General features: G+C 45.6%; 4 protein-coding genes, 3 long non-coding RNA genes and 1 pseudogene across 9 annotated transcripts; 4 read left to right on the top strand and 4 right to left on the bottom strand.

Annotated features, from left to right (window-relative positions):
- Positions 1-10,107: 10,107 nt before the first annotated feature.
- LOC114603451 (uncharacterized) lies at positions 10,108-16,824 on the top strand. Its single transcript, XR_013393811.1, has 4 exons — positions 10,108-10,230; positions 10,725-10,877; positions 13,908-14,042; positions 15,290-16,824. It is a non-coding gene; the product is annotated as an uncharacterized LOC114603451 (long non-coding RNA).
- A 3,971-nt stretch (positions 16,825-20,795) lies between these two features.
- Positions 20,796-28,680, bottom strand: LOC144328586 (uncharacterized). Its single transcript, XR_013393812.1, has 3 exons — positions 28,544-28,680; positions 24,142-24,311; positions 20,796-21,470 (listed from the first exon to the last, which is right to left on the bottom strand). It is a non-coding gene; the product is annotated as an uncharacterized LOC144328586 (long non-coding RNA).
- A 247-nt stretch (positions 28,681-28,927) lies between these two features.
- On the top strand, positions 28,928-36,963 carry LOC144328577 (phospholipase A2 inhibitor gamma subunit B-like). Of its 2 annotated transcripts, XM_077932585.1 has the most exons (6): positions 28,934-29,113; positions 30,673-30,725; positions 31,458-31,574; positions 32,271-32,423; positions 32,872-33,003; positions 36,613-36,963. In XM_077932585.1, exons 2-6 carry the CDS (start codon positions 30,677-30,679, stop codon positions 36,810-36,812), a joined length of 651 nt encoding a protein of 216 aa, XP_077788711.1. In that variant the 5' UTR covers positions 28,934-29,113; positions 30,673-30,676; the 3' UTR covers positions 36,813-36,963. The 2 variants fall into 2 exon arrangements, with proteins under 2 accessions (XP_077788712.1, XP_077788711.1); XM_077932586.1 differs by lacking the exon at positions 32,872-33,003 and having other exon boundaries at positions 28,928-29,113.
- Positions 36,964-42,939: 5,976 nt separating this feature from the next.
- LOC114603455 (phospholipase A2 inhibitor and Ly6/PLAUR domain-containing protein-like) lies at positions 42,940-58,876 on the bottom strand. Of its 2 annotated transcripts, XM_077932570.1 has the most exons (5): positions 55,898-58,876; positions 49,453-49,569; positions 48,152-48,295; positions 46,028-46,189; positions 42,940-43,685 (listed from the first exon to the last, which is right to left on the bottom strand). In XM_077932570.1, the coding sequence occupies exons 1-5, from the start codon at positions 56,091-56,093 to the stop codon at positions 43,468-43,470; spliced, it is 837 nt and encodes a 278-aa protein (XP_077788696.1). In that variant the 5' UTR covers positions 56,094-58,876; the 3' UTR covers positions 42,940-43,467. The 2 variants fall into 2 exon arrangements, with proteins under 2 accessions (XP_077788696.1, XP_077788695.1); XM_077932569.1 differs by lacking the exon at positions 42,940-43,685 and having other exon boundaries at positions 45,618-46,189.
- A 999-nt stretch (positions 58,877-59,875) lies between these two features.
- LOC144328578 (phospholipase A2 inhibitor gamma subunit B-like) lies at positions 59,876-80,156 on the top strand. Its single transcript, XM_077932589.1, has 6 exons — positions 59,876-60,030; positions 72,771-72,875; positions 74,618-74,737; positions 75,983-76,138; positions 77,387-77,521; positions 79,834-80,156. The coding sequence occupies exons 2-6, from the start codon at positions 72,827-72,829 to the stop codon at positions 79,980-79,982; spliced, it is 609 nt and encodes a 202-aa protein (XP_077788715.1). The 5' UTR covers positions 59,876-60,030; positions 72,771-72,826; the 3' UTR covers positions 79,983-80,156.
- Positions 80,157-86,146: 5,990 nt separating this feature from the next.
- On the bottom strand, positions 86,147-86,390 carry LOC114603461 (H/ACA ribonucleoprotein complex subunit 3 pseudogene; annotated as a pseudogene).
- A 2,908-nt stretch (positions 86,391-89,298) lies between these two features.
- On the top strand, positions 89,299-95,780 carry LOC144328584 (uncharacterized). The gene is made up of 4 exons (XR_013393809.1): positions 89,299-89,453; positions 92,949-93,058; positions 93,449-93,568; positions 95,445-95,780. It is a non-coding gene; the product is annotated as an uncharacterized LOC144328584 (long non-coding RNA).
- A 4,131-nt stretch (positions 95,781-99,911) lies between these two features.
- Positions 99,912-101,768, bottom strand: LOC144328579 (uncharacterized). Its single transcript, XM_077932591.1, has one exon. It carries the CDS (start codon positions 101,757-101,759, stop codon positions 101,157-101,159), a length of 603 nt encoding a protein of 200 aa, XP_077788717.1. The 5' UTR covers positions 101,760-101,768; the 3' UTR covers positions 99,912-101,156.
- Positions 101,769-116,284: the final 14,516 nt, after the last annotated feature.

Here is a 116,284-nt window from a genome sequence, read left to right as displayed (position 1 = left end):
CACCCCAAATGAAAACTCAGGAAGCACAATTATGGTGAATGAAGGTCACATGTCTAAATGGATCTAACTTCAGTTGCAAGCAGATGGTGCAGTTATGGTGGAAATCAAATTTGCCTAAGTGATATGAAAATCTAATCTATATCTTGTGTCATTCTACTGCTGCCGCCGCCTTCTTCGTAAGCCCACATATACAGGAGCAAAGGTGCCAGAAGTGAGTTTTAGCAGCCACAAGAAAACATTCTCATTGAGGAGCGCCCGCCCTTCAGTTCTTTGCAACTCAGGGTAAGTCACATTTCCCAACGATTATGGAGCTCGAGACCTGCAAGCTCTTAGATCACATTCACACCATCTACTTAAAGCACTAGGATAGCACTTTGAACAGTTAGGGGTTCCCCCAAATAATTATGGAAGCTGTAGTTTGTTAAGGGCACTGAGCCCTGCCAGGGCTCCAGTTTCCAACTTGGTTGAACAATCAATCCCTCTTCACAGGGAATTCAGAGATTGTAGCTTTGTGGGCAGGAGGAAGAAACAAAGAGATGTAGCCTCTCTCCAATATTTCTCACCTGGAAGAGAACAGTTGGTTTGCCCTGCTGGGGAAGGCTCTTGAGAAGCATGTGTGAGCTGTACTGGTGTGCAGTGTAATCCTACCCCACCATGATTCACTCACCTGACCGCTATGTCTCAGTTCTACATGAGGGTGTGCAAACCTGGTTAAATACGAGGTGAGCCTTACCACCTCTGTGCCCTGAATCCCTCCTTGTTTTGCTTTATAATCAAGTTTGGAATAAAGTTTTTTGCCAAACAGTGGGGGCAGGGGTAGAATAGCTTCCCAACCTTGCTAATAATATGTGTTAAGATGAGATCCCTCTGTTATACCATGAATTTCTCAGGAGATTCATGTGAAAGGAAGGCTCGTATCAGTGGTGCCCAGATTCCAGCATCTCACTGTACTGAGAAATTTGGTGGTGTGTTTGTTTGGGTTTTTTAAAAAAAATAAATAAATGTGCATGTTTCCAATCTGGATTTTTATTTATTTATTTTGCAGACACCAGGCTGGGAAAAAATGGTTTCACAAAGAAGCAAACTTTTTGCATGTGCTCCCGCTGTGCATTTCTTTTCACACACCATGCCGGTTCTCTTGGGACTTCTTCTCTTCTCTGTGCTTGTAACTCCAGGTAAGCAGCCGTAATGTTCTGGGGTGATGTGTGCTGCAGTGGGATACCTGGGAGTAAACCAGATCCAAGGCGTTGATTTCGGAAGGGCTGACTGGGGTGGAAACCAAAATATCGCCTATAAGCTGGTGAGTGTCACACTACATAGAACAGGATCAGTGTTGCGCTTGACCGACGTTTGTGGGATCCATCCCCTTTCACAGGAAGATGACTTAGAATGGCGCCTGCACATGGGCTCTGCTTATGAAAACTTTTACCTTCTCTTCTACAGGTGACTCACTGGAGTGTGAAACCTGCATAGCGCTAAGCGACAGCTGCAGTGGCAAGATGGTGAATTGCAGTGCTAATGAAGACACCTGTGCTGTCTCTCTTACTGAAAGCAAAGTAGGTGAGTGAGAAGGATGCCCACCAAATGCAGTCTAGGCCAGAGGTTTGTAAAAGGCATATCCAGATGCTTTATTGGGAGTCATTTGATTCATCAACTGACTGGCGGGGGCATGTGTGCACAGCCACTGCAATTTTGTGGGTGCCCTGTGCCCCCATTAAAATGTTGTGGGGTCTAGAGCACTTGTGGAAGGCTGCCCTAAATGCTTATCTTTTTCTTTCATTCTCTGCAGATCAGATATCAACTCAAAATATAGTGAAAGGCTGTTCATCCACTAAGGCCTGCGGACAGGGACCATATTCCATAAATTTGGGCAAAATGCTTTCTTTGAGAGGAATGGCTGTCTGCTGCAAGGGTGCTAACTGCACATCCATTTCTGTTCCATGTGAGTGTATTTTTTCTTCCATCCCCTCATTCTATGCCCCAAAGGTCAGGTTGTTCCATAGATTTCAATGGTGGAGTTCTGAATAATAATAATAATAATAATTTATTATTTATACCCCGCCCATCTGGCTGGGTTTCCCCAGCCACTCTGGGCGGCTTCCAACTGAATATTAAAAACAGTACAGCATCAAACATTAAAAACTTCCCTAAAGAGGGCTGCCTTCAGATGACTTTTAAAAGTAAAATAGTTGTTTATTGCTTTGACATCTGCTGGGAGGGCGTTCCACAGGGCAGGAGCCACTACCGAGAAGGCCCTCTGCCTGGTTCCCTGTAACCTTACTTCTCGCAATGAGGGAACCGCCAGAAGGCCCTCAGCGCTGGATCTCAGTGTCCGGGCTGAACGATGGGGGTGGAGACGCTCCTTCAGGTATACTGGACCGAGGCCGTTTAGGGCTTTAAAGGTCAGCACCAACACTTTGAATTGTGCTCGGAAACGTACTGGGAGCCAATGCAGATCTCTCAGAACTGGTGTTATGTGGTCCCAGCGGCCACTCCCAGTCACCAGTCTAGCGGCCGCATTCTGGATTAATTGCAGTTTCCGGGTCACCTTCAAAGGTAGCCCCACGTAGAGCGCGTTGCAGTAGTCCAAGCGGGAGATAACTAGAGCATGCACCACTCTGGCAAGACAGTCTGCGGGCAGGTAGGGTCTTAGCCTGCGTACCAGGTGGAGCTGGTAAACAGCTGCCCTGGACACAGAATTAACCTGTGCCTCCATGGACAGCTGTGAGTCCAAAATGACTCCCAGGCTGCGCACCTGGTCCTTCAGGGGCACAGTTACCCCATTCAGGACCAGGGAATCCTCCACACCTGCCCGCCCCCTGTCCCCCAAAAACAGTACTTCTGTCTTGTCAGGATTCAACCTCAATCTGTTAGCCGCCATCCATCCTCCAACAGCCTCCAGGCACTCACACAGGACCTTCACCGCCTTCACTGGTTCTGATTTAAAGGAGAGGTAGAGCTGGGTGTCATCTGCATACTGATGAACACCCAGCCCAAACCCCCTGATGATCTCTCCCAGCGGCTTCATATAGATATTAAAAAGCATGGGGGAGAGGACGGAACCCTGAGGCACCCCACAAGTGAGAGCCCAGGGGTCTGAACACTCATCCCCCACCACCACTTTCTGGACACGGCCCAGGAGAAAGGAGCGGAACCACCGTATAACAGTGCCCCCAGCTCCCAGCCCCTCTAGACGGTCCAGAAGGATGTTATGGTCGATGGTGTCAAAGGCCGCTGAGAGATCCAGCAGAACTAGGAAACAGCTCTCACCTTTGTCCCTAGCCCGCCGGAGATCATCAACCAGCGCGACCAAGGCAGTTTCAGTCCCATGGTGAGGCCTGAATCCCGATTGGAAGGGATCCAAATGGTCCGCATCCTCCAGGCGTGCTTGGAGTTGTCTGGCAACCACCCGCTCAATCACCTTGCCCAAGAATGGTAAATTTGAGACTAGGCGATAGTTGGCCAAATTGGCTGGGTCTAAAGATGTTTTTTTAAGAAGCGGTTTAATGACCGCCTCTTTCAGCGGGTCTGGGAAGGCTCCCTCATAGAGGGAAGCATTCACCACCCCGCAGAGCCCATCGCCCAGCCCTTCCCGGCTCGCTTTTATCAGCCAGGATGGGCAAGGATCCAGGAGACAGGTGGTCGGTTTCACTTGTCCAAGCAGCCTGTCCACATCCTCGGAGGTAACAGATTGGAATTGATCCCATGTAACAGGACCAGACAGAACTCTAGCACTCTCCCACCCTGACCCTGCTCCCACGGTGGAGTCTACCTCCTTCTGAATCTGAGCGACTTTATCTGCAAAAAACTTTGCAAAAGCATTGCAGGAGATCTTGGGGTCCCTACCAGGCCCTGGTGGTGCAGGTGGTTCTGATAGATTGCGAACTACCTGAAAAAGTCTCCTGCTGCTGTTTTCTGCAGATGCAATGGAGGCGGTGAAGAAGGCCCTCTTCGCCGTCGCCATTGCCACTTGGTAGGCTCGACGTTGAGCTCTAGCCCGTGTCCGGTCTGATTCAGAATGAGTTTTCCGCCACCGGCGCTCTAGCCGTCTCAACGATTGTTTCATCACCCTCAGCTCCGGGGAAAACCACGGGGCTGTCCGGGCTCCATGCAATCGGAGAGGGCGCTTCGGAGCCAGACAGTCAATAGCCCTGGTTAACTCCGCATTCCAGCGGGCCACCAGGGAATCAGCTGAAAGGCCAGCAACTTGGGATAAAACATCCCCTACCACTCTCTGGAAGCCAATTGGATCCATTAAGTGGCGGGGGCGGACCATCCGAATCGGTCCCACCTCCCTGCAGAGGGGAAGGGTCGCGGAGAAGTCCAGTTGCACCAGGAAGTGATCTGACCATGGCACTTCTTTTGTTTCGCTTTTAGATAATGTCAGATCACCAACATCTGTAGAGGTAAACACCAAGTCTAAGGCATGTCCGCGGCTATGAGTTGGGCCAAACTTATTCAGGGACAGCCCCATGGAGGCCATGCTTTCCACGAAGTCCCGAGCGGCCCCTTGTAAGGTCGTGTCGGCATGGATGTTAAAATCCCCCAGGACAACCAAGCTAGGTGTCTCCAGGAGCATATCCGCCACGACCTGAAGCAGCTCGGGCAGGGAATCCTTGGTGCAGCAGGGAGGTCGGTACACCAATAGGAATCCTGTACTGCCCCTATTGCCCAACTTCCAGAACATGCACTCAGAAAATTGGGTCTTCCCAATAGGACACCTGGTGCAGACTAATGACTTCCTAAAAATCACTGCAACCCCCCCTCCCCGCCCACATGACCTGGGTTGCTGTGCGTAAGAGAAACCTGGTGGGCAAGCAGCGGCAAGGACAGGCCCATCTGCCTCATCCAACCAGGTCTCTGTCACACATGCCAGGTCAAATCCTCCATCCACAATCAGGTCGTGGATGGCAGTGGTTTTATTCATCATTGACCTGGCATTGCACAGCAACACTTTCAGGTCATGTGGCTTTCCCTTGCTGATTCCAGTATCCTTCCGGTCAGGACCAGACCTGGAGGCAGGGATAGTCCTCAACCAACGACTAAACCTGCCTCCTCGGTAATGACATGGTCTGGTCTTAGCGTAACTCCTCCTCCGGCCCGTGATCACTGAGATCGGGTGTCCCAATACATTCCCTCCTGTGGAACCTGCCCCAGCCATTCTATTGGCTGAGGCCCACTCCCAGGCAGCCCTGACCCTTCCCCTTAAAAGGCAAAATACAAACTATATAATAACTTAACAGAATAATAAAAATAGAAGCACAGCAAAAAACAATAGTGCTAAAATTAAACTGTTCCCCACCCTAACTAAATACTTAACCAACCGCAAACAGAAATAAAATTATAAAATTATAAAACATTATAAAAAACAACCACCACCATTTAAGGTGCAGCAAATTAAAAGCAGTTAAAACATTTAAAACCATTTTGTCACTTGCTGCAGGTAGCTGCTCAGGCCTCTAAACTGTAGTGGTGAGTGCAGGCCCTGCCCCCTAGGCCAGATGGAATTGGCAGGAGAGGGAGCAGTCCTCCCAACACTCACACAGGCAGCAACAGCAGCAGTGTCTCAGAGGCCTTGATGGAGGCCCTCAAGCTGAGGCGATGAGTGCAGGCTCCGCCCCCTAGGCCAGATGGAGTTGGCAGAAAAGGGAGCGGCCCACCAAACACTCAGCAGAGCAGCAGCAGCAGCAGTAATGTCCCGGAGGCCTCTCTCCGGCCTCTTATGCTGTGGCGATGAGTGCAGGCTCCGCCCCCTAGGCCAGATGGAGTTGGCAGAAAAGGGAGCGGCCCACCAAACACTCAGCAGAGCAGCAGCAGCAGCAGTAATGTCCCGGAGGCCTCTCTCCGGCCTCTTATGCTGTGGCGATGAGTGCAGGCTCTGCCCCCTAGGCCAGATGGAGTTGGCAGAAAAGGGAGCGGCCCACCAAACACTCAGCAGAGCAGCAGCAGCAGCAGTCTCAGGGCAGTCATTTCCATAGCTGTCAAGCATCCCTTATTTGGAGGGACAGTCCCTTATCCCAGCGCTGTGTCCCGCTGCTGTCTCTTATTGATGGATGTCCCTTAAATTTCCCAGGTTTCAAAGGAAGCAGCTCCTCTCCCTCCCTCCCTCCCTGCCAGCCAGGGAGGAGGGAGGCTCCAACTGTGTTGCTTGGCTGCCCGCCCCGCCCCCCTCCGGCCTCCTCTTACCAGCCTCAGCCCCTGGGAGCCCCTCCCTGCCGGGACTGGTGGGAGCCTCGGGCCCTTCCGCCACCATCCTCCTTGCAGCCGCTGAACTGAGCGTCTCTGCCTGGGGCCTCCCCTCTGCTCGCCGCCACTGCTCCCACTCCCGCTAGGCTGTACTGTGGCTGTGCCACCGAAGAACCCGGATGAGATGGGCAGCCTGGCATGGCCTATGAATTGCTGAGGAGCCTTGAGAGGAGAGTGAGGGCAACCATAGAGAAAGCAGTTCAGAGAGAGGAGGAGGAGGAGAAGAAGGCGCGGGCAGGTTTTCCAAGGGCTACAAGGGAAGAACCGCAAGCGCTTCTCCCATAGATTTGTAGCGAGAGCCAGTGTGGTGTAGTGGTTAACAGCGGTAGTCTCATAATCTGGGGAACCGGGTTCGCGTCTCCGCTCCTCCACATGCAGCTGCTGGGTGACCTTGGGCCAGTCACACTCCTTTGAAGTCTCTCAGCCCCACTCACCTCACAGAGTGTTTGTTGTGGGGGAGGAAGGGAAAGGAGAATGTTAGCCACTTTGAGACTCCTGAAGGGGAGTGAAAGGTGGGATATCAAATCCAAACTCTTCTTCTTCTTCTAGTGGTAGACTAGCATAGATGGTCTGATCTGCGGGTTTACTTCAGGCGCTTCCCCCCCTCTCTTCCTCCCGCCCCGCCTGATGGAACTGAGAGCTGCAGATGGAGCACGAGAGAAAAGATACAGAACTGAAGCAGCATCTTCGTAGCTTGGACTTCGTTTTGCGCGAAAAGTGGTTGCGGCTTGTAGTTATTTAATTGCAGTGTTTCATCAGCTGGTGTCTTGAGCAGCAACCTCTGGAAATGAAGGGCTAAAAACTGGCACTGCTCTCCAAAATTATCGGTCCCTTTTAACTTCGCATTTCAGCTGGTTGACTAAAATCCCTTATTTTGGCTGCTGGTCCCTTATTTTCAAGGCTGCTGGTCCCTTATTTTCAAATCTGTAAGTTGACAGCTATGGTCATTTCCCACTGTGCAGCACAATGGAGGGAACCATTATGTCTGGGAGCCTATTGTGGCCCTCCAGACCTCTCGATCTATCAACGCTCTCTGACTTATGGCCCCCAGATGTTGCTGAACTGTAGCTTCCATCTTCCCTCGTCAGAGCAACCAAGAGTCAGGGAAGATAGGAGTTCTGCTCCCACAACATCTGGGAACCCAAGGTTGAGGTACACCAGCATCTTTCCCAACAGCGGTCCTATTCCACATTTCCCTTGAATGTTTCGTTGGAGAGATCTGTGGTCCTTAAATTGTGATAACGTCTCCTGCCTGCCTGGATAGAGGATAGAGGGGAATGTGTGAGTGTACACTGTCTCTTTGCCTTTTTTTCCAGTGGCTCCAGTAAACAACACAGTCAATGGGAAAAAATGCCCAGCCTGCTATTCTATGTTAAGCCCATGCTCTTCTTCAGATGTGGCAGAATGTACAGGAGCTGAGGACCGATGTCTGGATCTTAGCATCAAAAGTGGTATTTCTCATTTATGTTCTGGGGATTTTGAGGAGGGATTGGCTGAGCAATGGAAATTCTGTTCCATTTTGGTCTCGCTGGCACTCAGTCCAGCGGCGGAGCGTGCTTTTCCATTGGGAGCGGGGTGCCAAGGGAGAACAGAGCCACCCAAAAGTGGCAGCAGCTCCAAGGCACTTTGTGAGACTGGAATGATCCAGCCATGCAAAAGGAAGCTGGCTTGGGGATAATCATCATCATCAACAACAGCATTATCATCATCCAAAAATATCTGGAGCAGTAGCCGTCGTCCCCGTCCCCCGTCCCCCCCCCCCTGCCCAAGCTTTAGCAGGCTATAGATTATTTAATGGCCAAAGGCCTGGTAAAGAGGAATGTTTTTGCCTACTGCCCAAATACATGTAGTGATGGTGCCAGGTGAGCTGCTCTGGGGAGAGCATTCCACAGTTAGGACGCCACCACAGAAAAGATCTGTTTTCTTGTTGCCACCCTCCAAACATGTTGTTTTTCTTTTTCTTTTTTCTTTTTTTTTAAGAGACCTTTTTTATAAGTTGCTTGGAAAACTGAAGGTTTGAGCAACTTTGCATCATCATATCAGTGCTATTTTTCAAGTAAAAAGGGTGCTAGAACTCATGGTGCACCCTTGTTCTCCTATAATGACAATGGTGCCCACATGACAGGTGCAGGGACTCTGGTGAGTTCAGGCTGGTGGTGCTGATTATATGATATAATAGTATTATTATCCCACAATATCTGGAGCGATGCTTCATCAGGAGCATTGGAGACCAGACAAGCCATCAAACAAAGGATTTCTCAGATAGGCTTTCCAATAGAGGACTGTCCTTTATGAGGTCAAATACAGGGTCACCCTGCACATATCCCAGTAGAGTGGTACCTCGGGTTAAGAATGTAATTCGTTCTGGAGGTCCGTTCTTAACTTGAAACTGTTCTTAACATGAGGTACCACTTTAGCTAATGGGGCCTCCCGCCGCCACGATGCGATTTCTGTTCTCAACCTGAGGTAAAGTTCTTAACCCGAGGTACAACTTCCAGGTTAGTGGAGTCTGTAACCTGAAGTGTCTGTAACCTGAGGTACCACTGTAGAATGGCTACAACTGGGGAAGATGTGAGTGGCACTTGGGAGGAAAACATTTATTCTTTGTAATATATGACTTCAACTCATAGGAACATCCCCATCAATGTGTTATATACAAGACTAGTCTTAGAGTAGAAGCATTGAAATTAATGGACAAGGCTACACATGCACCTTTTTGCTTTGCCATTTTTATTTTATTTTGTTAGTTTAGCCAGGCCAATGTAAGGTTGAGAGCCAATTCAAACTTGTTTGTGGGAGGTAATTTTGGGGAATAGTGGGCCCCCTGACTCCCCATCTTTCCTTTTCATCTCCAGGAACGATTAACATCACTATGAAAGGTTGCACTACCAAGAGTTACTGCAATGCTTTATCACAAAATGTTAAGAATACATTCACGGAAGCTGCATCTGGAATGATAGATGGCAAATGTACAGAAGCCAATAAGGCACCTCCATCATCGAGATTTCCCCTTCTGGCCTTGTCATGGCTTCTGCTGGTGAAGATCCTCTTGTAATAGCCCTTTTCCATGACTTGGCACTGAGGACGACTTTCCTTTCCATGTCCTACTCTAGTTTCAATTTGTTTTTTCAGAGGGGTTTGTATCCATGGATATCTTACAGACTCACAAAGAGTCAGTTCATTTTTTTAAGAAATGAGAATGAAATAGTGATGGTCAAGACCAAGGGCAAATGGTTCTGGAACAAAGGCCACCTTCCAACCATGCAAATGTCAGGAGTTTCTACACATAGAGATACACCCTCTTCGTTCTCCAATGATGGAAACAAGTGTTGGATCAATCCATCAACCTCCGATGGATGATTTAGAAGAATTTGGTCTGGCATCACTTTTGCTGTGTGTGTGTGTGTGTGTCAGTATCCATACCCAGCAGAGTTACATCTCAACGTAGCGCCTTCCTTGGAAGCATCTTTGGGGTTGAAGGTACACAAAGTAGGCAATAAATACTCATGGGCGCCTTAAAGATTCAGTCAAGTGTAGAGGTTTACTTGACAGGCATAAAAGCATATTGGTAGCAAAGATACCGTGGTCAAGGCAGGCTTAGAGTCCAACAAGAGTCCAAGACTCTCTCTCTGCTCCTCTCACCGCAAGGCGCAAGCAAGAGACTCACAACAAGTTACTACAAGTTGCACAAAACCTTTGTTATCAGTGCTTCCTGTCACACTGCGCATGTCCAAAAAAAAAGATCCCACAGAAAACGTCCCGGCATAGGCAAAACAATCTCAGCCTTCTGCTGCTTCTTGAAACTTCTCTATTTTTCTCTGTTTCTGGAACAAATGCTTTTGAAAAGTTTTACCTTCTCTTCTACAGGTGACTCACTGGAGTGTGAAACCTGCATAGCGCTAAGCGACAGCTGCAGTGGCAAGATGATGAATTGCAGTGCTAATGAAGACACCTGTGCTGTCTCTCTTACTGAAAGCAAAGCAGGTGAGTGAGAAGGATGCCCACCAAATGCAGTCTAGGCCAGAGGTTTGTAAAAGGCATATCAAGATGCCTTATTGGGAGTCATTCGATTCATCAACTGACTGGTGGGGGCATGTGTGCACGGCCACTGCACTTTGTGGGTGCCCTGCCCCCCCATTAAAATGTTGTGGGGTCTAGAGCACTTGTGTCCCTGGGGAGTTGGCATGCCTGACAGCTTCCTGACAGTTAACTGGGGCTGATAGGGATCAGAGAATCATAGTCAAAATCATTTAGAACACACTGCATCTAGCTTTCCAAGCTGAAAGCTCTGCTCCCTGGAGCTGAGCTATCTTAAATCTGGGATCAAGCCCCAATGTCCTTCCAGATGTTGCTGGACTCCAGTTCCTGTGATTTCTGAGTCTTCACTGGGCTCTCTGGGGCTGGTGGGAGTTGTAGCTCAGCAACACCAGGAGGGAACAGTGTTGTGAAGGCTTATCTTTTTCTTTCATTCTCTGCAGATCAGATATCAGTTCAAAATATAGTGAAACGCTGTTCATCCACTAAGGCCTGCGGACAGGGACCATATTCCATAAATTTGGGCAAAATGTTTACTTCCAGAGGAGTGGCTGTCTGCTGCAAGGGTGCTAACTGCTCATCCATTTCTGTTCCATGTGAGTGTATTTTTTCTTCCACCCCCTCATTCTATGCCCCAGAGGTCAGGTTGTACCGTAGATTTCAATGGTGGAGTTCTGAATCACAGATCAGTCATTTGCCACTGTGCAGCACTGTGCAAACAAAAACATCTTGGAGGTCCCAGGCCACAGAGAGGTTAGGCTGGCCTCAACCAGAGCCAGGGCTCTGATCTGGTGGAACGCTCTGCCAGAAGAGATTAGGGCCCTGCAGGAATTGACATCTTTCCACAGGGCCTGCAAGACAGAGCTGTTCCGCCAAGCCTTTGGCCAGGGCACAGCCTGACCCCCTCCTTTGGCAATCTTCACAGAACTCTACCCAATGCTTGGCATCAATTTGATTTGAAGTAATTTTTTAATGAAATGATTTTAAAATGTCTTATTTTATTTTATTTTTTAAAAAATAATATTTATTGATAATTTCAGGATTACAAGAAAAATAAAAAATAAAAAACAACACTACAATACAAAAATATAAAAAAGAGAAAAGCACAAAATATAAAAACCAATACGACAATACAGCAAAAGAAAATAAAAAAGAAGAAAAAAGGAAAAAAACCACAAATCCCAAATTGCATATCCATAATTTCCATTTGCTTGTTTCATTGACCTCCTCACACCTCCCTTTTTGTATTCTAGTTTAATAATTATTTCAGCAAATTCTTTCCATCTTTCTCAATTTTTGTTATAAAATTTATCTTAACAATTTAACCTAATAATTAACTCAACAAATCCTTTCCATCTTTCTCCATGTTCTGTTATTCAAATTACCTTAATTTATTTAACCTTATCTTACCCCTAAATACCTTAAGACTTAAATCTTAGTTTTCAAATATACATAGCTCCTGATATCATTTCTGCTAGAGTCGTATAGTTTCATTCCCACATTTCCCCTAATATTCATTAAGCTGATTCTAAAATAAAAAATTTCCATTATAAATTCTCTTCCAATCATCATCCAGCGTCTCTTCTTCCTGGTCTCGGGTCGTGTCAGTCCTTACTGTCCATTCCATCTAGTCCATCAACCTGGAAGCCTTATGTCCAAGGCCCTTAAGTCCCTTCCATGTCCCTTCTGCAATTCTTCTTCATCTTGTTTGTGCTTGCCCTTTTCCTTGTCTTTTGTTGGTCTCTGTCTTAGTTTCTTTCCTTTCTCATTGAGGAGTAGGTCTCTGGGGGATTCCAACCCAAAATTGTCTCCATCACCCTTCATCCAGCTCGCCCATTCCCCATAGTCCCACTCCCCACAGTCCTCGATATAATCCAAAATGTATTTAAAATCAAATTTCAAGATTTGTCCAAAGCTAGGAACCTCCTCATCTCCAGACTCCCCATGGCCCACTCCAACTTCAATCTTCAATAACAGCGGCTTATGCTCCTGTAGGGCCTCGGGTCTCTCCATTTGTACTATTTGAGGTGCAGCCGCATCCTCCTCCATTGTCATCTGCACTTGCCCAGTCAGTACAAATTCATAGGTTGGTTCCTGAATGATTTCTGTATCAATGTTCCCTGTTTGTCCACAGTTATTAACCACAACAGTAAAATCCATTTTCTCATTCATCAAGTCCATCTTCTCATGCATCCGTTCCAGCAAAACATTTGTCTTGCATAAAGCAAGCACCCAGTCTTCCTCCCAGCTCATCTTTGTTCAAGGTCAGAAAAGACTGTTCCCACGGTCTTAGTCTCACAGATGTTGGGTCTCAAATATACTACAGCAACCATTTAACAAGCTCCCTCTAGAGGAGACAATCTATTTGTATCCTTTTTTTTTTTTTTAAGACAAAGGAAAGTTACTTTCATTTTTCAGATATTTCAGATGTTTTTCAGGTATTTTGTTTCTTTAAAATGCAAAAGGCAACATTAGAATCAACTTGTTTCTCTTCATTAGCTATCTGTCAAAGTATTACGTTCACAGTCAATGAACCTCTCCAACAGTTTCTGTCTCTGACACCCCGTTCCCAGGTTAGAGACGGTGGAAACTTATCCTTCTTCACTCCTTCTCCTGCTAGGGTTAAACAGAGTCCCCCCCCCCCCTTTTCTCCTGCTTCCAAGGGGGTTCCAGTGATTCTGAATGAAGGAAATTTAGTCTTTTTTGACAGCTTCCCGGCTTTAGCTTGCAAAATTTTTGCTTTAGTCTATATACAAAAAAGCGGAAGGCAGACTTCCTGTTTGCACCTTACCGCTTCGATACCAAATTAAACAATTTCTTGATCCAATTTTCCGTTTCTACTCACGGGTACTTGTTTTAAGTCCAATTGTCCACAGGAAAAAGTCAGCGCTCTCTGGCAATGGCTGTGCGGCTTCACTCCGTGAAAGTAGCAGTCAGTTCGTAGCACCGCGCTTCTCACCCCACTTCGCTCCGGAGCCCCTAGATGGGATTCCCCGCGAGTAGGGGGGCGCTTCTGGTGCCCTGCCGAACCCCACGTTCCCAGGCTTCCTCCGCCTGGGATTTCTAGCGGGTCCCCACCTTCACCGCGGCGGGAAGACCCAGTTTCCACGGAGCCCGTTCCTCCGGTCGGAGGAACTCCGCCATTCACCAATGGCGCTGACCCAGAAGTCCTGTTGTCTTATTTTATTGTTGTTAGCCGCCCTGAGCCCGGCTTCGGCTGGGGAGGGCGGGATATAAATAAAAATTATTATTATTATTATTATTATTATTATTATTATTATTATTATTATTATTATGTCTGGGAGCCTATTGTGGCCCTCCAGCCCTGTCAATCTACCAACACTCTCTGACGTATGGTCCCCAGATGTTGTTGAACTGCAGCTCCCATCTTCCCTCGTCAGAGCAACCAAGGGTCAGGGAAGATAGGAGTTCTGCTCCCACAATATTTGGGAACCCAAGGTTGAGGTACACCAGCATCTCTCCCAACAGCAGTCCTACTCCACAATCCCCTTGAATGTTTTTGGCTGGCAAGATCTGTGGTCCTAAAATTGTGATAGCATCTCCAGCCTGCCTGGATAGAGGGGAATGCGTGAGTGTACACTGTCTCTTTGCCTTTTTCCCCCCAGTGCCTCCAATAAACAACACAGTCAATGGGAAAAAATGCCAAGCCTGCTATTCTATGTTAAGCCCATGCTCTTCTTCAGATGTGGCAGAATGTACAGGAGCTGAGGACCAATGTCTGGATCTTAGCATCAAAAGTGGTATTTCTGATTTATGTTCTTGGGATTTTGAGGAGGGACTGGCTGAGCAAAGGAAATTCTGTTCCATTTTGGTCTTGCTGGCACTCAGTCCAGCGGAGGAGCATGTTTTTCCACTGGGAGCGGGGTGCCAAGGGCAAACAGAGCTGCGCCAGAAGTGGCAGCAGCTCCAAGGCATTTTATGAGACTGGAATGATCCAGCTATGCAAAATGAAGCTTGCTTGGGGATAATCATCATCAACAACAACAGCCTTATCATCATCAAAAAATATCTGGAGCAATAGCAGTCGTCCCTGTCCTCCCACCCCCCCACCCCGCCACCCAAGCTTTAGCAGGCCATAGATTATTTAATAGCCAGAGGCCTGGTAAAGAGGAATGTTTTTGCCTACTGCCCAAATACATGTAGTGATGGTGCCAGGTGAGCTGTTCTGGGAAGAGCATTCCACAGTTAGGGAGCCACCACAGAAATGTTGTTGCCACCCTCCAAACGTGTTGTTTTCCTTTTTCCTTTTAAGAAACCTTTTTTATAAGTTGCTTGGAAAACTGAAGGTTTAAGCAACTTTGCATCATCATATCAGTGCTATTTTTCAAGTAAAAGAGGTGCTAGAACTCATGGTGCACCCTTGTTCTCCTATAATGGCAATGGTGTCCACTTGAGAGGTGCAGGGACTCTGGTGAGTTCAGGCTGGTGATGCTGATTATATGTTATACATACGGTTCAGGTTACAGACTCCACTAACCCAGAAATAGTGCTTCAGGTTAAGAACTTTGCTTCAGGTTGAGAACAGAAATCATGCCCCGGTGGTGCGGCGACAGCGGAAGGCCCCATTAGCTAAAGTGGTGCTTCAGGTTAAGAACAGTTTCAGGTTAAGTACAGACCTCCGGAACGAATTAAGTATTTAATCCGAGGTACCAGTGTAATAGTATTATTATCCCACAATATCTGGAACAGATATTGGGGAAGATGCGAGTGGCACTTGGGAGGAAAACATTTATTCTTTGTAATACATGACTTCAACTCATAGGAACATCCCCATCAATGGGTTATATACAAGGCTAGTCTTAGAGTAGAGTCATTGAAATTAATGGACATGGCTACACATGCATCTTTTTGCTTTGCCATTTTTATTTTATTTGGTTAGTTTGGCCAGGCCAATGTAAGGTTGAGAGCCAATTCAAACTTGTTTGTGGGAGGTAATTTTGGGGAATAGTGGGCCCCCTGACTCCCCATCTTTCCTTTTCATCTCCAGGAACGATTAAAATCACTATGAAAGGTTGCACTACCAAGAGTTACTGCAATGCTTTATCACAAAATGTTAAGAATACATTCACGGAAGCTGCATCTGGAATGATAGATGGCAAATGTACAGAAGCCAATAAGGCACCTCCATCATCGAGATTTCCCCTTCTGGCCTTGTCATGGCTTCTGCTGGTGAAGATCCTCTTGTAATAGCCCTTTTCCATGACTTGGCACTGAGGACGACTTTCCTTTCCATGTCCTACTCTAGTTTCAATTTGTTTTTTCAGAGGGGTTTGTATCCATGGATATCTTACAGACTCACAAAGAGTCAGTTCATTTTTTTAAGAAATGAGAATGAAATAGTGATGGTCAAGACCAAGGGCAAATGGTTCTGGAACAAAGGCCACCTTCCAACCATGCAAATGTCAGGAGTTTCTACACATAGAGATACACCCTCTTCGTTCTCCAATGATGGAAACAAGTGTTGGATCAATCCATCAACCTCCGATGGATGATTTAGAAGAATTTGGTCTGGCATCACTTTTGCTGTGTGTGTGTGTGTGTGTCAGTATCCATACCCAGCAGAGTTACATCTCAACGTAGCGCCTTCCTTGGAAGCATCTTTGGGGTTGAAGGTACACAAAGTAGGCAATAAACACTCATGGGCGCCTTAAAGATTCAGTCAAGTGTAGAGGTTTACTTGACAGGCATAAAAGCATATTGGTAGCAAAGATACCGTGGTCAAGGCAGGCTTAGAGTCCAACAAGAGTCCAAGACTCTCTCTCTGCTCCTCTCACCGCAAGGCGCAAGCAAGAGACTCACAACAAGTTACTACAAGTTACACAAAACCTTTGTTATCAGTGCTTCCTGTCACACTGCGCATGTCCAAAGAAAAAGATCCCACAGAAAACGTCCTGGCATAAGCAAAACAATCTCAGCCTTCTACTGCTTCTTGAAACTTCTCTATTTTTCTCTGTTTCTGGAACAAATGATTCTCACACACAGAGAGAGAGAGAATATCCAACAACAAGAGGCATTATTACAGTTAAAGGATACACCACTGGACAGCACAGCTGAGGAAGAGAAATAGCAGAACCAATGAGAGGTGTGGCCTGTGGAGTGGACCATCGTATCAGCTGAGTATATGGTCTAGGGAGAATCCTGAGGACCTGAGAAGGAGGCCAGGTGGCTTGTATCTGGCCCTCAAGCATGATTGGAAATGAAAGTCAGAGTTTTTAAGCGTGCTCTTCATGGGCGTAGCCTGGGGGGGCAGGAGGGAAGCTGCCTCCCCCAGATCAAGTAAAACAATAGAAATACTTAACTAACTGACCAATCACGTCAGTTCTGCCCCCCCCAAGTCCTGCCCCTCCCAACAAAAATCCTGGCTACACCCATGGTGCACTTTTAGACAGCATGTTACAAATATGCGCATAGCAAATTTTTTCTTTCCCCCAATAGCTGATTTGAATTCCACCTCACAATGTAACTGAATTTTCTTGCAGATCTTTTTGTTTGCTAATTAATAAATATGGCTATTCTATACAATGCAATGTCTCTCGAGTCTTCATTATGGGTGTGGGGGCAAAAAAAATGAGAAACAGAGAAACTGAAATGTACAGATTCATCTATCCCAATCTCCACATGAACCAGGAAGTGGCCTACATAGATAATGTGTGGTTTCTGTACATTGGTTCTGCACACACCATTCTGTTCCTCCCAAACCATTATTTGGTTTCGTTTTATTGTTCTATGTTTGGTTCTTATCTTCTGTGCCCTTTCGGGTTTTATTTTTTTATTGAATTTATATACCGCCCTATACCTGAAGGTCTCAGGGCAGTTCACAGATTTATTTATTCATTTTGAGCCATTTTACACAACCGAACTTTGTATACCCACATTTTATTTTATTTTATTTTTGTATATGTACAAACCTTAAGCGCTGCATGAGTGGAGCAAGCAGGAGAAAATCAAAGTTCCTGGTGTTAGCGTATGTAATTTGAAACACAAATATTTCTTGCACATCATTCCAAAGCTTTCAGGTCCTTCATAAGTCAGGGTATTCTAGGACAGATGTGCTGTAAGCAACCTTTAGCAGCCAGGAGAAGACAATCTCACCAAGGAGCACCCAGCCAACAGACCATAGCAGCTTGTGGTAAGTCGCGTATCCCATCCATTATGGAGCTCTAGACTCACAAAGTCACATTCACACCATCCATCTAAGGCAGCACAATACCACTGTTGCTTGTCCCAGCCTCCAATTACTTATGTGATCAGGAGGGGACTGGGTAAGGAGAAGCTGTGTGAGAGGGGATCTCAAGTCTTCCAGATTTGGCTCAAGTTCTAGCAGCATCCAGGGCATAGCTCTACTACTTACTTAGTTGTGAATTTATTTATTTTCTAGATGTTCACCGATGGCTTAATAATCTGTAGGATAGGTTTTCCCAGTACTGACATCTAGGGAACTGGCCTGTAGGTTTCTGGATTCACCTTTCCCTCCCTCTTTGAAGAGAGTGACTTTATGCAGCACTAACATTGATCACCGGTGCAACTCTTCGTGTAGAATCATAGAATGGTAGAGTTGGAAAATAAAAGGGTCATTGAGTCCAACCACCTGCAACTCCCTTCTTTATATTATGGAGAGAATTGTAGGGAGGGGATAGATATAGAGTCCTAGTGCATATCCGGTGCCTAATAAAATTTTAAAATGTCATTATGTTATATTTTTATTTATTCAAACTTTTATTTTTCCTTTCTTCAGCCACATCCCCTAGAGCAATGGTTTCCAATTAGGGGTCCAGGGAACCCATTCCTTGCCTTCCTCTCCCAACTAATTTTTTGTCATTTTTGCATTGTAATATCACAAATCTTTTTTCTTTTCTTTTTTTAGTATACCTAAAGTCTTTTGCTTATTAGGGGCTATTCCATATTTTGCCCAAAAAATTGCTTTGCAGAGGTAACTACCACCACAGAGTTAGCAAAAATTCCAAAAGTTGCAGTTCCATGGCTTGGCTTTTGAAAAACAGGAGGGCCTCAGTAATTAGCTAATTGGGAACCACTGCCCTAGAGGCTTGCAAGATACATATTGTCAGGGGTTCAGGGAGAGAGGCACAGATGAGGGAGGAGACTGAGAGCGAGGGGGAAGAATCCCGGAACGAGGAGGAGGAGGATGACAATGACTTGAGGGTTTCCATGAGTCTTTCAAGTGAATCGGAGGATTCCCAAAAGGGGGCGCCTGTGGTCAGGCCAAGGGGAGCCACAGGGGGGACTCGTCAGGAGCAGGGGAGCAGCAGGGAAATCCCGAGTGGGGGTGGGAGATTGGGGCCGGCTTCCCCGCCGGAACGGAGTGAAGAGGGTGGAGTTCCCAGGGTGGCAGACGAAGCAGAGCAGGAAGCAGAGAGGGGAAGGAGATCGGGGCAAGACGTCCTGCCGGAAGGGGTGGAGAGTAGTACAGAGAGTAGTGTAGCTGTCAAGAGGAAGGTCAGAGGTAGCGAACGCGCGCCAAGTTCAAATGTGGAGGCGCGCGGAAATGCGGAGAGCCCGGAGGAGGAGCCTGGTCCCAAAGCACGGAGGAGGGGGGAGCAGGCGTCTGGGGACTCAGTGTCAGGGGAGAGCAGGAGGGAAGGAACCCAGGGGGGCAGAAAGACCCTGCGGAAAAGGAAGGACAGGAAGAGGTGGACCAGCAGAAGCCTCTTAAACTGGTGTGGAGGCGGGGCTGATTCAGAGGGGACTTCAGCGGTCTAAGCGTAACAGACGTGGGGCTGCGCGCCTCGGCTGTGGAACAAACAATGTACTTCAATAAAGACTTTTGTAAATAAAGTGGACTTGGCGTTGGTCTCTTGTGAGCTGGGACCTGAGGCGGCCCTGACACATATACAATATAATTTAACCAGTACTTTTTTCTAAATAATAATAATAATAATGTTTAGGGGTACTCTGATTTTGACTCGAGAAAATCACCATTTTATAGTTCAAATTCGGAAAAATAAATACAGTAAATAGACTAAGGTACACATATAGATTCACAAAATGTTTAGGGGTATACGTACCCCTGCATCCTTCCAGAAAAAAGCACTGGATTTAACAGATAAAATATTTGGCAAGCAGTTAGCCTAGCCATAAAACAAAGGCACAAAAAAGGCTGGAGCAGATAACAAATATATAGGGGTGTGGATGGGTGTACACACACACACACACACACACTCACACACACATGGTACCAAAAAGGAAATCTGGCTGGTGCCAGGCAGACCTTTGTGAAGAGTGTCTTCTACACTTTTTACGCTGCAGCTTAGTTCAAATGGAAGAGTGGCATGTAAGCAGGCCCAATCTTAATAGCTAGGTAGGTTCACATAGGAGAAACGTCAAAATACAAAGCCAGCTATGTGAACCACACCATTAGCCCAGGCAACCTGCCCTCTGATACCCAGCAAGAAGCAAGAAACTCTCTCCACTCCTCCAAGTTCAGTGAAACTTCCTATGTACATAAAAAATGAAGGCTGTTATCACGCAGCCCCCATTGGAGGATTTGCAGTGCTGCATCACAATCATGGATTTGGATGAAGTCAGGGTGGGCCAGGGGAGCAGAAGAGAAGACACGTTGAACAGCAGCAGTAGCCATAGCATGCGAGTGAGGAGCAAAGGATACGGACAGTGGGAAAGTGGTGGTTTTAAAGGACAGCAGAAGTTTGAGTCCAGCAGGGATGGAGGGCAACAGTGAGGAATTGCAGCTTTGAACCATAGCAGAGGTCCCATACAACGAGATATTTGAAAAGGGGGAGCTTCTAGGGGGCTAACACAGGGGGGTGACAGGGGGGGTTGGTGAGTGGATGTATCAATGGGTCACATTTCTGATCTGGGTCAGGGGCTATGGGGGTTGGAATTCAACATGTGGAGACATATGCATTCCCAATGCCTGCATTGAAAGCATGTGTGAAGGAATTGTCAGGGTGCACAGGCTAATCCTGTCACAACACAATCGATGCACCTGACAGTTATGGCCCCACTGGCCACACACCCAGCACATATGCAAAGTGACCTTGTGCACAAGTTGAGGAACATGAACGGCACGGCTCTACATGGGGGGGAATCCTGGTTAAACATGAGGTGCGCCTACAGCCTCTATGCCTTGAATTTTAACCCTCCCTCCTTGCTTTGGTTTATAACAGAGGTAGACAACCTAAAGCCTGGTGGCCAGATGTGGCCCAATCGCCTTCTCAGATGGTCCGGGAATCAGCGTGTTTTTACATGAGTAGAATGTGCCCTTTTATTTAAAATGCATCTCTGGGTTATTTGTGGGGCATAGGAATTCGTTCATTATTTCTTTTCAAAATATAGTCCGGCCCACCACATGGTCTGAGGGACAGTGGACCGGACCACGGATGAAAAAGGTTGCTGACCCCTGGTTTATAATCAAGTTTGGAGCAAAGAAAGCTTTTTGTTGAACTGTGAGGGCAAATAATAATAATAATAATAATAATAATAATAATAATAATAATAATAATAATAATAATTTGCTTATATCCCGCCCATCTGACTGGGTTTCCCCAGCCACTCTGGGCAACTTCCAAAAAGAGATTAAAAATATATTCACATCAGTCATTAAAAACTTCCCTAAACAGGGCTGCCTTCAGATGTCTTCTAAACACCAGATAGTTATTTATTTCCTTGACATCTGATGGGAGGGTGTTCCACAGGGCGGGGCACCACTACCAAGAAGGCCCTCTGCCTGGTTCCCTGCAACCTCACTTCTTGCAGTGAGGGAACCGTCAGAAGGCCCTCAGAGCTGGACCTCAGTGTCTGGGGTGAACGATGGAGGTGAAGATACTCCTTCAGGTATACTGGGCCGAGGATGAATTAGCTTCCCAACCTTGCTAATTTCTCAGAAGATTCACAGGAGAGGAGGGTTTGTATCTATGGTGTCCAGATTCCAGCATCTCACTGTACTGAGAAATTGGGACATTAATATATATATATATACATGTTTCCAATCTGGCTTTTGATTTATTAATTTTGCAGACAGCGGGCTGAAAAAATGGATTCACGAAGAACCAAGCTTTTTGCACATGCTCCTGCTGTGTATTTCTTCTCACGAACCATGCCTGCTGTCTTGGGACTTTTTCTCTTCTCTGTGCTTCTAACTCCAGGTGAGCAGTAGTAATCTTCGAGGGCTGGTGTGTGTTGCAGTGGGATACCTGGGAGTAAACCAGGTCTAAGCTGTTGATTTTGGAAGAGCAGACTGAAGCAGGGGCACCAACTATAGGAGGTGGAAGGGTCTTCAGCCCCCTCAATATTTGTGAGTAGGGGGCTGAGTCTCCCCAGTACTGAGGGGCCTCCCTTTTTTTGATACCAACACTCACATGCCGGGTGAGGGCAGAACACATGGAGGTTGAAGATTGCCCTCTGCCCACTCCATCCCCTGTCTCCATCATGCGTGCACCAGGATGTGTGGAGTGGCACATGATGTGCATATGATGTCACACAATGCTGGGCCCCTTCTAGTTGGGGGGCAATTTGGCACCCCTGGACTGAGCTGGAAACCAATATACTGACTTCAAGATGGTGAGTGTGGCATTGCATAGGGCAGGAACCATGTTGCGCTTGACCCACGTTTGTGAGCTCCTGCCCCCTTTTTGCAGACCGGTGTCTGCACCTGGACACCGCTTATGAAACCTTTCATTTCCTCTTCTACAGGTGACTCACTGGAGTGTGAAACGTGCACAGCGGCAGGCGCCAGCTGCAAGGGCAGCATGACAAAGTGCAGCGCTAATGACGACACCTGTTTTGTCGTTTATAGTGAAAGCACAATAGGTGAGTGAGAAGGATCCCCACCAAATGCAGTCCAGGCATAGATTTTGCAAAAGGCATATCAATATATATATTGATGTCTTAACTGTGTTTTAATTGGTTGGAAGCTGCCTTAAGTGGCAGTCAGATGGGCGGCATATAATAAATTATTAATATAGAATAAATTATTATTATTGGTGGTGCTAACAAGCTTATATGGATCATAAACTCACAGAAGACCCTCCAAGTATCCCTATTTTCCAGGGACAGTCCCAGGTTCTGATTTGAGCCCTGAATCTCCTGCTTTTTCTTAGGACGTCCCTATTTTCATTGGATAAATGTTGGAGGGTATATTTTTATGTTTTATTTTATGCTTTATTATGTTTTTATGGATGTTGGAATCCCTCCAGAGTGGCTGGGGCAACCCAGTCAGATGGGCAGGATATAAATAATAGTTGTTATGGATTAGGACATCCCTGTTTTCATCGGAGAAATGTTGGCAGGTATGTCATAGTCAAAAAAACATCTGGGACACACAGCCCCTAGCTTTCCAAGCAAAAAAATATCTCTTTATCCAACCTCCTGAAGTCTGAGATAACTTAACTCTGTAGTGAAGGACCAATGTCCCTTCCTCTAGATGTTCCTGTCATTTCTGAGCCTTCACTGGGCTCTCTGGGGCTGAGGGGAGCCGTAGCCCAGCAAAACCAGGAGGGCCTCAGGATGTGGAAGGCTGCCCTCAATCCTTATGCTATTCTTTCATTCTCTGCAGCTGGAAAATCATATCAGAGGATCCTGAAAGGCTGTGCACCAGCTCTAGTCTGCAGTTTGGGACCATTTTATGTAAATCTGGGCAAGATGTTTACCTCCAGAGGAATGACTATCTGCTGCGAGGGTGCTGAGTGCCCATCTGATTCAGCTCAGTGTGGGTATAGTTTTTTTCTTCCATTCCCCCACCTCATTCTATGCCCCAGAGGTCAGGCTGTGCCACTGATTTCATCAGGGCACTCCTGAATCACAGATTTATCATTTGCCACTGTGCAGCACAGTGGAGGACAACATCATATCTGGGAGCCAATTGTGCCCCCTCCGGGCCTCTCTATCTGGTCCGTGTATTCTCTCTAGACCAAGGTTTTCTGACTTTGGTCCTCAGGTGTTGTTGAACTACAGTTCCCATCATCCCTCATCAGAGCAACCAAAGGTCAGGGAAGATGGGAGTTCCGGTCCCCACAACATCTGTGAACCCAAGGTTGAAGTACACTAGCCTAGATCACACTCCCTCCTCGGCCATGCCCTGTCTTTCCAGGCCACACCCAACAGCAGTCCTACTCCACAATCCCCTTGAATGTTTTTGGTTGGCGAGATCTGTGGTCCTTAAATTGTGATAATGTCTCTTGGCTTGACTGGATGGAGGATAGAGAGGAATGGGTGAGTATACACTGCCTCTTTGCTTTATTTCAGTGCCTCCAATGATGAAAAAGGTCAATGGGAAAACATGCCCAGCCTGCTATTCGCTGTCTCCTACGTGCCCTACAAAGGTGACAAAATGTACAGGAATAGAGGACCACTGTCTGGATGCTAGCATCAAAATTGGTAATTCTGATTTGTTATGCTCTTCTGGCAAATTCTGTTGCATTATGGTCTTGCTGGCCCTCCGTCATAAGGGTCTAATTCCACCCTGTTCTATCTAGTTGTTTGTGTTTTTTATTGCATTTTGGGTTAATTTTTTATTTGAAATGTGCACTTTTTAGGTAACGTTTGCTGGGTTTTAGCTGATGTTAATCATAGCGTTGACCAGTTGAAATTAATGGGCAGGGCTAACTTGGGTCTGTTAATTTCAGTGGGTGTGCTCTGAGCCAATTTTAGTTGGAGACACCCATGCTTTCCAATGAATTCATCTGTCAGAAGCATATTTTGTAAGCACCTTTTCTGCATGTTTTTTTACACCATTTAAAACACCTTACCACACCAGAAAAGTGCACAATCAGTCTGGAGATGCATTTGAATTGAAAAGCAAGTTTGGGAACTTCAGATATAACAAAAAACATAGTAACAGGCAGCATAATAATAAGACAGTCATACCTTGAACCCTGAACTCCTTGGCTCCCGAACAAATCGGCTCCTGGACGATCGAAATGCTGTAGTGAGTGTTCCGGTTTTCAAATGATTTTCAGAAGCCGAACGTCCGGCACAGCTTTGGTTTCCAAACGTTTTGGAAGTTGAACGGACTCTGTTTGACTTCCAAGGTATGACTGCAACAACAACAACAACAACAACAACAACAACAACAACAGTCCCCCAAGCTTTAGCAGCCCATAGATTATTTAATGACCAAAGGCCTAGATAAGAGGAATGTTTTTGCCTGCCACCCTAATACATGTAGTGATGGTGGCAGAGCATTCCACAGTCAAGGAACCACCACAGAAAAGACCTTGTTTTCTTGTTGCCACCCTCCAAACTGCTACCCTCCAGACGTTTTGTTTTTTCTTTTCTTTTCTTTTAAGGATGATGCTGATTAGATAATATAATAATATTATTATCCCACAATATCTAGAGCTATACTTCATCAGGAGCTTTGGAGACCAGACAGGCCCATAAACAGAGCTTGTCTCTTAGAGCTTCTGATAGACCTTCAAACAGAGGACTGTCCTTTTTCAGGTCGAATACATTTTCACCCTAAATCTATGCCAGAAAAATGGCTACACTTGAGGTCGACATGAGTGGCGCCTGGAAGAAGAACATTCTTTGTCCTATACTGTTTCAATCCATTGGAACATCCCCATCAATGGGTTATATCCAAGACTAGTCTTACTCATAGTAGATTCATTGAAATCAGCAGACATAGCTCCACATGCACTTCAACTATCATAATGTGGGGCATTTTTGAAAGTTTTTTATTATTATTTTGCTTTTATCTTTATTTTGTTTTTTATTTATTTTGTTAGCCCGTTTGACCATGGTGGGAGACAAATCAAACTTGCATTGGGGAATACTGGGAATAGTGCCCCCCCTGACATCCCATCTTTCCTTTTCATCTGCAGGAGGGTTTGGAATCACCATGAAAGGTTGCACTACCAAGACTTACTGCGATATTATACAACTAGATGCTTTGTCACGAAATTTTAAGAGTACCTTGAGGGCAGTTACTTCTGCAACTTTAGATGGTAAATGTGAGCCAGCCAATAAGGCACCCCCATCACTGAGATTTCCTCTTCTGGCCTTGTCATGGCTTCTGCTGGTGAAGATCCTCTTGCAATGAACTCCTTCCTGTGACTCGGCACTGAGGACAACTTTCCTTTCCATGTCCGTCTCTGCTTTCGGTTTGGTTTTTCTCCAGAGGGATTTGTATTCCTACGTAGATATCTTACTGACTTACAAAGAGCCGGTTTGTTCTTTCGCAGAAATGACGATGAAATGCTTTCGTGAAGATCTGTTGGCCAAGCAGCCTGAGCAGAAACGGGGGACCTTTTTCAACCTGTAGAACACTTTTCATGGCTGCCAAGATTTCTCAGATGAAAATAGGAACATCAGGGACATCCTCCCCTCCGTGCCCCCATATACACACACTGCTGGTGGAATACGGGAAAAGGGGAGGGCTGGCTGAGCTGCCTCAGCGTTACAGGTTACCGCCCACACACTTCTGCGCTTTTCTGCTTGTGTGGTGGCACCTCGGCAAAACCACTTCTTACTGTTTGTAGCAGAGTTTTCCCCGGAGGCAGAGGACAAGAACAGGAGTCATATTCAAATTCAGAGTCAAGAGCTTCTTTATTGCTTGACTGGTTGCACGAGCATTTTTGTTACCTTTATATACAAGCTATTTACATTCCTTCTTTACCTCTCCAGCACGGTATAATCTCAGTCCTGTAATTAACAATCCTGACACAGCAAAACTCACAGTATCAGCAGCACACATTGTCTTACTTCCAACCTTGTTGTCAGTGTGTATGCGTACAGTGTATTCGTGTGCTTTACTTGTGCAGAAATTGCAACTTCCTCCCTTTCTTTGCAACTCCAGCTGACACCAATCAAGCCTGGAGTGCCGCTCCTACACACTAAAGAAAAATTCTGGAACCCTCTTTAAAGCTTCCAGGAACTTTTATCTGTTTCTTAAAGAATGTTTTCCTAACACTCAGTGGGACAGATTTTTAAGCAAACACGCATGGTTCAAACTGTGCATGGTTTAAACTGTAAGCTCATCCAAGTGTGCTCAGGTCTGAAATCTTACACATGCTGTCCCATTCCATTTGGTGAGAGCACACACAGGAATCTGCAACCCTCTTAAACTGTTAAAAGTGGGAATTTACATCCCATGGACTTCCAATGAATAACACTCAAAATGCTTATTCTGACCTGCTGAATTTCTGCCTGCCTGTTAAAGGGACACTAATTCTGCCAGTCCCGGGGGCGGGTCTAGTCTGTTGTTGTTGTTGTTGTTGTTGTTGTTGTTGTTGTTATTGAAATTTGTACACCGCGATCACAATATAAAACCACAAAATATATAATAAAAACAAAAACAACCCAATAAACCCCCCCCCATGCCAACACATTTTAAAAGGACACTGGATGTCAATCAGCCAAAGGCCTGGTTAAAGAGGAATGTTTACATGCTCAATGTTACTTTTGCGTTTATATACATGATGATGGAGAGCACGCACACGCACACGCACACACACACACACACACACACACACACACACACACACAAAGGGGATTAACATAGGCAACACACCTACAGCTCAGGTATAATGCCTGCCTCCTAGCAATTGAATTCAGTTGGACAGCACACTAGGGCTGCAAAACGTACAGGTTTCCCCAGACATATCTAGGATTTGGATGTCGAAAATGGCATCCAGTATTCGGGTGTTGAAAACGGGGGAATTTTGGTGTACGGATTTTCACTTTTTAAAATATCAGCAAAATGTCAGGTAAAACCCAGATGGATGGCAACGCGATGGAAAAAGCAATGGAAACAACTCGAAAAGCTTAAAATCACTCGAAAAGCTTAACAATTTGCGTGGGTTTCTGAAACAACTTTGTGGGTGTCAGGAGTTTTACTTTTTGAAATATGGTGACCCCAATGCTCACACCCTTGCAGTGCTTCAAAGCCTAACACAAACATTTATTTAGAACCTCAAAAGGGGTTAGTTATAATGCTTAACGCCTTATTCACAACAGCAGCCCAATAGAGTTTCTGCAACGGCCAGCCTTTTAAAGACCCACAAAACTTAGCATCATAGAATTGTGGAGTTGGAAGGGACCCTAAGGTTTATCTAGTCCAGGCCCTTGAAATGCAAGGAATGCTGTAGTTCTGCAGCAAGCAGGGAGACAACAAACCAGATCCCCCACTCAGCCACAGGAGACCTTGGGCCACTCACTCACTCACTCACTCTCTCACTCTCAGATGAACCTACTACACAGGGTTGCTGGCAGGGCTTTTTTTCAGCCGGAACTCACCAGATCTCAATTCCGGCACCTCTTAGGTGGGTGCCATTGCCATTGCAAGAGAACGAGGGAAATATTTATGGTGTTCCTTCACCTCTTTTTCTAGAAAAATAGCACTTCAAGAGACATGCCCTCTTCATTCTCCAGTGATGGAAACAAGAGACATTATTACAGTTAAAGGATGCACTATTGGCAGGCACAACCACCTGAAGAGGACGAGGAGAACCAGCGAGAGGAGTGGCCTGTGGAGAGGACCATGGTCTTGGCTGGGTTTATTGCCTAACCTAAGGAGAGTCCTGAGGACCCAGGAATGAGGCCTGGAAGCCAGCATTTGGCCCTCAAGACTGCCTGGAAATGAAAGGCAGAGTTTATAGGGCCGTTGTTTTAGACATCATGTTACGAATATGTGGGCACATGTACACATTCACACAGCTTGAGAACCTCAGGACATGAAACATGTCCTCCTGGATTAGCTCAATGGCCTATCTAGCTCAGAAACCTGCAAGAAGGATTCAGGCATCAGAGCTCTCTCCCCCTACTGTGTCTACTAATAACTGGTCTTAAGAAGTATTACTGCCTCCAATCATCAGGGCAGAATATAGCCATCATGACTTGTAGCCATTGGTGGCCTCCTCCTCCATGAATTTGTCCATTCCTCTTTTAAAGTCCTCCAAGCTGGTGGCGATCATTGCGTCCTGTGGAAGCGATTTCCATCATTTAACACTGCTGTGTGAAGAGTTACAGTCATACCTCGGGTTACAGACGCTTCAGGTTGCGTTTTTTCAGGTTACGGACCTGCCAAAACCCAGAGTACTGGAACAGGTTACTTCCAGGTTTCTGCGGTTGCGCATGTGCAGAAATGCCGAATTGCAACCCGCACGTGCACAGATGCGCCGCCGTGGGTTGCAAATGCTGTGGGTTGCGAACGGATCATGTTCGCAACCCGAGCGTCCACTGTACTTTCTTTCACCTCCCACCAGCTGATCCAAATCCCACCAGCCCTTAAACTCACAAAGCAGTTCAATTTGTTGCAGCTCTTTACCTTTGCTATATAATGAATATAAGTATTCCATGCAATGCAACGTCTCTCGGTTCTTCGTTATGGGGATATGGGCAAAAATGAGAATCAGAAATGTACAGATTCATCTATCCCAATCTCCACATGAACCTGGAAGTGATATATCCAGAATAAGGTGTGTCTTTCTACCTTGATGACATCTGGTTTTTGTACCTTGGTTCCCTCCCACACCATTGTCTCATTTTATTTCATTGTTCTATGCTTGATCCTTATGCTATGTTGCACTTCATTTTTATGGGGATTTAAAAAAAAGCTGTTTGACCCAACTGAACTTTGTCCTACCATATTTTTTATGGATGTATGTATATTTAAAAACCTTGAGTGGTGAATGGGTGGAGCAATCATGGGGAACATCAAACTGGTGCTATCATATATAGCATGAAATGCAAATATTTCTTGTGTGTCGTTCCAAAGCCTTTGGCTCCTACATAAGGCAAGGTATTCCAGAATAGATGTGCCATAAGTGACCTTTAGCAGCCAGAAGAAAACATCCTGATTGAGGAGCACCTGCCCTGCAGTCCTTCACAACTTGTGGTAAGTCACATACTACATCCGTTTTGGAGCTCTAGACTTGGCAGACTCTTAGATCACATTTGCACCATCTGTTCAAAGCACTCTCGATACCACTTTAGTCATGGGTGCCACCAAACAATTCTGGAAGGTGTGGTTTGTTAAGGGTGCTGAGAGTTGTTGGGAGCTTCAGTTTTCAGAATGCTTAAGAATCAATCTGCCTTCATGGAGAACTCTGAGATGTGTCACTCTTGGAGGGCAACAGAGGCACTCCTAAAAACTCTCAGCACCGTTAACAAACAACAACAGCTCCCAGAATTCTTTGGGTGAAGCTGCAACTGTTTAAAGTGGTATCAGAGGGCTTCGAATGGATGGTGTGAATGTGGCCTAAATCTAGAAATAATACTACTTTGTATTTCTGAGAAATGGCAATGTTCTGGAAGAGGGGTTACCGCTCTCATGGTTAGGTTGCTATTTGTTTTATTTAAGAAAAGATGTTTATTTCCTGTGCCACTGAAAGAGGAATGAGGAACCTAGGGTGATATATAAAAACTAAACAAAGCTAAAACTAATACGTAGCTATAAACAGATTAAAATTAAATGGTGTTAAAACAACATTAAATGTTACAGCCCTGGAAGAATAGGAGGGTAGGTGCCATGCCCTTTGGATGTGAAAGGGGGCCACCACTGAAAAGTCCCCTTCTGTTGCTGCTACCCTCAAAATGAGGGAACACTCAGTCTGTCTGTTGAAGACAGAGAAGCCGGTCAGGCAATTTTTGCTGGGCTATGCTCATTGCCATACTTACTTGGGAGTAAGCTCACAACCACACATGTAAAGCACACTTCTCCCATAGAATGCCGGCAACTATAGCTTGTTAAGGGAGCTGAGCATTGCTAGAAAACTTTAACATACCACAGTTACCCAATACTTTGCTGAAATCAAGGTGTTCCCATGATCTACCACATGAGTAACACTATCTAAAAAGGAGATAAGGTTGATCTCACTTGGTTTAATCATGCCAGCCCCTGGTTATTAGGAGTGTGTGTGTGTGCGCGCGCACACGTGCACACGTGTGCAACACACATATACACACCACTCTCGGATGGAACTGAGAAGAAAATGGCAGCGCACCTGACTGCTATGCTCTCCACTGGCACATACATTGAGCACCTCCACATGACAGCAGGATTCTGATAAAATATGAGGTGAGCCTTACAGCCTCCCTGGATGGATTTGGCTCCTTAAATTGGTTGCTTATTAAGTTTGGGATTTATTTATTTTTAAAAACTATTTGTTGAAATGGGGGGGGGGGAATAATTTAGTTTTCCACACACACCCCACACACCCCACCCCCAATATGTGCTCGATCCCATGAACTTCTCAAAGGATTAATTGGCCAGGAGATTTGTATCTACAGTGTGCAACAACAGGGGTGAAATTCTACTCAGTTTGTGTTTAGAGACTAGTTTACCAAATTTACGTTCCCTGAAGCGATAGGAATAAAAATGCAGCTCTCCTTCAAAATTCACACCAGGCTGCAAAAAACTTTTGCACTCATTTCCACCTGTCATTTCTTCCCCAGCGCCATGCCGGCTCTCTTGGGACTTCTTGTCTTCTCTGTGCTTCTAACCCCAGGTAAGAAGTCATAATCTTCTAGGGCCAGTGTGTGTTGCAGTGGGATGCCTGGGAGTAAAGGAGATCCAAGCTGGGAAATCTGGAAGGGCTGACCGGGGTGGAAACCAATATACAGTGGTACCTCGGGTTACATACGCTTCAGGTTACACACTCCGCTAACCCAGAAATAGTGCTTCAGGTTAAGAACTTTGCTTCAGGATAAGAACAGAAATCGGGCTCTGGTGGTGCTGTGGCAGCGGGAGACCCCATTAGCTAAAGTGGTGCTCCAGGTTAAGAACAGTTTCAGGTTAAGAACGGACCTCTGGAACGAATTAAGTACTTCACCCAAGGTACCACTGTATCACCTTCAAGCTAGTGAGTGTCAGAGCAGGAACAGCGTTGCACTTGACACCACTGGCGGAGGAAGAGGACTGCAGGGGGAGTGCACCGCCCCCGGCAGCGCGAGCCTGGTGGGGTGCCCCCCTGCCCACGCTGCACACCACACCATGCCCCCAGGATGCACGCCACGCCCCTGCTGGCAGCACGTCACATCCCTGCGGATGGCGTGCCATGCCCCTAGGACACATGCCAGCCCCGCCCCCGCCTGCTCTCCTCCCCACGGTCCTGGAGCATGAAGCTCCACCACTGCTTGACACACATTTGTGGGATCCTGGCCCCTTTTGCAGATGATAACGTAGAATGATGTGTGCACATGGACCCTGCTTAGGAAACCTTGCATCTTCTCTCCTGCAGGTGACTCCTTGGAGTGCGAAACCTGCACAGGGCCAGGCTTGAACTGTACGGGCACGATGGTGAACTGCAGTGCTGCTGAAGACAGATGTGCTGTTGCTGTTGTTGAAGTCACAGTAGGTGAGTGAGAAGGATCGCCACCAAATTCAGGCCAGGCCATAGGTCATAGTTTGCAAAAAGGTATATCAAGATGCCCTCATTGGAACCAGGCCATTCATTCATTCATTCATTCATTCATGTGCAGCGGTGACTGCTTAGATTGCTAGCAGCTCTCTAAATGCAGCCCGCCCAAAGCTAGGGGCCTCCGAATGCTTTGGACTACAACTCCCATCACCCCTCACCATTGTCAGTGCAGACTGTGGCTGTGGTTGTGGCTGGTGGGGATTGTATTCTCAAAAACATCTGGAGAACATGGCCTCTAAGTTTTCAAGCAGAGAGCTCACTTTTCCAGCCCTCTGCAGCCTGAGGTACCTTGGCACTGTGGTCAAGGGCTGGCGTCCCTCCATAGGTTGCTGGACTACAGTTCCCATCATTCCTGGCCCTTCACTGTGCTGGCAAGAGCTAATGGGAGCTGTAGCCCAGCAATGCCAGAGGGACAATGCATTGTAGGACACTGCCCTAAATGCTTATCTAGGAGTCCGCACAAGGGAGCTGGTCCTGGAAGAAGAACTGTGAGGGGAGAGACTTAGTCAGGCAAGGCCTCCTTCCACCTGCCTTGCTTCACCCTCTAGTCTCTGCATCATCATCATCATCATCATCATCATCATCATTACTACTACTACTACTACTACTACTATTATTATTCCTTCTCTGCAGCTGATGGACCAAACCAAGAAATAATGAAAGGCTGTCTATCTCCTGGCATCTGCGGACTTGAACCATTTTATCTGAATTTGGGCAAGATGTTTACTGCCAGAGGAAAGGTTGTCTGCTGTGAGGGGGATGACTGTGCATCTGTTTCTCCTCAAGGTAGCTCTCATCCTCTTTTCCTGCTCTGTGTTCCGGAGGCCAGGTTGTGCCATGGAGTGTGTGTGTGTGTGTGTGTGTGTGTGTGAACATAGGAACATAAAACTGTTTCCCAATACCTCAAGGACCACCTGTCCCCATTTGAACCGACCATCCACGAGAGATGGCCACCCAACCTCTGCTTGAAAACCTCCAAAGGAGAGGCCCAGACCTCACTGAATGTTTTTGCCTGGTCAGAATGTGAATTGTGATGACATCTCTCACTTGCCAAGATAGAGAAACTAGCCTACTGTATGAAAGTAAGGCTTAGCATTCATTGCTCCATGCACTTCTGCTTCAGGCCCCATCTACGACTGGCATGTGCACCCCACGTGAGAACACGGTCCTTGGGCTGGAGAATGGTCCCAGTATATTTCCTTTTCTGACAGTGTCTCTGCTTCCCCCTCAATAGTGCCACCAATCAGCAGTAAATCCAATGGGAAAAAATGTCCAGCCTGCTTTACTCAAAATTTCCCATGCTCTACAGAGGAGGTAGAATGTACAGGAGATGAGGACCACTGTCTGGATGCTACCCTCAAATCTGGTAATTCTGTTAAGATCTGCTATGTTGATATTGCTGATTATGAGCAGGGATTGGCTGAGCAGCATGGTCTTGCTAGCAATCAGTCAGAGGGGTCCGTTCCATGCTGCTCTGTTCATCTGCTTGCATTTTTTAAACCTATTTCATGTTTACTTTTTACCTGAAATGTGCACATTTTATGTAACTCTTCAGGGTTGTAGCCAATACAGTGATACCTTGGGTTACAAACACTTTGGGTTACAAACTCTGCTAACCCCAAAGTAGTTGCTCCAGGTTGCGAACTTTGCCCCAGGATGAGAATGGAAATCGTGCGCCGGTGGCGCAGTGGCAGCGGAAGGCAAAAGCGCGCCTCAGGTTAAGAACGGTTTCAGGTTAAGAACTAACCCGAGGTTCCATTGTATCAGCCACAGCGTAGAGCCATTGAAACGAATGGGCACAGCTAACTTAGTTCTGTTAATTTCAGTGGGTCTACTCTGAGTAGAATCCCCTTGGAAGCAATGCATGCTTTTAATGAGTTCACCAGCAAGAAGCACATTTTGCATGTGTTGCAAATGCCATTCAAAGTCCAGAGAAATGCATAAAATCTGTCTGTGAGATGTGTTCTATTTTTATTTTATTTTTAAAATTTTTATTGGAAATTTTATTTACAACATAACATACACCCCCAATACAGAAATCCACCCTCATTAAACATGAACATCACATACAATAAGCATAACATACAACAATACAAACAACCAAATAAAAGACTTCCTTTATCCTGTACCTGGCCTCCTTAATTACTCAACTTCAAATTCGGTGATGACCTGTTCCTTCAGATCAGCGGCACAGCAATGGGCACCCGCATGGCCCCACAGTATGCCAACATCTTCATGGCAGATTTAGAACAACGTTTCCTAAACTCCTACCCACTCAAACCTCTCTTGTACCTGCGATACATTGACGATATTTTTATCATCTGGACACATGGTCAACAGACCCTGGACACCTTCCACCAGAAATTCAATGATTTTCACCCCACAATCAACCTAACAATGAATCAATCTATGCAAGAAATACATTTTTTGGACACTACTATAAAAATACAGGATGGGCGCATAGACACCACCTTATACCGTAAACCAACTGACCGACAAACATATCTACATGCCTCTAGCTACCATCCCAAACATACCAAACAGTCCATTGTATATAGCCAGGCACTACGTTACAGCCGTATCTGTTCCAATTCTACAGACAGAGACTCTCACCTAAGAGATCTACAGCAAACCTTTTTAGAACTAAAATACCCAGCAGATGAAGTTAGACAACAGATCAACAGAGCCAGACTGATACCCAGAGAGAACTTGCTGCAAGACAGACCCAAAAAAGAAAATAACAGAACACCTCTAGTCATCACATACAGCTCCCAAGTTAAAACAGTACAACGCATCATCAGAGATCTACAACCTCTCCTGGACAATGACAGTTCTCTTTCTCAAGCTCTGGGAGGAAGACCTTTCATTGCCTACAGACAGCCACCCAATCTTAAACAACTCCTAACCTACAATAATACTACAACCAGACTTAACACGGACACTGGCACCAGAGCCTGCAATAAACCCAGATGCCAACTTTGCTGCCACATACACCCGGACAAAACCATTACTGGCCCCAACAACATCACACATACCATCTCGGGACTATTTAATTGCTCATCGTCTAACATTGTGTATGCCATCAAATGCCAACAGTGTCCTTCAGCTCTCTATATTGGACAAACAGGCCAAACCTTACGCCAAAGAATAAACGGACATAAATCTGACATCAAGAATCACAAGACAGAGAAACCAGTAGGAGAACACTTCAATCTCCCAGGACATTCTATACAAGATCTCAAAGTAGCTGTTTTACTACAAAGGAATTTCAGAAATAGACTGGAAAGAGAAGCTGCTGAATTGGAACTCATTACCAAACTTAAAACCACGGAGAGACCTGGCCTTAACAAAGACATTGGATTCTTATCTCATTATACATAACATAGCCATTTTTCACCTTCTCACCCCTTGCTTTTTCCTGTAAGACCTACTGCAGTCGTTTAGAGTCGTCAACAGGCTCATCACAGCTATCTGCCAATCACCCATTCCCACCACCCCTCTGAGTAATACCCCTCCCCACCTTCTCACTATATAGAAGGATCTGGCAACTTCTGTTTCAGTGTATCTGAAGAAGTGTGCATGCACACGAAAGCTCATACCAAGAACTAACTTAGTTGGTCTTTAAGGTGCTACTGGAAGGAATTTTTTTGTTCTTATAAGCTGTTTCCTTTATGAATAATTATTAAGATTTTTCTAATTGTAACTTAAATATCCACAAAGTCTCCTACAGACATTCATCGAAACAAGTCCAGGTATGTATTTTAGGGCACTGTTTTGTGAAGTATTCTCTGCATTTCCCCCATGCTTTTTGAAATTCTTTTCTAGTGTGATCTCTAATTGCCTCTGTTAATCTAGCTAGTTCAATATACTCTAACAGTTTGTCTTGCCATTCCTTTTTTGTTGGCACAATTTCTTTTTTCCAGTTTTTAGCAATTAGGATCCTTGCTGCTCCTGTGACATAGAGGAATATTTTCTGATCTTCTCTTGCTATACCTGTGTCCATTATCCCTAATAGAAAAGCTTCTGTGTTTTTCATAAAGTTATACTTAAACATTTTTTTAAGCTTGTCATATACTATGTTCCAGAAGCTTTTGATTTTTTCACAGGTCCACCAAATATGTATAAGTGTCCCCTATGTTTTACCACACAGTAAAACACAGATTTGTTTTTGTCTTATAACTTTTAGCTATTTTGGTAGGTGTTAAGTACCATCTATAAAACATCTTGATTAGATTTTCCCTCAATACTTCACAGGCTGTAAATTTCCAGTTCTTTCTCCATAGTTCTTCCCATGCTGTTAAGTTAATGGTTTTCCCAATATCTAAAGCCCACTTGATCATTACCTCCTTGACCTGTTCGCCTTTGACCTCCCACTCCAATAAGGTATCATACATTTTTTATATTACCTTAGTTTTGTTTTGTAATAACACTTTTTCTAATAATGAAGGTTCATTTGAGAAACTTTTTTCTTATCTGTCCTGAACACTTCATGCAATTGATTGTATTGGATCCAACCCGTAAGGTGTTGTTTAATTTCCTCATAATCTTTAATTACCAATTTATTATCGTTTTCCTTAATCAGATCTTTATATGTGGCCCATTCTCAGTCCATGTTTTTCTTTTTTATTGTAATTGCTTCTAGAGGCGAGCTAAATACGCATGCCAACCATAGCAATTGTTAAATCCTTCTAGATCTAACAAATCACTATCTTTTAATACAATCCACTCTTTTAACCAATTTAAACAGACAACGTCGTAATATAAATTTAGGTCAGGTAGCGCCAGTCCACCTCTATGTTTTTTATCTGTTAGAAGTTTGCGTTTAATTCTTGGTTATAATAATAATAAAACATTCAGGAGCATCAGGTTAGCCTGGCTCATTGTGAGAAATGAACTGAATGAATTCCTATTTTTGAGAACTTTCCCTTTTCCTGGTTTGTGGGTTTAAACTGTAGTCTTTGCTTTCCATCTCCAGGGGTGAATGAAATCATCGTGAAAGGTTGCACTAGCAAGTCTTACTGTGCAGCTGTGCAAGAAATGATGAGAATGACCTTCCATGTTACTGCTTCTGAAACACTAAATGCTCAATGCAAACCAGCCAATAAGGCACCTCCATCATCGAGATTTCGCCTTCTGGCCCTGTTGGGGCTTCTGGCAGTGAAGATCCTCCTCTAATGAACCCCCTCCTGTTAGTCAGCACCATGGGAGACCTTCCTTTCCATGTTCTTCTCTATATTTGTTTTTTCAGAATAATTTGTTTTCAGAGTTATTTTACTGAATTGTAATGAATCGTGGGGGAAAATAAAACAAAAAGAAATGAGGACAAGCTTGTCCATTGAAGATCTGTTGGTCAATGAGACTTAGCAGAGATGGAGAACCTTTTTTCAGCCTGAGTGATGTATTTCTTCATGACAGCCTTCGGGGGGGGGGGTCAACAGCCAGTGGTGGGCAGGGCCAAAGGCCAATGTTTGTGGAACAAATACTTTCTTTTGTGAAGTAGGCAATCTTCCAACCATAGGAAAGTCAGAGGTTTCTATGCACAGAGACACACAGTCTTCATCCTCCATTGATGCAAGTAAGAGACATTATGAAAGTGTAAGAATACGTTCTTATCTCCCTTGTGCTAGAGGAGGTGTGAATGTTTTGCTATTGGATATTTGACACAATTTCATTACATAGGAAAGCAAAATAACGAAGGGGTGTACATTTTATTGGAGCAAAGCAGTGCACAAAATCAAGAATTTGAGACTTCTGTGGCTTCTGCAAGTGTTAAGCTCTCCCCTTCAGAAACCTGTGCCAGCAAGAAAACAAAGGTCTCTCATCCATTCATTTGGTCCCTAGTCCAGCGATATGTAGGTCCTTGAGATTACCTTAAAAGCGATCTTCACTGCCTGAAGTCTGATTCCTGCTTATAGGAGGTTGATAAAGAGTAAACAGACCTTCCTGGAAAAATAGAAACATTTGTGTTCTGATCTTCTCTGCAACTATTAGGATCAGGAAGTTAGCTGTTCTTTCCAGGTCCATATGAGATAGGAGCTTGTACCAAGGTCACAGATAGTTCATGTGGGGAGGCCTTTCATATTAAACTTGTGTCAGCTGCACTAATGCCATGTAGAAATAAACCATGTAAAGAGTATAGACTACCACCCATTGTTACACTTGCTTCTATGAAGGCAGACATGTGGACACACTGCATATTTGCTAGTGAGATGTCTAAAATGGGGCAGACTAATGTGACCATCTATGGCCGTATCTATCTGCTGCTGTGGACAAGTGCTTAAGCTGAAGCCCTCCAGATGCTTTGAACTATAGTTCCCATCAGCCCCAAGCAGCACAGGTGATGGGAAATGCAATCCAAAACATCTGGAGGCTTCCAAGTAGGATAAGGTTGGGCAAGACCCTTTGGCCAACGCAGGCTCCTCTCATCTCTCTCTGCGCCTTATGGCCAAGAAACTAGCCTATCTCACTGGACATCGAACCATCTATCCTCGTGCAACCACTAGCCCCACAACATATTTCTTCCCCTGAATCTTTCTACATCTAACCATCTTCCCCACTTTTCATTCTCAAAGGTACTTCTTCTTCACATGTGGGGCAATGCTTTAAAGGATTTTGTCATTGTTGTTAGGGTTGCAACATTGACAACATTTATCTTTTGCTAGACTAAGGTGATGTTGTTTTGCTACTAGCATGCTTCCAAGCCTGTGGCGGTTAGGGGAGGGTTGTTTTGTTCTGTCTTTATGGTAGAATTTCTTTATGTTTATGTTTTAAACATGCCGTAAGTCACTTGGAGACCTTCCGTTAACAAGCAACTGGCAATTTCAAATAGTACAGTGGTACTTTGGTTCTCTTTTTTTTAAAAAAAATAATATTTATTAAAGTTTCAAACAAAATTACAATAATACAAAGAAAAAAGAAAAAAAAGAAAATACAAAATACAGAAAAAATAGAATAACAATTAAAAACAAATCAGTCTTTCCATATCTCACACCTCCCTTTTTTGCATCCCAGTTCAGTTAATTAATTCAGCAAATCCTTTCCCTTTTTGTTCTTATCTTAATCCTTTATCTTAGTATATTATTACTTCAAATTCCCATCTATTAACAATCCATTTTTACATAGACCTTAATAACATTGCTGCTAAAACCACTTAACTTCATTCCAACATCATTCTAACATTCATTAATTTTGCAATATTTCTGTAAATAGTCTTTAAATTTCTTCCAATCTTCTTCCACCGACTCGTCTCCCTGGTCTCGGATTCTGCCGGTCATCTCCGCCAGTTCCATATTATCCATCACCTTCATCTGCCATTCTTCCAGGGTGGGTAGATCTTGTGTCTTCCAATACTTTGCAATAAGTATTCTCGCTGCTGTTGTAGCATACATAAAGAAAGTTCTAGCCTTCTTTGGGACCAATTGGCCGACAATGCCCAGGAGAAAGGCCTCTGGTTTCTTCAGGAAGGTATATTTAAATACCTTTTTCATTTCATTATATATCATCTCCCAGAAAGCCTTAATCCTTGGGCACGTCAGTGGTACTTTGGTTCTCGAACAGCTTAGTTGTCGAACAAATCGGTTCCCAAACGCCGAAAACCCAGAAGTGCTCTGGTCTGTGAATGTTTTTTTGGAAGCCAAACATCCAAGGCAGCTTCCAATTGAGTGCAGGAAGCTCCTGCAGCCAATTGGAAGCCAGGCCTTGGTTTTTGAACGGTTTCTGGAGTCGATTGCACTCCGGAATGGATTAAGTTCGAGAACCAAGGTACCACTGTAACAGCAACAAGTGCTCTGTGGGGTTTACAGTATGGATTTGCATCCTGGGAGTTCACTCACTTTTCTTGGTGACACCCCTGCCCCTATCATCCAGACAGGGGTGCCAGGTAAGCCCCATCCCATATAATTGATCACAAGGCATGGCACACACACACACACACACACACCATTTGAGTAGCAATGCACTTCAACTTTGGGGTGATGGGGAAGACCCTTCCAATATTTTATTGGGAGGCAAAGGGACCTTGGCTCCTAGTGAAGGAGGTGAGGACAGGTGCCCCACCTAGGCCCGAAGTCACGCCAGGCCTCAAAACTGTCCAAAATTCCCTTTCTCTCTTCTAAAAATCCACAGCTAAAGTTTTCTCACGAGATGCTGTGGCAAAGGCAAAATGTTACTTTTATCAGTACAATTAGGCTTCAAAAAGCTAATAATGAATAGGCTCTGTTCAAAGCAAGCCTGAGAACTGACTCTTATCTTATTCGGTTGTAACACATCTTTGGACACGCTGAACGCAAGGCTTCTCATCCCCCTTTCCTGGGAAGAGTCCAAAAGAGTCCCAAGACAGGAGCTTTCTGTTCATGCTCAGGGGAACTCATGGGGCAGGACTCTTGAGGAGGAGGAGAAAGGGAAGGGAACTAGAAGGGGAATATATGCTCTGTGTAAATGACTGTGAACTCGTGCTTGTTTGTGAATCTATCACACTTGCTCCTTCTACCAGCCGGATGGTAGAAATAAAGCTTTTTCTCTGAAACTATTCCTTGAGTGTCTGTTGACTCCCATCTCCCTTTCCCGGGCGCAATACTCTTCCCAACCCAAGGGCAAAGCCTCATAAGGCTACACTAGGAACTGGCTCCTGTGCACCCAGACATACAAAAAAAAGGGGGCGGGAGTTCTCCTCTTTCCCCTGTTGGGACTCAATCTCCCATCTCTTGTTTCCCAGCCACCTGCTGTGTCTGCAGAATAAGGTTACCAGACATCCCCGTTTCCAGGGGATAATTCCCAGATTTACAAATAGGTCCCCTTACAAAATCCTATGATTCCGACTCATTTCAATGAAGTGTCCCTGGATTCATTGAAAAAAATCTGGTAACCTTACTGCAGAAGCCCTAGTTGTCCCATTCTAACTCCCCACCCATGACTGATCCAGCAGATGCCTTTTTCTCCCTGGGTGGGCCTTGAATACTTATACCAGGTGAGTGATATGTGCTGGAAGCATCTTGCCCCAAAAGCTAGTTGCATGGTTTTTTGTGTAGACTCCCCACCTTCTGCTTTGTGCATTGTGATGCAAAACAGTGACTCCGCAGAACAGCAGATGAAGGATTGGCCACTCTTAGAATCCAGCGAACTTACACAAAGGTCCTGGGGGAAAGGCCCATAAGTGAGTCTATGGGCAAGATGGTGGTGTTGGTCACTGCTGTTTTCAGGACTCAACTAGGGATGGGCTGCAGCTCAGGAACAGAGCCTCTGCTCAGCATGCAGAAGGTTCCAGATTCAGTTCTCGGCATCTCCAAATAGGGCTGGGGAAAACTCTGTCTGAAACCCTGCAAAGCCACTGTCAATCAGTGTAGACAGCACTAAACTGGACGGAACAATGGTCTGACCTGTTATAAGGGAGCTTTCTATGTTCCTGCATCATTTACCAAACGTTTCTATGCTTTAAGTTTCCAATTTTAAAATGTGTCTCCTTTATAACGGCAATAAATTTATAAACAAGGTTAAAACCTTTTTATTTGCTCAGGTGTTTGGGCCACGGACATTTGGGTGTGGTTTGATTGACATAATCACAGCTGGTTTTTGCCGTAGTTTTTATTATGATATTGTAGTTATAAAAATGTCTTTTGTTCTATGGTTTATTTGTACTTTGCCATTAGCCACCCTCTGATTGAGGTTACAGGAAGGAGATGATATGATAGAAAAGCACTGAGACAAACAAACCAAGGCAATTATCCACCTTGTGGCCACATAGCTGCTAGATGACAGTAAAGCTGACCCATATTACATGATTTTATAAGGTTAACTGGAGTGGGTGTGGCAAACTGGTTAATTTGGGTCTGTTCATCTCAGTGGGATTACTCTGAGTGGAACTTAGCCCAATCATACAGAGAATTACAGCTGGACAGCTCCCCTGAATATCTAGGCCTAGGTAAGTTTGCATAAGGGACACGGGTGGCCCTGTGGTCTAAACCACTGAGTCTCTTGGGCTTGCCGATCAGAAGGTTGGCAGTTCGAACCCCCGCAATGGGGTGAGCTCCTGTTGCTCAGTCCCAGCTCCTGCCTACCTAGCAGTTCAAAAGTACGCCCAAAAGTGCAAGTAGATAAATAGGTACCGCTCCTGTGGGAAGGTAAATGGCATTTCTGTGCGCTGCTCTGGTTTTGGTGTTCCATTGCACCAGAAGTGGCTTAGTCATGCTGGCTACATGGCCCAGAAAAACTGTTTGCTGACAAACGCCGGCTCCCTGGGCCTGTAAAGCGAGATGAGCGCAGCAACCCCAGAGTCTGCAATTGGACTTAACTGTCAGGGGTCCCTTACCTTTACCTTTTTAAGTTTTCATAGGCAGGCAGGTAGGAAGTTCGCCCTCTTCTTTTTCACTTCATGATCATCTTGAGATGCTAGCAGAATATCCAATAACATTGTAATCATTTCATTTTTATTATTCTTGTTGGTTTCAGGCATTTTTATAATTTTATTTTTTTAGTGATCATTAATGAATCAAGCATCATATTACCCCTGTATCTTAGAGAGAAGTTCAAGCATACAGACGGAAGTGAGGTCATATAATTTCCCTTTTTAATTTAAAATCTAAAACGTGCTGGAAATGTAAAGAAAAAGAGGGTGCTTTTTATTATTTGTATGGGACGCAGGTAGCCCTGTGGGTTAAACCACAGAGCCTAGGACTTGCCGATCAGAAGGTCGGAGGTTCGAATCCCCGTGACGGGGTAAGCTCCCATTGTTCAGTCCCTGCTCCTGCCAACCTAGCAGTTCGAAAGCATGTCAAAGTGCAAGTAGATAAATAGGTACCACTCCGGCAGGAAGGTAAAAGGTGTTTCCGTGCGCTGCTCTGGTTCACCAGAAGCGGCTTAGTCATGCTGGCCACATACACCAGCTATACACCGGCTCCCTCAGCCAATAAAGCAAGATGAGCGCCACAACCCCAGAGACGGCCATGACTGGACCTAATGGTCAGGGGTCCCTTTACCTTTACCTTATTATATGTGGTGGCTATGTAAGATGATAAAAGACTTCTGGGAAATTATAATGAATTGGAAAAAAATGTTGAAAATAACTTTTCCTAAGAAACCAGAAGCTTTTCTTTTAGGTATTATAGGACCAGAGATCCCGAAGGACCAGACAAAACTATTTATGTACAAGACCATGGCTGCATGGACTCTGTTAGCCCAGAAATGGAAAGCTGGTACAACTCCAAACAAGGAAGAGTGGCAGACAAAATTGATGAAATATGCCAAGATGACGAAGCTTACAGAAAGAATTAGTCACCAGGAAGAGTAGGTCTATAAAATAAAGAATGGGGAATGTTTATAATTTATTTGAAAAGCTATTGTAAACAATTACATACATTGGTAGGATTGACAGAAAACTTGTAGTAAAAAAATTGAACTAAGGATTGACAAAGGATTTATAAAAATAGTGTTATGAAAGAGGTGCAGAGGGGGAAATCATTACATTAAGATCCACAATCGGGTGGGGGGAGTCAAAAAGGATTATATATGAAATACATAAACATATTATCCTTTTTGTTTAAATGAATATAATTCATTTGTTTATGTAAAATAGAAAATGCAAAAAATAATTATTATAAAATAGTAAAAACAAAATCACTCCCAGTTCCAGCTTCCATTGATTCCTGCTTGATGTTGCCATGTTCTGATACTGCCAGACACCGCAGTGGAAAATAACACATGGGCCCTTGCACACTTTGGGAGATCTGAGGTCGCCTTCCCTGTAAAGCCTTTGGTCTGCTTATGGCTTTTCATTAGCCACATGGGAAGGAATGACTATTTAAATGTGGTTCCCCTGGACCCTTTTGCTGGAGGCAAATCAAGCAAAGTTCATCGCAAGGAGGAGCCCAACCAAGGCTCGAAGGAAGAGTCCAAAGAATTGTGGAGCGGCACGAACCATGAAAGAAGCAAGCTGGCAATGACCTCTTGCAGTCACAACAAGCATGGAAGTATGGAAAACGCCTTCATAATGAGCATCGCAGAAAGCTTTGTTCACACAGCCCTTGAAGGCAATTGCAATCACCAAGACAGGAGATCCTGCAGAGACAAAGGACGGAGAAGGCAGTCAGCACCAGAGGAATCACAGCATCCCATGATTAGGAAGAATTTGCTGCAGTCCACCTTATTCAGCAAGCCAAATTAATTTGCACCTATCCCAGTCGGTGACCCTGAAAGCTTAATCGTGGCCGGTTGGAAAACTGATGTAATACGTATGGGGTTGCTCGTGCGTAAGCTGCCGCCTCTCCAGGCTAAATTGCCTTGTTAAACCTTTCTGACTAGACAGCCCTTCTCTCCGTGGCTGCCTCAGTCGCTGGCAGAATCCGTCAGTGGGCGTTTCTTAAACCTCTTCCAACATAAAAGTTGTTTGACGCCCAGTCTCCTCCTACTCTCACTGCGCAGAAGTCTTCTACGTGGGTAGTGGAGGACCTGTGCTCTCCCTTCTGGTGTCCAGTGAAGAGTCCTGGAGCCCTCTCGCCGATTCCCCCCTCTGCCTGCCTTTATCCCTGGTGTTGCGCTGATATGCTTCCCCCTCTACTGAGCTGCCTCTCTCCCTGCTGGACCCTTCTCCAGCATCATCTGAGAGCCTTCTCTTCGCCTCTAGCTCCGATGTCAGTTCCCTGACAACTGAGGAGTCGTTTCCTTCTGCTTTCCCTGCAAGAAGGATCCTGTCTCTGCTACCAGAGGGGCAGGGTCAATTCCCTTTGTGATGGAGGCTGCTGAGGAGTCCTGTCTGTACATGTGCCAGTTCCCCGCTCCCTGTGAAACTGGATGGGTAGTCTGTCAGCAGAGTCTGGCACTCTTTGGAGAACTTGAGCAGTGCAGCTCTAGCACCTCCAAGTCCATCCTAGTGAGAGGCTGGCCGAGAAGCCACAGCAACCAGCCCAGCGTAGACTTTAGCATCCTCAGGGCCTGGTACTCTGGGCTCTACATGCTTGGCTGCTCCTGCATTGCAGGGAATTAGGCTAGGTGACCCCTTGGGTCCCTTTCAACTCTACGAGTCCATTGGAAATTTTGCAATTCTCTAAAAGTTGTGATACAGGCCTCATCTAAGAAAAACACATCAGCATGTGGGTGGGGGGAGCACACTTTAAAAATACATTGTTTAATGAAATTTAAAAGTGTGTGCATTGAGATAAAATGTTATTGTGAGTGAAAGGTAATGTGCATTCAATAATCACTATTTGCATTTTGAAAAAAATAACAGACCAATGCGGAAACAGACAGCCTTAAGAATAAATACACGCAGAATGGAAATGGACCCAAAATATAGACGCAGAATGGAAATGGACCCAAAATATAGACGCAGAATGGAAATGGACCTGATCCATCTACCTGAAATAGCTTGTTAAGGACATTACATCATCTGGCTTGGGGAAACTGGAGAGTGCCTAGTTTCTCTTAGAGTCCCTGCTATGCATGGCGACAGAAAAAGGTGCCATGTTTAAAAAGGACTCAACTTTGCCTGCAAATGAAGAACTGCAAGTTTACATGCAGTGCCCTCCTGATTCTTCCTGCAGCTTGAATTCAAGCATGGAAGATTCTTCCTTTTCAGCCACAGATTGAAGTTACTTCATGTCACATGATGTCAGGCAATATGACAGATGGGTGACTCCACCCACCCATCAAAGTGACCTGTTGAGGGGCTGACCATTTCTGGATCCAGACCTTAAGCCAAATCCAGTTCCCCAGCCCTGCCTTACAGGGACAGATGGGTAGCCGTGTTGGTCTGCCATAGTCAAAACAAAAAAAATTCCTTGCAGTAGCACCTTAAAGACCAACTAAGTTAGTTCTTGGTATGAGCTTTCGTGTGCATGCACACTTCTTCAGATACACTGTATCTGAAATGTATCTGAAGAAGTGTGCATGCACACGAAAGCTCATACCAAGAACTAACTTAGTTGGTCTTTAAGGTGCTACTGCAAGGAATTTTTTTTGTTCTGCCTTACAGGGGTCTGAGATGAACCCTTTTCAAGATTCTGGTTGAATGTGTGAGGATTCAATCTGTGGCCCCAACATTCCCATGTATGCCAGCCTAGCCTCTTCCTCTCCCAAGATTCACTGAGTTTGGCTTCTGCTTTTGCTTAGCATTGCCAAGTTTTGATTGTTCAATTCTGTAAAAGAGAGACAGACAATCTGTGGCAAGGGGAGGGGTTTTTTTTTTGAGAATTTTGGAAGAGAGCTTGGGAGGGATTTGGGGAAGGCACATGCCACACTAATAGCCTCATGTACACCTGATGCCCCTATGTATTTGACCAGAATAGCTCCATAAGACAGAGCCTCACAAACACCCTGGTAGATATGTTCTGTACCAAAGGAAATTTCTGGACTTGAGTGTGGTCTGGGTGAAAGGAGGTGGGAATGAGGAAGAGATGAATTACCAGCAAATATAGGGGATGGAACCTCTGCGAAGCCAGACACATCGGAACAATACTGCTGGTCTCCCTCGCAGTGGGCAACCGCTTGAGCAAAGCATCGTTGTCTGTTGATAGCAAAGCACCCTCGACATTTCCTCCCGTTGGCTGTCATGTTTACATCTGGCACTGTGAAGGGGGTAAACAGAGAGAGTCAGGTTAGAAGGAGAACAGGCAAAAGTGGCAAGGAGGGAAATCGCAGGCATCAAATGCTTGCTCAACCAGACTAGTTTCTCAGTCCCTTCCATTCTAGGAGAGATTATGTCCACGATCATTATGTCAGCTTCTGCCTCATTTGCTTTGTTACTTGGGAATATCATAGCATTCATAGCAGGGATGGGGAACTGGTCTCCCTCAAGCTGTTGCTGTACTCCAGAAACAAGGCCACAAACCATGTTTTACAGAGAAGAGTCCACAAGAGTGGCAATGACCTACCTATAGTCTCTGAGGTTAAACCTCTTCAGGGAACTGGTTGAATGTGAGAGGACTCAAACTGTGGTCCCAACATTCGCAGGCATGATGGCCTAGACCACAAAAGTCTGAGGGAGATTATTATTATAGCAGGCTGGTGAGTATTCTCCCTTCAGTCAGAATCCTATGTAGGGTTCCTAATTACATTCAGTTGAATGCCATTTGAGCCCTCTTTAGACATTTGCACTGACTGTGTGGAGGTTGAGAGAGGACACACTGGAACAGTGCACGTGGGGGTCCCTGATGGAGGTGCTGGTGAGCTAGGTCTCTCCCAGACCCTAACACACTTGGAGTCCTCATATCATTATCAGAGGCAGGAATAGGGCTGCAGCCTTGTCAACCTTGCGGGAAACTGCTATTGCACTCATTAATGCGATTAGAATTTGGAGTGCAGGTGGCCCTGTGATCTAAACCACTGAGCCTCTTTGGGTTGCTGGTTGTAAGGTTGGAAGTTCGAATCCATGCCACAGGGTGAGCTCCTGTTGCTCTGTACCAGCTCCTGAAAACATAGCAGTTCGAAAGCATACCTGCTCGAGTAGATAAATAGGTACCACTGTGGTGGGAAAATAAATGGGCCCACACACATGAAGGCATTGGGGGCCATGTCATTGTGCATGCCACAGTCCCCATGCACATATGTATCCACCCAAATTCCTGAAGAAGACAATGGTCTCATCACATTGCCTTTCAGAATGCTGCTTTCAGAAATTTTAACGGCTGCTACTTATGATAACTTTGCATTGCACCTACTGTCTAAGGCAGCATGTTCTGAATAAGGATGGGTGTAGCTGTCAATTTCAAATTATCTCTATTTCTTATTTTTCCAATCTTAATTTCAGTTCCCCACATGTCCACATCAGTTCTGAATTTATTTTAGCAATGCATAAACTTTTATTGCGCTAGCCAAAGGCCATGGCATCACTCAAAGAAAGGAAAACAAAAAAAGGGGGGAGGAATCAGTAGTCACTACATATGCAGTAGAACCATGATAGAATCCACCAAAAATTCCTTGTTACACATTCTCAAATAAAATGTGCAATTTTTTTTAAAAAAACAATCTTTCATTTTAGTGCAGATTTCTGCTGATGTATTTTATCTCATAAAATATTGCACCACTTGGTTGAGGGGGGGACAGGACCTAAAAGTGCTTTACAAAAAGATAAAGCCATAAAATCAAGGGGGGGGGGGATACAACCCTACTTTAAAACAAACTAAAGCAGATTAAAACTACCTCAACTTTCTAAGCATCTGGGTAGATGCCGCTGTTTTCAGCAGGCACTGTCAGGAATACAGTGAGTTTGCCTGCTTGATCTCAAGATAGAGCTATGCAGCTTATTACAACTAGAATGCAGGAGTTTATGTGCAAATATACAGTAGCAAGTGCCCTTTGTCCTCAGATACGATACGATATGGTAATTTTTATTTTCCGGGTTTCAGGATGAACTGCCAGGGGCATATGCAGAGAGAATGAAATATCATAAAAAATAAATTCCCACCTCAAAACATTAGCTGGCACCCCTCCTAACTACAGAGAGGAGTTGGAGGGTAACAAATGATGCAGTTTAAGGTGATATGATACACAGTTTGGACAACATAAGGGTCTATAAATGCATAAAATACATGGTGGAGCAGCCTTATTGCAGCCATTCCCCTTGCAACAGGAAACCTTGGTGAACACTGTTTCTCCTTCAGCAAATTTAATGGCTGTGAAGCCTTCATAGCAGGTAGTGGATTGCTTGCAGGTTTTCAGCACGTACTGTTGTCCTGCAAGGATTTTAAAGAGAGAGAGAGAGGGAGAGAGAGAGAGAGAGAGAGAGAGAGAGAGGAAGAGAGAGAGAATTTTAAATCGAAGGGGAGGACATGATGTGGACAGGCTCTGATCAGTGGTGTAGTGGTAAATGTTTAAGTGCAGGAGCTCATAATGCTGAAAGCAGGCATCTGTGTTGTTCTAATATATCTTTATATATTATATATATTGGGGAGGGGGCACTGAGCTTTGGTTCAAATCTAGGCACTTTGTGAATAGGCTACCTTGGCTAAAGGTGCTCCATAGATTGCCTGCTTTGACTTATCTATCTGAATCCACTTCATTTTGCCTTTCCCAATTTACTACACACACACACACACACACACACACACACACACACACAGCAATAACATCTCACTTTCAACAGAAGTTGGTAACATCTGCAGGCATGGTCGCTCCTGCAGAGAAGATAGTGCCTGTCAAATTATAGGCAAATAAGTCTGGGGACATTTGTGCTGCACACCTTTCCTTTCCTTTCCTTTCATATTTTAAAAGGGATTATATCTTTTTTCTTTCTGTGAAGAACTGGATGGAATTTGCAGGCAAAGCCTGCCCTTTCCAAGGGCACGAATCCTAGCAAATTTTGGAAGGATAGCTGCAGTAGTTTCCCCCCCCCGAAGGGCCACTGTTATAGTTTTGGGATCTGCTCAATCATCTCCCACTTTTACTATTGGGAAGTAAAAATGGCTATAACTTTCTTGCATTTGACAGAAGCGGATGAAATTTGCTGGCATCATAGCCCTTTCTGAAGGGAAAAAGCCTGCCAAAGTACAGGCAAATAAGTTCAGGGGCCTTTGTTCTGGACACTTCTAAAAATAATAATAATAATAATAATAATTAAGGAGCCATATCTAGCTTAGGTGTCGTTTCAAAGTGCCACCACATTGAATGCCCAATTCTTATATTCTGCAGAACAGACCTTCTGATAAGACAGTATCTGTAGGAGGCCTTCTTCTGCAGATCACAGTGTTGCATTGGGTATATTATAGGTGAGACTATATTTAAGGTATCTTAGTCCCAAGCTGTGAGCTAAGAACCCTTTAATATCACAGCTGCAGAATTAGGACCAGTGGTCACTGAACCCTGTCAGTGGTTGTTGATCTCTTGCACATACCTCTAATGTTGTATGATTGAACAATGGCACAACTGTCAAAAATAGATGAACATTTCTTCAGAGTTCCAGTGCAATCCAGTTCAATGCCATTACAAATCCAACACTCCAGAGACAGCCCTAAAAGCAGGAAGGGGAGAAGAATCGTCAAGATCCATTATTATTGTTTGTTACCTTTTCTAAGGTTAATATTTGAATTGGCAGTACTTAACCACATAGCATCATTACATTATTTATATTTTAATAGCAAGCTGCTTCCAAGTCCAGGTGAGCAATAGCTCCTAAAAGTGCGGGCACAGTCAGGTGCCAAACACTGAAGTGCCAGACTAAAGAACCAGGTCTCTCTGGGATTGAGAGAAGCTCCTCCTCATGAGTAGATCAAACACCACAGTAGATGTGGGCCTTTGGTTTGGTCAATTGTGCAGAGGGCCACCAGGATTATTATCATGACCTGAAAGTGTTGCTGTGCAATGCCAGGTCAATGATGAATAAAACCACTGCCATCCACGACCTGATTGTGGATGGAGGATTTGACCTGGCATGTGTGACAGAGACCTGGTTGGATGAAGCAGATGGGCCTGTCCTTGCCGCTGCTTGCCCACCAGGTTTCTCTTACGCACAGCAACCCAGGTCATGTGGGCGGGGAGGGGGGGTTGCAGTGATTCTTAGGAAGTCATTAGTCTGCACCAGGCGTCCTATTGGGAAGACCCAGTTCTCTGAGTGCATGTTCTGGAAGTTGGGCAATAGGGGCAGTACAGGATTCCTACTGGTGTACCGACCTCCCCGCTGCACCAAGGATTCCCTGCCCGAGCTGCTTCAGGTCGTGGCGGATATGCTCCTGGAGACACCTAGCTTGGTTGTCCTGGGGGATTTTAACATCCATGCCGACACGACCTTACAAGGGGCCGCTCGGGACTTCGTGGAAAGCATGGCCTCCATGGGGCTGTCCCTGAATAAGTTTGGCCCAACTCATAGCCATGGACATGCCTTAGACTTGGTGTTCACCTCTATGGATGCTGGTGATCTGACACTAACTAAAAGCGAAACAAAAGAAGTGCCATGGTCAGATCACTTCCTGGTGCAACTGGACTTCTCCGCAACCCTTCCCCTCTGCAGGGAGGTGGGACCAATTCAGATGGTCCGCCCCCGCCACTTAATGGATCCAATTGGCTTCCAGAGAGTGGTAGGGGATGCTTTATCCCAAGTTGATGGCCTTTCAGCTGATTCCCTGGTGGCACGCTGGAATGCGGAGTTAACCAGGGCTATTGACTGTCTGGCTCCGAAGCGCCCTCTCCGATTGCATGGAGCCCGGACAGCCCCGTGGTTTTCCCCGGAGCTGAGGGTGATGAAACAATCGTTGAGACGGCTAGAGCGCCGGTGGCGGAAAACTCATTCTGAATCAGACCGGACACGGGCTAGAGCTCAACGTCGAGCCTACCAAGTGGCAATGGCGACGGCGAAGAGGGCCTTCTTCGCTGCCTCCATAGCATCTGCAGAAAACAGCAGCAGGAGACTTTTTCAGGTGGTTCGCAATCTATCGGAACCACCTGTACCACCGGGGCCTGGTAGGGACCCCAAGATCTCCTGCAATGCTTTTGCAAAGTTTTTTGCAGATAAAATCGCTCAGATTCAGAAGGAGGTAGACTCCACCGTGGGAGCAGGGCCAGGGCGGGAGAGTGCTAGAGTTATGTCTGGTCCTGTTACATGGGATCAATTCCAGTCTGTTACCTCCGAGGATGTGGACAGGCTGCTTGGAAAAGTGAAACCGACCACCTGTCTCCTTGATCCTTGCCCATCCTGGCTGATAAAAGCGAGCCGGGAAGGGCTGGGCGATGGGCTCTGCGGGGTGGTGAATGCTTCCCTCTGTGAGGGAGCCTTCCCAGACCCGCTGAAAGAGGCGGTCATTAAACCGCTTCTTAAAAAAAACATCTTTAGACCCAGCCAATTTGGCCAACTATCGCCCAGTCTCAAATCTACCATTCTTGGGCAAGGTGATTGAGCGGGTGGTTGCTGAACAACTCCAAGCACGCCTGGAGGAAATGGACCATTTGGATCCCTTCCAATCGGGATTCAGGTCTCACCATGGGACTGAAACTGCCTTGGTCGCGCTGGTTGATGATCTCCGGCGGGCTAGGGACAAAGGTGAGAGCTGTTTCCTAGTTCTGCTGGATCTCTCAGCGGCCTTTGACACCATCGACCATAACATCCTTCTGGACCGTCTAGAGGGGCTGGGAGCTGGGGGCACTGTCATACAGTGGTTCCGCTCCTTCCTCCTGGGTCGTGTCCAGAAAGTGGTGGTGGGGGATGAGTGCTCAGACCCCTGGGCTCTCACTTGTGGGGTGCCTCAGGGTTCTGTCCTCTCCCCCATGCTTTTTAATATCTATATGAAGCCGCTGGGAGAGATCATCAGGGGGTTTGGACTGGGTGTTCATCAGTACGCAGATGACACCCAGCTCTACCTCTCCTTTAAATCAGAACCAGTGAGGGCGGTGAAGGTCCTGTGTGAGTGCCTGGAGGCGGTTGGAGGATGGATGGCGGCTAACAGACTGAGGTTGAATCCTGACAAGACAGAAGTACTGTTTTTGGGGGACAGGGAGCGGGTTGGTGTGGGGGATTCCCTGGTCTTGAATGGGGTAACTGTGCCCCTAAAGGACCAGGTGCGTAGCCTGGGAGTCATTTTGGACTCACAGCTGTCCATGGAGGCGCAGGTTAACTCTGTGTCCAGGGCAGCTGTCTACCAGCTCCACCTGGTACGCAGGCTAAGACCCTACCTGCCCGCGAACTGTCTCGCCAGAGTGGTGCATGCTCTAGTTATCTCACGCTTGGACTACTGCAACGCGCTCTACGTGGGGCTACCTTTGAAGGTGACCCGGAAACTGCAATTAATCCAGAATGCGGCAGCTAGACTGGTGACTGGGAGTGGCCGCCGGGACCATATAACACCGGTTCTGAGAGACCTGCATTGGCTCCCAGTACGTTTCCGAGCACGATTCAAAGTGTTGGTGCTGACCTTTAAAGCCCTAAACGGCCTCGGTCCTGTATACCTGAAGGAGCGTCTCCACCCCCATCATTCAGCCCGGACACTGAGATCCAGCGCCGAGGGCCTTCTGGCGGTTCCCTCATTGCGAGAAGTGAGGCTACAGGGAACCAGACAGAGGGCCTTCTCGGTAGTGGCGCCCGCCCTGTGGAACGCCCTCCCATTAGATGTCAAAGAGATAAATAATTACCTGATATTCAGAAGACATCTTAAGGCAGCCCTGTTCAGGGAAGTTTTTAATATGTAATGCTGTACTGTTTTTAACACTGATTGGGAGCCGCCCAGAGTGGCTGGGGAAACTCAGCCAGATGGGCGGGGTATAAATAATAAATTATTATTATTATTATTATTATTATCAAGGTTCTAGAAACCAAGCCTTAGGATAAGCGGTTGAAAGAGCTGGGTATGTTTAGCCTGGAAAATAGGAGACTGAGAGGAGATATGATAACCATCTCCAAATATCTCAAGGGCTATCACATGGAGGATGGAACAGGCTTGTTTTCTGCTACTCCGGAGGGTAGGTCTCAAACCAATGGCTTCAGGTTACAAGAAAGGAAATTCCAACTAAACATCAAGAAAAACTTTCTGATAGTAAGAGCTGTTCAGCAGTGGAACAGACTCCTACGAGAAGTGGTGGACTCTCCTTCCTTGGGGGTTTTTAAGCAGAGGTTGGATGGCCATCTGTCATGGATGCTTTAGCTGAGATTCCTGCATCATGGGAGGTTGGACGATGACCCTTGGGGGTCCCTTCCAACTCTAGAATTCTATGCTTCCATGATTGGCCGGTTTGTTGTAAGTTGCTTAGGGCAAGAGAAAGTGGCTAGAAATTGATAAAAATCATCATCCAGATTGTCTGCTGCCATCTGCTGCCATTTAGTTGCTTTGCTATGGGTGGGGCTCAGATGGCTCATGGCCAAAGAACTCCAGTTGCCGGAGTGTTGGAACAATATCTTTGCACAAGTTGCCGGACATGTGACTGAGCTTTCCTGTGTTTTGACCTTGGGCTTGTTGTAACCGAAGCAAGACCACCTCCGCCTCCATTGTAACTGACGAATGCCATCTTGAGCCAGACAGCTGCCATTTTGATATATCATAATCTAGTTTCTATATATTATCCTACACTCTGTCCTCCATTCAGGGAAGAAGTGAAGTTGGGCCAATGAGGGTATAGCCATGGCCGATTTAGGGCCACGTAGACAGTTCCCCATGGATGCGGGTGGTGCTGTGGTCTAAACCACTCAGCCTCTTGGGCTTGCCAATCAGAAGGTTGGCAGTTCGAATCCCCACAACAGGGTGAGCTACTGTTGCTCTATCCTAGCTCCTGCTAACCTAGCAGTTCTAAAGCATACCAATGTGACTAGATAAACAAGTACTGCTGCAGAGGGAAGGTAAATGACGTTTCCATACGCTCTGGCACTTGTCAGTGTCTCATGGCACCAGAAGCTGTTTAGTCATGCTGGCCACATGACCCAGAAAGCTGTCTGAGGACAAACGCTGGCTTCCTTGGCTTGAAGTGAGATGAGCGCCACAACCCCAGAGTAATTCACGACTGGACTTAACTGTCAGGAGTCCCTTTACCTTTAGGGAGTTCCCCTACACACAGTGCCGAGTGGAGGGGGCACAAAATTGAGTAGATAAATAGGTACCACTCCAGCGGGAAGGTAAATGGTATTTCCATGTGCTGCTCTGGTTTCGGTGTTCCATTGTGCCAGAAGTGGCTTAGCCATGCTGGCCAAATGACCCGGGGGAAAATGTCTGCGGACAAACACTGGCTCCCTCAGCCTGTAAAGCAAGATAAGCACCGCAACCCCAGAGTCGTCCACAACTGGACTTAACAGGCAGGAGTCCCTTTTCCTTTAGGCAGTTCCCCTACACATGGTGCTGAGCGGAGGGGGCACAAAATTGAGAAGATCCATAACTGAGAAGATTCATTTGGGGGCACCAAACGTTGCCCAGACAGACACTGTTTTGATATAGCATAACCAATTATTCTTATTGTAATCATGCTGAAATGCAGTCCTAAGAGAGGAACATAAAAAGAGCAGGCTGCAATAAAAGGCGTAAAGGAAAGTTTTAGAAGCATGCTAAGGCATGGCCTTTAAACAGGGAAATGCCTAGCTAGCTGAGGTGTGGAAAGATCTGCCTTCACAGTTAAGCTGGCAGTAAGACAGTATCACTGGGTGCCTTGCATGACTATATGACTATAAAAATGGTGGGTAAACAGAGATCAGGGGTCCAGCCTCTGATCACTTTCCTTATTGCTTGCTGTAACCTTTCCTGCTCAAGCAAGAAATAAAACTTTGCTTTTGGAAAATTCTCAGGCATCACAACTCATTGCTAGTGAGTAAAGGACTCAACAGTGCAATTAACATTACGTGGGGTTTCCCCACATCAGAATATTTCTGGATCTTGCCTTTTATGTTGTTCCTGTGTTTTGAGTTTGGACCAGGACCAGAACTTGATTTCTTTGATTGCCCGTGTGTGAATTTGGGACTGCTGAATTTGGTGTCATTTGCAGTAGGACAGCACCCAAATTTTGTATGGTGGGTTCTTGAGATGAGCAGGGGGGTGTTTTGTCAGTGCTTGGGTACAATCTGATGCAGCTTTGAAACAAGATGGTGGGGTACACCTTTCAAAACTTCACTAATTCTCACTGCTAACTTGAAAACTGCACTGATCTGGGTTTCCTGAGCAATGCTGTGTAAGAGATTGCTAGTACTTTATATAATTATAAGCTCTGAGAGTGTCAAGCAAGCTAATTGACTCTTGTCCCTTTTTCAGGGTTTTATTTTTTCCAAAGTTGCACTCAACATTAAAGGTAAAGGTAAAGGTACCCCTGCCCATACAGGCCAGTCTTGCCAGACTCTGGGGTTGTGCGCCCATCTCACTCAAGAGGCTGGGGGCCAGCGCTGTCCGGAGACACTTCCGGGTCACGTGGCCAGCGTGACATCGCTGCTCTGGCGAGCCAGAGCCGCACACGGAAACGCCGTTTACCTTCCCGCTAGAAAGCGGTCCCTATTTATTTACTTGCACCCGGGGGTGCTTTCGAACTGCTAGGTTGGCAGGCGCTGGGACCGAGCAACGGGAGCGCACCCCGCCGTGGGGATTCGAACCGCCGACCTTTCGATCGGCAAGTCCTAGGTGCTGAGGCTTTTACCCACAGCGCCACCCGCATCCCATGCACTCAACATTACATAGCTCCTATTAGAGGGAGTGGTGGTGATGGTGATGTATAGAACCATGCCTAGTTGTTTACCTTGTGACCCACAAACTATCATTTCCAATTATTCGCATTCATAAAAATGTGATTTAGCACAATTAGCTTTTTAAAAGTTAAATTTTGCAAGCTGCCCTGTTTTATATTACATTTCAGAGCCCTGGTTTAATAATGTAAGGGTCTGCTTTGCTTACCTTTACGCGCCAAGAATAGTAGCACTCCCATATTGAACCAGCACAGGGTGAGATAATGCATCAATGGAGAGGTTTTCTGGGCTGTTGGTAATTTTGCAGAAGAGATAATTTGATACAGCTTGTTATACAGTGCTGCAGGAATGCCGCCACCCACCCTCAAAAAACAAACAACAAGAAGAAGAAAAAGGTAAAGCATGTAATAGATAAATCAGTTTGATTGAATTTCTGCTTTAGATTTGACGTAGGATTGGAAAGCGGGGGGGGGGGGAGGGGTTGGTAAGAGTCAGGATAATGTGGAGTTGCTGGTGGGGAGGTTTTGACACCATGGACTTAACTTCTTGGCACTAATATCACTGACAACTTACCCAGACAGTGTGGTTGCGTGCCAAGCTCCATGCCCAGCAGTTCCCAAGTGATTAATAAATGCACGGACACGAGTATTCAAAATATGACAACTCTATATAGTGGGTGCCAGCTCCAGGTGAAGCCCCAGCTTTGAAAGGTGCCAGCTGTATGGGGCTCCTACTCTGAGGCAAGTCCTATTGTGACACCCTCTTTGGAGGAGTCCAACAGATCAGCTTGGTGGTGTAGACAGTTAAGCTTACGTTACTGGTGGGTGTTCTAGGATCTGCTGTCCTGACCATGTAATCAATGCCATTCACAATGTGGATGTCAGAAATGGAGGGAATGATAAATGGCAAGTAGCAACCTCCATGGAGGATGTGTCATTCCTCTTCTTTGGGAATTATTGAACGCTTCAGTTCCACAGGCACCATGCACTTAAGTGAAATTGCGAATAATTGGAAAGCATATTGAAAAAGCCTGAAAACACCTCATTCCACTTCCTGCCCGTTTTTGTGATGTTTTTGGGTCATGTCCAGAGTGGGCGTGATGCATACATGCACATTCAAGAACATATTAGACAAGCCTAAAATGGTTGTTGCCTGTATTCATTTACAAAGTCCAGAACAACGTAGGTCAAAGGTACCTTAGGGACCTCCAGAACCTCTATTTCCCTTCCATAAGCAATAAACAAACAAACAAACAAACAAACAAACACATTTCTCATAAAATGAAATCAGAACGTCTTAGAAAGCCCTACCTGCCTTTTCTTTACTTATCAGCAAATCAGTCCATATCTACTGTGCCCTAGAAGGCTGCAGCAATCAATATATGAACCTGAATCCTGACTGCAAAAGACCTGTTGGCACCATAGCAACATCATCGCTATGACGACACAGTGTGAAGGTTAAGCAAGCTTCTTAGGCCTTTGGCAGCTTTGCGGGAGAGATGGTCAGGCAGTCACATGACTGTTGGAATTCCCTCTTCCTCCACAACTGTCAAAATAAGGGTTGAAAACCTTTCCTGCCCGCCACTGAGGGCCATATTCCCTCAGGAAACTGTGAGGGGCCAGACTCCAGCAATGACCAGGGCTGATAACAACCAGAGCCAGAGCCAGAGCCAAAAAATGATGATGTTGTTGCTACATTTATTTATATCCTGTCTTTATCCCTGAGCCAGGACTCAAGGCAGCTCGCAACAAATAAAACAAGCATGACACAAAAATTAATACAAATATGGGTTTGGGGATTTATCTGAAATAAAATCAATTTGTTGTTACAGGCAACCCTATATCAGGAAGATGTTAATATTTTGTGCTTTATGGTGTTTTTATATGTGTTGGAAGCTGCTCAGGGTGGCTGGGACAACCCAGCCAGATGAGTGGGGCAAAAGTATTATTGTTGTTGTTGTTGTTGTTGTTGTTGTTATTTATTAAGTAGATTTCTCCAAGTAGTTCTTTATAAGTAAGCTGGAACTGAACTGAACAGCAAACACCTCAGCCGGCCTGCTTTTATAGGCAGTCGGCTGTCAACATTGTAACAGCAGCAGCCCAGCGTTTACTGCCTAAATTAACTTACATGGACCTGAGTGAAAACTATGTACACAATACATAGGGTGAGAACTTCAATACATAACATTATTATTATTATTATTATTATTATTATTATTATTATTATTATTAGAAATCCAGAACCTTCCTGTAGTCTTGTTATGTTGTCTTCTTTGTTGAGGTTTATAAGCAGAGGCTGGATGGCCATCTGTCAGGGATTCTTTCGCTATGATTCCTGCATTGTAGGGGGTTGGACTAGATGACCCATGGGGTCCCTCCCAGCTATACAGTTCTATGATTCTATTACTCCTGGACCTTTTAAAAAGTACCCACCACATACACTCCCATTGGAACAAGTTGTTTCTAATGGATTTTAAATGCAGTCGTACTGTTTGCACTAATTTTCTAGGCAGGAAATGGATTTGATTTTTCACCCCAATAAAAAAATGTTGAATTAACGTTTGAACATTTTAATGTGTTTGTTCCCTGTAGCTTGAACTCTCTGCCTGCACCCAATGCTGACTAGAAAAACAGAGTAACAGTATTCTAAATGAAGTTGCTCATGGGAGCTTCCACCTTTAATCTGGGTTGGTACTCAGACCAGATATAGATCTTGCTGAGAACTAGATTTTACTTGCCCTAATAAAAACTGCTACCCACACTACCTTTGTACTAGATCCATGTGTGCTCTTTCAGGCTGTATCCAGATTGGCATGGCAATTACAAGCATTAGTCGAGAAGACTCAGAATAGGGAAATGTCCACTGTTAGTTCTAATCTTTCTCAGAATCACCATTCCGCTCAAAAATCCTTCCCTATGAGCCCCTAGATCAGGCATGCAAAAACTTTTCCAGTCCCAGGGTCTTATTTTCTTCTGGGCAACCTTCTGGCAAATGCCAGTTTGTGGGTGTAGCCAGAGACAAAAGTGGTCAAAGCAATGGATGTGGATTTTATCTTCCTACAGTAGGCTAGTTTCTACATATTATCCTACACTCTGTCCTCCAGCCTGGGAAGAGGTGAAGTTGGGCCAATGAGGGTATGGCCAATGTGATTTTGGGCGATGTAGGCAGTTGCCCTACACACTGAGTGGAGTGGGCCCAAAATTGAGAAGATCCATAACTGAGAAGATCCATTTGGGGGCGCCAAATGTTGGCTTCACACAGAGCGCCATATTACAAAAGCATACCCTTCACCATCCCACTGATCAAAATCGGGACGCTTGGGTTTTTTTGCATCCTGAGCTCTCTTGGGAGCCAGTTGATTCCCACAAGAGTGCGTGACCAAGAAATGAGTGACTTTTGGTCCAGTGCTCTGGTGCAAGCCAATGGACTCGCACCAAAGCGCCAGACCCAAAATGGAAATTCCAGAATCCAATCAGAAGCTGAGACGGCTTCTGTAATTCCAGGATGTCCCACTTAAATCAGGGTGATTGAGCAGTATGCAAAAGATTACCAAAGTCCACCCATGGTGTGGCCTGGGGAGATTTCTGAGAACCAGACTGGAAGGCCTTATGGGGCCACATTTGGCCCCACAGCCCTGAGGTTCCCCACCCTAGCCCTAGACCCTCTGGGAGTCCCTGTTTTTTTACTTAGTTGTTTCACAGTGCTGGAAAAACCCTAGAAATATGCGAGAGCTGCCATACGTCCGGACATTATTGGGATTGACTTCAGGGGACAATTTCTGAAATGTGGCACTTTGTCCTGGATCTTTGGCAAAATGTGATTTTTGGCATTTTTGAAAGAAAGAAAAAGCTCTGTAAATCAAGTGTGGGGAGGCTTTGACCCTACAGATGTTCTTGAACTGCAACTGCCATCGGCCCCTGCAAGTTGTAGTTCAGCAGCAACTGGAGAGCCAATGGTTCTCTACACATGCAGTAAAGGAAAGCCTCTTAATAGAGTTGCCCACAGGTTTGATTGAAAAGGAAAGCTTTAGCGTGTCAGGCATATTATGAAACGTATTCCAAAAATTAAATAAATGTGTTTTTCATAGTTCAAGGATTTAGAATAGTCAACAAGTTTATAGAGTAAAAGCTAAGGTCAAGGAGTGTAAGGGTGGTTTTGTAACAGTGCAAGCTGGTATAGGAAAATGTCAACACATGACTGGTAGGGATCCTAGGATAAACGTCCTATAAAAGGTCCCATGTTAGTCTGTGCAGGAACTCTCTCTCTCTCTCATTCCCTCATCCTTTTATTCCTCAGGCTCTCCTACCATCTGAGACCATCTACACACAGCTTTAGGCTCTGGTAAGAAGTTGCCTACTAACTGGCTTGATCCACCAGTCTAGTAAGGTTTTGTGCTATGGTGGGATATGTTACTTAATATTTACAAAGTTGTTCGATTATTAGACTATGGAGATGCATGTTTGAAGTTGTTGTTGTTGTTGTTGTTGTTGTTGTTGTTGTTGTTGTGTTGTTGTTTAGTCGTTTAGTCATGTCCAACTCTTCGTGACCCCATGGACCAGAGCATGCCAGGCATTCTGTCTTCCACTGCCTCCCGCAGTTTGGTCAAACTCATGCTGGTAGCTTCGAGAACACTGTCCAAACATCTCTTTTTTTCCCAATTCTTTTTATTAATTTTCAGTAACCAAACAACAAAGAAAAAGAAAAACAAATAAACACACCAAAGAAAAAAGAAAGCATCAATCAAAACACAAAGGATAAACAGACCAAAAGACAGACATTAATTAACAACAAATAATGGTTGACTTCCCTCCATCTCGGTTTTAGGTTATGTAAAATGATAGTTCCATTCTGCAGTTTTCATTTTGTATCATCTACACATCGCAAGGATTATGTTAAACCTACTGTGATTTTTAAATCTCTAGAATTTGTTTCCATATATGTTATAAATTTGGTCCAATCGTCAATAAACTTTGTCCCTTTCTGCTGTCTGATATTCTGTGTCATTTTGGCCAATTCTATATATTCAAATAATTTAATTTGCCAACTGTCCAACCATCTCGTCCTCTGTCGTCTCCTTCTCCTTGTGCCCTCCATCTTTCCCAGCATCAGGGTCTTTTCCAGGGAGTCTTCTCTTCTCATGAGGTGGCCAAAGTATTGGAGCCTTAGATTCACGATCTGTCCTTCCAGGGCTGATTTTCTTAAGAATGGATAGGTTTGATCTTCTTGCAGTCCACAGGACTCTCAAGAGTTTCCAGTATGATGGAGCAAAACCAATGATTTTTAAAATGGTGAAGAAAGCAATGGAAAAGCATTCTGTGTATGTCATCTTAGGGCTGATTAGTATAGGATTCCAGATGTCACTGGGGCCTTTCAAAAGCCCTTTCTGATGCCTTTTTGAAATCTTACTGTAGGGGAGAAAAAGAAATTAAATAGTTTGGGGAATCAATAATTGCTAATCCTTAGGAACACTTGCCCCACCCTGGAACTATCCCTGAATTAATCTGGGAATTGGGCTAATGTTGAGGGGTTTTTTAATATATTAAAAAAAATCCCAATTAAACATGTGGTTGGGATGGGGGCAGGGAAAGGAGGAGAAACTATGCCTCCAAGAGTAGGAGGGTTCAATCCTGCAGGAGTTGGTTTCTTCAATGCCTTCCCTATGAGGAACATGCTGGTTAAGGAAATCTGTGCCACCTTGACAGCCCTGGGCAACTTGATCTGGGACTGTCTTGTCCCGACATGGCCCAAAGCTGGATCCTCCGAAACAGCCTGATTTGGTTTGGGCACAAGTTAATTTAAGTACATTATTTTAAACATTTTAAACATAGGGCAATAAAAGGCACATGTCAATTTCATTGTAGTATTGTTGCCCCTATAGCCTGGCAAGCTGGGAAGCTCTGCAGTTTGTCATTTGTACTATGCTTTTGGCTTGTTCCAATTATGAAAGAGCTTGGGGGAGGGATCACAGTGAGGAAACTCATTTATACTAGGGTTGTAATATTTCCTGACACCTGCAAAGTTGTTGAATCATAGAATCATAGAATCATAGAGTTGGAAGAGACCACAAGGGCCATCGAGTCCAACCCCCTGCCAAGCAGGAAACACCATCAGAGTGTTGGCGTAAAGCAGAGTTCCGTGCCCAGCGGAAGGATGAGGAGTACGTACTACATACTCAATATTGCTTTATTTACAGTTCAAAGCAGTTATATTACAGAAAGACATCTTGCCTCTGCCGGAGCAGATAATGCATCCTCTCTCCTCGGCAGCTCGGAGAGAATCACACAGTGAAAAAACAGGAAACCAGTGTACGTCACATCCAGTCTCCCTTTCCCGTGAGAAACTCCAACAGTACAGACTGTGGAATGTAAACACCTGTCTCGTGACAAGCCCTTTCGCTGCACAGTGAAGGAAAGCAGAAACCAACATCCTCCCCCTTTCTGTGAACATCACTGGGCAGCGTGTTCGTACAACATCAGTACAAACCCAACTTCTGCACATAGGTACAGTGTTGATCCCTTGATACAATCTTGGACAATACATCAGCAGGAATTTCATTACCTGACATATAGGACACCGTTACGAGTCCCTTCTGAATACATTCCCTAGCATGCTGCAACTTTAATTGCAAGTGCTTTGTGCTTTGCTTACAACCTTCAGACTTCAGCAAAGCCAAACATGCTTTGTTGTCCTGGTAAACCTGGATTGGACATTTGACAGGAATTATCATATCTTTGCACAATTGTATCAACCATTCACAATCCTTAAGTGAATAAGACAGTGCATTCAGTTCAGCTTCACAAGTACTTAAGCTAACTGTTGTTTGCTTCTTGCATGACCAATCAAACAGACCCTGATTGTACATGTAGCAAACTCCAGACGTACTTTTCCTGTCTGTAGTGTCACTTCCAAAACTTGCATCTGCAAATATCTCAAGACCACCAGACTTCTGATTGTTAAATCTCAGTCTGTAATGCATAGTGCCTTTCAAATACCGCGCTATGCGTTTCAGAGCTTTCCAATCCTTGACACTAGGATTGTTGACTTGTCTGCTTAGCAAATTACAGCTAACAGCAATGTCTGGTCTTGAACATCTGGCAATGAAGTTTAGCTTGCCTAGCACACTTCTGTATAGTGTAGTGTCAGAAAATGCTTCTTCAGTGTCATCTACCTGATAACCTGTTGTCATCGGTGTGTCTACAGGGTTAGCATCCATCAGGTTTAGTTTGCTTAACACATCAGCAATTTTTCGTGACTGGTGTACTAGAATGTTACCATCTTGATCTCTCTCTATTTCTAGAGATAGGTAGTTGCTTACCTCACCAAGATCTTTCATGTCAAAGTGCTCTTTCAGTTGAGCTAGGGCGTTATTGTACATTGCGACATCTTTCCAAAAGAATAATAAATCATCAACATAAAACAAACAGTACAGTTTCTTTTGCCCCTCCTCTTTGACAAATACACATGGATCAGCTTTCCCTTGCTGAAAACCTAGAGAAAACAATACTTCAGTGAGTTTTGTGTGCCAACACCGTGCACTTTGTTTGAGACCATAAAGGGATTTCTTCAGAGCACAAACAAATCCCTGTTTTACCTGTACGCCATCAGGTGGAAGCATATAAAGTGATTCTTTTAGAGATCCGTACAGAAAAGCTGTATTAATATCATGGTGACTAATGTGTAGATTTTGCTCTGCAGCTAGCTTGAGCATAAGCCTAATGCTTTCATACCTCACTGTGGGTGAGTAGGTCTCGTGATAGTCTTCACCTGGTACCTGTGCAAAACCTCTGGCTACCAATCTGGCCTTGTGTCTGACTATCTTGCCATTTTGATCTGTCTTCGCTTTGAAGACCCATTTGCTTCCAAGCAGTTTCATTCCTGGAACTACTGGAACTAGCTCCCATGTTTTGTTCCTTTCCAAGGAATCAAGCTCAGCCTTCATGGCATTTAACCATGGCTCAGCTTCCTTTGAATCCAAACCCTGGATTTCTTGGAAACTTGAAGGTTCAAATACCTTCTTGGAGCTTTTAACAGCTGTTACTGCTATCGTAGCAAACTCATCAGCAAATCTCTTTGGAGGTTTGCCTTTTGTGGCTCTTTGTGACCTACGAATTAGCCTTAAGTCTTCAACACTCTCCTCTTCCTTCTTAGGAGAAAAACGACCTATTGTGAACAACGGTTCCTCCAATTCTTCTCGATCAGAGCATTCAGAGGGTCGCATAGAGGCTTTCGCACTCTTGAAATCCTCTGAATCACCTGATTCAGTTTCAGACTCAGACTCAGAACCTTCATCAGTGGGTGTGGGTTGTTGTGGTTGACTATCCTCAGTCTCATCACCGTCATCAGGATAACATTGGAAAATTCCCACATTCTCCCCCCACTTTGCATTGTACTCAACACTTCTCGTGAGCTTAATGGTCTTAGAGTCAGTCATCATTATTCTGTAAGAACCTTTCTGATAACCTAGAAAGATACCATGCAATCCACGCTTGTCTAACTTGGAATTTTGTGGTGAATGAACCCACATGTCAGAACCAAATATTTTCATGTGTTTGATGTATGGCTTCTTGCCAAACATCTTCTCATAGGGGGTACAACCAATCGCTGAAGATAACCTGCGATTGTAACTGTAAACAAAACACGAGAGAGATTCGGCCCAATAACTCTCTGGAAGATTGGCATCATGCAGCAAGGTTTTTAACCCTTGAAGCAATGTCTGATTTGCCCGTTCCGCAAGTCCATTCTGCCATGGCGAGCGAGGACTAGACAAATCGTGTTGAATTCCTTTCTCAGTCAGAAAAGCTTCAAACTGCTGAGAAGTGAATTCTCCCCCGCGATCACTGAAAAGAGTCTTTATCTTCTTACCATGCACATTTTCCAACCAAGCACAGAATTCCTTGAACCTAGGAAAAGCCTCTGATTTCTGCTTGAGATTGTACACAAAAATATATCTAGAAAATGAGTCAATGAGAACCATGAAGTACCTATTTCCACCCAAAGAGGGCGATAGCGGTCCAACCAAATCAGCATGAACAACCTGGTATGGTTCCGTAGCTTGCCTACTAGACACCTTACCTTTCGCAGCCATTTTCACCTTGTTTGCTGCGCATGCTTTGCACTTCATATGGTACCTGCAGGGTTTAATAGTCATACCTTCAACCAAGGCAGGCATTTTAGATACTGCCTCAAAATGCAAATGACCAAATTTTCGATGAAAATCATGAATACATTCTGCATGCAAACTTTTGTTAGAACCTGCAATGCAACAAGTGTCATCCTGCACAACATCATCATAATACAAAACAAACAAACGATCAACATATTCAGCATGCAATACATAGTCATTTTTCTTTGTGATGATGCACTTCTTGTTCTTGAAGGACACGTCAATGTTCCGCTCAATCAGCTGTCCAACGCTGAGAAGATTATGTTTGGAATCTGGCACGTAAAGGACATTCTGTATCGATAAGTCCAAACTGTGAAGAACAACAGTTCCGTAGCCTTTACTGGGAATAGTGTGGTCATCCGCCTGGTGAATCGCACCTTCCTGCGGCGTAAAAGACACAAACAGTCTTTTATCATTGCACATATGGTGGGTCGCCGCCGAATCAACAACGAAGAAAGATCTAGACGTCTTCTGGACCTCTGCAACCTTTGGAGTGAAGCGTGAAACCATAGCCTTGTGCTGCGTTGTCCTAGACACCGGACCTTTGCCTTTGCCTCGGCCTTTTCCACGCGATGAGCTTTCGCTGCGCTGCTCTGTCTTGGCCTTGGGATATCTGCATTCCCTCTTCATATGGCCTAGACGTCCACATGAGTAGCATTTTACTGCCTTCAAAGCTTTGGCGCCATCTGGTGGTTCCACTGCACTATGGGATGGTGTCTGTGAAGACTCCCCCTTGCCCATGCAGCTAGCACCCCGGCGATCTGCTTCATTCTGAATCACGGCAGTAACAAAGTCCACTGTCAGCTGAGCTGTTGGCTGCACAGCAATCTGGGTTGCAACAGACTCCCAACCTGAACCCAAAGATTGTAGTATCATGAAAGAATACACAGCCTCTGGAAAGTTGAGTCCTCTCTGTTGCAGCTCATGTCTCAGATTTTGCATCTCCATCAGATGTAAACGCACATCTCCACCTTCAGCAAGAGCCATATTATGCAGCTTGTTGAAGTAAAACATAGTAGATCCAGCTTCTGTCCTTAAGTGAGCCTCTCTCAAAGAATCCCAAATTTCTCTGGCTGAGGTCTTATCACGCAATAGACAGAGCTCTTCTGGGGATACTATCAATGTAAGCGTTCCCCGTGCTTTGGAATCCTTAGCTTTCCATGCATCTGTAACTGGAGCTGGGGGGGTTTCTGTAATCACCTCAAACAAACCCTCTTTCCGCAGAATTGCCTCTGCATACTGAACCCAGTCCGCATAATTTTTCTTGTTGAGCTTAGGAATCCCACAAGCATCCTGAAGGGCCATCATGACTCTGGCATTAGCCTTCAGCGTCATATATGCTGCTTTAAATCTTGCTGCGTCACTGCTGCAGCTGCCTTGTTCCAAAAGCACACTTAAAAGTTACTTTCGATTTCCCCAGCATAGTAACTTGTGCCTGGGAGCCTTTTGCGTATTCCCGGCAAAACGGCTTTAAAAGTTCAAAGTCCAGCCATAAAGCCATTAACTAGAAGCTGGCAGGCTGCCCGGAGCAGTAGCACATACCTCATTCATCAATCATGTTTACGCGCAGAGCAGATTCCGATCCGATCTGTCCCTCTGCATTCCGATCCTTTGCCGGCACTCCGATTCGACCTCTGGGCCCATAACCACGTGTTGGCGTAAAGCAGAGTTCCGTGCCCAGCGGAAGGATGAGGAGTACGTACTACATACTCAATATTGCTTTATTTACAGTTCAAAGCAGTTATATTACAGAAAGACATCTTGCCTCTGCCGGAGCAGATAATGCATCCTCTCTCCTCGGCAGCTCGGAGAGAATCACACAGTGAAAAAACAGGAAACCAGTGTACGTCACATCCAGTCTCCCTTTCCCGTGAGAAACTCCAACAGTACAGACTGTGGAATGTAAACACCTGTCTCGTGACAAGCCCTTTCGCTGCACAGTGAAGGAAAGCAGAAACCAACACAGAGCACTCCTGACATATGGTTGTCAAGCCTCTGCTTAAAGACCTCCAAAGAAGGAGACTCCACCACACTCCTTGGCAGCAAATTCCACTGTCGAACAGCTCTTACTGTCAGGAAGTTCTTCCTAATGTTTAGGTGGAATCTTCTTTCTTGTAGTTTGGATCCATTGCTCCATGCCCGCTTCTCTGGAGCAGCAGAAAACAGCCTTTCTCCCTCCTCTATGTGACATCCTTTTATATATTTGAACATGGCTATCATATCACCCCTTAACCTCCTCTTCTCCAGGCTAAACATGCCCAGCTCCCTTAGCCGTTCCTCATAAGGCATCATTTCCAGGCCTTTGACCATTTTGGTTGCCCTCCTCTGGACACGTTCCAGTTTGTCAGTGTCCTTCTTGAACTGTGGTGCCCAGAACTGGACACAGTACTCCAGGTGAGGTCTGACCAGAGCAGAATACAGTGGCACTATTACTTCCCTTGATCTAGATGCTATACTCCTATTGATGAGGCCCAGAATTGCATTGGCTTTTTTAGCTGCCGCGTCACACTGTTGGCTCATGTCAAGTTTGTGGTCAACCAAGACTCCTAGATCCTTTTCACATGTACTGCTCTCAAGCCAGGTGTCACCCATCTTGTATTTGTGCCTCTCATTTTTTTTGCCCAAGTGCAATACTTTACATTTCTCCCTGTTAAAATTCATCTTGTTTGTTTTGGCCCAGTTCTCTAATCTGTCAAGGTCGTTTTGAAGTGTGATCCTGTCCTCTGGGGTGTTAGCCACCCCTCCCAGTTTGGTGTCATCTGCAAATTTGATCAGGATGCCCTTGAGTCCATCATCCAAGTTGTTGATAAAGATGTTGAATAAGACCGGGCCCAAGACAGAACCCTGTGGCACCCCACTAGTCACTCTTCTCCAGGATGAAGAGGAACCATTGATGAGCACCCTTTGGGTTCGGTCAGTCAGCCAGTTACAAATCCACTGAGTGGTAGCATAGTCAAGACCGCATTTTACCAGCTTCTTTACAAGAATATCATGGGGCACCTTGTCAAATGCCTTGCTGAAATCAAGGTAGACTACATCCACTGCGTTCCCTTCATCTACCAGGCTTGTAATTCTGTCAAAAAACGAGATCAGGTTAGTCTGACATGACTTATTTTTCAGAAATCCATGCTGACTATTGGTGATCACAGCATTCCTTTCTAGGTGCTCACAGACTGTTTGCTTAATGATCTGCTCCAGAATCTTCCCTGGTATTGATGTCAGACTGACTGGGCGGTAATTATTTGGGTCCTCTCTTTTCCCCTTTTTGAAAATAGGGACAACATTTGCCCTCCTCCAGTCTGCCGGGACTTCGCCTGTTCTCCAGGAATTCTCAAAGATGACTGCCAGTGGTTCTGAAATCACATCTGCCAGTTCTTTTAATACTCTTGGATGCAGTTCATCTGGCCCTGGAGACTTGAATACATCTAGACTAGCCAAGTATTCTTGTACTATCTCCTTAGTTATTCTGGGCTGTGTTTCCTCTGCTGAATCATTTGCTCCAAATTCTTCAGGTCGGGCATTGTTTTCTTTATCGGAGAAGACTGAGGCAAAGAAGGCATTGAGGAGTTCAGCCCTTTCTGTGTCCCCTGTTTGCATTTCACCATCTTCTCCTCTGAGTGACCCCACGGTTTCTTTGTTCTTCCTTTTGCTACGAACATACCCATAAAAGCCTTTTTTGTTGCTTTTAACCTCTCTAGCAAGCCTGAGTTCATTTTGTGCTTTAGCTTTTCTGACTTTGTGTCTACACGTGCTGGCTATTTGTTTGAATTCCTCTTTGGTGGTTTCCCCCCTTTTCCATTTTTTGTACACATCCTTTTTTAATCTTAACTCAGTTAAAAGTTCTTTAGATAGCCACCCTGGCTTCTTTAGGCACCTTCCATGTTTCCGTCTCATTGGTATTGCCTGAAGTTGTGCTTTTACTATCTCCCTCTTAACAAACTCCCAGCCATCTTGAACTCCCTTTCCTTTTAGTATTACTGTCCATGGGATCTCACCCAGCACTTCCCTAAGCTTTATGAAGTCGGCTTTCTTAAAGTCGAGAAATTGAGTCCTAGTATGCTTGGCTGCTCCTTTCCGCTGTATAGTAAACTTCAGAAGAGCATGATCACTCGCGCCTAATGATCCTTCCACTTCTACCCCACTAACCAGGTCATCAACATTGGTTAGGACCAGATCTAAAATGGCTGTTCCTCTTGTTGCTTCTCCCACTTTCTGGACAATGAAGTTGTCTGCAAGGGCAGTGAGGAATCTGTTTGACCTTATGCTCTTGGCTGAGTTTGACATCCAACAAATATCCGGGTAATTGAAGTCCCCCATTACTACTATCTCCCTTCCTTTTGCATGCTTGGCCATCTGTTCCAGGAAGGCATCATCTATGTCCTCCGTTTGGCTTGGGGATCTATAGTAAACTCCCACAATGAGGTCACTGTTATTCTTCTCTCCCTTAATTTTGACCCAAATGCTCTCACTTTGGCTTTGAGGTTCTAAATCTTGGATCTCTTCACAGGTATACACATCCCTGACATATAACACCACTCCTCCTCCTTTCTTGTCTGGTCTGTTTCTTTGAAATAGATTGTATCCCTCCATTATTACATTCCAATCGTGGGATTTATCCCACCAGGTTTCAGTGATTCCTATTATGTCATATTTAGTTTGCTGTACCAGGAGCTCAAGCTCATCTTGTTTATTTCCCATGCTTTGCGTTGAGCCCGGCCCCCCATAATTAAGAAAGATTTTGGAGCTGTTTCCGCTGACATTTTGCCAATTCAGCACAGTTCCCCCCGATGCCATTTTTACACCCAAAAGCCAGGACATGTCAGGAACTTTCCTGACGTATGGCAAGCCTAATTCATACCATTGTGCTATCAATATCTCTACACTCCTTGGGTTGAAGTGTCAACTGCATGCTAGCTTTAAATCCCTGATGCAGAGTACATGCTACTTTTCACAGTACAAAGCCTTCAGGTAGGGATGGGTGAGAAATTTGACCCATTTGCATTTGCAGCTGAACCTATCAAACCCACACTTTCTGAACTGAAATACAGTGGTACCTCGGGTTAAGAACTTAATTCATTCTGGAGGTCCATTCCTAACCTGAAACTGTTCTTAACCTGAGGTACCACTTTAGCTAATGGAGCCTCCCGCTGCCGCCGCGCCTCCATCATGCAATTTCTGTTCTCATCCTGAAGCAAAGCTCTTAACCCGAGGTACTATATCTGGGTTAGAAGAGTCTGTAACCTGAAGCGTCTGTAACCTGAAGCGTCTGTAACCCGAGGTACCACTGTACAGCCACCCTTCAAAATCTGCAACTCATCTGAATTTTGCAGTGCAGTTCTCAAGTCGAATAACGTTAGGGGGAAATGTGCATGGAAATCAATATATTAGTGAAATGGCCATTCAGACATGCATTACATTTGAAGAACATGCATGCAGAAAAATCCATATATCAGGCAAGACCCACAGACCCTGGTTGAGTGCCAGGAAAACTATGGGGTCTTGCCAACTTTTGTTACATGAGGTTCTGGACTGGATCTGGGCAGAGCAAAGCTAAGGTGAGGAGGAGAGGGAAACACACCTCCCTGGAAAGACGTGAACAGCACTAAAAAGCATGGGTTCTAGGCTTGTTAGAGCACTGAGGAGGAGCAGTCCAAGTAGGAATTAGGGGTAGATAGGAACGTAGTGTTTTGTGTTACAGAGTCCCCTGTAAGATTATTGTTACTTGACCAACCTCAAAGTAGCAGGGGGCTATCTGGAAAATTCTACTTCATTGTGAGATGATGAATAGAAAGCAGAAAGGAATCTGGTGCAAGACAAACAAATTCCAACCTCCAACCCGCCACTACGATTGCTGTGTTGTTCAACTTCAGGAATTTATCAGAGGATGCTCTCATCAAAATTTGTCCAAATACAGGATGTGCAACTGCAAACTAGTGGGAATTGTCTTGTGTTTCACCAGGGTTTAATGTAAAGCAGAAATGCATGTGCATTGTGTACCTAGGACCCTTGTACCTACGGGACCACCTCTCCTGGTGTGCCCCGTGGAAGACCTTAAGGTTCATAAATAACAACACTTTGGAGGTCCCAAGCCTCAAGGAGGTTAGATTGTTTTCAACTAGGGCCAGGGCCTTTTCAGCACTGGCCCCGATGTGCTGGAACGCTCTGTCACAAGAGACCAGGGCCCTGCAGGATTTGACATCTTTCCGCAGGGCCTGCAAGACAGAGCTGTTCTGCCTGGCCTTCGGCTTTGACTCACTCTGACCCCTTATATGGGATTTGGTATATAAATTTCCCCTTGGCTTTTTTGCTGGCCCATGTAGGATAGTTGGCTCGGGTGAATATCTGATGTTTCCTTCCTTTATGGTCTTGATTTATGGGCTACTACTAAAATGAGGCTGCATTTTAAGCTATATTTTAAGCTGTATTTTAAGCCATATTTTAATTAACTGTTTGTTGCTGTTGTTGTTGTTTCTTTTTTCTATTACATTTTATTGTAATTCATACTTGGTGTTAGCCGCCCTGGCAGGGGAGGGTGGGGTATAAAAAAAAATATTATATTATTATTATAAAATGTGTCACAGTGAGTTAAATGAGTTCCGTGTTTATTCAAACACTTCCAGAAAGTTTACTTTGGCTAATCATTCACTGCAGATCTTCACATGCTCCACCTTGAGAGGTCCCTGTTGTCCTTCTTCCATGTCCCTGAACTCTGGCAGGCTTTTGGCTCCACTGTAATATACAGAGCTGTCAAATAATAAAAAGAGAGACTCTTAGCCCATCTAGCATTGTCTACACTGAGTTTAGAGAATTGGATGTGGTCATACAGGCATAGGAACAGACTATGCAAGCCTTGGTGATCTGCTGATCATTGGTACTGATCATCCGGGCTTGGAAGACATCACTGATCAGCAGTGCCTGCAAACTGCTTTTGCTCCAGCCTTGTCTCATATAAGATGTCTTGGCAAGTAGACATGGCTTGGTCTAAACAGCATCATAGGTGAAATTGGAAGGCTTGACAGAATCAGACCAACAGGACAGAGGTTGCTGACCCCTGGTCTACATTGATTGACAGCAGGTCTTGGGGGCTTCAGAAGGGGGGTAGTCCAAGCCCTATCTGGAGATTGGCATATGGGCAACTCTTTCCCCCCCCCCCAACAAATTGATGTTTGTCTTTAATCTGTTAACTTTTTATCATAAACTTTTTATGATTTTATGTTTCTATATCATTGTAAACTGCTGTGATATATATTCATGATACAGCAATATATAATTTTTTAAAAAAAATTAATACAGTGGTACCTCAGGTTACAGACGCTTCAAGTTACAGACACTTCAGGTTACAGACTCTGCTAACCCAGAAATAGTACCTCGGGTTAAGAACTTTGCTTCAGGATGAGAACAGAAATTGCGCAGCGGCGATGCAGCGGCAGCAGGAGGCCCCATTAGCTAAAGTGGTGTTTCAGGTTAAGAACGGAACTCTGGAATGAATTAAGTTCTTAACCCGAGGTACCAGTGTAAATAAATAAGTAAATAATACTCCACTGGAGGTTTTCATGTTGCAGTAATCTGACATAAAGCAAAAGTTGATGTAGTGATTTTGAACCCTTTTGAACAAAACCAAACTCTGAATTCACGACATGTCTTTTGCATCTAATGATGAGAGAAATGCTATGGCATGCCACCTTTGTTAATCTAGTGTTGGTTTTGTCACTAGAAATGGTTTTCTAACTGAGCTCGGGGCTAAAATCTTGGCCCAAATATGAATTCACAATAGCCATATGGGATTCTAATATGGCAACTACAGTCACTGCTTTCCCAGACGGGCAATATAACTGTTTGGTCATGTTTTGGATTGTGCTCCTGCTGACAAGCTTACTCTTCTTGTTTATTGCTCTGAATGGTTTTGCGGCTACCTCAGGCAACACGGATCAATATTTTGTGCAACCACTCTTGCACCGTGTATTTCCTGTCACCATGAAAGCTCTCCTGGAACTCTTCTTCTTCACACTGTTTCTTACTATAGGTAAGGAATGTTTCAATGTCCCATAGGAAAGGGAATTGTTCCATTAGGATCAATGGAGGCCAAGCTAGATGTCATTTGATGCCACCTCATTGGTGTGAATATCCAGAATAGCTTCACAAGATGGGTGGGCTACTGGATATGACTGGTTGCTGGATCCTTACCTCCACCACATGGGCCAAGTCAGACAGGGCTCCCCACTTGCCTATCACCTGATATCACAATGGCATCAAGTGACCTGCTTTCGCCTGTATGAACCATCTGGTGATAGTTGTGGTTTGCAAAAGTTCCCTGAGGGCAGGGATCAGCTGGAATCCCTTGAAGGTGTTTAGATAATGTCTACAGAAGCTTAAGGCAAAGGTAAAGGGACCCCTGACCATTAGGTCCAGTTGTGACCGACTCTGGGGTTGCGGCACTCATCTCACTTTATTGGCCGAGGGAGCCGGCGTACAGCTCCCAGGTCATGTGACCAGCATAACTAAGCCACTTCTGGCAAACCAGAGCAGCACACAGAAATGCCATTTACCTTCCCGCCGGAGCGGTACCTATTTATCTACTTGCACTTTGATGTGCTTTCGAACTGCTAGGTTGGCAGGAGCAGGGACTGAGCAACGGGAGCTCACCCTGTCGTGGGGATTCGAACTGCCGGCCTTCTGATCGGCAAGTCCTAGGCTCTGTGGTTTAACCCATAGTGCCACCCGCGTCCCTTAGAAGCTTCCAAAAGGCTTCGGTCAGATTTCCAGCGGGCGCCACTGGGATTCAGTGCATTGCATTGTTCATCAATCCTCTGCATGGCCAGCTAAACCAGAATACCGTATTTTTCGCTCTATAACACGCACCAGACCATAACACGCACGTAGTTTTTAGAGGAGGAAAACAAGAAAAAAAATATTCTAAACGAAATAGTGGATATATGATTTTTGTGGTTCATGCTGTGGCCACAGACATGTGATCTGACAGTGAATTTGGAGTAGCCCAATGCAAAAATCCTGAGGATCCATGTGGATCCATGCTTTGTAACCACGGAGGAGGGAAGGAAGGGGAACCATGGATCCTCTGCTCACGACTGCAGCAGATCCCCCCCGCCACCCGCAGGCATTTGCTCCATAACACGCACAGACATTTCCCCTTACTTTCTAGGAGGAAAAAAGTGAGTGTTATGGTGCAAAAAATACGATAAATTGTGCGAAATGATTAGAGCAGGGGTGGCCAACTCCCAAGAAACTGTGATCTTCTCACAGCTGGAAACTGACAGTGATCTACCCCCTTTTTGGGGGTTCAGGCCGAAGTTGTTGTTGAGCTTTTTTCAGGGAGGAAAGCCCCTTTTTGGGGGGGTGCAGGGCAAAAATGTTGAGCTTTTCTTAGGGGAGCCAAAGTTGTTGAGCTCCTTTGGGGGGAGCCAGTGATCTACCACAGGCGACCAGTGATCTACCGGTAGATCACTATCTACCTGTTGGACATGCCTGGATTGCAGAATGCAGAATGGAAAAGAAATTGTACACATTTGCTCAGTTTGCATAACTGCTATTGATGACAGAATTGGAGTTGTCTGTCTGTCTGTGTGTAGCAGATTTTTCTACAGAGTCATCTTTCTAGGCACAGGCTCCTGATGTCTAGAAACAGCCACAGGTGGTTTAGAGGGGCATCACTTTAGCTGCCAATGGGTGGGTTTTGCCCTTTTACTGAATTTAGAATTCTATCTGCCCCATATACTTTAGCTTGCTTTTTTTGCTTCCCGCATCCAGGTGCCTCACTGGACTGTGAAACTTGCATGGTCTTCAACACCGACAATATTGCGTGCCAGAAGCAGACTTGTGACGCTGGGCAAGATACTTGTGTTGTTGGTGTGAGCAAAACCTCAGTAGGTGGGTGAGAGAGATCATAAGCAGGCCCTGACAGTGAATTGGCCACAGGTCCTATGCAAGCTACTTGGGCTTAAGAGCTGAAAATGCCTTATAGTGAGCTTAAGGTGCCTTATCCCCCTGCTCCAAGGTCCACCAGTGGGAACTGTTAGGTTGGTGAGTGCCAGAGACAGGGCCTTTCTTTGTGGAGGACCTATATCTCTAGAATATCCTCCCCAAGGAAATACATGTGATCATCTTTTTTCAGTCTTTCGGAAGGCCTTGAGAACTTTCTTGTTTCAGTCCACATTCTGGTAATTGGCTGGAACACTCTTAATGATGGTTTTCTCCACTGCCACTAATTTTAAAGCTTTTCTTTTGCTGTTGTTACTGTTGTTATTTTTATTTGGTCCATCTAGAGATCACTTAGTGCCCGCAGATCTTGAAGAAATAAATAATTCCTTTCAAAGAAATAAGCAAAAGTACATAAAAATACAATGAGCACAGTTTCAGGTGATTTGCATTTTAAAAGTCCAAATACATGGATATGCAATATTTATATTTATAAAAAGAAGAGCAGAAGAAAATTACTAGGCAGCATCAGAGATCCTCCAAGTGTTCCAGTTTTCCAGGGACAGTCCCAGATTTACAGAAGTCATCCCGGTTTCTGATTTGATCCCAGAATGTCCCACTTTTCCTTAGATTAGGACACCCCTCTTTTCATTGGAGAAATGTTGGAGGGTATGGTAGGACGTCCTTATTTTCATCAGACAAATATTAGGGGGTATGGAGCTATCAGGGCCCCAAGTCAAGGAGATAAGTAACTATATAACCTTTAGAAGAAATCTGAAGGCGGTTCTGAATAGGGAAGTATTTTTAATGTTTAATGTTTCATTATGTTGTTATATACAGTATGTTGGAAGCTGCCCAGAGTGGCTGGGGCAATCCAGTAATATGGATGGGGTAGTAGTAGTAGTATTTTTTTATTATTATTATTATTATTATTATTATTATTATTATTATTATTATCATCATTATTATTAAAAATGTGACTTTGGTAAGAGAGGGGGTGGCTTGCAGAGAGCCCAACATGAACTAGAGGACCATGAGCAGAACCAGAGAATCCCAGGCTAGAGACTCAATCAGGACTCTTAAAAACTAAATGGCCAGCATTGGTATAGTCTTCTTGACTGACAAAGGAAGCTGCTAGGAAGAATTGGGCAGGTGAACATCTCTAATAAAGTGCTTGTGTTTCTTCCTCATCCTCAGATGGACAAAGCATTCTGAGCTCAGTGAAAACCTGTCAGTCTTCGGACATCTGCAATCTTTTGGCACCAGTTCATATGCATTTTGGCAAGGATAGGGTCATCCAGGCAAATGGTGGCTGTTGCACAGGAGATGCCTGTATCACAGCTTCTCCTCAGTGTAAGTACAGGACTGCTGTTTTCCTCCTGACGTCTTCTAACTCAGTGCTAGCAGGGCTACATCATGGTGTTTGTGACATAAAATAGAAGGATGCAGTCTGGGGTGAGAGCTCTAATAGCAATGGCTAAACATCCAAACCTCAAATAACAAATAGTACCCAGGAAGGCTGGTCAGCCACTGCCAACTTTAGGAGTCTGAAATATCTGTATGACAGGTGGGTCAATGGGTGAAATTGGGAATGCTGTAAACATTTGACATGGGAAACTGCCTTACATCAAACCATTGGTCCATCAAGCTTGACACTGTCTATACTGACTGGTTGTGGCTCTCAATGGCTTCAGACAAGGAGTATCTCCCAGCCCTACCTGGAGATGCCAGAGATTCAACATGGGACCTTCTGCATGCAAAGCAGATGCTCTAGGGATGCTTGCTCTAACAGTCACCCCTGCTTGAATGAGTAGAACCAAAGTGGGCATGGCTCATCTTGAATGCCATCTAGCTCAGTATTATTAGACTGACTGTCAGTGGCTTTCAAGCAGGGGTGCCAACGGGGGGAGGGTCAAGGGGTGTGCAAGGGGAAAGTAAGCATCCTGTCTGTCAGGGACCGTGCTGAGGAGGAATGGTGGGAGCCACCACCCCCACCCCCACCCCCACCCCCACTCCGATCCTGAATCGTCCCAGGAACAGGAGGACAGCGTAGATTTGGAACAGTGGTTTGCAGAGGGGCATAGTTCAGAAGGCAGAAGCTGGGAAATACTGGATGGGGAACAGCTAGAAGAAGAAGCCCTCCCCAAGGTTGAAAAGAGCTCAGAAAAATCTCAGAACAGAAAGTGCAGAGGGTACAAGCTCAGATTACAAGACGTAGGAGTGACGTAGATTAACAGGGACGGGGGGGGGGAGTGAACCTTAATTGGGAGCACCACTATTTCTAGAGAGACATGTTTTTTTCTGTGATTATTAAAACATCTTACTGGTAAGACGTTTCTATCATTGGATCTTCTTATTTACTGCCACCGGGGAGGAAGCCGATTCCCCAAAGCCTGACACTGTTCCACCAGCCAGGTCCAATTCCCCACCCCCTGGAATGGGGGGGGGGGAGAGAGAGAGACTTGAAGTTGAGAATACCTTGCCCTCTGGCCAAGAATTTTATGGCAGCATCAAAAGCTGAACCCAGGACTTCCTGAATCCAAGTGCAGTCTCTTGCCACCCATGCTACACTTAAACTGGTGGTCTCCCTTTGCTTCCCAGTGCCACCAGTCAACACCACGACCAATGGAAAACAATGCCCTGCCTGCTTTTCTTTGGCAAGCTGCAACCCGGAAATGGTAGATTGTACTGGCTCTGAGGACTACTGCTTTGAGGTGGTCACACAACTCATGGCAGGTAATTGATTTAATATGAAACATTGCTTATGAGTTCTCTCCTCTTTGGGACTGTGAACCCACCTGGTGGCCATCCTGGGACCATTACCCCACTCACCAGATTGGGAAGGGCAGCAAATTTGCACCCTCTCTCCCAGCAACCGCTGCCTAGCACCCTAGGGTTGCTGCAAAGTTGCCATGAGCACCCTTTCCAGGGTGGAATCTACACACATATAAAAAACGACTATGAAATGCTTTTTTTTAAAAAAAAAATCATTTTAAAAAATGCATTGAATTTGCCATAAGGCTCACCATCGCCATCGCCATCTGGTGTCACATTGTATACAGTGGTAACTTGTGTTACGGACGGGATCCATTCTGGAGGCCAATTCGTAACATGAAAAGCCTGCAACTTGAAGTACGACGTCTGCGCAGGCGCACGGCGCGATTTGGCACTTCTGCGCATGCATGAGTGGCGAAACCCAGAAGTAACCCATTCCGGTGCTTCTGGGTTGCCACAGGATGCAACCTGAAAAATGCAACATGAAGTGGACGCAACACGAGGTATGACTGTATTGCACTTAAAACGTTTTACTTGCAGCTATATAGCTGAGTCCCAGGTTGGCTGATGGTACTGAGTCACCCATGCCTCATTCTGAGGAGGGGTCCTTCCTGAGAACGAGGCACTGTGGACGAGATGACCCTCGAGAGAACCCCTGCTGTTGCCCCTTTCACACAGCAAATATGGTTTAAAGTTTAACAGCAGTAAGCTCTTGAACATTAACGATCAGCCATTTGCTGCTTATAAAGTTTAAACAGCATTGGCTACCACAGTGGCGAAGCAGCAGCAGGATAGGCAGTCTTGGGGGCCACTTTACCTCACTCTGCAAGGACCCTACATTCTTGAAAGACCTACATTAGCTCCCAGTATGTTTCCGAGCACAATTCAAAGTGTTGGTGCTGACGTTTAAAGCCCTAAATGGCCTCGGTCCAGTATACCTGAAGGAGCGTCTCCACTCCCATCGTTCTGCCCGGACACTGAGGTCCAGCTCCGAGGGCCTTCTGGCGGTTCTCTCATTGTGAGAAGTGAGGTTACAGAGAACCAGACAGAGGGCCTTCTCATTAGTGACACCTGCCCTGTGGAACACCCTCCCACCAGATGTCAAAGAGAAGAACAACTACCAGACTTTCATCTGAAGGCATCTGAAGGCAGCCCTGTTTAGGGAAGCTTTTAATGTTTAATAGAATATTGTATTTTAATATTCTGTTGGAAGCAGCCCAGAGTGGCTGGGGAAACCCAGCCAGATGGGCATGGTATAAATAAATTATTATTAATAATAATTATTATTATTATTATTATTATTATTATTATTATTATTATTATTATTATAGCTTCAATGAGGAAGGCATTGCCAAGTGTGAAGCCCTGGAGATTCCCAGCATGCTCCTCGTGCTGCTGCTTATGCAGAGGCAACGGCAACAGATGGGGGACCTGTTCTAGCAAGGAACCTGTCCTGAGTATTGAGTCTTAGCATTTTACACAGATGATTGCAATTTTTTGCAGACCCCTGCCAGCTGGGGAAATTGGCTTTTAACCTTCACTAAAGTGAGATTTGGATATATTTTGGCTGGACTCCTGCATAAAGGATGCTGCATAACAAAAGGGGCCACCAAAGAAGGCAAATGAGCCAAAACACATTTGGCACTGGTATTCCAGCTATCCAGAAAATCAGAACATTAAGAACACCCCATCCTGGCATTTTAGCCATTTAAAGAAAAGCATTGAAGAACCATGAGTGCAACTGTACAGAGGGTTTATCTGTATCCAAATAATTGCATGGCTCTTTACATGTTATTGAAATATTATTTGACATACATTCTGTTTTATCCCATTTAGTAACTGAAATACAGGATTTTTGCATCTGATATTCAGTTTTCTGGGTGTCTGTGTCTTCCCAACTTCTTTTATACCAAGGTTCAAGTCCTTTTTTTAATGTAGAAAAATATGTTAGCTTATTTATGGGCAGCACAGCGATAAAATTTTGTGCATATGCAGACTGATTATTAAGTTTATTTAAATTTCCCCTTAACGTTTTCATTTTACATGTATGCTTTTTTAGTCAGGTGTTTCCCTCCTTCTTTTTGTTTGTTTTAGGCATTTGTTGTTCAAGGAAATAGCTGAGCACTTTGGCATCATTTCAATGTATTTTGATTTTCTTCGCCTCTGTGAGCACGGCAATGGAAAAGGGGGCTATAAACTGGGATGAATGAGCTTGTTTGGGGAGAAATGACTGAAGAGCTATTTCTACCCTGATCTTTGTTTTTCCTCTTTAGGACAGTCTATGAGCACCACTCTGAAGGGCTGTACTACTGAATCTTTCTGTACTGCAATACAAAGTGGCAAGGTGAACTTGGCCAATATTGGTGTTTCTCTTGCAAAAGCTGAATGTCAGCCAGCCAGCAGGGCTGTTCCCTCAGAGTGATCCCTACGAGGCAACAGGGTAAAGATTCTCCTGTAAGGAACCCAATGTGGAGACACAGCACCAAGGGAAACTTCCCTTCCTATTTCTATGCAACCTTCTTGGGAGCTCATCAGCTGGGTCTCTTGTCACCTGCAATTTCTTGCATTAAACAAGATGGAGAAAATACATTGGAAATACACTGAGTTCAGTCCTGGTTTGTGGGGTGGAGGGTGGGGAGCAAGGATTTTTTCTACAAATCGGTATGCAAAGTTGCACATTTCTTGAAGAAAGGTCTTTCTCCTGTTTGGTTGCTTTCACGATCCACATTTAAAAGCAACACATTCTGATCTGTGTTGGATTTTTCCTCCAATGGCAGGTGTTTACACAATGTCAGCATGCTTTCATTTTGTAAGGCAGGTGTGCCTCCTCCTCCTCCTCCTCATATTTATTACTCACCCTTCGCCAGCAGGGTGGAAGACAACAATGTGAAAATCGAAATTAAAGCAGTTGAAACAGATTACAATCACAGGAATGGGGAGGGGCTTCAGTGCCTCAGGGGATGTATGGGGATGGGGCAAAGCCCCCATCTGCTGGAAACTTGACTGTTTCTGCTCAGAGGTGTCCCGCTGAATCAGTGGGGCTTACTCCCAGGTGAGCCTTTGCACATCTAGTCTCACTGTTAAACAGAGTCATGGAATCATAGAGTTGGAAGGGACCTTGAGGGCCATCCAGCCCAACCCCTTGCTATGCCCACAGCCATCCCTAGGTGGGCGCAAATAATCAACCTTCTGGTTAACAGCCAGGCGTGCTGACACATTGCACTAGCTATTGTCTAGTTAATGTATACAGTGGTACCTTGGGTTACAGACGCTTCAGGTTACAGACACTTCAGGTTACAGACTCCACTAACCCAGAAATAGTACCTCAGGTTAAGAACTTTGCTTCAGGATGAGAACAGAAATCGTGCTCCCGTGGCGCGGCAGCAGCAGGAGGCCCCATTAGCTAAAGTGGTGCTTCAGGTTAAGAACAGTTTCAGTTTGAGAACGGACCTCCAGAACAAATTAAGTTCTTAACCCGAGGTACCACTGTATTGCATGTATAGCCTTACAGCATAATGCTCACCATGTCAACAGAAGTCCAGATCAAGGGAAGTAATAGTACCACTCTATTCTGCCTTAGTCAGACCACACTTGGAACACTGTGTCCAATTCTGGGCACCACAATTTAAGTTGGATGTTGACAAGCTGGAACGTGTGTAGAGGAGGGAGACCAAGATGATTAAGGGTCTGGAAACCAAGCCTTATGAGGAGCACTGGAAGGAGCTGGGTATGTTTAGCCTGGAAAAGAGGAGGTATGATAAAAAGGTAAAGGTAAAGGTACCCCTGCCCGTACGGGCCAGTCTTGACAGACTCTAGGGTTGTGCGCTCATCTCACTCAAGAGGCCGGGGGCCAGCGCTGTCCAGAGACACTTCCGGGTCACGTGGCCAGCGTGACAAACTGCATCTGGCGAGCCAGCGCAGCACACGGAAACGCCGTTTACCTTCCCGCTAGTAAGCGGTCCCTATTTATCTACTTGCACCCGGGGGTGCTTTCGAACTGCTAGGTTGGCAGGCGCTGGGACCGAGCAGCGGGAGCGCACCCCGCCACGGGGATTCGAACCGCTGACCTGACGATCGGCAAGTCCTAGGCGCTGAGGTTTTACCCACAGCGCCACCCTCGTCCCTGACGGAGGTATGATAGTCATCTTCAAATATCTTAATGGCTGTCACATGGAAGATGGAGCAAGCTTGTTTTCTCCTGCTCTGGAGGGTGGGACACGAACCAATGGTTTCAAGTTACAAGAAAGGAGATTCCGACTAAACATTCGAAAAAACTTCCTGACACTAAGAGCTGTTCAGCAGTGGAACGGACTCCTTCGGGAGGTGGTGGGCTCTCCTTCCTTGGAGGTTTTTAAGCAGAGTTTGGGTGGCCATCTGTCATGGATGCTCTAGCTGAGATTCCTGCATTGCAGGGGGTTGGACTAGATGACCCTTGGGTCCCTTCCAATGCTGTAATTCTATGATTCTATGAAATGAAATGCCAGAAATGCAGTTAGTGACCATTCAAATTAGAGCTACCATGTAGCCAGGATAAGCACAGGGATCCTCTCAAACAAAAGGCAATGTGCTGGACTACCTATGTGGCAGACTATCTGCTTGAAAAAAAGACACTGGTTTGACCATTAAAAAAAACAACAACACAACACAACACAACCCATTCTCTTCTGCAGACTCAACTCTTATAGCTGTAAAACTATAAGATTGGAAGGGACTCCCAGAAAGCATCTGCCCAACACCAACCCTAAAACAACATGAATCACAACACTTGAATTTATTTATTTTTAATCTGGGAGAGTCAGAATTGGGCTTGGCTTAACCAGAGGAGGAATGGCCACTGGGAGGAGCGCCGAAAGAAGAAACACCATATGGCACAGCTGCATCAGCACAACCACATGCTTACTGTACATCTGCCCCAGCTGCAACAAAACATGTTTCCCCCTTATTGCTCTCTGCAGCCATGGCAAACACTGTAAACTCTCCCAACGGTTTACTTCACTCCCGAAGGCTCACTCTTCAATTGTCTCCCGAGACAGACGGATGCTGAGTGCAATGATGTTTAGAGATGACTATCTTTTCTTCTAACTTGAAAGAATCAGCTTAAGGAAGAATTATTGGGTGCATGGCTTTAAAAGAGCCCTAGACAAATTCATGAAGGATAAGGCTGTCAGTGACTACTAGCCACAATGGCTATGCTCTGCCTTCAAAGTCAGGGGCAGTAATGTTCTGGATATTGGTTGCTGGAAACCACCGGGGGGTCTCTTGTGCTGGGGCCCTTCTCGAGGGTTTCCCACAGACATCTACAGTAGGTGGCGTCTCTGAGGATGCTGGATGAGTTGCTACAGTAGGCTGTTCTGACATTCTGTGCAATTCGACAGGAGCTGTCCAGCCCAGCCTATGACACTAGCATCCAGAATCTGCAACCGATCCTGGATAATATCCTTCCCTTTCACAGGCCTTGTAGTTCCTAGGTCACCTCCTAACCTGAAACAACAACTCGTCAGAAGCAACAGGATGCGTAACAGACACACAGACAGAGGAAACATCCCCAGCAAATAAACCCAAATGCCCTACTCTGCCCCCACACCTTCCTTTGGCAACTTTATTATAGGACCTAATAATGTCAGCCGTGATATCAGGGGTTCATTCACCTGGCGTTGTTCTTCTTCCAGTGTGATAAATGCCATAATCTGCAAGCGGTCCACTTCTGCAATTCTGCATAGGACAAACACACTAGTCGCTTTGCAATCAAATCAATGGATGCAAATAAGTTACCACCCAGAGTGGGAATACTGTATTCATTAAACAGTTTAGCAGTGTTTCTCTTTTTTAAAAATAATAGTTATTGAAGTTTTCCAATCAAACCAAATTACATACTGTATTTTTTGCTCCATAAGACGCACCTGACCATAAGACGCACCTAGTTTTTAGAGGGGGAATGCAAGAAAAAAAAATTCTTTAAAGGGAGCGCTGAGCAGAGCCTGCATGCATCCCAGGCTCTGGTCAGCGCTCCCTTTCAGAGCCTCCCGCCTGCATTCGCTCCGTAAGACGCACACACATTTCCCCTTACTTTTTAGGAGGGAAAAAGTGCGTCTTATGGAGCGAAAAATACGGTATTCCAAATTATACAAATTATCCAATAATCAAACAAATCCCAATGTTATGCCTAATTATAAATTATTATTATTATTATTAGCTGACTTCCCATGCTTCGAGATCGGAAGGGAATCCTAATCATCTCAGGGTTCTACTGCATTTCAAAATATTACAATAATTCCCTTAATGCATTCTGTATTTTCAACAGCCTCTGCGTTCATCCTTCTAGTGAGTTTAAGTCCAAATAAAATGTTTCTGTGTGGATTTTACATCTTTACTCTTCTTCTTTATAGTCCAAATCTGTACTCCAAGATACCCCTCTGTAAATTCACATCCTCTCTTCACAAACTGGTGTTTCTGCTGAATCAGTCCAGGAGCCTTCCACTGCAGGTAGCTGCCATATTGACACACAGTCCAGATAAAATCAAATCATGGCGTCTGCCCAATGTTGTTCCTTAACCAGCTGCTATTCAAACATTAGCTTTTCCCGGGGAGGGGGGTTACTAAGTAAACTGGAAGTACAAATATTGAAAAGAAAAATGTTAGAGGTTTACCCCCCCCCCCCCCAATAGCAATATAATTTGATTCAGCTAGCTGGTCAGTCTACTTTCGGTTTCACTCCTGACTCCTTGTTAAATTAATACTGCGTCAGAAACCTCCCAAACAGATATCCAAAGTTCTTTGGTGTTTCTCCAGTTGTTAATGAGATGTCTCTTCTACTCCAGGGGAGTCTTTTGATCTCCTTCCAGGAAACCAAGAGCCGAAAGCCTTGATTTTCTCTCCCCCCCCCCCCGTCATTTCCACACAGTTAGTAATTATTAGAGTTATTAAAACCTTATTATATCAACAAATGTAAAATTTTTATTCTCACTTGATTTCATAAGTCCGGCAGTCATTCCTTCCAAAGGGGATTACCAAATGTAATCACATAGGCAAATATCGAAGGAAAGTAAACAAAGGTTCACTCCCAACCTTTCCGTTCCGTCAAACTGGCATCTCAGATGATAGTCCCTTTTCCAATCAAGTCTTCTAAGTCTTCAGAGGCTGAATTAATTAGCAGGAAAAAATCCTCCCTCTTCGCTCAAAGCATGTCCATTATTTAAATCCAATTTTTCATCTTAAGAAATAGAGACTTGTTGCTCGCGGAGACAGCTTCGGAGAGTGCCAGAATCGTACTGGGGCTTTCCATCCAGCACCCTCCAGCCCCTTATTCCCTCCGGATTTGGGCCAGGTGTTGGGCGACTGCAGATGAGACTGTTTCCTCCGGCCCTGGAGGAATTTGGGAGGCTGATTACTCCCATCTCAGCCTCCAATTGCCTGTGCGAAACGGAGACGATGGAATTTCAGCCATCTTCTGTGGCAACTAGCTGGAAGCCTGAGTAGAGCAGTATTTTTCAAGCTTGGGTCCCCAGTTGTTGCTGGACTACAACTTCCATCATCCCTGACCACTATTCTTGCTAGCCAGGGATGATGGGAGTTGTAGACTAAGAACAACTGGGGACACAAGCTTGAGAAACACTGTGTAGAACTTTGATTCCCTGCCCTACCTTCATGGATGACCATGTTTTATAGGTGCAAAGGAAATTAACTGCCTCTTACTGAGCTAGATCCACTAGTGTAGCTAGGGGGTGGGGTGCACTGGGTGGCCACTTACAGTGCGCCTGAGCCACATGTCTCTCATGGGAGTGACGTGGTAGCTCTGGTGCCTGCAGGCACCGACCACCTGAAAAGGCAGTGTGGGGCTCACTTCTTTTCAGGTAGTGTGGTGCCTGCAGCTGAGGAGGAGGCGGCAGCAGAGCAGACTCCATGCAGTCTCTGGCTCCATGCAGCGCAACCTGCCCTGGCTTGCCCAGCCCCATGGGTGGCTTGCCCCAGGCACCTGAGGAGCTAGCTACGCTGCTGGCCACACCCATTGGCTCCAGAATCAAGGGGGCAAGCAGTTGCAACTGAAGGAATTCAAGCTCATTTGAAGATTGCAGGAGTTTCCTCGCACATCATTAGCGGCTCTCTAGAAGTCCTAGTGATAAAGTGGAATGAAGAAATGCAGATCTCGTGCTTTTCTTTTCTTTTTATTGGCTTTAAAAAAAAAAATTATACAGGCAGCAAAACGACGAAGCCTAAATTGCCTTCTACCGATAAAAAATAATAATAACTATTACAATAATGAAAATACTAAAAGTACATTTACTTCCCCTTTTAAACTTCTATTCTGGTTACAATATATTACTATTCTATAAGAATCTATTATATCCTTTGCTGTCCCATATATTATTTTATTTCCCAAATTCAACCTAACCCTCCCCTCCTCCCCACTGCTTCCTTTCACCTGTGTGAGATCTTCCCATCATAATACTTTTTTCTAGTTGCTTTGATAAAATAGAGTGACATGAAAACTGTGGTTTTGTTTTCTATGCCAACATCTTCGAGGCTGCTTTGGAGCTAGAAGCTTGTCTCATCTCCATGGGCTGCAGAGGTCCCTCACAGAACGGCTGGCTACACAACCGGCCGAGGCTGCTGGGTCATCAAGACTCCAAAGCGCTTCTTGATGGTGATCCTGTGTCGGGAATATTTGTCATCTGGAGAAAAGTGGGCAGGATGGGCTGAACACGTTGGCTGGCCAGTGGGATCTGCCTTCTTGAGAGTGTAAACCCTATTTGCTTGCTCATCAAGGTAGTACTGCAGAAACATTGCTGCGGGTTATGAAAGCATTAGCAATATACCTGCAGACGGATTAAAAGAGCTTACTGCTATCAATATACACGTGTTTCCATACAACCCATGTGCACATTAGCCCCACCCATTGGCTCATCTAGCTTAGCGTTGCCTGTGCCTGGACTGAGAAAAAAACCCCACTGTAGTCCTCTTGGTGTTCTTGGACTTCAACTTCCATCAGCCCCAGGTTCTCCAGGGTTTCAGGGTAAGTTTTCTCCCAGCTTTACCTGGAGATGCCAGGGCACCGCTAAAGATCTAAAGGTGGGCATCTTGAATAAAGGGCTTTCAAAGGGAAGATTTGGCACGAAACTGCAGTTACAATTAAATCAGGAAGTGCATTTGGGTCTGGATAGAGACAAAGATTTTCATTCAAAGTTAACTTTGTCAGTGCTATTCAGTTGTTGATTTTATCAGATGTCACAACTTTATACATACATACATATATATATATATTAAAAAAATTATTTTTCATTTACTATTATACATTCACATCATCTTTATCTATTATACCACCTTGGCTCTTAGAGCCTGTCGACTTCCTTCCCTCCTGCCTCAGACAACCCTGCTAGTGATGTTAATTGCTTGCAATAATCTTTCAGATATCCTATGAATTTACTCCAGTCTTTTTTGAATACTTGATTGTGCTGGTTTTGGATTTTTCCTGCCAGCTTCGCCAGTTCTGCAAAGTCCATCCTCTCTATCTGCCACTCTTCTTTCATTGGTACTTCTTGTTGTTTCCATTTTTGGGTTAAAAGAATTCTTGCCACAATTGTTGCAAACATAAACAGTCTTTTATCTTCCCTTGGTATCTCTTCACCCACTATACCCAATAGGAAGCCTTCTGATTTTTTAACAAAAGTATTTTTAAACACTTTCTTTAACTCATTATATACCATTTCCCAGAAAGCCTTTGCCTCTTTGCAAGTCCACCACAAGTGGTAAAAGTTACTTTCCCTTTCTTTACATTTCCAACACTCATTGGTTCTTGTCTTGTACATTTTAGCAAGCTTTGTTGTTGTTTAGTTGTTTAGTCGTGTCTGACTCTTCATGACCCCATGGACCAGAGCAAGCCAGGCACTCCTGTCTTCCACTGCCTCCCACAGTTTGGTCAAACTCATGTTAGTAGCTTCAAGAACACTGCCCAACCATCTCGTCCTCTGTCGTCCCCTTCTCCTTGTGTCCTCAATCTTTCCCAACACCAGGGTCTTTTCCAGGGAGTCTTCTCTTCTCATGAGGTGGCCAAAATATTGGAGCCTCAGCTTCAGGATCTGTCCTTCCAGTGAGCACTCAGGGCTGATTTCCTTCAGAATGGATAGGTTTGATCTTCTTCCAGTCCATGGGACTCTCAAGAGTTTAGCTGGTGTTTAGCAAGTTTAGCTGGTGTTAAATACCATCTATACATCATTTTCGTAACATTTTCTTTAAGTGCACTGCATGCAGTAAAATTAATGCCTTCCTTCCACAACCTTTCCCAAGATTCTAACTGAACATTATATCCAAAATCTTTAACCCATTGTATCATCAGCCCTTTCACCTCCTCAGTCTTAGTGTGTCATTTCAATAGTAATTTATATATTTTCAATAATACTTTCCTCTTATCATCCAATAGTTATCAGAGGTCACAACTGTTGCAAAGCCCCACCCTGGTTTCCACACTGTTCTGGATCCAGTTCAAGGTGCTCATGTTAATGTTTAAACCCTCAAATGGCTCAGGGCCCCAGCTGCCTCTTTCCTGACAGACCCCCTTGGGTGCTAAGACTGGCAGAGGGTGTCCTTTTGGGTGTCCCACTACCCTCAGAAATTTGAGGGAGTGGTGGTCAGGGAGAGTACATTCTTTGTAGCAGCCCTAAACTGTGGAACTCCCTCCCCACAAAGGACCCGCCTTATTTCTGTACTTTTATTTTTTTTAAAAAAACCAAACACACCCGGTTTTAATCTTATGCAATGCTGGATTTACGTATAAGCTAAACAAGCTATAGCTTAGGGCCCCACTCTCTTGCCCCCCCAAAAAAAATTAAAGAAAAAAACTGGATGTACATTTCCAAAATTGTATTTCAGTTCAACAATTACTTTGATAAAATACATGTTTTGTTATGTGCAAATGCCTTTAGATACCTATTAGGTCCATAAATTACCATATAGCATATATTCAACACAAAAACAGCAACAATTTGTTGTTGACAATGGACAACAGGACATATAAAGGGCCCCATTACCTTCAGTAGCTTAGGGCCTCATCAAACCTAAATCCAGCCCTGATCTTATGTAACATTGTGGTTTAATATTCATGTTGTGATTAAATTGTTGTAACTTGCCCAGCGACATTAGGGCGAAGTGATACTGTAAAACGACAAGAAGAACACAATCTTCAAAGCATCGTAAAAAAACCTATTCCAATACAGATGCAAGCTGGGAAAGATCTCAACGTAAAACACTCGTTGAAAGATTCATTGACCATCTAACTTACACCCAGGCTGTTGCTCCTGACAGAGATTCACTTGTAAGCCTCTAGAGAAGGCTTGCAGATGTTGTTGGGAAGCCCACAGGGAGGGCAATTGGTTGTGGTTCTTCCTTTGATCTTGCCTCTGATTCTGGAAGGAATCCACCGCAGTCGTGACAAGTAACCATTGAAAGCCCTATCCTCCACACATCTGCTTTATTCTCTTATAATGCCATCACCACATCCCGTGGAAGCAAAGTAACATTTTAACATGCATAATCATAGAAATGCCAGTGGCCTGATGGGGGGCTAGAAGAGACCCCTCCCCCGGTTATCAGGTCAGCTGCGGAGAAGGGTTGCGTTCCTCTGTGTGTGTGCAGCCAGGGCCCTATTTATAGATTACTCCTATTGCATGCATGTGTGCATGCAAGATTTGATCCAGTTTCATGGAAACTAAACTGTGTAATGATTAACAATAGGTGTGGGAATAGCTAATAGGAAGACACTGAAAGAATCACCAACCACACAATGACTCACTTTATAAAGGTTGGCATCTGGGTTCCGTACCTGATGTTGGGCTGTTGGAGAAAGACGTCCTGTCTACCTTGCACTGAGAAACACCCTACCTGCACTCCCTGAAAAACTGTGGTAAGTTCAACCATCCCTTTTATATGACTCTCTCTCCCTCTCTCTCTCTCTCTATATATATATATATGCAATCATTACAGAAAAGAGAAATAGACCTACATATAATTGATATATTATAATAATTTGTTTAATATTGTACAACATAGAAAAACCATTATATTTGTCCATATTTAAGTTACATTTATATTCTGCAAATGCAGTAAGTGGATTCCATTTATCCCTTTAAAAACCCATCTTTATTGTCTACTTTCTACAACAATAATCAGTTCTGCAACTTTATCCATTATTGATACCTTTAATTTTTTATTTCCTTTCACTGTTTTTTTCCATTTTTTATTATTATTTTTGCAAAGAGCATGCCAGAAGCTACTCTTAGATTCTGCATTTACTCTTTATTTGTGGGTCAAAATACCCTAATAAAATTACCGGAGCCCAATGGCAATGTGCAAGTTCTTATTAATATTATCTCGACTACCTCTCCCCTAAAAACTTTAATCATTGGACAAATACAGGAAATATCTTTCACGTCCACCTTCAGAGATCCACCTATTCAACACTTAAATAATCACAGTGTGTAAATTTTACACGTGTACCATTGATAGAGCAGTTTGAAATGATTTTCTCCAGTGTTAAAACAAAGAGATTGTGTTGCTTCCTGAATATGAAGGAGACTGTAGCAAAACCACTCCTTAAGGAACCGTCCCTGGACTCAGAAAATCTAAGTAACTACCAGCCATTTGCTAATCTCCCTTCTTGGGCTAGCTTACTGAGTAGTAGTAGTAATAATAATAATAATAATAATAATAATAATAATAATAATAATAATAATTTATTATTAATACTCCGCCCATCTGGCTGAGTTTCCCCAGCCACTCTGGGTGGCTCCCAATCGAGTGCTAACAACAATACAGCGCTAAATATTAAAAACTTCCCTAAACAGGGCTGACTTCATATGTCTTTTAAAGTTAGGATAGCTGCTTATTTTCTTCACTTCTGAAGGGAGGGTGTTCCACAGGGCGGGCACCGCTACCGAGAAGGCCCTCTGTCTGGTTCCCTGTAACCTCACTTCTCACAATGAGGGAACCAGAAGGCCCTCGGAGCTGGACCTCAGTGTCCGGGCTGAATGATGGGGGTGGAGACGCTCCTTCAGGTATACTGGGCCGAGGCCGTTTAGGGTTTTAAAGGTCAGCACCAACACTTTGAATTGTGCTCGGAAACGTACTGGGAGCCAATGCAGATCTCTCAGGACCGGTGTTATATGGTCTCGGCGGCCACTCCCAGTCACCAGTCTAGCTGCCGCATTCTGGGTTAATTGCAGTTTCCAGGTCACCTTCAAAGGTAGCCCCACGTAGAGCGCATTGGAGTAGTCCAAGCAGGAGATAACCAGAGCATGCACCACTCTGGTGAATCAGTCTGTGGGCAGGTAGGGTCTTAGCCTGCGTACCAGGTAGAGCTGGTAGACAGCTGCCCAGGACACAGAATTGACCTGTGCCTCCATGGACAACTGTGAGTCCAGAATGACTCCCAAGTGGTGAATGGTTGTGAACCAGATCCAGGCACTCTTGGAGAATACTAATTTTCTAGATCCATTTTAATCAAGGTTTTGGCCCATTTGGGGCACACACATGGAGGGTCCTTGTTAATTCTCCTCGACCTTTCCATGGCTTTCTGTACCATCAACCAAGTTAGGGGTGGGTTCTTGTCCTACTTGGATGGTCGTTTCTAGAGGGTGATGCTTGGAGAGTGTTCTTCTGCCCCATGGAGCCTTCACTGTGGGGTTCCTCAGGGTTCAATTTTATCACCTATGCTGTTTAACATCTACATGAAACCACTGCGTGGGGCTATCCAGAGTACATTGTCAACAATATGCTGATAACACACAGCTGTGCATCTTCTGTACATCAACGGGTGCGGCAGTGGATGTGCTGGACTTGTGTCTCACCTTGGTAATAGACTGGATGAAAGCCAACAAACTGAAGCTCAATCCAGATAAGACCGAGCTACTGTTAGTGGGCAGTTCCCCAGCCTGGATGGCTGGGAGGTTGCCTATTCTTGATGGGGTTGCCGTCCTTTGGAAGGAGTGAGTATGTAGCTTGTGGGAGCCTTCTGGATCCATTGCTGTTGGTTTGAGGCTCAAGTAGCCTAAGTGGTGCAAAGTGCCTTCCATCAGTTTCGGCTGGTGACCCAGCTGTGCCTATATCTGGACAGGGATAGTGTAATTTCTGTTGTCTCAGCTCTGGTAGCCTCTACGTTAGATGGCTGCAATGTGTTAGGTGTGGGGCTGCCTCTGAAGGTGGTTTGGAAATTCTGGCCGGTGCAGATTTTGGCCACCAGGTTGCTCACTGAGGCAAGACAGTTTGAGCATATCACACCAATCCTGGCCCAACTGTACTGACCACCAATTAGTTTCCCAACCCAATTCAAAATGCTTCAAGGACCGCCTCTCCCCATATGAATCATGGGTGACCCTTTTCTTCATGTGCCTCCTCCACAAGAGGTCTGTAGGGCGGCTGCACAAAAACATTCCTTTTATGCAGTGGTTCCCCATCTGTGGAGGGACGCGGGTGGTGCTGTGGGTTAAACCACAGAGCCTAGGACTTGCCGATCAGAAGGTCGCAGTTCGAATCCCCGCAACGGGATGAGCTCCCGTTGCTCGGTCCCTGCTCCTGCCAACCTAGCAGTTCGAAAGCACCTCAAAGTGCAAGTAGATAAATAGGTACCGCTCCGGCGGGAAGGTAAACGGCATTTCCATGCGCTGCTCTGGTTAGCCAGAAGCGGCTTAGTCATGCTGGCCACATGACCCGGAAGCTGTACGCCAGCTCCCTCGGCCAATAAAGTGAGGTGAGTGCCGCAACCCCAGAGTCGGTCACGACTGGACCTAATGGTCAGGGGTCCCTTTACCTTTACCTCCCCATCTGTGGAATGCTCTCCAGGCAAAAACATTGCCAGGTTTTTGGTCTGATTAACATTCTGTGTCCTTTTAAATGTGTTTGTGAGAGGAGGGTTATAGGTTTGTTTTGTTTTCATTCTTCCCTTTATTTTGTATTTTGTATTTTTATCTATGGGGCGCCCTGAGGTCTTTGGGGGAAGGGTGGTATACACATTTAATAAATTAATTTTTAAAACATTTAATAAATTCTCATGTCAGAGAGGAACTCTAGCTCACTTCCAGAGTCCATGCCTTATTATTCAGAACCAGTCAGGAGGCGGGTCTTCCTGTCTTTGGCTCAGACCCCACCTATTGCTAGTTTCCCTGCCTTTCACCTCACCAGTGACCACTGGTTTTTTATTTCTGTGAGTGCCTTAGTTGTACTAGGAAATGACAAGCACTGCTGCCCGTACCATGTGGATACTTTACAGCTAGAAGATGAGGAAATGGGAAACGTCAGCAAAACCATCACTCCGCCACCTCAGTGATGAACTGGCATTTTAGAAACTCCAGTGAGTTCTGATTTTGAAAGTGCTTCCTTGCTGATTCTCTGAATGTTTCTGCAGATCCTTGAGCCCAGAAAATCAGTTTCATCGCCTGAGTCTTCAACATTGCACTTCCTTCACCATGCAAGCTCTCCTGGGACTCCTCTTCTTCTCTCTGCTTCTTGCTACAGGTGAGGACTTAGTAGTTGATTTTCTTTCCACACCCCAGAGGGGAATTGTCCTGAAGGCATTAACAAGGTGGAACGAGTTCATAGCTGGAATCCTTTCACTTTGCATGAGGAAAAAACCAAGTATAATTCCTTCAAGCAAGGATTGCTTGGTTTGACAAAGGCAGGTATTGAACTGGAAGGACTCAGAGGCCATCTAAGGTGAGGGAGTTCTTCCTGACCTCTTGCTCCATTCATATATATATATATTGGGGGGGAGCCATTGAATGCTGGTTCCATCGCCCATGGGAGACCCAACTCAGTTTATGTTCCAAGGTAATCTCATTATCCACTCTGGTGGGATTTACCCATTTCTTCAGGCAAATAAACATCTGCATCTCTTTCCTACTCCAGGTGCCTCTTTGCAGTGTGAGATTTGCACAGCCGTCGGAGAAACCTGTTCCAGTGATATTGTGGCTTGTGATCCTAAAGTACCGGTAGATACCTGTGCCGTTGTTCAGTATGAACCCTCACGTGAGTGAAAAGGATGAATGAATGGGGTTGCACAAATCATATAAACAAATGAAACTCTCGTTCTGTTGAATAGTCCAAAGCTGTCTCCAACTAACAGAAGCTGCTCAAGGTCTCAGCCAACTCTCTTTCCCAGCCCCGCAACCAGAGACCCTTTGACCAAAAGATTTCAAAGCGTGGGCCTGACTGATGAGATGAGGTCCCTCTTTGTGAATGTGTCCAACTATCCTCCACCAGGGCCAGGGCTTTTTCAGTGATGGCTCCAACCTGGTGGAATGCTCTGTCTAGGGCCCATGAGACTAGGGCCCTGCAGGACTTGATTTCCTTCCGCAGGGCCTGTAAGACAGAGCTATTCTGCCTGGCCTTCAATTTGAATTAGCCTGATCCTCTATTCCCTTTTCCCTTTCCTTTTTTATGAAGAAACCCTTCTGGGACCCCACATTTAAACACTTCCCTGGTCTCCTGCTAGCCCTAGTAGGACCAACTTGGCCAGTTAGCCCTGGTGATCATTTGATGTCTACTGACTGGGGTCCCCCCCCCCCGCTGCCCTAAAATGACCCCTGAATTTTATTGACATTGATCCTGCATTTATGTTGCATTTTATGCTGTTTTAAAGTCATATTTTAATCAGTGTTTTATATTTGCTGTTAGCCGCCCTGAGCCCGGTTTTTAGACTGGGAAGGGTGGGGTATAAATAAAAAATTATTTATTATTATTATTATTATTATTATTATTATTATTATTATTATTATTATTGGAGGGATATTCGAGCCCCCTACAGGCATTCAAACTGAACATCGGAAGGAGCATTGTGCTCAGCCTAACACTTCAGCACAACTTCTCAGGTGTCTCCAAGACATGAACGGGCATCAATGTAGGAGTAGGGCTCACCCCTCAGATTCCCCAATTGAGACTTCATGCATTCATAACAAATGCTTGAATAGGGCTCCCATAGCTCCTGGATGTGTGAGTTCTAAGTTGGGTTACATAGAATCTGAGTCAAATCACCATCATTTTCGTTTATGCTTTATCCTAAAATGCACATCTTGGTATGAATTTTGTGGTGTTTTTGAGCTGAAAGTTAAATTGCAGAAACAGAAATATCTATTGGTGGCAAGGAAAACATAGGTATAAAAAGAGAATTCCTCAATGCCAATATCCAAGTTTGCAGAAGTTCTCTCTGGTAAGAGAACCCCAGCAGAGATTTAAAATCACAAAATATGCAGCAAATATAGGCTGTTAGACCTTTAAAATATGCCCTTCTATGTTCATTCCAAGGTTACCATCTTCCTCTAGCATAGAAAAAGATCACACATTTGGTACATTTAAAATGTGTTACTTACATTTTTTTCAAAGGTTTGGTTCATGTGCTTCTCCATACACCAGTGAGGAAATGCAGGCAGTAAAATTTAGCTTAATTACAGTGGTGAAAGTTCCTAAGTTATTGGTATAGGAATTCAAGAAAGGCTTGTTAGAGCCATGTGATCTGATCTTGGATTAACCAGCTCAGTTCTCTTTACATGCTAAGCTTCTCAGGTAAACTGGGAGGGAACAATAGGCTTGATTACCTTCCCCCCAAGGTGAGGAGGCGTGACCTAGCTAAGCCTGGCAGGAGAGCTTGCTCTATGGCGTTAACCCCTTCATGTATTAATTAGACTTAAGCATGTTGGTTATATGAGGCTGGTTTCCCCCCAATACCCCTGTGTTCTGCATATTAGTGTAGGAAGTGAGAGTCAGCGTAAGTTGTTTTAAAACATGGATCAAAGGACATCTTACAGCACTGCTGAGTGGGTGAATTTATGTGGGACGTAATGGCTCTGAACACTGAATCTGCTGGTCATTCAACTTTGGTTTGTTTGTTGATTTGTTTTATATCCAGCACCAAGCGTCACTGTCAGCAAAATAATTAAAGAATGTCTTAACAAGACTGATTGTGAAAAAATGAAGGTAGGGGATACTGTTGCAGAGCGTGGAAAAATCAAAAGCTTTGAATGCAACAAGGCCCCTGGAGCAGCTGCATCTCTCCTCCTCGCTTTCTCCAGCCTCCTGTTGATGAAGATTCTCCTGTAATGAAGTGCTGGCAGCAGTGCAGAATAGCCTCCTTCTCATTTCCATGCAAATACCTTCAGACCGAATCACGTCTTTCACTGGAGAGATCTCTTGTCATTTCTGATGTTTTGAATAAGAACAAATAAAGAGGAAGAAAATAAATAAACCTACTCTTGTTTTGAGGGTGAGAGGGGTGAGCAAGGCACGTATTTCCAGCAATGTGATTGACTAGATACCAGAAGTAAAATTGTTTGTGGAAATCCATAATTTTCAAGGAATGCTGATGTTTTCGGAGGAGAATTAAGATAGAATTCTAGCATTATACAACCTTCTTAGGTGATGCAATATGTAATATTGTAATTATAAATTAATTCAGGATGCATTGCAATGATCAGTGCAGATCTCCATGTGTTGCCTTTCAGCTAGAACGACTATTTTCTGTGCAGGCACATGGACAAATGATTAGGAGGGTTCCAATATCTTCTTTCAGAGTAACTTAAGTGGAGTTTTCCTTTGCGTTCCATTTTATGTGACAGTGCTTGCACATCATTCTCTTGAAAGTGAAGTACCTTGCATTTTCAGTGCTTAGCTTTGAGACGTATGACATCTGTAGCAGCAGTGTGCATACGTGGGTGTGCTTGGGTAGAGTTGGGTTTCTACATCCTGCAGTGGAGCCTGCAGAAACAGACTCCCCACTGTAGATGGCTTCCATGTAACCCATAAAGAGTGTTGAGGAGTCAAGAGGAAAGGAAGGAAATGGATCCAGGAAATAATGAGGCACCAACTGACTGAACCAGGGAAGGAAAACCATGTCAAGCCATCAGCAACCTGACTTCTCACAAATTCTCATACTTTTGCTTCTTGCAATGATGCACACTAGATGGGATGCCAAAGAACTTTGGACAGAGAAAGAAATGGAAAGTTTCACTTGTGCCTGGTAGGAGTGTAAGATAAGAACAAGTGACAAATTTAAGGCATGCAAGATAAGATGTCACCAGGTCTGCTAACTGAGACAGGGGCCCGCGAGCCTTCCTTATCCTGATCCCTCAATTAACTCTTCATTGTGGTATGGAAAACACTTTTCATTTCAAAAGAAATCTTACATCTTATTTTGCTTTTTATTATATTTGTGCATCTAGACACAGGCTTCTCAATCTGGCCCATTGGACTCTCTCCAAGTGAAATGCCCTACAGGCCACACCTTTCACTGTCCTTGTTTCACATCCTCTCTAGGTGCCTGCCTAGAATGTGTATTTAAACTCTGAGAAGTCCGCTTACTTCTTTTTAGGCATGCTGAAGCTGTGCAGGAAGGCCAGCACCTCCCCTTCCACCGACGATGCAGGGCTGTGCATGGGGTCTGATCCTGTTCTGTGTCGGCCTGCTGAATTGGCCAATGGCAGGCTGGCCTGGAGGACTGGGCTCTTTGGGGCAGGCTTGAGGGAACAACCAGGCTTCTCTCAGGTCCACTCCTGGGGGATTTAAAACAGCCCACACCTGCCCCTGACACCCAGCTCTTCTTTGTCAGATCAGCCCACCCACCCACTCTGGTAATTTTGCATTTACCCCTTTAATAGGCCTTGCCATGGCTGCAGTGGAAGCCATATTTGTGGGGCCTACCAGGAATTTGCCTACCAGGCAAATTGGCTTTTGCCTGGAGGTTTCGCCTACCTCATAGCAATTGTCACAGCTTAGGCAGTTTAGGTACTGGGTAACCTTGGCCACGCTGGACGCAGGTGGCGCTGTGGGTAAAACCACAGAGCCTAGGGCTTGCCGATCGGAAGGTCGGCAGTTCAAATCCCTGTGACAGGGTGAGCTCCCGTTGCTCGGTCCCTGCTCCTGCCAACCTAGCAGTTCGAAAGCAGTCAGTGCAAGTAGATAAATAGGTACCACTCTGACGGGAAGGTAAATGGCGTCTCCGTGCGCTGCTCTGGTTTGCCAGAAGCGGCTTAGTCATGCTGCCCACATGACCCGGAAGCTGTACGCCGGCTCCCTCGGCCAATAAAGCGAGATGAGCGCTGCAACCCCAGAGTCGGTCACGACTGGACCTAATGGTCAGGGGTCCAGCACACGGTCTTCAGCACACTTCTTCTGAAACCTAACTTCTCTAAGGCTTCATTCAGACACATGTTCCAGTTTCTGGCAGGGATAAATAGATTTATGCAACCTCCACACGATACCTTGCCCCTTGACCTCAAACCCTGGAGGAGGAAGCGTGTACAACCCCTCCTGGAGGTCTGCATTCAAGTAGGCAACACTTTACCTTTATCTTTAACCTTGGCCTTCGTTGGAGGGGGAGTTTTAGCCTCACCTTCCCCTCCAGAAATAGGGTATCCCATTAAAGGGGTCCGTGATGCAGTTACTTCTGTCCATTTGCCCATACAGGGGGCTTGGGCCTCCCTGAGGGGATACCCCTATTTGATGTACCGTAAGTCACAGGAATCCCTGCTGCTGGGTTGGCCCTGATGTCATTTCCGGTAGGCAGCCCAGAAATGAATACTTACCCAATGCCTATGCCAAACCACTTCACCTGTAGTCAATGAAACTGTGGCCTGATTCAATCCCATTCAACTGTGTGGTCTCCTTTATTGGTAGTTCACCTGAGCAGGGGGGGGCGGGGAGTGAGCAGCCTGGTCCTGAAATGACTCTTCTCCATCTGCTTTTGCCTCTGCTTCTGTCCCCCAGCGGCCTGTGCATACCCTCCAAGTGTTCCTATTTTCCAAGGACAGTCCCAGATTTACAGAAGCCATCCCGGTTTATGATTTGACCTCATAATATCCCACTTTTCCTTAGGATGTCTCTATTTTCATTGGAGAAATGTTGGAAGATAAGCAGTTATGTGACCCCTGAGATGAAGGCAACCCTGTATAGCACACATGGCCAAACTTGGCCCTCCAGCTGTTTTGGGACTACAAATCCCATCGTCCCTGACCACTGGTCCTGTTAGCTAGGGATGATGGGAGTTGTAGTCCCAAAACATCTAGAGGGCCAAGTTTGGCCATGCCTGTATAGGGAAGGTTATTTTAATGTTTAATGTTCTGTTATGTTTTAAGCCACACAGAGTGGCTGGGGCATAAATAATAAAATGATTATTATCAGGGAATGGGATGTCCCTATTTTAATCAGTGAAATGTTGGGGGTGGGGCATGCATGTGGCATCCAGAATGTCAGTCAGAAGGGAGTGTGGCCCTCAGCCTGAATAAAGGTTCCCCAACTCCTATCTATATATATATTCTTCAATTTCATTGTCATATTCTTCACATATGTCCATGTCTCAGTTATGGCAATGCATCCCTTAGGTCACAGCACAACTCCACTCCTTGTTTATTTATTTTTGACTTTTTGAAAATTAAATGTATATCCTACCCTTCCTCACAAAGGAACCCAGGATGGCAAAGTACAATGGACAAAACAATTAAAAAAAACCTCTTTAAAACAATTCCAAAGCAGATGCAGGCTGGGAAAGTTTTCAAAATAAAAGCCTTGTTGAAAGGGGAAGTGTTGCACCTGCCCACTATTCAGGGGGAGGGAATTTACCGAAACACTAAAGGCCTGACTCCTACCTAATGTTTGTTTTTCATTTCTCACTTCTAAATATTCTATTACATCAAATGAAATACCTGGCAGGGAATACACCTTGATCATGAAATTTTAGTCAGCCAAGGGGCTGGATTGAAGCAGTCTAATTTCAGGCTCGCTGGCATTAATTCATAATTCAATCCTCTTTTTTTTGCTTGTTTGTTGAAAGAACATACAAAAATCTGCCTCTAAATGGAATGCATTTTGTATACACCTCTTACCTAAAATATTAAACTTCCCCATAAAATAGACACTTCCCCCTGCTTTTCAGTGCATTTATCTGTAAACGGTGTCCTTTGTACAACTCTTTTATGTAAAATACACATTTTTGCAAACACCTTTTGCTCACTGAAACTGCAGTGTAAAATCTGGAGAAGAGAGTAATACAGCTGGGAGTTGCATTCTCACCTGCAAGCTGCTTTTTGGGGGGGGGGGGGTCGGGTTGCTCTGCTTCTCCTACCTTCCAGCTTGGAGGTGTTACTGTGGGAGAGTTTTCTGAGCATTGGATCATGTGCCTTGACAGATGGGAGCTGTCTGCCCTCTAGATGTATGTCCAGCCCTTAATGTATACATTGTAAAAGGTAAGTAGGCAGATGGATATTAGCTGCTTTAGTCTACGCATGTGCCTAGAGTGAGGGCCTTGTTGCTTTGTGTGATGTGAGATGCATTATTTGCTTTCTGTGCTATCCAAATGGATACTCTCTACAGCAAGCATTTGCGTGTTGAGTCCCACAAGCCACCCCCCAAAAAACTCACACTTCACACATCAATTTTTGTTTAAGGTTTTTGGCATAATTTTGGCCACAACTTTATTCAAATACAAAACGTGAGTGGTTGCTTAGGCATTGGTTAAGACTATCTGTCCTTGCCCTCAGGGACAGTGCTGGTCTTCCGGACTCCGTCGGAAGCCAGCGCGGGAAACAAGTATTGGGTGAGAATGAAGCTGGGCGATCAGACTAACACTTCTCACCCTCATGTTCCGGTGGGGTCTTGACCGGCCCAAGTCCGACTCCGGGGACAAGGACGAAAGAATGTCAAGCCCCTGGATTTCCTTTAACGGAATTCCCATTCGCCTCATTTGGAGGGGTAGGCACTTACCCCTCCAAGCACCATTTAACCAATGCCTAACCGCCAACCTTACAAGTTGTGACGATTTGCTACGTAGTAGGCAAAAACCAAATGGCACCAGCCAATCAGCCAAATGGCAAAATTCCTACTAGGCCCCCGCTCAAAGGCGGACGACCCCATGACAGGCAATAGCAAGGTCAAGCAAGCAGAACCACCCTAATAAAAGGGCGGGAGGGCGGGTGATCCAGTTCGAAACGGCCAAGAGGGTGATCCCTCCTCTGGCCTCTGTATATATATGACCTCAAACCCCTCCTCCATTGCCAATTTAAATTTTGCCCCAGCAACCCAATTAACCCTTAAATGCTTGGGTTGCTGACTTAATTTGCCAAGTCATTGTGGAGTGGCCTGTTCCCCCAACCGCAACATGTGCTCTCTGTTAGTGAGAACACGCTTTGCGTGTTGAGTCCCACAAGCCACCCCCCAAAAAACTCACACTTCACACATCAATTTTTGTTTAAGGTTTTTGGCATAATTTTGGCCACAACTTTATTCAAATACAAAACGTGAGTGGTTGCTTAGGCATTGGTTAAGACTATCTGTCCTTGCCCTCAGGGACAGTGCTGGTCTTCCGGACTCCGTCGGAAGCCAGCGCGGGAAACAAGTATTGGGTGAGAATGAAGCTGGGCGATCAGACTAACACTTCTCACCCTCATGTTCCGGTGGGGTCTTGACCGGCCCAAGTCCGACTCCGGGGACAAGGACGAAAGAATGTCAAGCCCCTGGATTTCCTTTAACGGAATTCCCATTCGCCTCATTTGGAGGGGTAGGCACTTACCCCTCCAAGCACCATTTAACCAATGCCTAACCGCCATGGAGCCCTCAGCTCCCCGCCAACCACTCACAGCCCCAGCCAAGACCTCAGCTTGGCCACTACTGCACCTATCCAAGCCTCATTCCCAGAAGCCGACAGGTGCACTCCATCAGCCCTAAAAAGGGCCGCCGCTTGAAAGGTGATGTCAGGGTGAAAAATCACCTCTCCACCTAATTCCACAATCCTTCTGGAAACCGCAGCATTAATGCGCTTCCTGGCCCTTTCGATGGCCGCAGGGGAGCGACTACCCGTCCAAGCGCGTCGATGCAAAAGCTTGGACCAAAACAGTTTTGCTGCAGGCACCATTGCCCGCAGTGTCTCCAAGTCACCCAGGATTGCAGCACGTAAAGAGAAACAGTCCGTTGACACCAGGTCGTTCTCCCCCAGCTGCACCACGATAGCAGCTGGCGGCTCTTCCAACAGCAGCTGGCTCCGAATCCGTGGCAGAAACTCCGCCCAGCGCATTCCCCGTCTGCATAGCCAGGACAACCGGATGTGCGGAGGAAGACCGAGACCTGGACCCAATCCAGACTGTCGTGCTGCAACGCCAGCCCAATGGATGATGCTGTGCCCCACCATCCATATGCGCACAGTGTCAGGACCTGGGACAAACGAATAAAAGAATAACATCAGACACCACCATTAACGCACATATCCTCTAAACGCATTGGATTTCCAACGGCCCAAATCCTTAATTCTGGCCGCTGACAAGCCCCAGTGAGCCGCCGTCGTGGCAGCCCCTATTCTGAAGGAATGGGGGGCGAAATTGCTAGCCGTGCCACCACAGGCCGCAATTGCTTTACGCAATACTCCTGTAAATTGGTGTCTGGATAACGGCAACCCATTCTCATGACGAAACAGCGGGCCATCCCCTTGCGCTCTCAACTCCAGGTATTTGCTGACATCCCTGACTGGGCAAGGGCCCGCCTCCCCTGTAGCAGGGAGTCGAATCAGGGCGCCCCTGCCCCTTTGGTCCGTCTTAGAATGCCGAATCGTGATTCTCAATTCAGCAGGGGACAGCTGAATGTCCTGGAGCAGAAGGCCCCTAGAACGACCATCCCTGTGGTCTTCCACTACTAACTCGCCCACCCTTAATGCGCCAAAGAATGCGACGGAAAAGGCGGCCGAGAACAGGCGAGCCTCATACCCAGACCAACAAACCACCCTGAGCTTTTTGCGTAACCTGCTCAGCAAGTCAAAGGAGATGGGGTGCCGATTTGCCGGCCTGGAGGGGCACAGTCTACCCCATCCCTCGAGCGCCTTACGGACGATAAACTTTGAACAAGGGTCTTTATCGAAGTATGTTTTACAGAAAAAGGCTATGGCAGCCGCTTGCATCCTAAGTGTCCTGGCTGCGCGTCCCAATTGAAACAAGTGCGCCAAGTACTGCAACACCTGTGATGAGGTGGGAGGTACCCCAGACGCCACCCTGTTTGATAGGCTGGCAAATGCCAAGAAATCAGCCCAGGCTTTTCCATAAGATCGCAGAGTAGAAGGGGAAACCGATGCCGCTACTCCCTGAAAAACTAATTGCTGCCAAGGTTCCAGAGATGATCCGGGAAATACTCCGGACGTATCCGCGCCTCTGGAACCAGGAACCTGAACCGCTCCATCTGAAAACGGGACAGAGCATCAGCAATATCGTTAGACACCCCTGGGATAAATCGTGCCGAGAAAACTATATTATAACGCAAACAATGCAGCACGAAGTCCCGCAACAGGGCCGCGACCCTGGGGGAGCGCGATGACAATTTGGCTAGGACATTCACCACCGCCTGGTTATCTGTCCAGAAGCAGACACGACGATTCCTGAACTCCTCGACCCATAAATGCACTGCCACTGCAATTGGAAAAAACTCGAGAAAAGTTAGGTCACGCGTGATCTCCTTTCCCTGCCACCCAGGCGGCCAGCGTTGAGCACACCAGCGACCCTTCCAGAAAAGGCCGAACCCTAGAGAACCAGCGGCATCTGAGTGCACCTGGAAGTCATTATGCAAGTTCAAGGTGTCTTGCCACAATGAAACCCCATTGAATTCCTCCAAGAATTCCAACCAGATGCGAAGGTCGGTCTTCACCTCCCTGGAAAGGCGAACCCGATGATGCGGGAACCGTAACCCCGCAGTGAGGCGTGCAAGGCGTGAACAGAAGGGGCGCCCAGGCGCCACTACCCTGCATGCGAAATTCAAGTGTCCCAAAAGCGACTGAAGTTGCCTGAGGGACACTTTTTTCAACGGAAGCAGATCCTCTATAAGCTTCCTCAAAGCTTCTAGCTTGTCCACAGGAGGGCTAGAAGTCTGCTCCACCGTATCGAAAAGGATACCCAGGTAAGTGAGCTGGGTCGAAGGACCCTCCGTCTTGTCGGCGGCCAGCGGGACCCCCAAATCCTGCGTGAGGTCGGCGAAGGCTTGTAACAGCGCCAAGCAGTCGCCGGTGTTGTCCTCAGAAGCCAGTAAAAAATCATCCAGATAATGAGTGACTCCGCCCAGACCAGTTTTAAACTTCAAGGCCCACTCCAAAAAGGTGCTAAACGTTTCAAAAGCTGCACAAGCTATTGAACAGCCCATAGGCATAGCTTTGTCAAAGTAATATTTGCCCTCGAACTGGAAACCTAGCAGCCAAAAATCATCTGGATGAATTGGCAAAAGGCGAAACGCAGATTCGATATCGCATTTTGCCAATAAGGCACCACGACCAAACTTCCGAATCATCTTGATCGCTTGATCAAGAGAAGCGTACTTCACGGAGCAAAGCTCCGGTGGAATAACGTCATTCACAGAAGTTCCTAAAGGGTGTGATAGGTTGTGAATTAAACGAAATTCACCCGGTGCCTTTTTTGGCACAATACCTAAGGGGGATATATGCAACTCGTGAAGGGGTGGTGCGTCAAAAGGACCGGCCATGCGATGCAAAGCCACCTCCTTCGCTATTTTCTTGCGGGCTACCATAGGTAGCTCACGAATTGATTTTTGGTTAGCAGGATTCCGTGCCACGGGAGTCATGGCTACCGGAATCCGAAAGCCAACGGAGAAGCCATCAATCAAATAGGCCGCAGCCTCCCTGTTGGGGTAAGACTGGAGCCAGAATTGTAGGGCCTGCAATCGAATAGGGGTGTGGGCTAAAGATAACAATACATTACTTTCCTGATGCTGCGGTTGCCGTAGAGGGGGTTGGTCTGGGGTTCTGCTGAGCCCCCCCCCTGCCTCCACGAAAGGGCCGCCGCCCACTGAAGCAAGCAGCCGCCGCGTGTGCTCCCCCACATTTCTCGCAACTGTGGGCGTACTTACACCCCTGGCGCTGACAGGACCCCTTATTAAAATCCCAGCATAGCATACGGCGGCTAGTTCTGAAAGCCGCCGGTTTGGGCTTCTGCTGTTCCGGCACTTTTTTGTCAATGAGTGGGGCCACGTGGGTGGTCCACACATCGAGATCCCTACGATCCCAGCGGGCCGACGGGATCCTGGCCGCCCGACGCCTAAAGTTCTCATCGTATTTTATTGCCGCTTTTTCACCAGCTTTGGTGAAGGCGGAACGAATGATGGATAAATAAACAAACAAGTGGAGAGATCTCCTAGGATAAGCCGCCACCACCACGCCGGCGAAGACTTGAAAACAATCAAGCCAATGCTCGAAAGTTTTGTCAACCGTGGGGTTGCCGGGGCGCTTCTTGGGGAAATCTGCTTTCTCTTGGTCCTCGGAGGGTGGGGACAGTTTAAACATGTCTACGTACCGGCCATTAAGTATCCTAGCTCGCAGCTTCGTTGCCAAGTGCGAACCCGGAATGATGTCCCTAGCCGAATTGGTAGAGACCTTAACGTCCGGTACGAGCACTCCATCCCTACACTCTTGTACGGCCCCATATTTCGCCCGGTGAGCGTTGGCCCTCCTTTCCCAAGCCCACCTTGGAAGCCCCGAAGCCTCCTCGCCGAAACCCCAGTAAAGTTCGATGGGGCCACCCAGCTCATCGTCAGAACTAGAAGACGTACCCGTATAAGAAGAAGAAGAGTCCTCCCTCCTGCGTTTGGCGTGCTTCCGGGAAGATCTTTTGTGGCGACGTTTTCCACCCAAGGATCTCCTAGCAGGGACTGGAAGGCTGTCCTCCAAGGAGGATCCCGAGTCAAGATCTTGCCTTGAAGGACCTGGGGCCACAGAAGAAACGACATGTGAGGTACCTGACCCCGAAGCCACCTCAACCAAAGGCTGGACAGCCCTGCTCCGGCGGGAAGCAGGCGTCGAAGGGGTCTTTCCCCGAGACACCCTCCTGGAAGACCGCCTTGCCCTGCGCGAACTAGCAAGAGTAGCAGGTAAGGAGGAGGGTCGGGTAGGCCGGGAAACCAAGCCAGCAGTGCTAGTTGATGGCCCTTCTCCCCCAAGCTCGCTAGACAGCGATGACGTCGGCGACGATGGCACCAACGGCTGAGGTGGCCTTGCAGTCGCAGGGGGCCGAGTGGAACAACGTTGGAGGACGCCGTCCATTTCAGCCGCAAAGCGCGACATGGCCGCCGGATCATCAGCTATGCCTGCCATGAATGACTGAACCCGACCAAGCGATTGACTCGGGGCAGGTGAGCGTAGGGCTTGGGAGGGACCCCTGATGGGTCGCTTTGCAATGGTAGCCCGGTCAGCCCGGGCCGAAGCCTTCTTCGGGGCCATACCTGCTAGATTAAAACAAAGAAAGACAAATGAAAGCCCTGGCTAATAACCCAAGCAAGCTGTCAACTTTGTTGAAGATTGACCAAGACCGGCCAAAGGCCTTAGCCAATGGCGCTCAACGAGGAATGAGTTACTACTAAACTAATTAAATGGAACACTGAAAAAAAAAAATTAATTATTTATTATTATTAATTTATTATTCAGTTATTTATTTATTATTATTTATTGTTAGGAAATATAAATTATTTAAGAGCTTCCAGAATCAGCGCACCCCAAAGGCTGCCCCGCAGGGCAATGTGGCCTTTGCAGGGGCAGGAGCAGCACCAGGCCAGGCCAACAGTTAGACCTATAAATTCAATTACAGCAGGCTGCTATACCTGAGTCACCCAGAGGGTGGCACTGTGCACTTGAATAGCTAGTATAACAGCTGCAGTGCTGCTCTGAGCCACTAGGGGAGCTCACGAGGCGACAGCCTGCAGTAACCCCCACGACCACTAGAGGGCCAGCAGGCAGTCAGGCCGCAGACACCGCGGCAAAATGGAGGAACCAGAGGAACCAGACGGTCCCCGCAGACAGAAAATGCAGGCCGGGGCTAGGCCTCGGCCTGCGCACACCTCCCACGCGCCGGCACAGCCGGCGGCCAGCACCGCTGCGCCGCCCGCGATCCCCGGGTCGGGCGGGAGGAGGCCGCTCAGCCCGCCGCGCCGATTATTAACTCCCCTTCTTTTTTCCCCCCCCACAGGGCCAGTGAGCGAAGCGAGGTCTCCGCGGCAGCCGCGCCGACGGAGCCGGGACCGGGAACGCTCCACCACCACCCGACCAGGTAAGGGGGAAGGGGGGGATGGGTCGGGAGGGGGAGGCGAAACCGGATCGCCCCCCGCGGCCGCGAGGCCGCGATCCCTGTGAACGGGAGGGGGGGGACACCGTCCGCGGCCCGCCGCCGCCGCCGCAAGGCCCACCTCACCCCCTAAGAGCACCAGGGCCCGCTGGAGCTGGGCCCTGTGCCGACGCAAGGCCCCAGAACGAGGGGAAAGCAGATGGGAGGGGGAGGGAGGCAGCCGCGATCTGCCGCCGCGGCGCTAAAACCGGGGGGGGGGATTGCCAAAACGGCCCTGAAAACGGCCGCTAACTTACCCCTGCCTCCCCCAGGCCGGGGGGGGGTCCCCACCCACGGCCTTTTTTAGCAACCAGGAATAAATAGGATTAAACTAATTTAAAAGACAAAATGAGGAACTAAATAGGACAACCAACAAAATGGGGGAGAGAAGGTAAAGGGGAATTAAGGAAGAATATAGAAGGGAGAGGAATAGACGACAGGAATAAAGGCAAGAATCAGGGAATCAGTTAGGCTCAATACAACCGGCTCTAGGCTGCTCCGTGATCCAGTTCGAAACGGCCAAGAGGGTGATCCCTCCTCTGGCCTCTGTATATATATGACCTCAAACCCCTCCTCCATTGCCAATTTAAATTTTGCCCCAGCAACCCAATTAACCCTTAAATGCTTGGGTTGCTGACTTAATTTGCCAAGTCATTGTGGAGTGGCCTGTTCCCCCAACCGCAACACGTGCTCTCTGTTAGTGAGAACACGCTTTGTGAGTCAAGGACCCGCCACCCGCTTAGGGATAAATAAAACACAAGGACACATTCAGCTGCCTGGAGTCGTTGGATCACCCGCCCGCCCTCCCTTTAGGTCATATTTATGCTTTTGACCTTGCTATGAACTTTGGTTGGTTGCCTTGGTTGCCCAGGGGCCTGGTAGGAATTTTTATCCATTTGGCTAATTGGCACCCACCTCTTGGTTTTTCGCCAAGAGTTTTCGCCAAGGTTAAGGGGTGATATGATAGCCATGTTCAAATATATAAAAGGATGTCATATAGAGGAGGGAGAAAGGTTGTTTTCTGCTGCTCCAGAGAAGCGGACACGGAGCAATGGAACCAAACTACAAGAAAGAAGATTCCACCTAAACATTAGGAAGAACTTCCTGACAGTAAGAGCTGTTTGACAGTGAAATTTGCTGCCAAGGAGTGTGGTGGAGTCTCCTTCTTTGGAGGTATTTAAGCAGAGGCTTGACAACCATATGTCAGGAGTGCTCTGATGGTGTTTCCTGCTTGGCAGGGGGTTGGACTCGATGGCCCTTGTGGTCTCTTCCAACTCTATGATTCTATGATTCTATGTATTTAGATTAACGGGCTAAAGGAGGCCACAACTTTATTGGTTACAGCATGTAAGTGGTATTGGCTTAGGCATTGGATCAAACAAACACGGGGAGTCATCCAAAAGGTTAACAACCAGTTGGAGGAGCTTGTTGATGCAGATACAACTGGAAGCTTCCCCTGATGTCACCGGGGGTCGTGTCATGGCCCTAGCCACCAGCAGGGCATCGGACAGGATCCACGACCGCTGGATTCCTTTAACGGAAAACCAACAAGGGGAGGGGTAGGTGATGGCCACAACCTGCCCTCCAAACACATGACACATATTCCAGTGCCTAACCGCCAATGCCCAAAAAGTTGTGACGATTTGCTATGAGGTAGGCAAAAAACCAAGAGGCTGGTGCCAATTAGCCCAATGGATAAAAATTCCTACCAGGCCCCCTGGGCAACCAAGACAACCAACCAAAGTCCAGAGCAAGGTCAAAAGCATAAATATGACCTAAAGGGGGGGTGGGTAGGCAGGTGATCCAACGACTCCAGGCAGCTGAATGAGGGCATGGTGCTGCCATAGCCACTTGAATGCGGCTAAACCCCGCCCACCAGGTTTACTCTCTGTGCCCATTCCCTTCCCTTCTGGGTACACATGAGCAGATGGCATTTCATCACCATGATGCAGCTGGGTATTGTGGGATTAGATTAGTGTGGAACGGGCTGAGAAGTGGGAATGTGTGCTTTAGAATCAACTGTGCTGCCCACTTTGTGTCAAATGGTGTCAACTGGCCCTGGTGATATATTTGAGCAAGAATGATCTGGGGCAGAAGATAGGACTGTCCTTGAATCACCAGGTGCAACAGGGCCTGGAAATGATACATCATCACACACACACACACACACGAGAGCACACCTGACTGTCAGGCTGCTGCCAGTGACTCCCAGCTGCTTGCCCAGGAATGTACAAAGAAAATGGAATGTTTCTTACCACCTGCTTTTTATTCAGTATTTACAGAGAGAGGCTATAAAACCCAGCCTCTTGGATAATAGCATTGTTCCAAGTGAATTCCGCCCCCTCATCTCTCCCACTTCCTCAATTGCATCATCTCTCCTATGGGTGCTGATAAGTACCCTCTGTCCTTGAGCTCTTTGCTCTCCTACTTTCAAGACTCACCGGGTTCTGGGAGGGGGGCAGTCTGGAATGTTTTCTAAAGACACCGTATCCGTTAACTGCCCCCCTTGCTTCCTCCTCCTCCTCCTCCTCCTCCTCCTTCTCTCCCATTATTTCCCAACTTCTCCCCTCATCTTCCTCTGAGCTGTGACCTCCACAAACCCCTGTTGTAAATCTAAACTGTCTTCCTTTTGTCTCCTGCCTGCTTTTATCTGCATGATCTGAAATGCTACAGAGGAGGGTTTGGAAAGGGGTGAAGCACACTGAAAAGAATTTGGCAGGTTGGCGTATATACTCTACTAGAATGTTGTGGGCTGGCACCAAAGCAAGTACCCCACTTTAGAAATCTATGCCGTCATCCACTTCCCCACATGAATAGGATCCACTCTGTGGCATTCTCGTCACCCTGCCCCACAGCCCTCCTAGCATAAAAACACAATAATAGCCTTTCTGGATCAAACCAAAGGTCCATCTTAGTCCATATTCCAGTCCTTGCAGCAGCTGGCTGGATACGGTACATAAACCAGGACCTGAGCACAAGAGCACTTGCGATAACCAGCAGTTGTCATTCTGAGGCACCTGGATAAGGATAATTAATAGGCATAGTAATATATTAGGATAATTAATAGGCATGGAGTGGATAAGAGAAGAGGACTGTTCCTGTTTCACACAGAGCCCTTTATAAAGGTGGGTTTCTGAGCTCCATACCTGACTAAATTACATTAGGCAGTTAAAGAAGGACATCCCGTGTGCCTTGCAATGCCAAACACCCCACCAGAAGTCCTTGCAAGATTGTGGTAAGTCCTACCATCCTCCCCTATTTTAAAACAAGCTTGATTGAATCTCATATATAATTGTAGTTACAGATAGGTAGCCGTGTTGGTCTGCCATAGTCAAAACAAAAAAAAATTCCTTCCAGTAGCACCTTAAAGACCAACTAAGTTAGTTCTTGGTATGAGCTTTTGTGTGCATGCACACTTCTTCAGATACACACATACTTCTACATATCTGAAGAAGTGTGCATGCACACGAAAGCTCATACCAAGAACTAACTTAGTTGGTCTTTAAGATGCTACTGGAATATATAATTGTGTGAAACAGCAACATTCTACATGTAATAAAAACATTATAATCATATTATGCTTAATGTTGTATTACATAAAAAAACTATTTGTTTCATCCATATTCAGATGATATTTATATTTCATAAATTCAATAAGTGGACTCCACTTATCTTTAATATTTTCTCTTTGTGGTCTGCCTTCTTTCATCACGGCGACCTTCCAAATGTTTGTTAATTGCTATTCCGCTGTTGGTGATCATCTGTTTTTCCATTTTTGCACAAAAAGTATGCAAGTTACTATTCCATTAATTCCTACAGCTTATTTGTGGGTCTGAATACCTTATAAAAATTATCAGGGGGTCCAGTGGCAAAGTGTAATGTGCTATGAATGACATTATCTCTGCTACCTCTCTCCAAAATAATTGTATTATTGGACAGATCCGCAAGCAAATATATTTCATGTCCACATCTCCAACACTTTCCATCACAAACTGTTTAAATTTTCCTCAGTCTATGTGGAGACACATACCATTTCAGTTTGCAATGAGCCTTGCTGGTTCCAGAAATTGGTCTGCCTGCTATTTTTCCCCATTTTTAAACAAACCTATCCACCCAAGTCAGAAAAAACCCAGAGCTCAGTGCTAGAGCACATCCTTAATCTGCAGAAAGTCCCACACTCAAGAATTCAAATCTCCAGTAAAAAGGATCAAACAGCAGATGATCAGAAATGCGTTTCTCTTCCAAAAACCCTGGAGAGCCATGGCATCTCAGAAGGGACAATACTGTGACAGGTAGAGTTGGTCTCATGAGCCTTTCTGAGGCACTCTGGGGGGAGCAACAGATTCATACTTAGCGACCTTCACCTGCAAATGTTTATTCAGTAGAAGCTGGTCCATTAAGACGAAGCTCACTTTGCCCTCAGCCACCTTCCAGCCTTCTTACACCCAGTTAGGAGATGTCTATTCCTGTATTTATCTCTGACCCCCACCTTCTGCTAGTTTCCCTGCCTTCCTTCCCACCAATCCCAATGAGCACCAGCAACCACTGGTTTTATTACTTGCTTCAAGAGTAAGTCTTCGTTACTGTCCATTCCCTAGTTCTACTAGGAAATGACATGCATCATTCCTGCACCATGTCGATGCTTTTACAGCTTAAAAGGGGGGGATGGGCAACACCAGTTGGGCAGCCCTGATTCCATCACCTCGAAAGTATCTTGGCATGTTAGAAACTCCCATGAATTCCCCTTGGGAAGTTGTTACATGCTGATTCTCTGAATATTTGTGCAGATCCTTCAGCCCAGAAAATCTGTTTCATCGACGAGGGACATCTTGCATGAGGCTTGGACTGCGTACATCCTTCACCATGAAGCCTCTCCTGGGACTCCTTTTCTGCTCTCTGCTTCTCACTACAGGTGAGGACTTGCTAGTGAATTTCCTTTGTACACCTAAGAGAGGAATTGTCCTGGGAGACTTAACAGTTTGGGACAAATTCAAAGCTGGAAGCCCTCATTTTCTCACATGAGGAAAAAATAAAGTATAACTTCCTCAAGCAGGGGTAGCTTGTCTTGACAAAGGCATGTATTGAACTGGAAGGACTCAAAGGCCATCTAAGGCAAGGGAGATCTTCCTGACCTCCTGCTCCATTCATATTTTGATCAGGAGCAATTGAAGGCCTGTTCCACAGTGGGTAAAGTAAAATTCCAAGGGTATTCTCATTATCCACGCAGGTGGGATTTACTCCTATTCCCCAAACAAATAACACAGACATTTGAACATATTTCTCTTCCAGGTACCTCCTTGCAGTGTGAAGTTTGCAGTGCCATTGGGAAAACATGTTCCAGTGATAAAGTAGATTGCCCTGCTGGAGAAGATACCTGTGCCACTTATTCGTATGCACCTTCACGTGAGTGAGAATTATCATAACCCAGGCCAGATGAATGAATAAGCTCCATAGTTTAGCCTGGAAAAGAGGAGAATGAGAGGAAATATGATTGTTGTTGTTGTTTAGTCATTTAGTCGTGTCTGACTCTTTGTGACCCCATGGACCAGAGCACGCCAGGCACTCCTGTCTTCAGGAAATATGATAGCCATCTTCAGCTATCTTAAGTGCTGCCACGTGGAAGAAGAAACATGCTTGTTTTCTCCTGCTCTGGGGGGTAGGACTCAAACAATGTCTTCAAGTTACAGGAAAGGAAATCCCAACTAAACATTCAGAAAAACTTTTTGACAGAGCTGTTCAGCAGTGGAGCAGACTCCCACAAGAGGTGGTGGACTCTCCTTCCTTGGAGATTTTTAAGCAGAGATTGGATGGCCATCTGTCATGGATGCTTTAGCTGAGATTCCTGCATTGCAGGGGATTGGACTAGAGCAGGCTTCCTCAAACTCAGCCCTCCAGATGTTTTTGGCTTACAACTCCCATGATCCCTAGCTAGCAGGACCAGTGGTCAGGGATGATGGGAACTGTCGTCTCAAAACATCTGAAGGGCTGAGTTTGAGGAAGCCTGGACTAGAGGACCCTTGGGGTCTCTTCCAGCTCTAAGATTATATGATTCTAGTTGCACAAATCATACAAACATATGAAGCTCTCTTTATATGACGCAGCCTGGAACTGTCTGCTCTGACTGAAAGCCCCTTCTTGAGGTCTCAGACAGCTTTCTTACCTAGCCCTACAGCCCGAGACCCTTTAAACAACAAGCCTTCAAAGCATGTGCTCAGGTGCAAAGTTGAGATCCTTCTTTGTGAATATGTCATGGAGGGAGAGCAGAGCATTCAGTCTGAACATGTGAAGGAGTATTGTGTGCCCTGCCCAAGTCCTCTGATGAGTGCAGGTCCAAAACGGGCTGCCATATTCATGGGTAAGGTTTCCAAGACATGAACAGGCACCTTGATGGACCAAGTCCCCAATCGACTAGTCAGGCAGCCTGCTTCAGACTAATGTCAATTCTGCTTTTGGCCAAGGAGTGCACCCAGTTTGCATAGTATCATTGAGCTGGAGGAGCTCAAACCACAAATTCCCATTTAATCTTTCAGACATTCAAAATGAACACTTGAACAGGGCTCCTGTGTGTGAGAGAGCACTAATTTGGGTTCCAAAGATTCAGCATTTTTTAAGGTTGCACCATCATTCTTGTTTGCCTTTTACCCTAAAATGCACATTTTTGTATGAATTTTGTACTGTTTTTGAGCTGAAAACTGCTGCAAAAAAACAACAACCCAAAGATCCATAGGTTCTGAGTTCCATATCAGCCCATAAAGTGACAATCGGGAATGACAACCTCCAGCATACCTAAATAGAAATTGAATGGGTGAATTTTCTTGAGATATAATGGCTGTGAACTGTGACAACCTATCGCTCGTCTTTATTTTTCCTTTTGTTTTGTTGTATATCCAGCACCAAACATCAACATCACAACATTCAGGAAATTATGCCTTACGGAGGCAGGATGCAGAAATGCAACCGAAGACATAGGGAAGGTTTTTGAAAATGTGGGACTTCTTATAAAGGTTGAATGTAACAAGGCCTCTGAGGCAGCTCCATTCGTCTTCCTGACACTCTCTGGGCTCCTGTTGATGAAGATCCTCCTTTAATGAACCACATGCAGTGAATTGGCACTGAAGAAGAGTTTCATTCTTATATCCATGCAGCCTTCCCTGGACCTGACCATGTGTCTGTCCAGAGGAAATTGTTGTTTTATATTTCTTCAGTAAAAACAAATAAAAAGAAATCTGGAGGTGAAAAAGCATGCATTTCCATGAATGGAATTGGCTTTTTTTGTTGCTATTATTCTACTCGCCCTTCATGCTATGATGTAAAAAATACAGGTAAAAATGTTTGTGTAAATTCAAGATTTGACCGATTTTCATGAAACCCTGCTGTTCTTAGAGGAAAATCAGACAATAAAATATGTCACGTAAACTAAAAAAGCGTTGTTCTTCTGATAGATTTTGATCAGCTGAGTCTGGCTTAAAACAGAAGCCAGCTGAATTGCATTCTGATCCTTGCTCAGAGCTATTTTCCAGCATGAGTTCTCCAAACGCTGCTGGTGCTTCCATTCCTGAGGGCAGCGTTTGCATACACTCTGACACTGCTCAGGCCACCTTAGCTCACTCGCTCGCTTCCCTCTCTTGCTTCCTTCTCTCGCTTGTATTAAAAATAAAATGTGTCTTTGTAGGCTCCACCAAGTCTCAAGAACATTCTCATTCTGAAAGCGGGAGTTCCTAGTCTCCTTCACACACCTCGGTCCTCCCTTTTGAGCTACACATAGCCCCAGCAGCTCATGCAAGGCAACTGATAAAGTCAGCAGAGAGCAGCAGCAGATGTCTGTATGTGTGTGGAAGGAATAGAAGTGAAATTTGACTCAGTTCACATTTAAACAACTTAGTTTGCACTTTCTGAAAAATGATGAAAACTGAAACACGGCACATAACTCCTAAAGGTAAAGATAAAAGCTAAAGGACCCCTGGATGGTTACATCCAGTCAAAGTTGACTCTGGGGTTGTGGTGCTCATCTCGCTTTCAGGCCTAGGGAGGGAGCCGGCGTTTGTCCACAGACAGCTTTCCGGGTCATGACTAAACCGCTTCTGGCGCACAGAACACCGTGACGGAAGCCAGAGTGCACAGAAACAGTGTTTACCTTCCCTCTGCAGCGCTACCTATTTATCTACTTGCACTGGTGTGCTTTCGAACTGCTAGGTTGGCAGGAGCTGGGACGGAGCAACTGGAGCTCACCCCGTTGTGGGGATTCGAACTGCCGACCTTCCGTGGTTCAGACCACAGCGCCACCCGCATCCCTACATACCTTTACATAACTCCTACACTGTGTAGCTCCCACGTCCATTTTCCAGAGTGACCCTAGGAGCCAATCCTCAGTGGCTGACTCCTCTGATTGGTTCCAGTCAGTACAAAGGTTGACAAGACTTTTTGCTCAGTAGATAAAAAGCTCCCCATTCACTCTGATTGGATGCTTGAGACAGAGACCCTGCTGGGACCCAGCTGTAGAAAGCATAACAGGTCTTCAGCCCCTCCATGACCCTGGACCACGGCACCTCTGCATGTTAGTGGAGAAAGTGCAAACAAGTGAGCTATAGCTTTGCCGAATGGCCTTGCCTCTCACCCCCTTGGTGGATGACAACCACCTATAGCTGGTGTGTGTGTGAAAGGAGTAGTGCTGGGATTGCTTATCTTGCAGGGAGCCTGCAGAAACAAACTCTCCACTGTACACGGTTTCGATCTAACTCATAGTGATGAGGAGGAAGGCAGCGCTGGGGCTGGGGAATGAAAAGGAAAGGAAGGAAATGGATCCATCAAATAATGGCCACTAATGGACTGAGTCAGGAAAGGCAACACACACCAAGTCACCAGCTCCCTGACTTCTTGAATATTCTCGTACTTCTGCTTTCTGCGATGATGCACTCTAGCTGTGATGCTAAAGAACTTTGGACAGGGAAAACAGTGGAAGGTTTCACTTGTGTGGTAGCAAATTTATTGCATGCAAGATAAGATATAGCCAGGTCTGCCAACTAATACAACACCCAGTGAGCTTTCCTTATCCAGCTCCTTCTCTTAACTGCAGTAAGGAAAAGACTTTTCATTTTTTTTTAACAAAATAAAACCTCATACATCTTATGTTGCTTTTAATTATATATGTGCACCTAGACACATGGCTCTGAATCTGGCCCTTGGGTCTCCTCTCCCCAAAAGAAATCCCCTCCTCTTCTGATTTTGAGTGGCTGGAATGTAGTGTCCTATAGCAGGTTAAGAGTCACATGTGTTGGCAGCCTGCAGTGGCGTAGTGTGGGTTGCCAGCGTCCGAAAAAAAGCAAGTATTGTGTCCCCCTAACCTGTGGACCATTAGCACTCCCTGAGTCCTTTCCTTCAATCCAGTATTGAACCCACTACCCACTCCCCCCGTGGATGTATTGTATTTTAAGAAAAGGCTATCTAGGACAGGGGTCAGCAACCTGTGGCCCATGGGCCACAAGCGGCCCATGGCGGGTCATTTAAATGGCCCCCGAGCCGCCCCCAGAAGTTGTGTCTGCGCAGACATGATCCAGCCCCAGAAGCAATCTCTGTGGGAGTGAACCGGCCCATGTGAGGTAAACCTTGCTGGCCCCTGATCTAGGTGTAC

This window comes from Podarcis muralis, chromosome 7, assembly GCF_964188315.1.
Source record: "Podarcis muralis chromosome 7, rPodMur119.hap1.1, whole genome shotgun sequence".
NCBI lineage: Eukaryota > Metazoa > Chordata > Lepidosauria > Squamata > Lacertidae > Podarcis > Podarcis muralis.
The sequence above is the reverse complement of the archived record's forward strand: the minus strand, read 5'-3'. Positions and strand labels throughout refer to the sequence as shown.

Coding starts and splice junctions, on each gene's coding strand:
- LOC144328579 (XM_077932591.1), bottom strand. CDS start 101,759: ATGTTATTCTTTTATTCGTTTGTCCCAGGTCCTGACACTGTGCGCATA.
- LOC144328577 (XM_077932585.1), top strand. CDS start 30,677: ATGCCGGCTCTCTTGGGACTTCTTGTCTTCTCTGTGCTTCTAACCCCA. Junction 31,575..32,270: donor TGTTGTTGAAGTCACAGTAG/GTGAGTGAGAAG, acceptor CCTTCTCTGCAG/CTGATGGACCAAACCAAGAA. Junction 32,424..32,871: donor TGCATCTGTTTCTCCTCAAG/GTAGCTCTCATC, acceptor CCCCCTCAATAG/TGCCACCAATCAGCAGTAAA.
- LOC144328578 (XM_077932589.1), top strand. CDS start 72,827: ATGAAAGCTCTCCTGGAACTCTTCTTCTTCACACTGTTTCTTACTATA. Junction 76,139..77,386: donor TATCACAGCTTCTCCTCAGT/GTAAGTACAGGA, acceptor TTTGCTTCCCAG/TGCCACCAGTCAACACCACG. Junction 77,522..79,833: donor GGTCACACAACTCATGGCAG/GTAATTGATTTA, acceptor TTTCCTCTTTAG/GACAGTCTATGAGCACCACT.
- LOC114603455 (XM_077932569.1), bottom strand. CDS start 56,093: ATGCTTTACCTTTTTCTTCTTCTTGTTGTTTGTTTTTTGAGGGTGGGT. Junction 49,570..55,897: donor ACTATTCTTGGCGCGTAAAG/GTAAGCAAAGCA, acceptor TCCTGCTTTTAG/GGCTGTCTCTGGAGTGTTGG. Junction 46,190..48,151: donor CAATAAGGCTGCTCCACCAT/GTATTTTATGCA, acceptor CCCCCTTCACAG/TGCCAGATGTAAACATGACA.